This window comes from Bos indicus, chromosome 2 (genome assembly GCF_029378745.1).
Source record: "Bos indicus isolate NIAB-ARS_2022 breed Sahiwal x Tharparkar chromosome 2, NIAB-ARS_B.indTharparkar_mat_pri_1.0, whole genome shotgun sequence".
NCBI lineage: Eukaryota > Metazoa > Chordata > Mammalia > Artiodactyla > Bovidae > Bos > Bos indicus.
The window spans coordinates 49,161,642-49,305,820 of NC_091761.1; positions in this window are offsets into that span (position 1 = coordinate 49,161,642).

Genomic DNA, 144,179 nt, shown 5'->3' on the forward strand with positions numbered 1-144,179 from the left:
ATTATCTGGTGATAATGTGTTTTGATTCCATTGTTGTTATCTTAAAACTTGTTTCTTCTGGGCCCATCCTTCTGGTATGTTTATTTGATGACATGTTTACAAATCTTTGTAAGAGTTATATTAAAATGACACATATTTCATATTGCTGACATAAACCACAATCTTCAAGGCTGATAATAAACTCTGGTCTTGGTCTTGGCTACTGTATTCTTTAAAGCTCTTAGTTGCTTTTGAAATGTTGGCATAGTTGTCCATCATTCTCTATCGTGCTTATAGTTTGTGTGAGGAAGCCATTTGTTAAATTGCCACCTCCTAGATTCAAAGAGCGCTTACCACACTTGTGGAATGCTTTCAGATAGAATGCTACCTTATTCTGTGAAATACTGGAAATCTTGTAAGGAGGAGAAATACCTGAGGGAACAACAAATTATAGGAGAGAAAAGTAACAAAATACTTTTCTCCATTCTCTATTAAACTTTTGATAAGAACTGAGAATAGCACTTAATTCCTCTCTCTTATGTGTGTTTTTGTTACTGCTTTGACTAATAAAGCTCTTTGGGGACAGGAAACAGATACTCCACTGGTGGCCTTGGGATTATAAAGGAATGACCACCCTAGGATGGTGATTCACTGTGGTGGCCCCAGAATAATAAAAAAAAGAACCTCTTCAGATTTTTTACATTTTCTACCATCCTTTCTATCTTTCTGATAAGATAAGGCCAGAGAACTGATAAGATTTTACAGTTCTCTTCCCACCTGGTGTTCAGAAAAAGGAATTGGTATCTTTTTCAAATAAGCTCCAGCATTATTTTATAGGATTCAAGAGAGGTTTGCTAATAGAAGTCTATGGGAATTCATTGGATAATTGAAAAAACAAGAGACATGTGACTGCATTTGTATATCAAGCTTGTAAAGTGGGTCATATGACTTGCATATGGACATTGCCATGCTTCCCATGTATTCATTATGAATACATAGTAGTCTTTTAATGTTTTTTTAAAATTTCATTAATTGGCAGACATTATGTAGGAGTTTGGGAAGTTATTTAATATCAAAAAGAAACTCCCACTCTTAAAAAGAATTACTAAATTGAAGGGGGAAAAAAAGAAACTCTCAGGCTTTGTATGAGCTTACCCGCTTGTTCCTACTGATCAAAACTCTCAACAAACATCAAAAAAGGCTGTGTTTAGATACAGGGACAGTCACTAAGAAAAGGTCTAGAGTGCATTTCACACCAAGGGAAGGGAGAAATCCTTCCTGAAACAATCGGTGGGAACTTGCTAGTCTTCCAGGCCCTTGGAAGAATAGAGATGTCAGCTGCCCAGGTGTACTAGATTTTCAGGACTGCCATAACCAAATACCACAGACTGGGTGGCTCAAATGACAGAAATGTATTTCTCACAGTTGTGGAAGCTAGAAGTCTTAAGATCAAAGCATTTGCCAGGTTGGTTTCTTCTGGGGCCTCTCTCTTCTTGGCTTGCAGAATCATCTCAATGTGTCACTCCTCATTCTGTGCTGGCTTATAATCTCTTTTTATAAGGACACCAGCCATATTGAAATAGGACCCACCCATATGACCTTCCAGGCTCCTCTGTCCATGGGATTCTCCAGGCAAGAATACTGGAGTGGGTTGCCTTTTCCTACTCCAGGGAATGATCCCGACTCAGGGATCAAGTCCACATCTCTTATGTCTCCTGCATCTCACATGTCTGCTGCTTTGGCAGTCAGATTCTTTACCATTAGTGCCACCTAGGAAGCCTATGAATTGGGAAGGGGGCACACATTGCAGTTTGTAACATCAGATGAGTCTAAGAGGGATCTCCAAGAATGGCTGCAGCAAGATACTTGGGTTCCTAGCTTTTCTTCCTCTTTGGATTTGGTGCTATGGTCTCAGCTCTTCACAGCCCTCAAGTCCCTGAACTTCTAGCTCCTATGGTGCTGGGGCGGGGAATTCAGCTCCTGTTGAGTGCTGAAGGAAGAAGGGGATGATAGAGGTATAAGGAAGTCGCTCTTGTGTGGGGCAGATTCAAGCAACCAGAGTTGGACTGGATATCAGTTTCAATATAGAAACATCTTTCTAAGTCATGATCAGTTTCTTTTATACTATCAGTTTTCAACTTCAGAAATGGGTTTAAAATGGCTCTCTTGGCCAGGCTGAGTATTTGCCACCAGATGGACAGGGAGGCCTGACATGCTGCGATTCATGGGGTTGCAAAGAGTCGGACACGACTGAGCGACTGAACTGAACTAAACTGAACTGAATGTGGTATATTTGTTTGCAAACAATAGAAAAAGAGAAATTAATTATAACATTCACACAGAGAGTCTTCCAGTAAACCATTTCTCCCCCTCAGGGCTTCTTAAATATGCTTTGATTGATCAGCTTTTGGTACAGTGAATTTTACAAAACACCTTCAGGCTTCCTCAGGCTGTGCCTAAATGTTTCTTGAGAATGGTCGAATTAAACAAAACGCAGACATGACTCTGTATATTTCTTGTTGTATTTTCTGATGGCTGTGATTGGGATCAACTAGACTGAGTTGAGACATAATTGACACATCAGATTCGCGAATTCAGGCAAGAATCCTTACAAGAAAATGATTACACATTTTTCCTTAATAGAAACAGCTGGTATCAGTGATGCGGATAGCTGAAGTTTTATTTGGATGACAGCAGTTGGTATAACAATTCTCCTGCTGCTTATATTTAAAATATCCCCACAGACACATGGCACTGAAAGGAAAGCAAGCCTTGAGTCTTCCAGTGTGGGATTTAAACCCTAGCTTGGCCTGAGACTCTACAAGAGGTAGGAGCAATGCGAAAGCTGCCCTTCCTGGGTTGCACCTGGCAAGTCTAAATCTTTTTTTCTTCATTGAATCCTCCCGTGATTTATCCATTTCTATGTGGACCATATTTTAAATTACTATGATTCCTGTCTTTCCTTTTTCCTGAAGGAAGAATAAGAAAAAAAAAATGAAATTAAGGCTGTTAGTCTTACTAAAAAAGTATTTATTAAAATATTTAATATTTTCAATTTAGTTTAACCAAAACTTCTCTTCTTAAGTTTCTTGGGGAAATGAATTTTTACAAGGGATGGAGTGAAATGCAAGCCAAAATAAGAGCTTAAGGTATTAGAAAATAAAGCACATTGCCTCCTGGATTCTTCATGGACTTCACCAAGCAGGAGAGACTTAATCATGATAATGCAATAACTACAATCTGCTAGGTATTTAGCATATATTATTTAAGTTAATTCTTACAAATTTCTATGGGACTTATTCTTAGCTTTAATTTCATATTTAGAAAACTGAGGATCAGAAAGGTCAAATAACTTCCCTATCATTACAGAAAGCTAATGCAGTGAAGCAAGAATCTTGAACTCAGTCTGGCTCCAAAGCTGCTGCTTTTAATCATACTCTTAATATAATAATTGTACTACAAAGCCACAGGTTGGGTCTAAAATAGCCCCCTCTCTAGATCAGCTTTAACTAATCTAAGTTTAATCTAATTACTCTCAGCTTTGGTTTCTAAAGAAATAAAAACCAAGGAGCTATTCCCCTCCTTTGCCTGCTTTCCTCCATGCTATTCGGCTTCATACTCTGTATAAGTTGCCAGTTTTTGCTTCATATCTTATTATATTGAAGGAGGAGGGAACTCAGCAAACACTAAGGCTTAGAAACATGTGTTAAGAACCTGATGTGCTTTATCATTCATAGGTACTTTCATTTGATAAGTATAGCCACTTAGTCCCACTTAAAGCAGCTAATTTGAATAGTTCTTAATTATAAATATTCATTCCCTTAAGTAGCTGTTTCTTTCTTGGTTTTTAAAAGTTATCATCTAATCTATCTCAGGCAGGTATTTCACAAGGAAAAAAAGATACGTCCAGATGAATCTTTATTATAAAGCATGACTTTGGTGCATCTTAGAAGCTCCTCCACACCCAGTTTTCCTGAAGGTGTGGTAGAAAATAGCACTAGATTATGAACTGGATTACAAGGCAACAAATTGGGAACTTAGCAACAGGTTTGTAAATCCAAATTTGTATGTATAGTAAAAGGGCTAAAGCCATGAAAATTTTTAACTCAAAGACAGAGGCTGTGATACTCAATTATAATGTTTTCAAATAGCAACATTTCAAATGACTAGAAAGCTGTGGGATGGAGTGCTTGTTCATTGAGTCTTTTGGAAAATTTGAGATTATGTATTGTACTCCTTGCTTCAGTGTGATGATGTTACTGTGAAACTCCCTGACGCTTTTCTTACAATCTGTATCTTGGAATATGCCAAGTTCATTCTTTGAATAGCAGGGACTATATAGAATTTTAAAATATGTAAATAATACCAGTTTCCAACAGAACTGTGCAAATGGAACTTGCATAGTGCACCTGTCCTCAACGTTTATTCCTTTCTTTCAAGTGTATTTCCCACTCTCAGTTGAAAACAAGTGGCTATAGCAAAAGAAGTAAGGTGCTTGTAATATTATGGTACTTGGTGGTGGTATCATTAGTATTTCACATTAGTTTTAAGTGACAATAGCTCATAAAGTTATCCTTCTGTAAGTATATTTGTTTTTAATAAAAACTGCATCCTGGAAGCAGAAGGCATACCCAGAACCTTTAAAATCTTCACAGTAATTATGTACTTTCCACATTCATTCCTCCATGACTTACTTCTGTCCTCACTTGTGAAATAGTTTCTTTTTGATGAGGAACTGGGGGAAAGAAGTAATATCCTTCCATTGTTCTGCAAATATGAATGTTAAGTTGAACTGTCAATTACTAGGTGAACTGTCCAAATTACTAGTGAACTTTAGTGAATTTAGGACTTTTGCTGGAAGCATTTCTGAACTTCCTTAAGTAATTGGAAGAAGTCCTGGACTGTTGTTGGAGAAACTGTAGTGAAATCTGCTTCTACTCACTATATGACTTTAAAATGGAATATAATCTCTCCAAACCTTAATTCCTCATCTGTAAAATGGGAATAATGATGGCTACAAGACAATGTATGCTTATACTTGAGTAGTCTTGTGTTATGGGATGTTGGGTCATGTGCCTCCTTGGGAACAACCCAATAAATACACCAAAGTGCAGTGTTTGGTGTATGAGGTTCAGAAGCCTGATTTTTTGATATAGGGAGAGAGCTTTATCTCTCAAAACAGTAATTCTGTTAACAAATCCGCATGTATTTGTAAATGAGGAATGGTGCCGAATTGGTTCACAATGAGGAAAAAAAAAACAAACTCACAAAAGCAGGAATACTGTCAGTCCATTCTCTCCTTGAAGGGTCAAGCCTTACAAAGAGAATTAAGTTTTAATGATCTTAAGTCCTAAGGATCTTGAGATTGGTAAAAAGGGAATTGGGTGATGTGAAAATTGAATGACATAAGTCTAAGATGACCTGATGGATCTATCTCAAAGTAGTGATAATTTTATGACTGGGACAGGAATGTTGTAGATGCACTGGCCAAAATCCTATGTGGTTATCTCAGTATTAAAAATGGCTTTGTCAGTAGCACAAAGCTACAGATAAGGCTTTTGGTTATCCTCTCTCAAAAACAATGAAGTCTGCCAATATAGTGTGAATCTTTGATTTCTATACTCAGTAGCCACCCAGTCTCTTTATATGTGACTTTTTCTTATTGAGCTATGATCAAGTATTTATTCAAGCTGTAGCCTTATCTCCAAGGCAAACAATCTATTTCTCTCTCTTTTTTTACATCATTCTGCCTATTTTGTTGTTGTTGTTGTTGTTCAGTCATTCAGTCATGTCTGACTCTTTGTGACCCCATGGACTACAGCACACCAGTCTTCCCTGTCCTTCACTATCTCCCAGGGTTTGCTCAAACTCATGTCCATTGAGTTGGTGAGGCCATCCAACCATCTCATTCTCTGTCATCCCTTTATCCTGCCTTCAGTCTTTCCCAGCATCAGCACCTTTTGCAAATGAGTCAGCTCGTCACATAAGGTGGCCAAAGGATTGAAGCTTCACCTTCAGCATCAGTCTTTCCAATGAATATTCAGGGTTCATTTCCTTTAGGCCTAATTTGTTTTATCTCCTTGCAGTCCAAGGGACTCTCAAGAGTTTTCTCCAGCACCACAGTTTGAGAGTATCAATCCTTCAGCAGTCAGCCTTCTTTATGGTCCAGCACTCACATACATACACGATTACTGAAAAGAAACATTGCTTTGACTATACAGAACGGCTCTGCTTTTTAATATGCTGTCTAGGTTTGTCATAGTTTTTCTTCCAAGGAGCAAGTGTCTTTTAATTTCATTACAGCAGCAACCATCCACAGTGATTTTGGAGCCCAAGAAAATGAAGTCTGTCACTGTTTCCATTGTTTTGCCATCTATTTTCCATGAAGTGATGAGATCAGATGCCACAATCTTAGTTATTTGAATGTTGAGTTTTAAGTCAGCTTTTTTCACTCTCCACTTTCACCTTCGTCAAGAGGCTCTTTAGTTCCTCTTAGCTTTCTTCCATAAGGGTGGTGTCATCTACATATCTGAAGTCATTGATATTTCTCCCAACAGTCTTGATTCCAGCTTGCACTTCATCCATTCCAGAATTTTGCATGATGTACTCTGCATATAAGTTAAATAAGAGTGGTAATATATAACCTAGACATATTCCTTTCCCAATTTTGAACCAGTCCATTTTTCCATGTCTGGTTCTAACTGTTGCTTTTTGACCTGCATACAGGTTTCTCAGGAGGCAGGTAAGGTGGTCTGATATTCACAACTCTTTATGAATTTTCCACAGTTTGTTGTGATCTACACAGCCAAAGGCTTTCACATGGTCAATGAAGCAGTCTGTTTTTGCTTGAAAATAATTTCAAAGTCTAGTCCTCAGAAGTAATCCAATTTCTTTTTCCAAATTCCTGATTCTGTTTATGACAATGCCTACCCCACACTGTTATTATGACTGGTAATTTATATATAATCCAACAGAAATTGTTCCTAGTAACTTTCGGACATTCAACAAATGATGTTTGTAATTTGAATATGAATATCTTCTCTGATATACTTTATTATTTTATCTGTATATTTTTGTTGGTTGTTGGCACCATAGCGTACTTATTTCATCCCAATTAAAAAAATTGTTCTCACTTTTTGCTAAGCAAACAAATCATTCTAAAAACTCCACTTTTTGAGCATCTAAACTATATCTTCCAGATGCTCTTACACCTCTGACACATTTTTTGGACTGTGGTACATGATTTTTAATTAAAGAAAATACTTGTTAAGATTTAAAGTATATATAGAACAACACTCATAAAATTTGGACGTATCATAATGTCACTTTATAATTTATATTACACTGAGATATTATTTAACTTATATGCAGAGTACATCATGAGAAACACTGGGCTGGAAGAAGCACAAGCTGGAATCAAGATTGCTGGGAGAAATATCAATAACCTCAGATATGCAGATAACACCACCCTTATGGCAGAAAGTGAAGAAGAACTAAAGAGCCTTTTGATGAAAGTGAAAGAGGAAAGTGAAAAAGCTGGCTTAAAGCTCAACATTCACAAAACTAAGATCATGACATCCAGTCCCATCACTTCATGGTGAATAGATGGGGAAACAGTGGAAACAGTGGCTAACTTTATTTTTGGGGGCTCCAAAATCACTGCAGATGGTGATTGCAGCCATGAAATTAAAAGACACTTGCTCTTTGGAAGGAAAGTTATGACCAACCTAGACAGCATATTCTAAAGCAGAGACTTTACTTTGCCAACAAAGGTCCATCTAGTCAAGGCTATGGTTTTTCATGTATGGATGTGAAAGTTGGACTATAAAGAAAGCTGAGCAGAGAAGAATTGATGCTTTTAAACTGTGGTGTTGGAGAAGACTCTTGAGAGTCCCTTGGACTACAAGGAGATCCAACCAGTCCATCCTAAAGGAGATCAGTCCTGGGTGTTCATTGGAAGGACTGATGTTGAAGCTGAAACTCCAACACTTTGGCCACCTGATGCGAAGAGCTGACTCATTTGAGAAGACCCTGATGCTGTGAAAGATTGAGGGCTGGAGGAGAAGGGGACGACAGTGGATGAGATGATGGTTGGATGACATCACCGACTTAATGGACATGGGTTTGGGTGGACTCCAGGAATTGGTGATGGACAGGGAGGCCTGGCGTGCTGTAGTTCATGGGGTCACAAACAGTCGGACACGACTGAGCGACTGATCTGAACTGAATTGAGATGTAGTTACTCAAGTATGGCAGGTATCAATTACTACCTTTTTACGTGTATCATAGTTTGTTGTCAATGTAAATATTTTGCTTTTCATGTTCTCCTTTAGTTTCTGTAAAGATGAGGACAAAGTTTCACTTATTTTTTTATTCTCTAGGTAGTTGGTAAATTTATATTTAAAAAACAGGAAAAGCCAAAAAAAAGAAAAAGAAAGAAGGAAAGAAAAGAACCAAGTCCTAACATTAAGGGAGATGAGCTTGATTTCAAGATGCTACCTTTTTTCATCTTATTGTCTAAAACTGTCACATAAATTTATTAGCATAAAGGATGCACTACTATTCCAGATTGTATTCAGAAGGGGTATTTCTCCCAGCTATATTTCTAATAAAATATATGTTACAGGATTGGTAAAGCAGTTAGCTGAAATCACTAACATTTCTGTCATTGTTTACCTCTTTTCTCAGTTGGTCCAAGTTAATTCTGTTAGTTTCTGTGACTGAATAAAATTCCTTATTATGTCACTTTGTAATTGACATAACTAAAGATCCTGTGTAGGCTTAAGTGTGGATTTCCTAGACTCTCCCAAATTCTAGTCAGACATATCTTGAAATCTGTGTAGGAAAAAAAAAAAAAAAAACAAGCACAATCTTTTTGTCAAAACATGTATAATTACTTACCTTTCCCTTTATCCTTATATTACCATGACATTTCTCAATTACAAATAAGGTGTCCATAATAAATGGACCTCTCTCAATAGATTTCTCTGTATTCTCTATATTCCATATTCTCTATATGTTAAAGTGACTTTTAATGATAGAAAATCCACTTCAACATAAAGCAGCTATTTGGAGCCCAAACCAGTCTCTCCATAATCCCCACACCTTGGTTTCCTCTTTGAAGTCATGCAAATATAACATATTTTCTTATGTCTTTCTTAAAATGTCTTAAGAATAATATGTGACTTGCTATAGTAAGCATGGCAGAGAACCAAGTGATAACCCTTTTCCTGGGCTCTGCAGTTTCATAAAACATCATCACCTTGTTTGGATCCTTTTCCTACAGTGATATGAAATGACATTTTCTTGTGTTTTCACATTTTTAGGTCAGTGACATTCCATCTCCTAATTAGTGTTCCTTTGCAGTTGTGTGAATATTGACACACTGTCTTGATATTTTACTGATAATTTACTGAAAAAGATCTTTCTAAGATATTTAAGAGAGAATATTCCAGCCTTCCTCTTTATCTTCTTATTTTTCAGTTTCATTAAAATTTATAAACATTTTAACTGTAGCATTGTTAAAAACATGATATATCAAAAGTCATTAAAGAGAGAGGGATTATAGAGGTTTAAAAACATGTCTCCAGAGTCTTTGATACCACTCTCATCAGGAGGTGGAGTCTGATTTCATTTCCTTTGAATGGAAATAAAATGCAGCAGAAGTGATGCTCCATGAATTCTGATACTGGATCCTAAAAGCAGTGCTACCTCAGCCTGACTCTCTGCTGGGACATTTGCCCTTGGGACTCTAACACCATAGTGTGAGGGAAAAAGTACTGATCACATAGAGAGGTATCATGAAGGTGTTCTGAAATAAAGCTCCTAGTTGAGGTCCTAGGCAGCAACCAGCATTAACCAGCAAAACATGAGAAGCCTTTGAGATGGTTCTGGCCCCGGGCACCATCTGACTACAACCATATAAGAACCCCCCAGTGAGAACTGACTAACTTAAACAAATTGACACTCAGAATTCTGGGAAATGATACTAGGAAATTACTGTTGCTTTCATATGATGCAAAGTTTAAGATGGTTTGTTTTACCACCATAGATAACAAGAAAATAGTTTATTGCCACACTGGGGACTCCCATAACCACAGGTAAAATGTGAGGCATTGACTTTGAGTTGTGAGGAGTAACTTTCAGAGGCTGAAGATTGTTAGCAAAGTCAATACGGTCTGGAGGAGTTTGTCAGTGAGAACTTAAACACACATGGGTAAGCAATTATTAAAAGCTGGAGTAAAGGAGACCCTGGTTATGTAGTTGTGAGAAGTTTAGCAGCACCACTGGTCATTGAAATGTGGAAAGTAAATATACCTAATGACTGGATGATCTGCCTAAGGAAATTTCCAGACATAGTGTTGAAGATTCAACCTGGTTTCTTCAGCTGCTTGTAATGAAATGAGAGAAGAACTAAAGAAATAAGAGCTTAAAAAAAAGCTGTTAAATATAAAGAATCCAGGACTTGGGTTCAAAAATAAAACAGTTTCTCATTCCCAACCTCTCCAGATGGTAAACTATTCTCAAATTAGGAAATAGTTTTCAGGCAAAGATCAAATTCAGGGCACTGTCAGGAAAACATTTTGGTCTGAAAAATGACTTTAAAGCTGTTGAAGACTTCAAAAGTATTTAAGGTGGTGCCTCATATACTTTAGAGGAAAAAAAAGCCCATCTGAGAATCTGAAAAGTAAGCCCCACATTTCCTCTCAATTAAAAATTAGGGCTTGTAATAATTTTTAGGCCCTTTTCCTACAGAAAATTGACTGGGAAGTGAAGGTAGAGAAGACTTTACCTTAAGACTCTTTATGTTAACTGGGTATTTTTGTTTAATTAAATGAACCCTGAAAGATTCATTGAAAATCCATAAGAATTTTAAGATAATTGTATTAACAAAACGCTGCCAGCTTGGACTAAAAGAGAAAGCAACATGATGAAATGAAAAGTGGCATTGGTATGCCCAAATGTCTATGGGAAGGAAACAAGCAGAGAAGATAATTCAGCTATAGTTATGAGTCACATTTATGCAAAAGGAAAGATGATTCAAAGGGAAGAACCAAGAATCATGGAGAATTATTGTCAGACACCAAAACTAAATCCTAATCAATGACCTGGGAGTCTGTGCTTGTCTGAATTCCAGAATTATAATGGACCAGTGACTATTGTATATCTTCTATTTTTCTTTTCCTTTCTCTCCTTTTTTACCTCCCTATACAATTAGGTCATTTGCTAAAGAATCCATCTGCAATGCAAAAGACACTGGTTCAATTCCTGGGTCGGGAAGATCCGCTAGAGAAGGGATAAGCTACCCACTCCAGTATTCTTGGGGTTCCCTTGTGGCTCAGCTGGTTAAGAATCCACTTGCAGTGTGGGAAACCTGGGTTCAATCCCTGGTTTAGGAAGATCCCCTGGAGAAGGTGAAAGAGGAGAGTGAAAAAGTTGGCTTAAAGGTCAACATTCAGAAAATGAAGATCATGGCATTTGGTCCCATCACTTCATGGGAAATAGATGGGGAAACAGTGGAAACAGTGTCAGACTTTGTTTTTGGGCTCCAAAATCACTGTAGATGGTGATTGCAGTCATGAAATTAAAAGATGCTTACTCCTTGGAAGAAAAGTTATGACCAATCTAGATAGCATATTGAAAAGCAGAGACATTACTTTGCCAACAAAGGTCCATCTAGTCAAGGCTATGGTTTTTTCAGTGGTCATGTATAGATGTGAGAGTTGGACTGTGAAGAAAGCTGAGTGCCGAAGAATTGATGCTTTTGAACTGTGGTGTTGGAGAAGACTCTTGCAAGTCCCTTGGACTGCAAGGAGATCCAACCAGTCCATTCTGAAGGAGATCAGCCCTGGGATTTCTTTGGAAGGAATGATGCTAAAACTGAAACTCCAGTACTTTGGCCATCTCATGCGAAGAGTTGACTCATTGGAAAAGACTCTGATGCTGGGAGGGATTGGGGGCAAGAGGAGAAGGGGACAACAGAGGATGAGATGTCTGGATGGCATCACTGACTCGATGGACGTGAGTCTGAGTGAACTCTGGGAGTTGGTGATGGACAGGGAGGCCTGGCATGCTGTGATTCAACTGAGCGACTGAACTGAACTGGAGAAGGGAAAGGCTACCCGCTCCAGTATTCTGACCTGGAGAATTCCATGGACTACACAGTCCATAGTGTTGCAAAGAGTCAGACATGACTGAGAGACTTTCACTTTCATACAAGAGCATCTGTGTTATGTCTCTCCCACCACTGTATTTTTAGTGTGTGGGAGGTAGACAATCGATTTCTTTAGTACACACATGCACACACAAATGTACCCAATAGAATAACCACTGGCAAATGTATTTTTCCATGAAGATGTCTTAGACTGCCAGTGAAACCAGAGAAGTAGAAATAGCCAAAAATATTTATTAATATTATTGGTCCTCTACAGAAAAAAGGTTGTTGATCCTTGGTCTAAAAATTGACATACCACTAGTGAAAAGAAAATTGAAATAGTTATATTAATATCAGACATAATATATTTCAGGGAAAAGAATATTACCAGAGATAAGAAAAGCCATTTAATAATGATAATCGGTTAATTTATCAAGAGTACATAAAAATCCTAATGGAGTATGTATATAACAGTTTCAAAAATGAATGACATTTGCTAGAACTGTAAAGCAAAACAGACACATCTGCAATTAGTTGGAAATTTTTACTGTATCTCTCAATATCTGATAGAATATATAGACAGAAATTTAGTGAAGATATTTAAAACTGAACAGCACTATCAATCACCCAGATCTAAGATGTCAGTAACATTTACAGAACATCCCATTTCACAGCATCAGAATAAGCATTTTTTTCAAAGTGCAGACAAAAAATTTTAAAAGTAGATATACCATGTTCTAGATCATAAAAAAAGTGTCAATATCTGTTAAAAAAAAAAAAAAAAAACTTTTTAGTACAAAGTGGACTCTCTGATCACAACGGAATTAAATTATAAAATCAACAAAAGAATATCTGAAAAATCCCCTGAGTATTTAGAAACTAAACAACACACTTCTAAATAACCCACCAAAGTAGACAAAAATCTAGAGGAAATTAAAAACTATTATAAACTTAATGAAAATGAAAACATGGCATATCAAAATTTGTGGAATGTACTTTGAGGAAATTCATATGGCACCAAATGCTATATGAAAAGAATAGTCTTAATTCAAGGACCAAAGCTTGTACCATAAGAGACAAGAAAAAACCAAAAGAACAATTAAACCCTAAGTAAATATAAGACATAAAATTTTAAAAAGAGTCAAAATCAGTAAAATAGAAAACAAGACAAAAACAAAAAATTAAAAACAGTAACATCTGACCTACAGGTGATGGGGCTGAATGCGTCTGAGTAGAGAGGCCAGCTGCAGGACCAGCACAAAGGAAAGATCAAGCCCGGAGCCTTTGGAATGGGAGCACTGATTCCGAGACCCTAGACTACCAGAGAACTAAGCCTAGGGAGTATCAAATAGTGAGAACTCACACAAAGGGAATGATTGGAATACAAGACCCAGCTTCCCCAACCACCACTAGCACCCTGTGCAGGATGCATCATCTAAACAGCAAACAAAACAAAAATACAAACCCAATCATCAGCAGACAGGATCAGCAACTCACTGGGCCTTGCCCATCAGAGGAAAAACAAACAAACAAAAACTCAGCACAAATCTCACCCTATACAAAGCTTACACAAACCACTGGACCAACCTTAGGAAGGAAGAAAACAAAAGGAAGAAAGAATTCAAACTTGAAGCCTGGCAAAGGGAGACCTAAAACACAGTAAGTTAAAGAGAAAAGAAAAGGCAGAGAAATACTACACAAATAAAGGAATGAACTAGAAACACAGAAGTCCAAATAAATGAAGAGGAAATACGCAAACTACCTGAAAAAGAATTCATAATAATGATAGTAAAGATGATCAAAAACCTTGAAGACAAATGGAGAAAATGCAAGAATCAATTAACAAAAACCTAGAAGAATTAAAGAATAAACATACAGAGACAAACAACACAATTACTGAAATTAAAAATACTCTAGAGATGGTGTATTAGGAATAGGAATCAATAGCAGAGTATCTGAAGCAGAAGAACAAATCAATGATCTGGAAGATAAAATGGTTTAAATAACTTCTGAAGAGCAAATAAAGTGACAAGAATGAAAAGAACTTAAGACAGTCTCAGAGACCTCTGGGACAATATTAAATGCAACAACATTTGAATTATAGGGGTCCCTGAAGAAGAAGAGAAAAAGAAAGGGCATGAGAAAATTCTTGAAGAGATTATAGTTGAAAATTTCCCCAAAATGGAAAAGGAAATAGTGAATCAAGTCCAAGAGGCACAAAGAGTCCCATACAGGATAAACCTAAGGAGAAACATGCCAAACACATACTACACGAACTAACAAAGACTAAACACAAAGAAAGAATATTAAAAGCAGCAAGGGAAAAACAAGTAACATACATCTAACATATGCAGATGACACCACCCTTATAGCAGAAAGTGAAGAAGGACTAAAGAGACTTGATGAAAGTGAAAGAGGAGAGTGAAAAAGGTGGCTTAAAGCTCTACATTCAGAAAAATAAGATCATGGCATCTGATCCATTCAGTTCAGTTCAGTTCATTTGCTCAGTCATGTCCAGCTCTTTGTGACCCCATGAATCGCAGCACGCCAGGCCTCCCTGTCCATCACCAACTCCTGGAGTCCACCCAAACCCATGTCCATTGAGTCAGTGATGCCATCCAACCATCTCATCCTCTGTCGTTCCCTTCTCCTCTTGCCCTCAATCCTTCCCAGCATCAGGGTCTTTTCCAATGAGTCAGCTCTTCACATCAGGTGTCCAAAGTACTGGAGTTTCAGCTTCAACATCAGTCCTACCAATGAACACCCAGGACTGATCTTCCTTAGGATGGACTGGTCGGACTTTCTTGCAGTCCAAGGGACTCTCAAGAGTCCCTTGAAGTGATGGGACCAGATGCCATGATCTTAGCTTTCTGAATGTTGAGCTTTAAGCCAACTTTTTCACTCTCCTCTTTCACTTTCATCAAGAGGCCCTTTAATTCTTCTTCACTTTCTGCCATAAGGGTGGGGTCATCTGCATATCTGAGGTTATTGATAATTCTCCTGGCAATCTTGATTCTGGCTTGTGCTTCCTCCAGCCCAGCATTTCTTATGATGTAGTCTCCATATAAGTTCACTTCATGGCAAATAGATGGGGAAACAGTGGCAACAGTAGCTGACTTTATTTTGGGGGGCTCCAAAATCACTGCAGATGGTGATTGCAGCCATAAAATGAAAAGACACTTACTCCTTGGAAGGAAAGTTATGACCAAGCTAGACGGCATATTAAAAAGCAGAGACATTACTTTGTCAACAAAGGTCCATCTAGTCAAGGCTATGGTTTTTCCAGTAGTCATGTATGGATGTGAGAGTTGGACTATAAAAAGGCTGAGCACAGAAGAATTGATGCTTTTGAACTGTGGTGTTGGAGAAGACTCTTGAGATTCCCTCAGACTGCAAGGAGATCCAACCAGTCCATCCTAAATGAGATCAGTCCTGGGTGTTCATTGGAAGGACTGATGTTGAAGCTGAAACTCCAATACTTTTTGCCACCTGATGCAAAGAACTGACTCATTTGAGAATACCCTGATGCTGGGAAAGATTGAGGGCAGGAGAAGAAGGAGACGACAGAGGATGAGATGGTTGAAAGACATCACCGACTCAATGGATATGGGTTTGGCTAGACTCCAGAAGTTGGTGATGGATAGGGAGACCTGGTGTGCTGTGTTTCATGGGGTTACAAAGGGTCGGACATGACTGAGCGACTGAACTGAACTGAACTGAACATACAAGGGAAATCCATATGCTTAACAGCTGATCTTTCAACAGAAACTCTGCAGGCCAGAAAGGAATGGCATAATATAGTTAGTCTTGAAAAGGGAAAATCTACAACCAAGAGTACTGTGCCTGGCAAGGATCTCATTCAAAATTGATGGAGAAATGGAAAAGCTTTTCAGACATGCAAAAGTTAACAGATTTCAGCACCACCAAACTAGCTTTACAACAAATGTTAGACTAATATTGTCCTAAAATATAAGAATAATAAAGATCTACAGAATCAACCCCAAAGAATTAATAAAATGGCAATGGGAAGATATATATCAATAATCACTTTAAATGTAAATAGATTAAATGCTGCAAACAAAAGACACAGATTAGCTGAATGAAAAACAAGACCCATATATATGCTGTCTACAAGAAACCCACTTCAGACCTCAAGACACATATGGACTGAAAGTGAAAGGATGGAAAAATACATTCCGTACAAATGGGATCAAAAGAAAGCTGGAGTAGCAATCCTCATATCTGACAGAATAGACCTTAAAATAAAGAAGATTAAAAGAAATAAGGAAGGACATTACATAATGATCCAGGGATCAATCCAAGAGGAAGAGATAACAATTGTAAATATCTATGCACCCAACATAGGAGCAGCTCAGTACATAAGACAAACACTAACAGTCATGAAAGGAGAAACTGATGGTAACAAAATAATAGTAGGAGACTTTAGCACTCTACCCACACCAATGCACTGATCATCAAAACAGAAAATTAATGAGGAAGCACAAGTCTTAAATGATACGTTAGATGAGATGGATCCCATTGATATCTTCAGGACATTCCATCCCAATGCAGAAGATTACACTTTCTTCTCAAGTGCACGTGGAACATTTTCCAGGATAGACCACATCTTGGGTCACAAATCAAACCTCAGTAAATTTAAGAAATTTGAAATCATATAAGCATTTTCTCTGACCACAACACTATGAGACTAGATATCAATTACAAGGGAAAAAAACTGTAAGAAACTCAAACACATGGAGATTAAATGACATGTTTCTAAGTAACCAATAGGTTACTGAAGAAATCAAAAGTGAAATAAAATCATTTCTAGAAACAAGTGATAATGAAAACACAACAACTCAAAATCTATGGGATGCAGCCAAAACAGTCCTAAGAGGGAAGTGTATAGCAATATAATTCTACCCCAAGAAACAAGAAAAACATTGAATAGACAACCTAATTTCACACCTAAAACAACTGGAAAGAACAACAACAACAACAACAAAATTAGTATAAGGAAAGAAATCATAAAAATTAGAGCAGAAATAACTGAAAAAGAAATGAAAGACAATAGTAAAGATAAATAAATCTATAAGCTGGTTCTTTGAGAAGATGAACAAAATTGACAAACATTTAATGAGACTCATCAATAAAAAGAGAGAGAAGAATCAAATCAACAAAATTAGAAATGGAAAAGGAGAGGTTACAACAAACAATGCAGAAATATAAAGGATTATAAGAGACTATTAAAAACAACTATCTGGCAATAAAATGGATAATCTGGAAAAAATGGACAGATTCTTAGAAAAGTCCAATCTTCCAAGACTGAGCCAGGAAGAAATTGAAATTATAAACAACCCAATTAGAAGCACTGAGATTTAAGGTGTGGTAAAAAATCACTATGTTAGATGGTATGGAGATTCCTTAAAAAAAAAAATAGGAATAAAACCACCATATGACCCAGTAATCCCACTCCTATGCATATACCCTGAAGAAACTGAAATTGAAAAAGACTCATGTATCCCATTGTTCATTGCAGCACTATTTACAATAGCTAGAACATGGAAGCATCCTAGATGTCCATTGACAGATGAATGGATAAAGAAGTTGTGGTACATATACACAATGGAATATTAATCAGCCATAAAAAGGAACACATTTGAGTTAGTTCCAATGAGGTGGATGAACCTAGAACCTATTATACAGAGTGAAGTGAGTCAGAGAGAAAAGATAAATATCATAATTTAACACACATACATGGAATCTAGGAAAATGGTACTGAAGAATTTATTTACGGGGCAGCAATGGAGAAACAGACATAGAGAATAGACTTATGGACATGGGGAGAGGGGAGGAGAGGATGAGATGTATAGAAAGAGTAACATGGGAACTTACATTACCATATGTAAAATAGATAGCCAACGGGAATTTGCTGTATGGCTCAGGAAGCTCAAACAGGGGCTCTGTATCAATCTAGTGGGGTGGGATGGGGAGGGAGATGGAAGGGAGGTTCAAGGGGGAGGGGAATATATGTATACCTATGGGTGATTCATGTTGAGGTTTGACAGAAAACAAAAAAATTCTGTAAAGCAATTATACTTTAATAAAAAAAATTAAGAAAAAAAAACTAGTAACATCACAAACTATTTTTTAGAAGGATCAAAAAATTGATAAAGCCCTAGCCAGATTGATCAGGAAAAAATACAAAAATTTCCACACTCACAGATAGGAAAATGATAGCCTCTACTAGATTCTATAGAAATTTTAAAAATAATAGGAAAATATGAAGAAATTTATGCTTATAAATTTAGTAACTTAGATGAAATGGATGCATATTTTGAAGGACACATATAGCCAAGCTCACTCAAAAAAGAAAAAAAAGAAAATCTGAATAGCTCCATACCTGTTAAAATAAATAAATTTTCAGGTAAAGGTATTTTCACAGTAATATTCCAAACCTAGATTACCTTTCTGGTGACTGATACTAAATATTTAATAAGGAAATGATACCAATTCTATACAATTTCAGAAAATGGAAGAAATTCTTCCCAACTCTTTTATGACTTCAGTATTTCCTTGATAAAAACCAACCAATGAACAAACAACAGAAAAGAAATGATCTAACAAGAAAGGAAAACTATAGACCAGTATCCCTCATTGGCATAAATGAATAAATTCTTAACAGAGTTTTAGCCAGTCAAATCCCACAAGATATAAAAATTATAATATATCATGACCAAAAATGGTTTATTCCAAATATGATTTATCCAACATCCATTCATTAAATAAATACATATCAGAAAACCAGATATAGGAAGGAATCTCCTCAACCTGATAAAGATCACCTGTGAAAAATCTACAACTAACATCATTGCTGCTACTGCTAAGTCACTTCAGTTGTGTCTGACTCTGTGTGACCCCATAGATGGCAGCCCACCAGGCTCCCCCATCTCTGGAATTCTCCAGGCAAGAACACAGGAGTGGGATGCCATTTCCTTCTCTAATGCATGAAAGTGAAAAGTGAAAGTGAATTCGCTCAGTCGTGTCTGACTCTTAGCGACCCCATGGACTGCAGCCTACCAGGCTCCTCCATCCATGGGATTTTCCAGGCAGGAGTACTGGAGTGGGGTGCCATTGCCTTCTCCGGCTAACATCATTATTAGTGTTGAAAACAACATTTCCCCTCTAAGATCAGGAAAATGGCAAACTTGCCCACTCTCACCACTTCTATTCACAACTGTGCTCTGGAGGGTTTATCTGGCATAATAAGGCAAGAAAAAGAAATAAGAGGCATCCAGAATGTAAAGGAGGTAATAAAGCAGTCTTTATACTCAGATGACATAGTAGTCTATGAATTTAATCTAGTGGAATGTACCTAGAAAGCTAGTAAATTAATAAGGTTAGAGGAGTTATAGAATACAAGGCCATTATGGAAAAATCAATTAGTTTTCTTTATACTGCTTACAAGCAATCAGAAATTGAAATAAAAAATACCATTGATAGTATCATCAAAAACAACTTAGAATTACCAGAGGGGATCCTGGTGTGCTTCAGTCCATGGGGTTGCAAAGAGTTGCACATAACTGAGTGACTGAACTGAACTGAACCAGAGGGGAAGGATAGGGAGAGATAGTTGAGAAGCTTGGGATTGACACACTGCTATATTTAAAATAGATAACCAACAAAGACTTACTGTACAGCACTGGGAATTCTGCTCAATATTCTGTAATAACCTAAAAGTGAAGTGAAGTGAAGTAAAATCGCTCAGTCATGTCCAGCTCTTTGCGACCCCATGGACTGTAGCCTACCAGGCTCCTCTGTCCATGGGATTCTTCAGGCAAGAGTACTGGAGTGGGTTGCCATTTCCTTCTCCAGGAAGTAATAACCTAAATGGGAACATAATTTGAAAAAGAATAGATTACATGTATAACTTAATCACTTTGTTGTACACCTGAATCTAATACATTGTTAATCAACTATACTCTTATATAAAATTTTAAAAAATGAATTGTTGTGAAGTTACTAAGTCGTGTCTGACTCTTGTGATCCCATGGACTGTAGCCTGCTCTGCTCCTCTGTCCATGGTATTTCCCAGGGAAGAATACTGGAATGGGTTGTAATTTCCTTCTCCAGGGGATCTTCCTGACCCAAGGATTGAACCCATTACTCCTGCATTGGCAGGCAGATTCTTTACCACCGAACCACCCTGGGAATACAAGAATATGAAATTTTTGTTGTTTAGTCACTAAGTCCAAAATCATTGAAGATGGTGATTGCAGCCATGAAATTAAAAGACACTTACTCCTTGGAAGGAAAGTTATGACCAACCTAGATGGCATATTAAAAAGCAGAGACATTACCTTGCCAACAAAGGTCCGCCTAGGCAAGGCTATGGTTTTTCCAGTAGTCATGTATGGATGTGAGAGTTGGACTGTGAAGGAAGCTGAGCACTGAAGAATTGATGCTTTTGAACTGTGGTGTTGGAGAAGACTCTTGAGAGTCCCTTGGACTGCAAGGAGATCCAACCAGTCCATTCTAAAGGCGATCAGTCCTGGGTATTCTTTGGAAGGAATGATGCTAAAGCTGAAGCTCCAGTACTTTGGCCACCTCATGTGAACTCATTGGAAAAGACTCTGATGCTGGGAGGGATTGGGGGCAAGAGGAGAAGGGGACGACAGAGGATGAGATGGCTGGATGGCATCACCGACTCAATGGAAGTGAGTTTGAGTGAATTCCAGGAGATGGTGATGGACAGGGAGGCCTGGTGTGCTGCAATTCATGGGGTTGCAAAGAGTCGGACACGACTGAGCGACTGAACTGAACTGAACTGAACTGAGTCACTAAGTCATGTCCAACTCTTTTGCAACCCCATGGACTGTAGCCCACCAGAATATGAAATACTTAGGTATAAATCTGGCAAAAGATGTAAAAAACCTTCTGCACTAAGAATTACAAAATGTTTCTGAGAGAATTAAATATGACTAAATTAGTAAAAATATATACTTTGATGTGAAGAACCAACCAACTCATTGGAAAAGACACTGATGCTAAGACTGAGGACCTGAGAAGGGGGCAAGAGAATGAGACTCAATGGACATGAGGGACAATGGACAGTGAAGGACAGGGAAGTCTGGCATGCTGCAGTCTTTGGGGTCGCACAAAGTAGGACACTACTGAGCAACTAAACACCAACAACAAATACTTTGTTAACTGATGAAAAGTTAATATTGTTATCATGACAATTTTACCCAAATTTATTTATAGATTCATTACAATAGCAAACAAAATCAAATATGGCTCTTTTTTTTTTGTAGAAATTATCAAACTGATTCTAAAATTTGTATAGAAGTACAGAAAACCTAAAATAGCCAAAAGGCCTTTGAAAAAGAACAAAATCAGATAACACAGAATATCTGATTTCAGACTTATAAAGCTATGGTGACCAAGAATGGATTATTGGAACTGAATGGGATGTCCAAAATAAACTTACACATACACCATCATTTGATTTTTCTAATTTATTTATTTTAATTGGAGGATAATTACTCAACAATATTGTAATGGCTTTTGCCATACATCAACATGAATTGGACATAGGCATACATATGTCCCCTCCCTCCTGAATCTCTAACACATTAATAGGGGACAAATATATGTCCTCTCCCTCCTAAATCTCCATCCAATGTAAAATTGGAGAATTTTAAGAATTCTTAAATAGAACACAAAAGCATGAACTATTAAAGAATAAAATCAATAAGTTGCTCTTTAGCAAGAGTAAAACTTTTATTCTTCTAAAGCCACTGTTAAGAGCAGGCAGCTGACTAAAATAAAATTTTGCAAATCATGTATCTGACAAAGGACTTGTATGTAGAATCTGCAAACAATTCTTATAAGACAACGAATAGCCCCACTTAAAATGGACAAAATAGTTGAATAGCCATTTCACGGAAAGAAAATATGCATATAGGAGATGAGCACATGAAACAAATGTTCTACACCAATTGAAATTCCGCTCAGTTCAGTTCAGTTGCTCAGTCATGTCCTACTATTTGCGACCCCATGAATCGCAGCACACCTGGTCTCCAACTCCCATCACCAACTCCCAGAGTTCACTCAGACCCACGTCCATTGAGTCAGTGATGCCATCCAGCCATCTCATCCTTTGTTGTCCCCTTCTCCTCCTGCCCCCAATCCCTCCCAGCATCAGGGTCTTTTCCAATGAGTCAACCCTTCACATGAGGTGGCCAAGTACTAGAGTTTCAGCTTCAGCATCTTTCCCTCCAAAGAAATCCCAGGGCTGATCTCCTTCAGAATGGACTGGTTGGATCTCCTTGCAGTCCAGGGGACTTGCAAGAGTCTTCTCCAACACCACAGTTCAAAAGCATCAATTCTTCGGCGCTCAGCCTTCTTCACAGTCCAACTCTCACATCCATACATGACCACAGGAAAAACCATAGCCTTGACTAGATGAACCTTTGTTGGCAAAGTAATGTCTCTGCTTTTGAATATGCTGTCTAGGTTGGTCATAACTTTCCTTCCAAGGAGTAAGCGTCTTTTAAATTCATGGCTGCAGTCACCATCTGCAGTGATTTTGGAGCCCCAAAAAATAAAGTCTGACACTGTTTCCACTGTTTCCCCATCTATTTCCCATGAAGTGATGGGACCAGATGCCATGATCTTCGTTTTCTGAATGTTGAGCTTTAAGCCAACTTTTTCACTCTCCTCTTTCACTTTCATCAAGAGGCTTTTTAGTTCCTCTTCACTTTCTGCCATAAGGGTGGTGTCATCTGCATATCTGAGGTTATTGATATTTCTCCCAGCAATCTTGATTCCAGCTTGTGCTTCTTCCAGCCCAGCGTTTCTCATGATATACTCTGCATATAAGTTAAATAAGCAGGGTGACAATATACAGCCTTGACATACTCCTTTTCCTATTTGGAACCAGTCTGTTGTTCCATGTCCAGTTCTAACTGTTAGGGAGTGCAAATTAAATTCCATTGAGATATTCCTTAATACCAACTGTAATGGCTAAATTTTTTAAAAATACTGATCATATTAAGTGTTGGCACCACTGTGCTGCTAGAAAGCTCATACACATCACTTGGAATATAAAATGATATAACCACTTTAGAGAATATATTGGCAGTTTAAAAAAAAATGTAAGCTTACACCTACTATACAACCTTGTCATTCTATTCCTAGGTATTTACCCAAAATAAACATGAGCTAATATCCACACAAAGACTTTTTTCTCATTTTTTATAGCACCTTTATTTATAATAATCAACACTGGAAATAACCCATATATTCATCAACAAGTGAGTTGCTCAACAAGCTATGGAATACTGTGAAACACTATGTGTACTGCCATTTTTAAAACAGATAGCTAGTGGGAACCTACTGTATAATGCAGGGAGCTCACCTCAGTGCTCTTGGAGACCTAGATGGGTAGGATGGGAGTGGGGTGGGAGGAAGATCCAAGAGAGAGGGGATGCATGTTCACATATAGCTGATTCACTTCATTGTACAGCAGAAATTGACCCCACACTGTAAAGCAACTCTACCCCAATTTAGAAAATAAGAACTGTTATTACATGTAGTATCTTAAAGTAACTGTGTTGAGTGAAAGAAGCCAAACATGAAAGAGTAAATATTCTATGATTCCATTTATATAAAATTCTAGAAATTGTAAACTAACCTATAGTGAGAGAAAGTATATCAGTGGTTACCTGAGGGTGGAGGGAGGGAAGGATAGATTACATCAGTATGAGGAAACTTGTGGGGGTGATGGACATGTTTGTTATCTACATTGTAGTAATTACTTCACAATTAAACACATGTCAAAGCCTATCAAATTGAACATTTTAGATGTATATATTCAGTTCAGTTCAGTTGCTCAGTTGTGTCTGACTCTGCAGTCCCATGGAGGGCAACACACCAGGCTTCCCTGTCCATTACCAACTTTCAGAGCTTGCTCAAATTCATGTCCATCAAGTTGGTGATGTTATCCAACCACCTCACCCACTGTCATCCCCTTTTCGTGCCTTCAGTCTTGCCCAGCATCACGGTCTTTTCCAAAGAGTCAGTTCTTTGCATCAGGTGGCCAAAGTATTGGAACTTCAGCTTCAGCATCAGTCCTTCCAATGAATATTCAGGACTGATTTCCTTTAGAATTGACTGACTGGATCTCCTTGATGCCCAAGAGACTATCAAGAGTCTTCTCCAATACCGCAGTTCAAAAGCATCAATTCTTTGGAACTCAGCTTTTTTTATGGTGCATCTCTCAAACTATAGCTTTGACTATATGGACCTTTGTTGGCAAAGTAATGTACAGATTATTATACCACAATAAATTTGTAAAAAAAACAAATTATGTAAAATATTACATAAACTTAGTTGATAAAGCAGCAGCATGGTTTGAGAGGATTAACTCAGTTTTGAAAGGAATTCCATAGTGGATAAAAGTCTATTGAACAGGATTGTATGCTACAGAGAAATTGTTCATAAAAGTCAGTCAGTCAATGTGGCACACTTCATTGTCTTATTTTAAGAAACTGCCACACGAACTCCAACCTTCAGCAATCACTACACTTATCAGTCTGCAAACATCAACACTGAGGTGAAACTCTTCATCAGCAAAAAAATTTACAACCCACTGGAGGCTCATATGATGGGTAGCATTTTTTTAGTAATAAAGCATTTTTAATTAAGGTATGCACATTTTAATACATAATGCTATTGTACACTTAGCAGACTACAGTGTAGTATAAACATAATTTTTATATGCACTGGGAAGCCAAAACATTTGTGTGATTTGTTTTATTTTGTGATACTTTCTTTAGGTACAATGGAGTATCAGATGAAAAAATGAATGAATTCCCTAATGTAAACAGGGGCTTCCCAGATAGCTCAGTTGGTAAAGAATCTTCCTGCAATACAGGAGACCCCAGTTCCATTCCTGGGTCAGGAAGATCTGCTAGAGAAGGGATAGGCTACCCACTCCAGTATTCTTGGGCTTCCCCTGTGGCTCAGCTGGTAAAGAATCTGCCTGCAATGTGGGAGACCTGGGTTCAATCCCTGGGTTGGGAAGACCCCCTGGAGAAGAGAAAGGCTACCCACGCCAGTATTCTGGCCTGGAGAATTCCATGGACTGTATAGTCCATTGGCTTGCAAAGAGTTGGACATGACTGACTGACTTTCACTCACTTCACTAATGTAAACTATAGACTATTTGGGTAATTATGATTGATGTATCAGTTCATCAACTGTAACAAATGTATGACTCTGGTAGGGGACACTGATAATAGAGGATGATGTGCATGCACAGGGCCAGAATATATAGGAAATTTCTATACCTTCTTGTAAATTTTGCTAAATCTAAAAAATAAAATCTCCAAAAAGAATGATCTACTGTTCACCCAAGAGTAGAGGTAAATTTCACAATCATAATGTCAAATAAAAGAACATGGGTCCAAAAATGTGTATGTGATATTATTCTTACTAATATAAAGTTTTTGATAGGTGACAAAAGGGACCTTGTGAGGTTGTGGAAATAATCTAGTTATGTGACCATGTATTATGTAAAATACCATCAAATTATACATTTAAGTTTTTTGTCCTTTAACTTATATCTCATTTTAAAACTAACTGTAAATCTCTGCAAATGTAAACTCCTCAAAAATATGATGTGTGTGTGTGTGTGCATGGATTTGTATGTGTGTGTGTGTGTGCATGGATTTGTATGTGTGTGTGTATGTGTATATATATATATATATATATATGTATATATATATATATAGAGAGAGAGAGAGAGAGAGAGAGAGAGACCTGGGTTTGATTCCTGGGTTGGGAAAATTCCGTGGGGAAGGAACTGGCAATCCACTCCAGTATTCTTTCCTAGAGAATCCCTACGGACAGAGGAGGCTGGCAGGCTACAGTCCATGGGGTCGCAAGAGTCAGACACGACTTAACAACTGAACCACCACCACATATATATACAAGCATATCTAGGTAGATTCATAATTACTAAATACAAAGGTGGATATATGCAAGTATACTAATGGAATATTTCTGATAAGATATAGGAGCAATTGGTTACTGTAAGAAATGGGAGCTGTATTTGCTTTTGTATCTTTTGGAGTTTGCACCCTTTACATGCATTTCCTATTCAAACAGCAAACAAATGGACTGCAAGAAGAAAATATTAACAAAATACTACATCACTGCTCTGGAGTATGCTTAACTTGAATTAATTCTTTGCTTCTCTAACTAGGAATTAAAATAATTTTTAAGTGACCTAACAACATGTGGAAAATCATATAGATTTTTCTGATGTTAGTTTTTTTTTTTTATTGAAGGATAATTGCTTTACAGAATTTTTCTGTTTTCTGTGAAACCTCAACATAAATCACCCATAGGTATATATATATATTCCCCTCCCTCTTGAACCTCCCTTCCATCTCCTTCCCCATCCCACCCGTCTACATTGATACAGAGCCCCTGTTTGAGCTTCCTGACCCATACAGAAAATTCCCGTTGGCTTCTATTTTACATATGGTAATGTAAGTTTCCAAAGAAAGGCAATGCCAAAGAATGCTCAATCTACTGAACAATTGCACTCATGTCACACGCTAGTAAAGTAATGCTCAAAATTCTCCAAGCCAGACTTCAGCAATACATGAACTGTGAACTTCGAGATGTTCAAGCTGGTTTTAGAAAAGGCAGAGGAACCAGAGATCAAATAGCCAACATTTGCTGGGTCATGGAAAAAGCAAGAGAGTACCAGAAAAACATCTATTTCTGCTTTATTGACTATGCCAAAGCCTTTGACTGTGTGGATAACAATAAACTCTGGAAAATTCTGAAAGAGATGCGAATACCAGACCACCTGACCAGCCTCTGGAGAACTATGTATGCAGGCCAGGAAGCAACAGTTAGAACTGGACATGGAACAACAGACTGGTTCCAAATAGGAAAAGGAGTACTTCAAGGCTGTATATTGTCACCCTGCTTGTTTAACTTATATGCAGAGTACATCATGAGAAATGCTGGGCTGGAAGAAGCACAAGCTGGAATCAAGATTGCTGGGAGAAATATCAATAACCTCATATATGCAGATGTCACCACTCTTATGGCAGAAAGCAAAGAAAAACTAAAGAGCCTCTTGATGAAAGTGAAAGAGGAGAGTGAAAAAGTTGGCTTAAAACTCAACATTCAGAAAACTTAGATCATGGCATCCGGTCCCATCACTTCATGGCAAATAGATGGAGAAAGAGTGACTTTATTTTTCTGGGCTCCAAAATCACTGCAGAAGGTGATTGCAGCCATGAAATTAAAAGACACTTACTCCTTGGAAGGAAAGGTATGAGCAACCTAGACAGCATATTCAAAAGCAGAGACATTACTTTGCCAACAAACATCCATCTAGTCAAGGTTATGGTTTTTCCAGTGGTCATGTATGGATGTGAGAGTTGGACTAGAAAGAAAGCTGAGTGCCAAAGAACTGATGCTTTTGAACTGTGGTGTTGGAGAAGACTCTTGAGAGTCCCTTGGACTGCGAGGAGATCCAACCAGTCCATCCTAAAGGAGATCAGTCCTGAGTGTTCATTGTAAGGACTGATGTTGAAGCTGAAACTCCAATACTTTGGCCACCTGATGCTAAGAGGTGACTCACTTGAAAAGACCCTGATGCTGGGAGGGATTGAGGGCAGGAGAAGGGGATGACAGAGGATGAGATGGTTGGATGGCATCACTGACTCAATGGACATGGGTTTGCGTGGACTCCAGGAGTTGGTGATGGACAGGGAGGCCTGGCGTGCTGCAGTTCATGGGGTCACAAAGAGTTGGACACTACTGAGAGACTGAGCTGAACTGAACTAAATGTAAGTTTCCATGTTACTCTTTCCATACATCTCACCCTCTCCTCCCCATTCCCCATGTCCATAAGTCTATTCTCTATGTCTGTTTCTCCACTGTTGCCCTGTAAATGTTGTAGATTCCATATACATGCATTAGAATTCAGTATTTATCTTTCTCATCCTGACTCACTTCACTCTGTATACTAGGTTCTAGCTTCATCCACCTCATTAGACTGATTCAAATGCGTTCCCTTTTATGGCTGAGTACTTTTCCATTGTGTATATATACCACAACTTCTTTATCCATTCATCTGTTGATGGACATCTAGGTTGCTTCCATGTTCTAGCTATTGTAAATAGTGCTGCAATGAACAATGGGATACATGTGTCTCTTTCAATTTTGGTTTCTTCAGGGTATATGCCTAGGAGTGGGATTGCTGGCTCATATGGTGGATTTGTTCCTAGTTTTTTAAGGAATCTCCATACCATCTTCCATAGGGGCTGTATCAATTTACATTCTCACCAACAGTGCAAGAGTGTTCCCTTTTCTCCACAACCTTTCCAGCATTTATTGTTTGTAGACTTTTTGATGAGGGACTTTCTGATCAGTGTAAGATGATAACTCATTGTAATTTTGATTTGCATTTCTCTAATAATTTTTGGGCTCCAAAATAAGTGCAGATGGTGATTGCAGCTAGGAAATTAAAAGACGCTTACTTCTTGGAAGGAAAGTTATGACCAACCTAGATAGCATATTCAAAAGTAGAGACATTACTTTGCCAACAAATGTCCATCTAGTCAAGGTTATGGTTTTTCCTGTGGTCATATATGGATGTGAGAGTCAGACTGTGAAGAAGGCTGAGCATCGAAGAATTGATGCTTTTGAACTGTGGTGTTGGAGAAGACTCTTGAGAGTCCCTTGGACTGCAAGGAGATCCAACCAGTCCATTCTAAAGGAGATCAGCCCTGGGTGTTCTTTGGAAGGAATGATGCTAAAGCTGAAACTCCAGTGCTTTGGCCACCTCATGCAAAGAATTGACTCATTGGAAAAGACTCTGATGCTGGGAGGGATTGGTGGCAGGAGGAGAAGGGGACGACAGAGGATGAGATGGCTGGATGGCATCACCTACCCAATGGATGTGAGTTCGAGTGAACTCTGGGAGTTGGTGATGGACAGGGAGACCTGGCAGGCTGCAATTCATGGGGTCGCAAAGAGTCGGACACAACTGAGTGACTGAACTGAACTGATTAATGAGTGATGTTGAGCATTTTTTCATGTGTTTGTTAGCCATCAGTATGTCTTTTTTGGAGAAATGTCTGTTTAGGTCTTTTTTCCCACTTTTCGATTGGCTTTTTTTTCCCCCCTGGTATTGAATTGTATGAGCTGCTTGTATATTTTGGAAATGAATCCTTTGTCAGTTGTTTCATTTGCTATTATTTCCTCCCATTCTGTGGGTTGTCTTTTCACCTTGCTTATAATTTCCTTTGCTGTGCTAAAGCTTTTAAGTTTAATCAGGTCCCACTTGTTTACTTTCGTTTGTATTTCCGTTACTCTAGGAGGTGGGTCTTAGAGGATCTTGCTTTGATTTATGTCACTGGCTGTTCTGCCTATGTTTTCCTCTAAGAGTTTTAGTTTCTGGTCTTACATTTAGGTCTTTATTCAATTTTGAGTTTATCTTCGTGTATGGTGTCAGGAAGTGTTCTAATTTCATTCTTTTTACACATCAGATCAGATCAGATCAGATCAGTCATTCAGTCATGTCCGACTCTTTGTGACCCCATGAACTATAGCACGCCAGGCCTCCCTGTCCATCACCAACTCCCAGAGTTCACCCAGACTCACGTCCATCGAGTCAGTGATGCCATCCAGCCATCTCATCCTCTGTCGTCCCCTTCTCCTCCTGCCACCAATCCCTCCCAGCATCAGAGTCTTTTCCAATGAGTCAACTCTTCCCATGAGGTGGCCAAAGTACTGGAGTTTCAGCTTAAGCATCATTCCTTCCAAAGAAATCCCAGGGCTGATCTCCTTGAGAATGGACTGGTTGGATCTCCTTGCAGTCCAAGGGACTCTCAAGAGTCTTCTCCAACACCACAGTTCAAAAGCATCAATTCTTTGATGCTCAGCCTTCTTCACAGTCCAACTCTCACATCCATACATGACCACAGGGAAAACCATAGCCTTGACTAGACGAACCTTTGTTGGCAAAGTAATGTCTCTGCTTTTGAATATGCTATCTAGGTTGGTCATAACTTTCCTTCCAAGGAGTAAGCTTCTTTTAATTTCATGACTGCAGTCACTATCTGTAGCTATTTTGGAGCCCAGAAAAATAAAGTCTGACACTGTTTCCACTGTTTTCCCATTTATTTCCCATGAAGTGGTGGGACTGGATGCCATGATCTTCGTTTTCTGAATGTTGAGCTTTAAGCCAACTTTTTCACTCTCCACTTTCACTTTCATCAAGAGGCTTTTGAGTTCCTCTTCAACTGTCCAGTTTTCTCAGAACCATTTATTGAAGAGGCTGTTTTTGCCCCATTGTGTATTCTTGCCTCTTTTGTCAAAAATAAGGTACCCATAGATGCATAGGTTTAATTCTGGGCTTTCTATCTTGTTCTATTGACCTATATTTCTGTTTTTGTGCCAATATCATATTGTCTTGATGACTGTAGCTTTGTAATATGATCTGAAGTCAGAAAGGTTGATTCCTCCAGCTCCATTCTTCTTTCTCAAGACTGCTTTGGCTTTTCAGGGTCTTTTGTGTTTCCATATGAATTGTGAATTTTTTGGTTCTAGTTCTGTGAAAAATGCCATTGGTAATTTGATAAGGATTGCATTGAATCTGTAGGTTGTGTTTCATAGTATAGTCATTTTCACAGTATTGATTCTTCCTAACCAGAAACATGGAATATCTCTCTATCTGTTAATGTTGTCTTTGATTTTTTTCATCAGTGTCTTATAATTTTCTGTGTACAGTTCTTTTGTCTCCTTAGGTAAGTTTATTCTGAGATATTTAATTCTTTTTGTTGCAAAGGGTGAATAGGATTGATTCTTTAATTTCTCTTTCTGATTTTTCATTGTTAGTATATAGAAATGCAAGTGATTTCTGTGTATTGATTTTGTGTCCTGCAACTTGCTAAATTCACTGATTAGCTCTAGTAATTTTCTGATACTATCTTTAGGGTTTTCTATGGACAGTATCATGTCATCTGCCAACAGTGAGAGCTTTATTTCTTCTTTTCCCATCTGGATTCCTTTTATTTCTTTTGCTTCTCTGATTGCTAAAGCTAGGACTTCCAGAACTATGTTGAATAATAATGGTGAAAGTTGGCACCCTTGTCTTGTTCCTGAACTTAGGGGGAATGCTTTCAGTTTTTCACCATTGAGAATAATATTTGCTGTAGGCTTATCATATATGGCCCTTACTATGGTGAAGTAGGTTCCTTCTATGCCCATTTTTTGAAGGGTTTTAATCATAAATGGGTGCTGAATTTTGTCAAAGGCTTTTTCTGCATCTATTAAGATGATCATATGATTTTTATCTTTCAATTTGTTAATATGGTGTATCACATTGATAGATTTGTGTATATTGAAGAATCTTTGCATTCCTGGAATAAACCCAACTTGATCATGGTGTATGAGCTTTTTGATGTGTTGCTGAATTCTATTTGCTAAAATTTTGTTGAGGATTTTTGCATCTATGTTCATCAGTGATATTGGCCTATAGTTTTCTTTTTTATGTGTTGTCTTTGTCTGGTTTTGGTATCAGGGTGATGGTGGCCTAGTAGCATGAATTTGGAAGTGTTCCTTCCTCTGCAATTTTTTTCAAAGAGTTTTAGAAAGATAAGGCATTAGGTCTTATCCAAATGTTTCCTGGAGTTCTCTTGTGAAGCCATCTGGTCCTGGGCTTTTGTGTTTGGGGAGATTTTTGATCATGGCTTCAATTTCAGTGCTTGTAATTGGGTTGTTCATAATTTCTATTTCTTCCTGGTTCAGTCTTGGAAGATTGAACTTTTCTAAGAATCTGTCCATTTCTTCCAGGTTATCCATTTTATTGCCATAGAGTTGTTCATAATAGTCTCTTAAAATCCTTTGTATTTCTGCATTGTCTATTGTAACCTCTCCTTTTTCATTTTTAATTTTGTTGATTTGATTCTTCTATTTTTTTCTTAATGAGTCTGGCTAAAGGTTTGTCAGTTTTGTTTATCTTCTCAAAGAACCATCTTTTAGTTTTATCAATCTATACTATTGTTTCTTTCATTTCTTTTTCAGTTATTTCTGCTCTGATATTTATGGTTTCTTTCCTTGTACTAATTTTGGGGGTTCTTTGTTGTTCTTTTTCCAGTTATTTTAGGTGTGAAATTAGGTAGTCTATTAAAAGTTTTTCTTGTTTCTTGAGGTAGGATTGCTTGAGGTAGTGTATATTGCTATACACTTCCCTCTTAGGACTGTTTTTGCTGCATTTCATAGGTTTTGAGATGTCACGTTTTCATTGTCATTTGTATCTAGAATTTTTTTCATTTTTGATTTCTTCAGTAACCCATTGGTTATTTAGAAACGTGTTTGTGTTTCTTACAGTTTTATTCTATAATTGATATCTAGTCTCATAGTGTTGTGATCAGAGAAGATGCTTAATATGATTTCAATTCTCTTAAACTTACTGAGATTTGATTTGTGACCCAAGATGTGGTCTATCCTGGAAAATGTTCCATGTGCACTTGAGAAGAAAGTGTATTCTTCTGCATTTGGATGGAATGTCCTGAAAATATCAATGAGATCCATCTCATCTAATGTATCATGTAAGACTTGTGTTTCCTTATTACTTTTCTGTTTTGATGATCTGTCCATTGGGTAGAGTGGACAGAGTGGGTAGAGTGCTAAAGTCTTCTACTATATTTGTTACCAGGAATTTCTCCTTTCATGTCTGTTAGTGTTTGTCTTATGTATTGAGCTGCTTCTATGTTGGGTGCATAGATTGTTTCAATTGTTATCTGTTCATCTTGGATTGATTCCTGGATCATTATGTAGTGTCCTTCCTTATTTCTTTTAATCTTCTTTATTTAAGGTCTATTTTGTCAGATATAGGATTGCTACTCCAGCTTTCTTTTACTTCCCATTTGCATGGAATATGTTTTCCCATCCTCTCACTTTCAGTATATGTCTTGAGGACTAAAGTGTGTTTCTTGTAGACAGCATATGTATGAGTCTTGTTTCTGTATTCATTCAGCCAGTCTGTCTTTTGGTTAGAGCATTTAATTCATTTACATTTAAAGTAATTATTGATGTATTTATTCTATTGTCACTTTTTAAATTGTTTGGAGTTGATTTTGCAGATCCTTTTCCTTCTCTTGTATTTCTTGACTGTATACGCCCCTTTAACATTTGTTGTAAAGCTGGTTTGGTGGTACTGAATTCTCTTAACTTTTGCTTGTCTGAAAAGCTTTTTCATTTCTCCATCAATTTTGAATGATGGATGATCCTTGCTGGGTACAGTAATCTTAGTTGTTGATTTTTCCCTTTCAGTACTTTAAGTATATCCTGCCATTCCTTTCTGGCCTGCAGAGTTTCTGTTGAAAGATCAACTGTTAAGCGTAGGGGATTTCCCTTGTATGTTAGTTGTTGCTTTTCCCTTGCTGCTTTTAATATTCTTTCTTTGTGTTTAGTCTTTGTTAGTTTGATTAGTGTGTGTCTTGGCATGTTTCTCCTTGGGTTTATCCTGTATGGGACTCTTTGTGCCTCTTGGATTTGATTGACTATTTCCTTTTCCATGTTGGGGAAATTTTCAACTATAATCTCTTCAAGAATTTTCTCATGCCCTTTCTTTTTCTCTTCTTCTTCAGGGACCCCTATAATTCAAATGTTGTTGCATTTGATATTGTCCCAGAGGTCTCTGAGACTGTCTTAAGTTCTTTTCATTCTTGTCACTTTATTTGCTCTTCAGAAGTTATTTCCACCATTTTATCTTCCAGATCATTGATTTGTTCTTCTGCTTCAGATATTCTGCTATTGATTCCTATTCCTAATACATTATCTCTAGAGTACTTTTAATTTCAGTAATTGTGTTGTTTGTCTCTCTATGTTTATTCTTTAATTCTTCTAGGTTTTTGTTAATTGATTCTTGCATTTTCTCCATTTTGTCTTCAAGGTTTTTGATCATCTTTACTATCATCATTATGAATTCTTTTTCAGGTAGTGTGCCTATTTCCTCTTCATTTATTTGGACTTCTGTGTTTCTAGTTCATTCCTTTATTTGTGTAGTATTTCTCTGCCTTTTCTTTTCTCTTTAACTTACTGTGTTTTAGGTCTCCCTTTGCCAGGCTTCAAGTTTGAATTCTTTCTTCCTTTTGTTTTCTTCCTTCCTAAGGTTGGTCCAGTGGTTTGTGTAAGCTTTGTATAGGGTGAGATTTGTGCTGAGTTTTTGTTTGTTTGTTTGTTTTTCCTCTGATGGGCAAGGCCCAGTGAGTTGCTGATCCTGTCTGCTGATGATTGGGTTTGTATTTTTGTTTTATTTGTTGTTAAGAAGAGGCATCCTGCCCAGGTTGCTACTGGCATTGTATTCCAATCGTTCCCTTTGTGTCAGTTTTCACTATTTTATACCCCCTAGGGTTAGTTCTCTGCTAGTCTAGGGTCTTGGAATCAGTGCTCCCACTCCAAAGGCTTTATCTCTGGTCAGGAATGAAGATTCCACAAGTGGTTTGTTATGGCATTAAGTGAGATTAAAACAAATATCCCAAAATGAGAAACCAAAGATGAACCCTAGACAAATGGCAGTTACAAAATCAGGCAAATGATAATTAAAATAATGGAATATACATGTATACATATACATCCATGAGCAAAGACAATAGAGTTCAAGAAAAATAAAGTACAATAGATTGACCCGATGAACAAAGGAAATCCAAAATTATATTTACCAGTTGAGAACAGTCTAACTAAAGCACAAAGTGGAAAACAAAACTAAAGCAAGCTGCCAAGTGGGGAATAAAGCAATGAAAACAAAATTAATAAATATCTTGAAAGGAAAAGAAAGAAATATAAGAAAGAAAGAATGGTTATGCAAAGTTAAATAGAGGCAGATGAAGAAGATATATATACATTAAAGATTAACTGCAATTGGAAAAGAATAGTAGGAAAGGCAAACAAAGGAATAAATGTAGAAAACATATAATAGGTTTAAAAAGTGAAAATTTAAAAAAAGAGAGAGAGAAAAAAAAAGAAAAGAAAAAAAACACCCCAGAACTGTAAAAGCCCAACATAGAGGCAGAGGTTTATAACAACAATAAAAAAATGTGACTGAGGGGAAATAAAAGCTCTAAAGCTTAATTAGATTTCATAGTTTCAATAAAATTGACAACTACAACAGAGGAGGGAAGAAAAAGGGGGGGGGGAGAAAAAAATCCAAAAGAATCTACAGAACAAATCAAAACATAAGAATAATAAATGTTTTTCCTGAGTCACTGCTATCAAAGTCCTTTCCCTCGCTGGAAGTCCCAGTCCACTTCACCTCCCTAGGATGCCCTCCAGCACTGTGCTGATCTCTGGACCTGTTGTGGGGGGTGGCTCAGATTCTAATCTGGTCCTACTCCTGTATATTCTTGCCTCCAATGTCCACAGCTATCAGAACTAGTGCACTTTCTTTTGTGGGAGCTCTCAGTGACCTTTTATATATTTTGTAGACACAGAATCTGCCTAGTTGATCAGGTGGATTTAATCTGCAGCTTGTACAGCTGGTGGGAAGGTTTTGGGTCTTCTTCCTTAGTCACACTGCCCCTGGGTTTCAATTATGGTTTTATTTCCACCTCTTCATGTGGGTTGTCCACTGGGGTTTGCTCCTGAGGCTGCCCTGGAAGACTTGGGTTTGCCCTTGTAAGGTCCAAGTGCCGAGGTGGTGCAGCTGCTTGGGTTGCAGGGGTTCCGGCAGCACCAGGTACTCAGGGGAGTTGGCCGCTAGGGCAGCAGAAAATATAGTGCTCTAGAAGGGTATGGCAACCAGTATTGGCCAATATGCTCCAGTATTCTTGCCTGGAAAACCCCCTTCCCTGACAGAGAAGCCTAGCAGGCCACAGTCTACAGGGTCACAAAGAGTCAGACACTAATGAAGTGATCCTGCACACATAGATGCAAGACTTTTTTTGCCTGTGGCAACTCTGCCCCAGTGAGAGTTGAGTATGAAAGTGGTGTAGCTGCTTGCCTTGCAGGGACCGTGGTGATGCCAAGTGTGCAGCGACAGCTGACTGCCTTCGCCACAGGAGTTATGGCCCATCAGAGTCTTTTTTCAAGCCTCTTGTAACTCGTGATCAGAAGGCCTCTTTGGCCAATCTTTCTCTGTAGCTCTGCCCATTTAGCCTCTTAGAGGTCTCCCTTGCCTGGGGTCCTTCTCTGTTGTTTGGTGCATCAGACACATAGAGGAGGCCCCCCTGGCTGGGGTCCTACTCTGTAGATCATCACATCAGGCACTTAAAGGAGCACCCTGGGTTGGGTCCTACTCTATAGTTCAATGCGTCAGGCATTTGATGGGCCACCTTCTCTATTGTTCAGCTGCCAATGATGGCATATAGTGGGAGAGAGGCTATGGTGATGGCTCCACCCAAAACACATCACTCAGCAGTATCGCCTTGCTTCCATGGTTGCCTGGCTTTCCTCCATAGGCATTTCCCACCACAGTCTCCTCCCTCACATCCCCTCGATCTGTCTCTCTGCAGTCAACATCAGCCCTCGCCCTGGGATTGCTCCACAATCCCTAAACTCCAGCTCCCAGGCACTGCACCTTCCAGGGAATCTACATCCCTGTCCAGGGTATGTATGACTGTGGCAAGGACTGTCTGATTCTCGTTCCATTTAGGCTGCAACAGATCAGCTGTTTCACTCTCCATCTTAAATGTTTCTCCTCTGACTCAGACAATTGCCCTGATGTGGGGATTGGACCCCTGCTTCAGTTCCCCCACCCTCAAGGGCAGGTGCAGTCCTACTAAGACTCCTGTTTTCCCCCCTAGTTCCTTTGCCCTACCAAGTTTTGCGTGGGTCTATATATTCTTTTCTGCTGGTCAGGTACTCCTGTCCGCTCTCAGCTGGTGTTCTGCATGCATTTCTGTGTCTGAAGGTGTATTCCCGATATATCTGTGGAGAGAGATGTACGCCACGTCCATCTACTCCTCCGCCATCTTGTTCTCCTCAGAAGTTGGTTTTTAATCCTAAATATTTATGAATTTAAGAACACAACCAATATTCTCTAATAGCCTTATACCAGTGAGGGTCACTTCATTCTCATCCCACCATGTGAAGAGCATAATGGAAATGAGGAAATGGAGTGTTGGTTAAATTGTCCTATTGTTATGAGGTTGAGCGTTCACAATACAAACTGACGAATTTTGCTATTTTCCCTATCAATTCTCTGAGTTTTCTTCGTTCCACAAATTGGGATATCATCTGACCAAAAATTTAACTAGCAGTAAGAATCCCAAGGCCCATGAGGGCCTAAACACCTTTGTTTAGAGGCAGATTTGGAGAGATGAAATCACTGATGGATGTTGGGAAATTGCAGTACACTGACCTTAGATTTATTCTCCAGAGAAGTTTAGTTCAAACTGAAGAAAAGCATGTACATTTTCTTGCATTGGCTACAATCTAGAGAATCTTGTCTGTCTGTATGGCCTTCCCAGGGATGTTGGGAGCCAATGTTGAAACTGTACTTTAAAGAGCACCAAAGTTAAAATTCACAAGCAGGGAACAACTTGTTTTCACAGCAACGAGAGCTGGCATGGCAAACACTTCTCAGTGGTGACTTACATACTTATTCAGTGATTTAGACTGCTTCTCTGGCACGGGTCAAATGGCATATTAACATGGGATATAATCCTTTCTCACTCTGTAGGCAATGGCTCAGTGTGATATTGGCACCATATTAAGCTTCATTAACCCTACAACACGTTGCCTTCTTACTCTTGGCACTCTCCTGCAGGCTGCAGGCAGTAACCCATGAGTAATCTGATTACCTACAACCGACTGTAGCCACATGGAATGGAGGCTGACTACAGAGTGGAACACAATTACAGTCTTTTGAGATTCAATTAGAAAGCTGTTCATAGAGCTTCGTTTGGAATTCTGTAACTGGCTCCAATAACCCCTCATGAACTGCATGTTTCTTTGAGTCCACAGTAAATAATGATATTAAAAAGCTTCACCTGTTCTTCATATGCCTTTTAAGAATTTGTCCTCCTGAAGTGTGTAATAAACCACACTTGCAGTTAGAGACAACAATAACTATTTCCAGACTCTGGGATTTTTTTTTTTTTTTTTTGCCTTCTTTAAAGGAGAGATGTTATTTGTCTCCTCCACAGAATTAGTCTGATTTTAGTCTTTCTTGTAAATGGACATTAAAAACAAATGCTACTTAGCATGGAACTAAACATTATCAGAGGCTAGTTGTCCTTTAAATAAAACCCAAGGTGAAGAAAAATTAAGCTTCACATTTGAAAAGACAAAATTAAGACAAAGATGTTCTAGACTGGATTATGTCATTCTGTGGCATCTTACAAACCTCATTTATGCTATATATACATATTTAAAGGATGACATTCTTTGCTTGCTGGTGGTCTGAATTTCTAATTTCACATTTAAAATGAAATAATTCTAAAATGTATTGTTGGAAGAAACACATTATTTAGAAGATGTTTCCAGTTTATAAAGTGGATTCTGTAATGAAGTGTTTGTTTTCTGTATTATTTCTGCTCAATGCACTTATTGTGATATTTGCTTTTTCTATTCTGACAATTATAAAATGAATGTGAATTTGGCAGGCAAACTTGAACTTCAGTCCTAGCTTTGCTACAATCTATGAAAACTTTACCAGTTATTTGATTTTTTGATCCTCAGTTTTCTCTTTTATGAAAAAGGGAATAAAATACTTTATAACAGTGTATTGCAGTGTTTAACAGTACATGATGAATGAAATGGCACAGGGTATGGGATATCATAAACATTCAACATGTGTGCCTTTCTTACTAAATTTCTAGATCTCTTTATCGCCTTGTTGTGAATTCATATCTTTGTTTTTATCACTATGTATAATATAACAATGATCTAGTTTAATGATATAAGCATCTATTTTATGCCATAAACCTGGAGAAATCATCACAAATATTGAAATGCATTACTTATAGGCGTTTATTTGAGCTGCTGAGATGTAGTGAATGGAATTTGAGTTTGAATTGATATGATATTTTCCTTCTATTCCCATTGTCCTTTCTTCAAAGAAAATGTGAATATACATTCAGTTCATTAAGTTCAACCAAGTTCCAAAAAACTCAAGCTAACACTTCAGATTAATGCCAGTTCTTTGACCTTTGTGCCAGTAAAACAAGTCTGAAAATGTAAGCATTTTCAAATCTGCAAGTGAATGGATGGTTACAAATGCTCAGAGTATATGAAAAAAACCTCTCCACTTGACTCTGCAAGTAAACAGGTAGTAAACTGCTGAAATGCTAAACAGTTAATGATATGGAAAAGATATGACTGAAGAAATCACTTTCCTCCCTTGACTCTGTAGATAAGCATGTGTCTGGGGAATCCCCAATGGTACTGGTTTCAACAGCAGGCCTAGTATGAGTTTGAGAACTCCTGCTGTGGGAGGTTTTATCACTCATTAGCACCCATGAGTCAGATGGCTTAGTTAAGTTCAGTCATCACTTACGATAATTTAATCAGATTTGCTCTTATGCATTTCGTAGTCTAATGTGACACACTTTACTTCATCATAATTCATAATGAGTCACTCCACATCAACTGGTCAAGCTTGGCATTTATTATTCACCAAGGTTTTAGGGACAATTTCCCAAAGTTTGTCAACACGTTTTGCAGGATTTCCATTACTGTAATTAATAAAGGAAAGCCAAATGGAGCCCTGATTCTAAACTGACTTGTCTCAAACCGAACTAATTTTCAAAGAATAATCCTAAACACAGCACTGCCTATCTTACCAGGCATGAACACAATTGGAAGAGTAGAAAGCTAGTGCACTTTAGTTTATTTACTTTTCATTCTTATGTTTCAGTTGACCCTGAGGCATGTCCATATCACCAGTGGGAAATATGAATCAATAGTAGTTTAGATAAAGGAAATGGAAATGGGGTTGGTTCAACTTTTCAAACATCAGATAAAATAAGCTCTCAAAAACAGTACAGAAACTCAATTTTTTAGATTGTTTGGTCAATACTGTTCATGACTCTTATGAAAGTGTTACCATCCTTTTTTTTTTTTGGCTTCTCTTTTCTTTTTTGACTCTAAGCCTAGAGTATAAGAATCAACTGGACAAAGCTTGACAGCAACTTGTTATTTTCATTTGTTCTCATATTACCCTCCACCCCCACTTTTATCTATTTGCTTGTCCATAGCTAAGACTATTATCACTGCCTGAGCTAATAGATTTTATACTTTTTTCTTTCTCTCAAGTATCTTGTCCTTCCAACCCATCTTGATTACTCCTATCAATGCATTTTTCTCTTTTGTGTTGATCTCCTTCAACAATGCCACCAGCAGCCTCTTATATGTTTCTTCTTAGGTCAATCTCAGTCAACTTTTATGTTTTTTTCTCACCCTATAACACACTCTAAAAATATCAACAAATAATACAACTGTTATTGGAGCTGTGTTCACAGAGAGAAACTGTAAAGTTACATGGAATGCACATAGTCAAATGACCCCTGAATGCTAAGTGTCTTTGCTTTCGTCCCCAAGTTTCTTTTTTTGCAAGCACTGACTCATCCTTTCCTTTTTTATTTAATTTTATTTTTTATTATTTTTTAACACCAAAAACATTTTGTATTGGGGTATAGCCAACTGACAATGTTGTGATAGTTTCTTTAAATAGTTAGAAAACTTCTGTTTGCCCATTCATTCTCAGTTTATTTTTTGTTTTGTTTTTCTGTGGTTCAGCAGAACAAAGTACCTACCCAAGCATCTGGGTAGGAAAGGGAATAAGAGAAGGGGTATAAACAATGTATCATTTTATTGTGAGTCCCACATACATTATTTTATTTAAACTTCACAACATTCCAAATGAGGAAACAAAACACCAGAAAGTTCAGTGCTTGAGATCAAAGTTAAAGGGCCAAGTTCAGATAGAGACCAAGTCAGTTTGCTTCTGAATCACTTGAATTTACCACCAAACCAGTATGAGAGATAATTTTAGATGATGGCTAATCTACTTTGATTATTATATATTTATTTCAATAACTATTTTAAGAAATATATAACAAGTCATGATTTTACAGATACTATTGTTTAATTTAACAAAAACAAATGAGTTGATTCAGAGTTATTTTTATTTAAATTATTAAGTGATAGTACAGGTAGCCTACAGATGTGAAAAATAATTGTAAGGATGTTTTTCAGCTGAATAAAGTTCAGGAAATACTATCTGACTATATTACTTTATCCTTTTGCCAACTGTTCTCTAAGAGCCACTATACGATGTGTAGTTTGAATAATCTCTGTGCTTCTGTGATACCTTCTCCATCTAGAATATCCACCTTGTCTTCTCACTAAAATCCTGCTTATATGGCACTCCCATCACACAACCTTTCCCAGCTACCTCTCTTCTGGAGATCTTCATTCATACATTGACATGGCACTGACATGGATTATATACTGGGGCTTCCTTGGTGGGTCAGACAGTAAAGAATCTGCTTGCAATGCAAGAAACCTGGGTTTGACCGGTGGGTCAGGAAGATCTCCTGGAGAAGGGAATGGCTACCCACTCCAGTATTCTTGCCCGGAGAGTTTCATGGACAGAGGAGCCTGGTGCGCTACCTATAGTCCATAAAGCCGCAGACAGTCAATTATATACTTTTTGAGACCATTTGTCAGTATGTTTGCTTTATTCACCTTGTAGTCAGGGGCTTCCTCATTTATATTCCTATAGCTCCCTTTCCCATAGTACTTGGCTTAAACCTAGGTAACCAGTAGAAAAGTGCTGTAAAAAATGAGAAATCAAGGAAACTGGGTTCAGTTCTTACCCTCTGAAATTTATTAGCTGTGGGACTAAGGGAAAAGAAGGTTTAAATCTCTTCAAGGATTATACAACATAGAATATGAATGAATATTAAATCTTACTAGAGAGTCAATATGCATTAGTGCATTTTGTTTCCACCTCCAATAAATATTTTCTGAATGTATAAAAATGTACAGAAAAGACTGATGCAAACAACGTACTGATTAATCTCCACCCCTAATTGTTTAATGTTCTTGCATATAACTTGGGTATTACTCAGACAAACAATATTTAACAATAGTATCCAGTTGCCCAAATTATAAAATTCATATTTGTTGGGACTTAAGGATGCACGTGACTGAATACCAACTCAAACTAGTGTAAGGCAAAGAAATTTTTAAAACTTGAGATAGGGAGAGAGAATGAATATTCATTGCCTCAGGAAACTACAAAATCCCAGGATTAGGATTTGGTTTAGACAGAGATGGATCTGGGATACACAGGTAGTGTCACTAAGGCTCTGTCTCACTCCATCTTTTTTTTCCTCCTTTGTGTTGGCTTCATTCTTAAGCGATTTGTCTCTAAGTGCAGACAGTAAGGCCAAAAGCAGCACTGGGTTAATCTAGCCCTTTCAAGTAGCATCCTTACTTGGGAGCCTCTCTACCAACCTGTGTATCAGTCCTCTAGGACACTTACTGGCCTTTTTTTTTTCAGTTATATACCTTGAAATAATCACTATGTCCAGCATGTTGAGTTACTCTGAGTACCTCACTGGCCCAGGGTTTTATAGAGGAGGAAGAGTCTCTGACGGACAGCCCCAGTAGTTTCAGAGAGAAAAGATATAGCACAGATATAAAATAATAGATACCCTGTCTATAAAAAAAAGAAAAAGTGAGGTTGCATGCACACAAGTATTCTAGGACTAGTGTAGTGGATGTTCTTTGTGTCTCACTCACATTCCTTCAGCATTCTCACTATTGCAGCAACATGCTGACAGCATACTATAGAATGTACCTTTACCTTCACCCAGGGACTTTCTTTTGGCCTGACTGACAGATAGGGCAGGCAGGCAGTGAGGTGCAGTAAGTGCCTCTGGAAATATCACTTGACCAATGATGAGAGAGGAACTGGTGGATATATACCTCAGCTCCCTCTCTCCTCTATTAGGATATCTTCAGATCAGTTCAGTTCAGTTGCTCAGTCATGTCCAACTCTTTGCGACCCCGTGAATCACAGCACGCCAGGCCTCCCTGTTTATCACTAACTCCCGAAGTTCACTCAAACTCATGTCCATCAAGTCAGTGATGCCATCCAGCCATCTCATCCTCTGTCATCCCCTTCTCCTCCTGCCCCCAATCCCTCCCAGCATCAGGGTCTTTTCCAATGTGTCAACTCTTCGCATGAGGTGGCCAAATTACTGGAGTTTCAGCTTCAACATCAGTCCTTCCAGTGAATATCCAGGACTGATCTCCTTAGGATGGACTGGTTGGATCTCCTTGCAGGCCAAGGGACTCTCAAGAGTCTTCTTCAACACCACAGTTCAAAAGCATCAATTCTTCGGCGCTCAGTGTTCTTCACTGTCCAACTCTCACATCCATACATGACCACAGGAAAAACCATAGCCTTGATTAGACGAACCTTTGTTGGCAAAGTAATGTCTCTGCTTTTCAATATGCTATATAAATTGGTCATAACTTTCCTTCCAAGGAGTAAGCATCTTTTAATTTCATGGCTGCAATCACCATCTGCAGTGATTTTGGAGCCCAGAAAAATAGTCAGCCACTATTTCCCCATCTATTTGCCATGAAGTGATGGGACCAGATGCCATGATCTTCGTTTTCTGAATGTTGAGCTTTAAGCCAACTTTTTCACTCTCCTCTTTCACTTTCATCAAGAGGCTTTTTAGTTCCTCTTCACTTTCTGCCCTAAGGGTGGTGTCATCTGCATATCTGAGGTTATTGATATTTCTCCCGGAAATCTTGATTACAGCTTGTGCTTCTTCCAGCCCAGCATTTCTCATGATGTACTCTGCATAGAAGTTAAATAAGCAGGGTGACAATATACAGCCTTGACGTACTCCTTTTCCTATTTGGAACCAGTCTCTTGTTCCATGTCCAGTTCTAACTGTTGCTTCCTGACCTGCCTACAGGTTTCTCAAGAGGCAGGTCAGGTGGTCTGGTATTCCCATCTCTTGAAGAATTTTCCAGTTTATTGTGATCCACACAGTCAAAAGCTTTGGCATAGTCAATAAAGCAAAAATAGATGTTTTTCTGGAACTCTCTTCCTTTTTCCATGATCCAGCGGATGTTGGCAATTTGATCTCTGGTTCCTCTGCCTTTTCTAAAACCAGCTTGAACATATGGAAGGTCGCAGTTAACGTATTGCTGAAGTCTGTATTGGAGAATTTTGAGCATTACTTTACTAGCATGTGAGATGAGTGCAATTGTGTGGTAGTTTGAGCATTCTTTGGCATTGCCTTTCTTTGGGATTGGAATGCAAACTGACTTTTTCCAGTCCCGTGGCCACTGCTGAGTTTTCTAAATTTGCTGGCATATTGAGTGCAGCACTTTCACAGCATCAACTTTCAGTATTATCTATTAGGATATCTTAGAGTCATGCTTTTCACTGTCTCCTAGAATTCCCTGGTAAGACTGGATGGCAGATGCCATAGCAATAACCAACTTTAGAACACATCATTTATTGGTTTCTTTCCCTTCCACTGGCTTGTATGTCTATTTCCCTCTACCCAGGATAAACTCTTACATTAATTCCTTATACTTACCTCCTTATCTTGGGTCTGCTTCTTGGGGAATTCAACCAGCTCTCCCCAACAAAATCTAGTAAGAAATCTCTAGTCCAAAAGTTTTCCAGGTATAATTTGCTCATTGCAATGAATTTCACAAAGATTGAATAGCTACATTAGGATAGTTATTATATTTGCCTGTGATATGTGAAAACCAGAAAAATTCTCTAGATGAGTGACCATCATAATGAAGGCTCAGAATGCATTAGATAGGGTGCAGATGAGAGACAGTGCTGTTAGGATTTTTCTCTCACCTTCTCTTTCAGTTAAAGCATTCTGCCATTGCTGTCATTTTCATAGTATCTGAGACCCACGGAAATATTTTGAGCTAGGTTTGAAAGCATTTAGCTCATGCTGCTGCTGCTGCTGCTGCTGCTTCACTTCAGTCGTGTCCAACTCTGTGCAACCCCATAGACGGCAGCCCACCAGGCTCCCCTGTCCCTGGCAAGAACACTGGAGTGGGTTGCTATTTCCTTCTCCAATGCATGAAAGTGAAAAGTGAAAGTGAAGTCACTCAGTCTTGTCTGACCCTCAGCGACCCCATGGACTGCAGCATTCCAGGCTCCTCCGTCCATGGGATTTTCCAGGCAAGAGTACTGGAGTGGGATGCCATTGCCTTCTCCATTTTGGCTCATATATGAGCTCAATTCTTAAATCTAACACAAGAGAAACAGAGTTAACTTTCATCATTCCAACCTGTCATTGGCAGGCAGTTTACCCAGATTCAATTAATTAATTCTTGCAAATTAGATATGTGGAAACAGAAAGAAGATAAACTCATATCTATGTGTTCAGCAAATACAGTGAAATTCTTGTTATCAACTATGAGGTTGTAAGAAATAGCCAACACAGTTTCAGTTCTCAAGGAGACTTTAATCTAGTGGCAAGAAAAGATTCAATAAACGAAGAGAATGGAGGGATTCTGACAATGTATGTAAAGATTAGTATAAGCAAATACCATTTTGGAGTTTTGGAAATGAAAGGTAAAGATAGTCGGGATTAACATGAAGACCAATGGCCAAAAAATAACATATAATATGTTCTTGAAGACACTAAATTGATTGATAGGGCTTAACTAAGAATAACTTTTTCCAGATGTCCCTTACTCATACAATTTGCATACTGGGGATTTTGAAGTGTTGCTTTTCCATCACTTGAATTTGGATGCTGGGAAGGGATGAAGTGGGAATGATATTGAAAAGAAGAATTTATGCCAAGGGTGTAAGGGAAATGTATGAGGTTTATGTTTATGATGTAACTTCTTCTAGGTCACCTTTGTAAGTTTATCTTCTCTTCTCACAGCCTTCTTAACATTAGGGAATTTCATAATTCCATTCTAGATTCTGTTCTTTTATTGAATCATAGCCTTGATGGCCTTATTCATGCCAGTGTTTTCAAACATCATCTATATGCTGGTGATTCTCCAATTACCAGTTCAGTCCGGAGCTCTCTCATGAGCTGCAGACTGAGTTTATACAACTGCTTAATCAAACTCTCCACTTACATGTTTAACATATAAGACACCTCAAACTTAACATGTCTAAGACTGTCATGTTAAGTCTTAAATGTCTAAGACTCTCTCCTTTCCCATAAAATTTTCTTTACCTATAATCTTTCTCATCTCAGATGATGGTAACATCCTTTCAGTTACTCAGTCTAAAAATCTTGTAGTCATTCTAAAGTCTTATTTTTTTTCTCATAGCCACACATCCAATTCAGTGTGAAATCCTGTTGGCTCTATCTTCAAGATACATACAGACCTTTTCTCACAATATTCATTGCTACTATCCAGGTCCAAAGAGTAATCATTATCACCTGGATACTGCATTTTCCTTCTGCTGGTTTGCAGTCCCTTATCCTTATTTTACCTTGAGACTCTTGGTGAGCCTCATGTCTTGCTTCTGCTCAAAACACTGCAATGACTCTCTCATTTTTCTCAGAGTAAAATCAAAGACTCAGACAGGTCAACAAAGCCCCATGTGATGTAGCTTTCTGTCACCTCTCTGATCTGCCTCCTACTGCTCTTCCCTTGACAGGTCTGCCCCAAAGCATCACCTCCTTAGCCATTTCTGGAGCCTGACCAGCCCTGCCCTGCTTTAGGACACTTAACTGTACTGTTCTACCAATCCAAGCATTTGTTTGACTCGGTGTCTCACCTTCTTCATCTCTTCACTCAAACACTACTTCCTCAGTGAGGCTCTGACCACCTGTTAATTCAACTGTCATCTGCACCACTCCAACCAAACAGCATTCCGATTCCTCTTGTCTACATTTTCCTACATTATTTCTTCATTTTACTTTTTCTTATGTTACCACTTACCTACATCATTCCTATATTTGCTTGCTTTCCTGGTACTTACAACTGCTAGTGTACTATATCATTTAGTTTTTAGTCATGTGTATTGTTCATTATCTTTACTTGATGCAGCAGAGCTGTCTCCCCATCTTGTTCACTGATGCTTCCTGTGTTAGTTCTACTGCTGAGTAACAAACTGCCAACAAGTGTAGTGACTTAAAATGGTGCAAATTTATCAGCTCACAGTTCTCTGTAGGTCAGAAGTCTGGCATGGTTCAACTGGGTTTTCTGCCTAGGGTTTCACAAGGCTGACATCAAGGTGTTGGCCAGCCTGGGTTTTTACCCAGGGGCCCTAGGGAAGAATTCACTTCCAAGCTCAATCACCTCATTGGCAGAATTCAGCTCCTTGTAGTTGAAGAGCTGAGGTCCCCATCCTTTGCTGACTGTTGACCAGAGTGCTTGCTTTCAGATCCTAAAATCCCAAAGGCCTCTTGCAACTCTTTTTGGATGTGGTTCTTCATCTTTCAACCTGTAATGGCATATTGTGTCCTTTGTATGCTTCAAATCACTCTGACTTTTCCTTTTACCCTTACTTCTGCTTTTAAGAGCTCATGTGATTACATCGGGCCTACTTGGGTAATCTAAAACAATCTCCCTATTTTAAGGTCAATTGACTAGTACCCTTAACTGCATCTGCAAAGTCCCTTTTGCCATGTAATATAACATATTCACAGGAGTAGTAATGGGGAATAAAGCTCATGGGGGTCAAATGTCTGCCAACGGCATTTCCTAGGCACCAAGAACTGTACCTTCCTGGCATGTAGTACAGGTGAATGGTTATGTGGCAGTGGACACCTGGGCTAGAGGGTTTATTTGCAGAAAGCTGGTTGCTTGCCTGATGCATTGGAAGAAAAGTTTCCAAATCCTTTCAATTTGAGTGAATTGGAATGTAAAAAGTCAATTGTTTGTTTTGTTCTTTGAAGGAGGAAGAATCTGGAAGTGAGAGAAAGAGGCAGAGAGGAAAATAGATGAAAAGCCAGGGAGGAATCAAGGTGAGATCAGGATATGAGAATGTCCAAGGCCATGTGCCTGGGGTCCTCTGACTTTCACACACACTGAAAGTAGTAATTTTCCACCTTTGTTAATGCGGTCAGTCCCAAGACTCTCACTCTTGTGTGCCAGATGTGGTTTTTCCAGACTCTTAGAGCTGTAATTGTTTAATAAACCAGATACCCTTAGAGGTTAGCATGTATGTGCAGCCACATAGTCTGTCTGAAACAGGAGTCTGGTAGATGCAGCGGGTTGACAGGGTGGCCAGGGACCGGGATGTTTGGGATGGAACTCATGGCTTTTTCTCCTTCTTGGCAATAACATATCATTTTGTCTTTATTACATTAAAACACAAGATATTTGAACTTAAATTTGAAAAATTACTTCATTTCCTACGAGAATGCTTAAACTCCACAGGGAAATCGATTTGTTAAATATGAAAATGTTTGAATATCAGAAAACTTTAAATTAATTGAAAATGATAAATTAGTCATTTTTCAGCCTCGTGTCTGGATTCACTCAACCCCGAATATGCTGCCAGTTTAGAACTCTTCTCCCCTTCTCCACAGTGAATTCTCAGAGTCCACATTCAAAGTACAGGGGTCCAGCTGGCCAATCTTTTCCTGTAGCATTCAACTTGGCTCTTTTAACTGGCTCACTAGGAGAATCCTTCCCCTGACTGAGATGACAGCTTTGGGTGTCCTCCAAAAGTACGATTCTGCATGGTCTTTTCACTTTCTGATGAAATTATGCTAGGAAAAAGATATTATGTTAAAAACTTGTTTAATTTAAGAAAGAATGAGGAATTTTCCCTTCTAATTTTGTCATTTCTTCCACCAGCTTTTCTTCATCCAGTCATCTAACAGACTTGTGTTGAATGATCTCTCATATAACAAACCTGGGCTAGTATATTGGATAGATAGGTTTGGGAATCATTTCAAATAGTTTGAATTTGTTGATTGAATTCTAGTAGAGAGTTGGATGGGCCTAGGAAGGGGGAGAAATTATTTGAGGGAACTGGTCGGGGTACTCTGTAGGCAATCTACAATCTATATACAGATTGCAAGTTAAGAATGATTTTCACTTTCAATTAGTTGAAAAACTTCAGAGAACTAATTAAAAAAAAAACTTGTAACACATGAAACTTACATGAAAGACAAATTTCTGTGTTCATAAATAAAGTTGTATTGGAACACAGAATGTTCATTCATTTTATATTGTCTATGTTCTTAATGTTAGAACTGAATAGTTACAACAGATGTGAGTGTGGCCAGCAAAGATACTATTATTATAATATACAAAAATATTTATCACCTTGCCCTTTATAGAAAAAAGTTTTCTTGCCTCTGAAAAGGGGTTAAGAAAGAGATCTTCATTCATTCTTTCGAAGCTGAAGCAAAATAACTTAGTGCAGAACACCAGGCTGTGGTGGACAACTAGGGGCTAAGGCTTAGGAATTACAGATGAGATTTTAGGTAATAAGAAGTTATGGGAGTAGAATGACACATCTGCAATGGCAGGGCAGGGGATGAGGCATCCCAGGGGCTCAGTCCAGGCAATGCACAGATGTCACTTGCTCAAGTAACAAGCAGTCTAGGTTCCATGGTAAAAATAGTATTAGAAGGCATTGGAAGTCTTGTAGTTACAAATAATAGAAATCCTACTCAAATTTGAGCCACAGTGAAACTTACTGGCTCACATGACAAGTTTCAAGGGCTCCAGCTTATTCTCTAAGCTCTACTGATTTGTGTAACTTTACTTGGCAAGTATGCCATTTTTATGTGGCAGGTGAGATGGTAACCAGCCCCAGAATCACAGCCTTCCCGTTTAGAGCAGTCCCAGCAGAGGCTCTGATTTGCTTGGCATGGTTCATATACTATTTCCTGAGTACTTCCTGAGAATGAAACAATAATAGAGAATTTTGATTAGCAAATCTTTGCTACCACAAGAATGGATTCTGAGCTAGAAAAAGGATTTCTATTACTAGAAGATTAGTCAGGGTTTCCGATAAAGACAACAGATGTCAGCTTCGGTGAGGCAGTTGTGGAGAAACGGCATTGGCAGAGCCTGGTGGGCTGCCGTCTATGGGGTCGTGCAGAGTCGGACACGACTGAAGCGACTTAGCAGCAGCAGCAGCAGTGTAATGAGTGTAGCATGTCTGGGCAGTCCCTCAGTAGCTGGGTGGGCCAAGAAATTGAATATAAAATAGATATTGTCTGCCTGTTGTGGGCTGCTTTTGAGGTCATGCACACACCCTAAAATCAGATAAGAGGCCTTGGACGAGGTCTAAATTTCCAAGGAAGTCTAGTTACAAAGTCAGATTTGTGATTATTGGACCCTTGCATACAATCCCAGGTTAAAATGGTTTGGGGGAATATCTGTTACACCTTGATGAATGTCACTTAGGCCCTTATAGTGTGCAGTCTGTTTCTCTTGATCCAAATGGTAGAAAAACAAATAAGTAACTATAACTAGTGAAGTTTAAATACTAAAATAGACTTATACGGTGAGATCTTAGAATGCATAAGAGTGTTTAAGTTGGGTCTTCTGAAAAAGTTACCTAAAAGGTCAATTAGGAAAAGATCCCTTAACAGGTAATATCATATATGCAAAGATGTGCATATTAAAATGCATACTTTGTCCAGGTGCTAAGCTAGATGCTGTCAATTCTCTATTTGATGCACAACATAACCAATATCACACTGCTTATGGTGAAACCAGAAGATGAGGTTTTGCAATCAAAGGAGAAGTACAGGATGATAAAGACTTGTTACTGGGGCCAATGGGTGGAGAGTGACATTTTCAATGGAGAAAGAGATTAAAACAGTATCTGATTAGCAGGAAAAGTAATGAGTTTGGATTTGGAAAATTTGAGTCCCTGATGCCTGGGTGATAATCAGCTGTCAGTATTTCATTGGTATCTGGAAATGTGGATTAGAGCTCAGATAAATAGTTCAGGAATTTTGTACTTACCCTTCTCCTGTTATCCACAGGAGATTAATAAAAGCACCGTCATTGCTCATTATGAAGTTTGAGAATTTCTGTAGATCTACTCCCTCTGACTATTGGTGTTCTCTATTTTTTATTCATTAGCTGTCTTAGCTGCTCAAGCACCTCTAATTTTGTACTTGAAGTGTCGGGATGATAATCTTCCATCCTGAATCTGAACAATAGCTTTGCATTATCCACTTGGTATATTAGGTGTAATTCTTGGTTTAATTCTTCGACTTAGGACTAGGCTTCTGATTGACCCCTTAATTGGATCTTGGTCTTCTTAAGGTTCTGTTCTTAGAATATGGTCAGTGGCTCCAAGAGCCACAAAGAAGAGAGCTATTCTGCCTTATTACCACTACGTATTTTTGCTGGACTTCTACCTTAAGGGAACAAAAGCTAATATTGTATACTGAGAAGAATAATTGACATCCCATGATGCGTCTAGCGGAGAAGGCAATGGCACTACACTCCAGTACTCCTGCCTGGAAAATCCCATGGGCAGAGGAGCCTGGTAGGCTGCAGTCCATGGGGTCGCTAAGAGTCAGACACGACTGAGCGACTTCACTTTCACTTTTCACTTTCATGCATTGGAGAAGGAAATGGCAACCCACTCCAGTGTTCTTGCCTGGAGAATCCCAGGGACGGCAGGGCCTGGTGGGCTGCCGTCTATGGGGTCACACAGAATCGGATACGACTGAAGCGACTTAGCAGCAGCAGCAGCAGATGCGTCTAGTCTGATACAGGGATGATCTCCTGCATCAGAACCAATAGAAGAAATTATTAAAATGAGCAGATCCCTGGAATGGAAGATCTAAAGAACCAGAATCTCTGGCAGGAGGGGTGGAGTCCAGAATCAGTTTTTTGTTTTTCTTTTTTTGTAAGAACTGTGAGCATTCTTATGCACACATCTGCACATATCTATGAACATAGCTGTGAACCACAGGCTTAAAGCAAGAAGAAAAGATGCTTACAGTGAAAATTTGACTATTTAAAAAATGAAAAGTTGGAAAGGTTAAGAATGATATTTCCTTTACAAACTGTATCTCTGGAAAAAAAATTGTTAAAACACTTAAAAATAATAACAATTTATAAACATGAAAACAGGGTCACTCACAATTTCACACACAAAAAGGCTATCAAAGTTAACATCTTGGTGAATATCTTCTAGTCTTTTCTAGATGTATATTGTCTTCTATTATGTATATATACAGATATTTCAAACTTCATGAATAGCTTTTAGAGAACTTTACTCAAAGTGTTGCACATATTTTTGAATTTTATTTAACTTCTTCAAGAATATTATATAAATATATGTACAATTTCCCATCTTACAGTTCATTTTACTCTAAATGTTATCCAGTGTTGCTCATTGTTTGTGTTTGTGTCTGGGTTACTTCCCTAATCCTACTAGTCCAGTCTCAGAAGTGAGCTCCCTGTCTTCTCCAGCTTTGTGTTTCCAAGATTCAAGCAGGCCTGAGAGCCTACCTGAGTTTCAGCTTGATGACATCATCACAGCAACTTTAATAGCACAATAGTGGAAACAGAACCTAAGCTGAGGAATAAATGGAAAATAATGAATTAAAGGCTGAGAATGTCAATTGCTCTTTCAAAAAATTACTGCTATTGGGAAGTGAAAGGAGATCATGAGTGCCAAAAATGAAACAAAAAATGAAGAAATTGTTCTGGGAGTGAAAGACACCTGAATATGCTGGTTGAGGAGAATGAATGGTTGGAGAGGAGAAGAATGAAACTACAAAAGGGATTTATTAAAAATTAACTTTTCAGATATGGAGGGACTGAAATCTTGAGTACATACGGGAATGTTTGCCTTGGAAAGGATTAGAGACAAGACTTTCTTTGAGTTAGAGGTGGCAAAATACACGATGAGTCTAATGGGGATGAATGGAGGTACTTTGATGCAGTTTGCACATATATGCTTGATGGATAAGATAAGATACTCTGCCAAGGCTGAGGTGGGAGTGCAGAGGGAGCTTCTGGGGGTGGCAGTAGAGCTTAAAATATGGTGATGGGAAATTAAAGGACCAAAGGCAAGGCAGAGGAGGCCCCAAAGATGAGATTCACATTATAACAGCTCCACACAGAATGACTTTGTAATCTTTAGTGACACCAAGCAGGCAAAGTGTGGTTCACAACCCAGAAGTTCAGATCAGTGTAGGGTTTAACTGGGAAGATATATTGAAAAACAGCTTACATTATTCTTTGTTCGCATCCATCTAGATTATTCTAATGACAGTATCTGATCTAGTATCCTCTCCTTCCTTTTGTACAGTGCCCCTAAGTCAGGTTTGTTATTCATTTCTCCATCCGCACTGCCAGATAGTGGGATACTGATTCTAACATAGTTGTGAAATGTGTGCAATTTGCTTACGTTTCCTTGTCTTCACCAATATCCCTACCCAACCTCCACAACATGTAACCTATGGTCTCAGCATGTTCTGTGCTGAAAGCATTTCTCACTTTCTTCTCATGCTTTCTGACATTTCTACTGGAACCAACCTACCTATAAAGGATCACTGAATTGAGGGCTCAGCTACTCTGAAAGAAAGAAGAGGGCATGAGGAAGAGTTTAGAGAATAGAGCTTCCTTAGAAACATAGCATGAGACCAGAAACTACAGAAAGACAAGATCAAGAAGAAATTCTTCAGGGATAACAGGAGCAGTGATGCCTTCCACTGAGTTGTTTATTTTACTCTGCTGTAGTGATGATTCATATGGCCATCAGTAAAAGTTGTTAGATGCACAAATCAAAGACTAAATGGAGGAAGGGGTGTAGATTAAGGTATTTTTACTTACTAACTGGTTGCTTTCCTTGGACAAATTAGCTTCTGTCTCAGTTTCTACCTTTGTGAAATATCATGACCTTTACCTTGCAAGATAATTACAGGCCCCTCATTAGGTGTTATTCTGTATTTCTTGTCCTCAAAGCCTTGGTAGGTGATGGATTAACTATGACAGAAAAACTAAAATAGTACAAATGTATTGGCAGGTGTATTTGTGGTAGTAATTATTTATACCAATTTTCCTTTTGGGGTATATTTTCAGTTTTGTTAGAGGTCTTGAGTGCCTGAGTTGGGAAGACTTCTTACCATTATGAGATATTTTTGTTTATATTTTTGCTACACAGTGTATGAGATAGCTTGTGTCCTGGCCTGGCAGGCCATGGCTAACTGGAAAGGAGGAAGGTAGCACTGCAGGGGCCAGAGAGACCTGGAAGCAGACCTGGCTGGTAGAGTGAAGCGGGCCACAAGGATAAGCCCACCTGGAGGTATAAGAACAAAGTCCAGGTAGAAAGTAGGACAATATTTGAGCAATGCACCAACAGATCATCAATAAGCAGTCCAGGTCACAGAGGTCCAACAGAAAGTGCAAGATTGATGTCACACGCAGATGGAGCATAGTAATGACCAGCAGCAGAAATCTTAGAGAGATTAATATTCAGCAATTAGCATTTAGTCAGATGACTCAGTGGATGTTTTCGAGGATGTCCATCAGCAGAAGACAAGCTTTTGGATCAAAGTGGCTAATAAGGAATAAGAAATACCCCCAAATTCCAAAAGGCTATGAAGTGCTTATTACAGATAATCAGGATAAGGACCTGGTCATAAGAAATCAGATAAAGGAGTTGAGGGGGTAAGATCTTAACACAACTCATAACTGGAGCTGAGGATCAGAGCTGTTTAATAACAAGAACCACAAGATGCTGAACACTGTTTTAGAGTTCTTTAGAGCCCATCCTTATCTCCTACTGATCTCACACACACATATAGACCTTAGGGTTTTATGTTTTACTATTAGGACATGGAAACTATGCAAGCAGAAGACAGACAATCCATTAAAGAAAGAAGATAAGGCTCCAGAACTTATAGCCAGGATAACCCTAAAATGTTGCTTGTACCATTCACATGTGTGAATAAAAAGGCAGACTTGGAAACGATCCATTAACAATGTCACATCTGTAGCCAACGACGCCATGCAATCAAGATATTTGTGCTGTCACCTGTCCCTTTGTATAAACAGCATGCCATGAAAAGTCCTTCACAGCTCAACCGTTCCAGCCCTGTCTCCTATCTCTTCCCTTCTTGCTGTCTGGGAAACACCTACTCATCCTTCAAGATCCAGCTAAAATGTTACCTTCTCTGTGGAGCTCACCTAAAGCCCCTCAAGGCAACATGAATCATTCTTCCTCCCTCCTCTCCAAGCACAGTGCATAGTGTCCTCTATAATCCATTACTTTTATCATCTTCACCTCTTTACATCTCCGTCTCTCCCACTGGAGGTAAACTCCTCCAGGGCAAAAACTGCCTTATTTACTCTAGTTTCCCAGTTTTTCATTTTGATCTTGCCACAATCTCATGTGGTTGCCCAATGAGGATACTATAGCCCAGAATGTGAATGACTTGCCCAAGGATATCCAGCTAGTTTGAAGCAGAACTGAAATTAGAAATCAGGTCACCTGGTTTCTAATCCAGTGCTGTTTCTTCTGCACTTTTCTGCACCCTCCCCCACCTCCATCTAATGATTACAATGATCTTTAAAATTTCACAGCACCTTTAGTAACATTTAAATATTTATTTTTTATTTCATGGTTATAGAGTTCATCCAGGGGCTTCCCTGGTGGCTCAGATGGTAGAGAATCTGCCTGCAGTGCAAGAGACCTGGGTTCGATCGCAGGGTCATGAAGATCCCCCGGAGAAGGGAATGGCAACCCACTCCAGTACTCTTGCTTGGAGAATCCCATGGAGAGAGGAGACTGGCAGGGCTACAGTGCATGGGGTCACAAAGAGTCAGACACGACTGAGTGACTAACACACACACACACACACACACACACACACACACACACGAGTGCCTCTGAGGTAGGTAGAGGGGTCCTCATTGCCTTCCTTAGGTATTCCTGAGTTGAGGCGATTAGTGAATTTTTCAGTCTCAAAATGAGTCATTGAAAGAGGCTCCAACTTGTGCTTGACCACCAGGCTCCCCTATCATATAGTACAGGCTGTTAGCTTTTTGAGACTGTTATCAAGGCAACAGGAAGAAACGAGTTAGACTATGCTGGTCACCTCTTGAGTTGTTATTTATTTCTCCCGCAGTTTTAGAAAAAAGTTAGAATTCTTCCCTAGAGGGACTCTACTAATGTGGGTGATTCATCACTGTCCTTTATTTTGCATATATATCTTAGGAGTTAAAAGTAGGTGAGCTGAAAGCAGGAGATCACCTGAGCCAATGTGAATTCTCTTTCTCAGAGTCTTTGTCTAACTGGCATAACTCTCTACTTGCCTTGCATGCAAAAGCTTTTTACTATAGTATATTTTAAAGAAAGGTACTTTCTGCTTACACTCATTTCCCTAAAGGAACTTTTTATTGGGAATCTGAGATGAAACACTATTCTTAAGGAACATACCCAGTGTGGCTAGGTCACATTTCATTCTTGTTTACAAGGGCAGGGTTCTATATAAGACCATATGGCACCATGCTGACATTTTAAAGGCAACACTGGCTTCATAAGTTACTTTGTAGTACTAAATGAGAGCCCCAGTGACTTGAAAGATTATGTCTTTCTCAATTTCTCATAAGTGTGACTATGCTTAGTCTCCAGTGAAAGGTATTCTTCTTCAGGGAGCATGTTTGTTAGCAACAAAAAATGCTGTCTCAAAACTAGCTTGATCCTAAATATTCACATGGTCAGAAAATGTCTGGATAAAATATTTCCAGCCCATTACCTTGATGTACTAATTTTTTTTTTCCTTTTAAGCCAGATCTAATTAGTTACATGTGTAGAAATAAATGTGGGACTCAGTAATTTCAGATTTTTATGCACCTTTCATAATGAGAACAGGGAATAGAATTTCTCAACAGGGTAAAAGGAATAGGGGTGTGTGAGCTTGAAATTACATAAAGTAGCCCTGGAATTTAAAGACAGATAAGACTCTATGTTTAGTGCAAGGGCTCACTAAAATTAAAATGGACTTATGTATTATTAGGTTCGCTTAGAAAAAATAATAAAAAGTGCCTTCTAAGAAAACATTCTTTTCTTTTCTCTCCATCACAATGTTGCTACAGTAGCTTCAAAAACAAATAAGCAAGACACAAACAGATGTATTTTTCTTTTATGTAAGAAGTCTTTGTTGAACTTCATGAGATTTCGAAAGTTATTCAAATTTGGAAAAGAAACCAAATGACGCTAGTGTTGTCTACCAAACAAGACACACTAGCATATTTTTTATGTTTTTTTCCTCTAGTTCCCACAAATTATTTGCTTGAATTGAATCTGTTTATTATATCTGATATGGTATAGGTAAATGTATTTGAATTGCTTCAAGCATGTTGAAATATTACTCATGAGATTGGTATGGCAGAAAAACTGCAGAAATGTGTAACAGAGAAGACTCCATATTGGACCTAATCCTTTAGTTCTAAATCTTGTGCCTGTACTGAGTCATGCTGGTTTTGCACCTCTGTAAAAGCATGTTGCCTGCAGCCTAAAACGTACATGATAGCTCATTCTCAAAGCTCTGACCTTTGTAGGTACCATTTTCCACTCATGTAGCAATAAAAAGTTGCAGAACAGAAAATAACAGTTGTCTTGTTGGAACAAGACAGTTGTGTTCCAGTTGTGTTTACTGGAACACTGTGAACAGATCTAAGCAGGCAACTATAAGAGCAAAGGATTCTGACACCAAGAAGCTTGCAACAACTAGCTACACACTCTCCCTTTTTAGTATAAAAGATGCCTGAATTCTAAGATGGTTCTTTGGGATACTAGTTCAACATCTTCTTGGTCTGCTGGCTTTTTGAATAAAGTCACTGTTCCTTACCCCAACAACTCTTCTCAATTTATTGGCCTGTCATGCAGCAAATGGTAGAAGTTTGGACTTGGTAACAAATAAACACAATTATTCCCCTCACTCTCATAGCTTCACCCCTGGCAAAGTGACTTTGCAGCTCCTCTCACTAGAAGATGGAATCACTTTCTCTACCTCTTCAACCTGAAATGGCCTTAGCAAAGATGGTGGTATAGTTTTCTTTGACTAACAGAATGTGGCAGAAACGATGATATTCCTGTTCTGTCTATATGCCTCAAGAAGCCATATATGTTTCTGTTCTTTCTCCGAGACTTTTGCATCCACCTTGAGAATCAGCCCAGGCCTGCCTGCTCTAGGATGAGAGACCAAGAAGAACAAAGCTAAGTCATTCCAACTGAGGACTTCTAGACAGGCCAGCACCTCACCAGACTGAAAACTGATCACAGTCACATGAACAAGTTCAGCTCAGATAAGCCAGTTTAGAAGCACCCAGGTAACTGACAGATAGCTGAGCAAACTAAATTCTGTCAGATGTCTGTGAGGTTTGTTTGCTTATTATGCAGTATTGTTGTGGCAAAGGTAAATGATTACAGTGGTAAATATTTATTTATGTTGACACTTTCAGTCATAATAATGAAACCCCTCTACTTATGGAACTTTCATTTAAAAGCATACATAAATAAATGACAAGCTAAAATTTAAGCGGGAAAAAAGTGTCAACTTTTGCATTCCACCAACAGATAGTAAGCTATCTCAGTATAGTAGCTCTTGGGGACGTTCTGACACATGAAATTACAGAAAGCCTTTTACAATCTAACCTGTTTGTGCATGGAAGAGCTTCTGCAGAAGGTGGTTCTTCTTAAGTTAGCCAGGAGTTTCTTTTATCATAGTTGATATTTAAACCAAAATGAATTTATAAATTAACTAATATTTTTCCTGCCAAGACATCTCTTTTGACCAGGTTTTTGACACTCACTTTGTTTCTCTTTTTAAGACATATTTTATCTGCCTGCATCTGAAATGATGATATAACTCTCTAAGAAACTATTCTTTGGAAAGAGGTATCTTACACATGTGATAAACCACAAAGCCCCACCTCACCCCGCTTCCTAGTTCAAAGCCAGACAAGCAAGTAAGTCATTGTTACATGAGAGTTTGGTTCCTAAAGGAGCGTGTAGGCTCACTGAACAGTCTGGAAGATGAGTGATAAAGCTTGCAAACAAGGTTGACCATGGTTTACCTGGAAAAATTGTTACGGAGTTCAAGCTCATACTGCTTGCCACATGCCAGGCCAATAAACTGAGAGACAAGTTGTTGGGGCAAGAAATAGTGATTTTATTCAAAAAGCCAGCAAAGCAAGAAGATGGTGAATTAGCATCCCAAGGAACCATCTTAGAATTCAGGCATCTTTTATACTAAGAGGGGAGACGGCATGGCTGGTTGTTACAAACTTATTGGTACAAGAATCCTTTGTTCTTGCAGCTGCCTGCTTAGTTCTGGTCACAGTGTTCCTGTAACTTCTGACAAGATCACTGTTATTTTCTGTTCTGCAACTTTTTATTCCTACATGAATGGAAAAGTGTTGTATCTTTAAAGGTCAGAGCCTTGAGAATAGGCTATCATGTATATTTTAGGCTATAGGCAACATTCTTTTACAAAGGTGCAAGGCCAGCATGACTAAGTATAGGTTGCTGCTGCTACTAAGTCACTTCAGTCCTGTCCGACTCTGTGTGACCCCAGAGACAGCAGCCCACCAGGCTCCCCCGTCCCTGGGATTCTCCAGGCAAGAACACTAGAGTGGGTTGCCATTTCCTTCTCCAATGCATGAAAGTGAAAAGTGAAAGTGAAGTCGCTCAGTCGTGTCCGACTCTTAGCGACCCCATGGACTGCAGCCCACCAGGCTCCTCCATCCATGGGATTTTTCAAGCAAGAGTACTGGAGTGGGGTGCCATTGCCTTCTCTGTAAGTATAGGCACTAGAGTACAAGAGTTAGGCCTAAAGAAATAGATCCAACATTTAAGGTTTGTTTCCTGTTACAAAAGTAAAAGCCAAGAGAATATGTAAGAGCAACTCAAACCCAGTAGATACTCAAAAGATATGAATTCATGATGAGGAAGTATTTTTCTTTAGTTCATTGCAGAGAGAAACTATACTTAGAAACTATAAACTTGTTGATTTTATCTCTTGTGAGTAAAGTATGTAGAATCCCAGCTCTACCCCTACCAGTCCTATGACTTCTGTGACTCTCACCTGTAGTAATACTACCTGATAATAACATTAACTGTCTCAAAGGGTTAGTAGGGAGATTAAATGACTGAATATTTGTAAAACTCTTAGAACAGCACCTGACATGTGGTAAATGTTTAAGTCAAAAGCTAAAAACTAGAAGCTGAGGACTTGTGGTTTCCAGTCCAGCATGTAACAAACTGGAAGTTGACACTCTGTCTTAACAAGTAAAAGACTGGATACAGTGCAAAATAAATAATTCTTTTTAGATGTTTTAGATTCATGAGAGAACTGAGGTCACAGGGCAAACCACTTCCCACCCCCCACACTCCCCTCCCTGCAACCCCAAATTAGAGAAACAGGTAAATATAGAGAATCACATCCTACCGGAGCAGGGTCCAGTGTCCTGAGAAGAAAGACTTGAACTGTAATTGATGAATTGCTGGAGGCTCAGAGTTGGCAAGTCTTAAAGCTAAAAAGTCCTGGGGGAATCAGTCATCAGAGACTCTCACACTGTTGTGAATGTTACCCCCAGAAGCTTGACCAAGTTCTCGCAGAGAGAAATCCTCTCAGGATTCCTACCGTGGAGCAGAAAGAAACGATTTTGAAATACTCCAGAATACTTTCTCTTTTCTACTTAATGAAGTCTGCCCTTGGGAGAAACTATTAATAATAGTTAACCAGAGACCAATGTACTAGAGTTTTACCAGAGTCTAAGTGACCCAAGGAGAAGGAAATATTCAACTTCAGCCAACTGTAGCCATCCTGACCCACCTGGGAGGGGGCAGAGAAGACTGAGAAGCACAGGTGAACTCCACAGTCCGGAAGTGGAGTGCCGAAAGACCGAAGCCTATTCGTCAGCCTACAGAATGCCTCCCGTCCCTCCTAACTCACCACTACATTACCAAGGACCTTTCTAAAGCAGTTGCTTTTACCTGGCACATTATGTTCAGTTACCAGGAAAAATTTATAAAACAAATCAAAAGACAAAAACAGTATGAAAAGCAGAGCGAGCATCAGAACTAGACTCAGGTATGGCAGAGATTTTGAAGTTGTCAGACTATTAACTTTTTTAATGATGTCAGACTTATGATCACATCAATAATATTAACTGAGAGCCATTAGTAATATCAAGTGTGGTCTCTGTTCCTGTGCGCATTGTGGTTCAGTTGGGAAGATGGAACCCGCTGGCACAGATGACATACCAAATAACTCAACATAAGTACTGGGAAAAGTTAAGTCCTTTCTAGAGTAACCAGAGAGATATGGGGTTGTATCAGAGAAGCAGTGCCTAGAAAAGCTAAGTTCTGATGTGGGTCAATGGGAGGTTTAAGAAAGTGAATGTCAAAGATCGAAAAAAAATGTTGTCAATCTTTTTCATTAGAGAAGTAACTCAAATCCCTAGAATTACCCATGGTAAGTGAAAGAAACAATTTATACTCTGTCTCTTAGCCTCTGAAAGGAGTTTATGCAGCTTTCAAAGGTAAATAATTTAGACCCAGAGGAAAGCTTACACACTGAGAGAATCTGGTCTGATATTTGAGGTGTTTCTGGGAACATCATTTTCTGAGACAGTAGAATACTAAAAAGTCAGCTGTGAGAAAGTGAAAATTAACTTACAGGCAACAGTGGAGTTGTCAACTACTTTGCTTCTCTTAATTTAATTTTTTTTTTTTGTCTTACTGAAAAAGACGAATTTGGTACATGGTAATTAGCTGCTCTGCTTTGCTTCCTCTCTGTAACCTGATGGGCCCTATCTTATGAAACAATTGGTGTTCTTGCACCATAGACATTTCTTGACAAATGTGAAAGTGTGTGTTCACCCAGATGGATGAAAACACCACTTGTAATGACAGGAAGCCATATAAGAGGGCAAGATTGCTGTGGATATGCATTCCTCCAGCTAAGGTGTTTGGGAGGTTTATTCTTCCTTTTTCAAATCTTTTGGGAAGGTGGATACAGCAGTTCAAGAAAAGAGATGCCACAATTCTGACAAGTTAATTAAGCTTTCACTTCTGAGTATTATATGTATAGCAAAGAAGAAAAACCTTAATTTCTTTGTACTGTCTGACAAAAAAGAAACACAAGATAAATGCAGGCAGTTTCTTTCAAAGTTGTCCTTATTACTGATTCCTAGTCTGCAGAACAGAGATTTTTAGAAGTCTAAATCAGAACAAATGAAAAGTCTCAGCACCTTTTATCTTTCTGTAATTTACATATGTATCTACATATATCAGTAGATATAAGGATGTTTTTCACCAAAATGCGAAAGCTGAAGAACCCACCCTTAGATTCCTCCCTATGTGTGCTTCCTCAACTTTCACTTAATTTCACTTCCAATGTGGAAAATGAAACATCCAGTGTGGGAGTCAGAATTTTGACCCCTTCTTGTCTTCACTCTCTGTTGTTGTACCTGTGGTTGTATTACATGGCCAATGGATGCTTGCAAACATAATTAAGTTTACTAAATCAGTTCAGTTCAGTTCAGTCACTCAGTAGTGTCTGACTCTTTGTGATCCCATGAACCTCAGCATGCCAGGCCCACCTGTCCATCACCAACTCCCAGAGTTTACCCAAACTCATGTCCATCAAGTCGGTGATGCCATCCAACCATCTCATCCTCTGTCATCCCCTTCTCTTCCTGCCCTCAATCTTTCCCAGCATCAGGGTCTTTTCAAGTGAGTCAGCTCTTTGCATCAGGCGGCCAAAGTATTGGAGTTTCAGCTTCAACATCAGTCCTTCCAATGAACACTCAGGACTGATCTCCTTTAGGATGGACTGGTTGGATCTCCTTGCAGTCCAAGTGACTCTCAAGAGTCTTCTCCAACACCACAGTTCAAATGCATCAATTCTTTGGTGCTTAGCTTTCTTTATAGTCCAACTCTCACATCCATACATGACTACTGGAAAAACCATAGCCTTCACTAGATGGACCTTTGTTGACAAAGTAATGTCTCTGCTTTTTAATATGCTGTTTGGGTTGCTCATAACTTTCCTTCCAAGAAGTAAGTGTCTTTTAATTTCATGGCTGCAATCACCATCTGCTGTGATTTTGGAGCCCCCCAAAATAAAGTCAGCCACTGTTTCCACTGTTTCCCCATCTATTTCCCATGAAGTGATGGGACTGGATGCCATGATCTTACTTTTCTGAATGTTGAGTTTTAAGCCAACTTTTTCACTCTCCTCTTTCACTTTCATCAAGAGGCTCTTTAGTTCTTCTTCACTTTCTGCCCTAAGGGTGGTGTCATCTGCATATCTGAGGTTATTGATATTTCTCCCAGAAATCTTAATTCCAGCTTGTGCTTCTTCCAGCCCAGTGTTTCTCATAATGTACTCTGCATATAAGTTAAATAAGCAGGGTGACAATATACAGCCTTGACGTACTCCTTTTCCTATTTGGAACCAGCCTGTTGTTCCATGTCCAGTTCTAACTGTTGCTTCCTGACCTGCATACAGGTTTCTCAAGAGGCAGGTCAGGTGGTCTGGTATTCCCATCTCTTTCAGAATTTTCCACAGTTTATTGTGATCCACACAGTCAAAGGCTTTGGCATAGTCAATAAAGCAGTTTACTAAATAGTTGACTTTAAAATGGGAGATTTTACTGTGTTATCCAAGTGGACGTAACATGATCACACAAGCCTTTAAGAGCAGAAGAGGAAAGCACAGAGATTCAAGGCATTAGAGGGATTCAGTGAACCCCATTAGCTTCAAGATGAAGGAAGTCACATGTCAAGGAAATGGCAATGTCATTCCTATAATCACAAGGAACTGGATTCTGTCAACAACCAATGAGCTTGGAAGCCAATCCTGAGCATCACGTGAAAAACAACCTTAGATCGTGCTCTGATTTTGTGCTAATGAGATCTTAAACAGAGAGTCTAGTTGTGCCATGCCATAAATCTGGCCTGTAGGGTCTATGTGCTAATAAATGGCCAGTGTTTTAAGCTGCTGAGATTGTGGTGATTTGTTAAGACAGCAGTAAAGCACTAATACTTTTGATTTTAATGAGTTTATTATGTTGCATTTATACTGACCATGTTATAACTCACTATTCATTTTCAGATACTATATACTGCATTATCCATGAACACATCCTAAGTATATATATTGTATATATCATGCATGTGTGCTCAGTCATGTCTGATTCTTTGAGACTTGACGGACTATAGCTCACCAGGGTCCTCTGTCCATAGAATTTTCCAGGTAAGAATAGTGGAATGGGGTGCCATTTTCTACTTCAAAATATATATGCTTATATAGGCATATAAGTATTCAAATAAGTTTTTTTTTCCTTAAAAAATGTTTCTGTAAGTAGGCCTTCAAGCGAGTTCTGAGATTTCTGAGTTAAGTCAATTCATATGAATCAAGGGGCTAACTGAATTTAGGTCCTCATTAAATGGGATTCTGGCTCAATACCTAGAGTCAAGGATTTAGGATCTACAAAGGGAGTGTTATATTGGGCAGCCTGCCTGGATTGCTGTCTGATACTGTGTCTCATCCTTCCTGGCATAGAGTCTATGTTTTTCTTAGCAATGTTCCACCCCCAACACACACATACACACATACACACACAATCACATATGCACACACCTTGCCCTCACTGTTAGTCATTTGGGTAGGACTGAACTCATTCCTACTTCCAGAGGTGGACCTTAATTGCATTAGGATAATCTGAGCAAGCCTTTCTTACGATCTTGGTAAATGATTTAGGAATAGGTACATAACACAGACAGTAGTCAGTCAGAGGGCAATTACGTTACATTGCCCTCCTTCAGTAATTTGTGTTCTAAGCGGTTTGTGTTCTAAGTTGGTACTATCAAAGTGAACCAAGAGGATTTTGCTAAGAAACGATAACACGTAGATTTTCCCCTTCCTCCACAGACCCAAAGAAGGAAGCACACAACCAAGCCCTTTCTGGCAGCCATCTTGGGACAACGTAGTGAGAATATATCAGAAATTAGAGCCAACATCAAGGATGTGGAGTGAAGGCAACAGAACTACAAAATAGCCTCCTGAGCCCTGTCTGGCTTCTGAATGAGGTCTGTTCTGGCCCTAGGTTCCAGTTAGATCAACCAGTAAATTCCCGTTTGTTTTTTTTTTTTTTTTAATGGAGGTTGTCTTAATAGGGTTTTCTGTTTTTTGCATTGAAAGACAGGAGTAAAAAATGCAAAGCTCCCACTTCACAGTGATGCCCAGGGCTAGCTCAGCCTACACGTAGCCTTTCCCACCTTGCTCCTCCCAGGTGTGAGTCCAGGCTGCAATCTCCCTGAGTGCAGCTTTCGGAGCAGACGATGCTGTGGGACAGTGAGCGCTTCACATTGTTTCTTTTGCTCCTTCTTTTCAGTATCTGAATTCTCCCTTTGATCATGCTTTTTGTTTCTAAGTAACATACCTTTTTTCTTTATGGTTCTCTTGTGATTATTCAGAGAAAGTCGATGAGAGATAAAGATGAATCATTACAGGGAATAAACTATTGGGAAGGTGTCTCATTTGGGCACTGTACTTCTATTTGTAGTGTTTTATGTTCCAGGCCATTCACTTAATCCTATGTCCTTGTCTTTGTCCTGCATATGTTTTTCCATCTGAGGTATTAATATTTCTTCCTCATACACTCTGAGTAAATTTTGCAAAAAAAAAAAATTAATGAAAAATTTCAAGTATACTAGTGCTAGCTGAAAATCAAAACAAATCTTAATCTTGGTCTCCTGTTGCACATCCACCTGACAATTTGCCCTGGAGCAATAGGGTGAGGTGAATTGAGAAATCTGTGTCACTCACACACATATTTGAACAGAACTGCCAAAGCTTGTGTAGGCAAGTTTTCTCAGTAGGTAAAATCTATTTATTCATTTGTTCATTTATTGTCAATATTACTTCATGAGAGTATGTGTATTTACATATATAAACTGTACACACTCCACCCTGAAAATCCTTAACCATGAAATAAATCCATTTTTTTAGATTAAAAAAAAGCATAAGAAATCATTTTATAAGAGGAAATTGTAAAATAAAAATAAGATTTGTAGTAAACCCATATATTTTATAATTGTTTAATTCAAGACCCTTCTGCAAGCTTTAATGGCCTCCTAAAATTCCTTTAATATGGATAGAAAATTTTACTTTGCAATAATTTGTAAAAGGGTTAATGTATAAGTGCAGATTTCTCTGCATTAGGGTTTAATGGCAGTTACACCTTCCTTTCCTATGAAGTTTAACAATGGATAATGGTGGTGGAGACCCACAGAAAGAGATATAAAGTATGAAAATAGAATTTAAGAAGTTGGAGATGAAATTCAGTTTTTATAATAAAATATTTTTCATACTTTAGCCTGTGACAGATAGCTGATTTGTGATTTTTTTTTTTCACAAATGAAATCATTTGTCAGGGTCCATAGATGATAGCCAAATAGGTTTCCTTTATTTTGTGGTAATTTCTTATGCTCTCCTATGTAAATGCCTAATGGGAGATTAGAACTGGTGGGAGGAAAGTAGACTTTTCCTTAGAACCTGTTTACAACTGAGGGGTTGAAAACATTCTTTCTGTCATTAATTTTCAATACTATCATTTTAACATCTTCTATTTCTCCCTCAAGCTAATATGCTCAAATATCCTCTTAGATATTGATATTGGCCAATTAAGTCTGGAAACATTTCTCTTAACCAGGATTCTTTGGAACAGCTTTCCTCAGAATACTTACTGTGTTAATGTAGATTGTGAATTTCAAAGAGGGGTATAATGTATCCGGAGATTTCTGAACTCACGGAATCTTTTTCTGTCTTCCAGAACACCCATTTGTAACTCATATGACAGGTATTTCTCAGGACAGAGAGATTTTCTTTAATATATAGTGGGGGAAAAAAAAAAAAACAACTGATGTTGTCATTAACTCCAGGGTCAGGTTTTTCAGTCTCTGTGTGGACCATTTAACTTTGGTCTTCTCTGAGAACCAGAGTTTTTGTCGAGCTCCTTTTCACCTTTCCACAGGCTCCAAACTGAGATCAGAAGTAATGGCAACATCAGTCCAAACTTACAGCCGGTATTGGACAAGACAATCTGTAGCATAAATCCAACTCAAACTGGGTTGAAAATAGTGCCTTTCACATCCAAAAAAACTTTCACCATTCAAAATAAAGGTTAGCTTTTCTCCCCAATTTCTCTTTCCACACTTATTTTATCTACTCAGAATTGAAAAAGAGTAGAATCTGCAAAAGAATTTAGAATAGAAGTTATACAGGTATATCTGCTTTTGATCCAACCAAATCCCTTCTTTTCAGATTTGAATGAATAATAATAAAATTATTAAAAGTAAATATAAGCTATTTGATTCTAAAACCGAATAGTCATTTAATTTCAAACTTTCCATTTCTTATTTTGCTTTTTACTCATTTCTTTAAAAGTCATTATTTTTATTTTTTTGAAATATTATATTTTTATTGGATTGATATTAGTACTATTGTCATATCAACAAGTTCACAGCTTTTATTACTTGGAAGTGAACATGTGTTATTCAAATTTGAACAAGTGTGTGTGCTCTAGAGTATGCAATTACAATGATCAAGCATTTATAAAATAAAAAAATAAATAAAAGACCAAAGAATTTTAGAAAGATTAATGCAGAATACCCATGCCATGCAAGTTTAGGATTTAAAGGTGTGTGTGTTTGTGTGTGTTATGGATCTGAAGGAATGAAAATAACAACAAAGAAGTGCTGATTCCTTCCTAAAGGGCAGAAAACCCACCATACTGTGTGCCTATGAGACTAAAAATAGAATCAATAAAAGGAAGCTTTAGTGAGATGAATTTTAACTAAGTAAGAATAAGGACTGAACTTAGATCTTCTGATGCCCTTGTCTAGTGCTTAGCAAGAATGTCCTAAGAGTCTCCTAATCTAGTTTTATTTCTTTAAGGTTTATGTTTTAATTATTTCAAATTGATCAGCTATGCTAATTGTGCTAAGTGAAGCCTGCCATTAGCGCCATCATAAGAGTCCTAATATCCACAGGTTCACACTGTGGCCTCATGGAGTTTGCTCCCTCTGCTTTTCCAATTTTATGTGAGCCACTTCAGTTGAGCTCACAATCCTCCTATTTCTAATTGTTCTGTTTCCAAGACATTCTCTGAAACAATGATGCATTGTTCACTGTACTGTTTTTCAAGGTGTGCAGATTTTACCTTGAGTCCTCAATTCACCTTAGAGCCGTTCCATTTCTATTGAAATGGGGCTACATATTATATAAAAAATTACATTCTTTGTCACCAGAAAGCTACCTCAAGGGGAATGGAAAGGACATGGAATTAAATGTAGCCCCTCTGCCATTAGTTCCTCATAATCTATTTTGCTGTCTCTGCTCATATCTCCATGGAGAGATGGTCAAAGCAGCCCAGTGTTCAGCATTATCACCATGACTCTATGATAAGTTTAAGCTGTGATTTTCCAAGATGGGCCTGACTTTGAAACACAAATGTTTCAGCTGTATAGAAGAGCTGTATAGACAGCTGTATAGAAGAGAATAATGGAAATGAGCCACTTGAAGAAGAGATTGTGCTAATTATGGGGCATGAGACAGTAAGGGCAGTACACAAATATTGTGTAGTTACACTTCTGGCTCAACAGATTTTTGGTTCGAGTATGCTGAGCCTCTAATCTGGTAGAAAAATGTTCTTCCTGTTTATATAAAACATTGGGCTTGCCTGTTGGCCAGTGCATGGAGTCTCGTGGGACTTCCCTAAGTCTTTCAACACATGTGAAGGGAAGAATTAAGGATATCCAAGCTAAGTCATCAGGCATCTTAATGGTTCAAGTTCAAACTCTTTCTCTACATATGGACCATAATCAAGTGCAGTGCTCAGTTAAATTACCAATAAAATAAACGTGGGACACTTTACTCTGGACTCTAAAATAAAGCAATGCTCAAATCCTCCAGAACCCCAAGAAACTCTGGAAGTCACAAATGAGGAAGTATAATAGAATAATTGGCACTTGGAATAATAAAAGAACTTAGATGTGACTAAGTCCAAGTTTATCCAAAGTATTGAAAACCATTTTATATCCTAAATTATCAAAAGGAAAAAAAATGTTAGTGGGAAAACTCAAAGGGTGATTGGACAAAAATGACCATAAATGGTCTAACAGCATATTCTGGTAATTATAGACAATGACAAAATTTTTAGAAATGTTTGTTAATATCTCATGGGCTTCAGATTTGACCCTTGCTCCATGTTGTGTAAAAGTGACCTTCTTTTTTTTTTTTCTATCCCATATCTTTTGCAATACTTGGTATAATTTTTCACAAGTTTGATAAGGAATAGGGCTATAACCAAGGAACAACAAACTTGGATTGCAAAGGAAATGGTCTCATATCTTATTAAAGTATTTATGGAAAAATAGTTTATGAGTTACAAAATAACTCCTCCCTTGAAATATTTTAAATTAAGTGTGGTGGGACTGAATCTGCTGGTGTTTACTCATAGCTGATGACACAGAATTCGCCAATGCGCCTGTTTGTTTGGGACCTTAAAAATCTTCTGCGCCATCTAATGGAAACAATGCAAACTGCAGCTTCTTTTGAAGGACAACACTTTGAAGTTCTTCAGCACAGATCAATGCAAAATAGATGAAAGCTATAGAAACTTAATAGATCAAATACCAGCCTCTAAATGTAATGACTTTGGGAAATTGGCCCTCAGTTTTATCGTATACACAATTCAAATATGCCCAGGGTATTACTATTTCAACATGCAAATGAATAAAAATACAATGTGTCCATTCATAGCGCAAACAATGGTGTTTACTCATGTATGATTTGCCAAACCAAGATAAAGAATATTCCAGGTTTTATTTCTTTAATTAAGTGTTCATCTGCAAGTTAGTGCTATATTTATCTTTCACATTTATGCTACAGGTACAATGTCATTTATTTTCAAGGTGTTTACCACTTTCAAAAACAGTGAATTTCATGAATTTCGTATCAGAGCTTATGCTTAGAATTGTAAACTCAAATGCAGACATAGAAAAGGAGGTAATTTAAAGGAAAGGTGGAAAAGGCATGGTTAAGTTCAGTGGGGACTGAACACTTGTGGCAAAGTGGAAATCACACTCTGTGTCTAATGGAGTAAGTGCTACTTGGAACAGCTGATTGTTGTCCACTAAGAATGTCCAACAGGAGTCAGAAATCTGTACTCTTATGTAGATTCCTTATTTCTTGAACACTTGTTCAGCATCCCTGAATATACCTGTGGTCCATATATGACCTAGACCTAAGCCCTACCATTTGCAATTGCTAGTTTATCATAATCCAAGGCAACACAATGAGAACATAATCATAAAGTCCCACAGTTACTGGAATCATTTGGGATACAAATCCTTTGAGAAAGGAGTGCTCTCATATTTTAATTAATATGCATAGGTTTAACTCTATATGGTAATTGGGAATATCAAATCACAAATATTATATAATCTTTCTCTTATTCCTAGCCAAGTAACTCTAAGTCTAAAATGCACTGAATCTGGAGTCAGACTGTCGCCTGTACAGCCCTCGGATAAAGGCAGCTGTCCAATTTTGTCAAACCACAGTTGCTATTACTCCCAGCTCTTGGGTGGGGAGACAAGCACACACAAATGAATGAAAAGTGGACTTCAGCTTTTGAAAGGTGTATTAATGTGATTATCAACACATTTTTAGATTTCTTGAGCAAATAAAGAAAAGGAATTGACTAGGAGTCAATTCTTTTTTAAAAAATGTATTTATTTTAATTGGAGGATAATTACAATATTGTGATAGCTTTTGCCATATATCAATATGAATCAGCCATAGGTATACATGTGTCCCCTCCATCCTGAAACCCCCTCCTACCTCCCTTCCCACATGAAGAAACTAAAGAATGAAGAATAATATAAGGATATTGGCTATGAATGAACCAACCAGACAGTGATGTGCTTTTCCCCCTAAAAATATTTCAGATGTGAGGGTTTTTTCCAGCTCTTTGCCTCCACTTTTCAGACTCTGCAGCTCAACCTCACTATTCTGAAATATTTCTGTAGACATAACTCTGTGGGTCTCTCAGACTCCCAGAACCTGGAGGGACCTCTTTAACCAACCTTTGGGCAGGCAAACATCTGATCTTTACACTTTCAAACAGTACCTTTGACAGCAGATTAGCATCTTATCAGATCAAAATATCTCATAGCTTCTTCATCAGTTAATTGTTTCTGTCACAAAACTGGGTCCTTAGTTTGAGAAATACTCATAGTGCAATGCGTATTAAGTACTTAGCACAGTACTGGGCAGTAGATCTAATGCATTAGTGTTAGTTACTCAGTTATGTCCAACTCTTTGCGACCCCATGGACTGTAGTTGCCAGGCTTCTCCCTCTATGGAATTCTTGAGGCGAGAATACTGGAGTGGGTAGCCATTCCTTTCTCTAGGGGATTTTTCCAACCCAGGGATCAACCCAGGTCTTCTGCATTGCAGGCAGATTCTTTACCAACTGAGCCACCAGGGACATCTTGTAATAAATGTAGGAAAATATTATGTTTATTCAAGGATTCAAGTTGTCAGAAGGGCTATTCCTTTGTACATTATAAGAAGCAGGTAGAGATTCTAGAGTGATAACAAAGCTAGCAAGGGTTGAATATACTTTCTGGATGCTCCCTTTTGCATGGTGTATGCAGTTTTTAGCTGGAGTGGCAATGAAAGGGTGTGCTTCATCAGACAGTGAAGGAAGAAAGAATGATGATGGTGAGACTATTTCAGCTGAAGGGACTAATCTGACCATTACTATTTTCATTATTAAAATATCTCACATTCATTTCTTATCCTTTAAGTTTCAATTTTCTTAAAGGCAAGAACTATATCTTATTTCCTTGGCAATCTTCTATTATGCCTCAACATCAGGTTTAACATAAGTTTTCAAAAAATGAGAGGCAAATGAATAAATAAGATACCATTTATTTCTGTTTCATTATATTGTCTTTGGGACCTTTGATGGTCAATAAATAATTTGCATATCACATTTTATTTGTTATATACTGATATTAATCCACCTATACGGAAGTTAGGATTCACTGATGGCAATGCCTTACGATCTTAGAAGGTGTAGAAATTGATGAGTTAATACTAAAATAATTCTTATGTTTGTGTTGATCTTTGTATGAGACTTAGTATTGCTTACTTGGTAGTGTATTGAGTTAGTAGTCAAGTAGTCTAGATAAAGTTAAATCATTAATCTTTCCCTTTGACACTTAAATGAGACACTTGGACACATTTTGAAGAATATATTTAGAAATGAGTGTATTTAAGTACAAGCTACTTAGGATTTTCTTAAATGGTCCCTATACTGCACATTATACATTCCAACTCTTTAATCTTGCCTGCCTTGTCACTCTTGCTATCTCATAAATACTACCCAGGATATCAGATACTCTGAAATTATGACCCTGTAATGCTGCTTAACTAGAACTATTTCCTCTATGAAATATTTTTGCATTAATCTCAACTTCATCTTGTTTTAGTCTCTTAGAACTAGTACACCTGAACTCAGGTTCTACCTTAAGCTCTTTGCAGTGCAGATATTAAGCTCCCCCAATATATGAATAGAAAATGTTGGTTTTCTCCACACAAGCCTATCCCACTCTGTTCTATATGTCCCCAGTTTTTAAAGACGAAATCTAGCCTTTCCCCAAGCTCCATCAGCCAGGTGAGAACCCAGATCCTATGCCTTGTCTAAGAAACAGTCACACAAAAACAACTTTTCTGCTCTAAAACCCTGTTAATAGAATGAAAAATATATATATTTTAATGAGACTTGAAAAAATATCATATTTTGTGCAGTGTACCCTCAAGAGGTTCAGTATTGGGAGTTCAATATTGGGAGTTCAGTAGAGATTTGTAAATCCATTCATTCTCAGTTTAATTCAGTTCAGTTGCTCAGTCGTGTCTGACTCTTTGTGACCCCATGGAGTGCAGCACGCCAGGCTTCCCTGTCCATTCATTCTAACATATCTTAAATGCCAAAATATTATGGGAAGATTGTTCCCAAGAGTGAGTGATATGATTTGAAGGCCTAAGTGCTGGAGGTTACTGGGAAGAGAACTGGAATAGGCCATTTCTCTCAGTTGAATCATAGACACTAGGGATTGCCTGAAACACTTGAGTGGAGTGAAGCAATTCCTATGGAATGAGCTTTGGCCAGGAAAACACGCTGGTGTTGTTGAGGGAATGCAATATCTATGGCTTCAGCTTTGTTGGAACAGTATCTTAATTAGCCTGATTCTCTCTTCCTTTGGCTTTCACTATTTTTTAGATTTGCAAGGAAATGGTTTATAATAAATGGGCACCTGGGCGCCATTTTTTTCCCTCAGATTCTGGTGGCCCCTTGTTTTGCACAGAGGAAAGTATGAGTTTACTTTTATTCACATAACACTGTGTATTTTCTCAGTTTTAGAAACAATACGTTCCCATTATACAAATTGGGAAATTTCAAAAGTATAAAGAAGAAATTACAGTTCCCAAACTAGATTAAAAAATCATTAAAATTTTTGGTACATTTCTTTTCAGTATGCTATGTATCTTTTAATGTATTTATAATTGTGCCATTCTACCTTCTATCACTTAAAATTACAATATAAATGTGTTCCTTTTCATTTTGAAGTGTTTTAGCATATTTTGGATATATGCATGTCTTTATGATTTTGCTTATGTAGGTAGACTATAATTTACTTAATTATTCCCCTTTGTTATCCATTGTGGTTGTGTGTGTTTGTTATTTTGCCTTATTTTCTCTCCTTTATGCAAGCCAAGTGCAACTTCCAAAGCCAAAGGTAGATTCTCCCGTCCTGTGAGGCCATTACCTTGGAGTCAAAAAGGTACAGGAAGGACTGAGACAACAAACTTTTGTCTGTGATATAGTTCAAAGTTGAGCAGTGAACTGCTTAGCTATTAAATCAAACATCTGTTGTCAAGTCTAATTTCCGACAGATCACATGGAAAATTATCTTTCTTTACATGTTTTGCCAAGAGGAAATTTGGGAATTGGAGAGGTCTATTATCTAAAGGTAACCCGATTTTTTTCCTTTGCAGTCTGTATATTAAATGCTGCGTCATGTCTTCCTATGGAGTTTCATTAGACAGGAACTCTGGTGCTTTTCATTTATCCATATTCATGTTTTTTTTTAATTTAAAATGCTCTTAACAAATGATTCCTTTATGTTTATCATATAAATCCAATCCAATATTTATTGATTAAAGAAACAATAGGCATTTATATATTTTGTGTTCAATATATTGTTCATACTGAATTCTCCATAGATAGCAGTAAGCAAACAATATAAACCCATCAATATTAAATACCAAATCTTAATCACAAATGAGTTGTAATTGGATTCAATTGCAAATGGATTTTTTCCCTCACAGCACAATTAAAATTTACTCACAGATTTTTTTCATTAGAAAATAAAATCAGCTGCTTAGTTCTAAAAATGTACTGTGACAAGAGCAAGGACATTTTCTCTCTGCTGGCTTTGCTTCTTGGAGGGTGTAATAGTTTAGCTGTTTGTACTTGGGTGTCAGTAATCTATTCTGCAGGGGTAAATACCCTGTAAGATAAAATAGAGTGCAAGACATTGTAAAAGAACAGTATTACAAAATACTTTAGTTGCCCAGATGCCCAACGCATCTTCATTTCAAATATATCCAGGGATTGTATATGTTAAAATTAAATCAAGAGCAAATTTCTGTGGTAGTTCATGGCAGCTTCAGCCCACCCTTCCCATGTGGATTTTGTCTTTGCTAGCAACAGAAAAGTATTAAACCAGTTTACTTCCTTCATTTCAACTCTCTGTCACACACACACACACACACACACACACAATTAAAAACCTAACAAATAAGACTTCAGATTCAAACCAAGATCTACCTCTCAAACATTCTGGTAGAAGCCAGAATGGAAAGACACATAAGAGACAAAGAGATGAGAGTCTGGCAAAGGTGAGACTGAAATTTTGCTTTGTTAAGAAAAAAATCTCATTTCACTCCCCTAAAGGTTTATCTGCTGCTCCTGCTGCTGCTAAGTCGCTTCAATTGTGTCCGACCCCGTGAGACCCCATAGGTGGCAGCCCACCAGGCTCGCCCATCTCTGGGATTCTCAAGGCAAGAACACTGGAGTGGGTTGCCATTTCCTTCTCCAGTGCATGAAAGTGAGAAGTGAAAGTGCAGTCGCTCAGTTTGTCTAGACATTTACAAATATTTGCCTGGAAAATCAATGAATTAAAATTTTTTCTGGGAGACATTCTGACAAATTTTTGGTGACCAAGAAATTTGGCTACATTAAGGTACTCAAAATGTGACTGATTTTCATTCAGAACACATAGTTTCATGTATGTCTTTAAGCTAGTGTTTATAAATTCAATGTTTTGCAGTTAAGTCTTTTCATTTTTGTCCTTTGATTTTTGTCTTCTTATGTCCTCCTCAGTAGAATCCGGTTACTGAGAAGAGACTAACTCTCGAGCTCTGTAAAGTGTTATATAAACTTCTGTAGATTATGAGTATGAGGGACACAAAAGGAGAAGTGTGTGTATGCGCATACGTGCACACAGTCATGTGGACTCTCTGATCCTTTTTTCAGCAAGTATGAAAATGACAAAGGAAGGGCTATGTGACTGTTTTGACAGCATTTTATTCCCTTTTAACTGAAAGTCAGCATTCATTCCACCAAAAATTTTCTAAATGAAAAAGACAAAATTCTCATAATGAATATGAAATGAGATAAAGATCAGCTCTGAGAAGTATTAAAGAGGCAAGTTGTTAGGGCTCTAGGCCAATCTTTTGATCTGCTTTAAAAATATTATTCTCAAATAAAGATGTACTTTTCTTAGTTTTTAAAACAGTATTATAGTATTTAGGGAGAATACTCAGTTCTTTAGTGGTATGTTTGAGGCAGACTTCTTGAAGACTTGAGAAGAAACAAGTGGATATCTTATTGAACTCCGAAAAGAAGAAAGAGTCTAAGCTTTAAAAGAGAAAAAAAATAAGTTTTCGTCTTTTCTCAAAGATGGTATTCTCTGTTTTAAAAGAGCATAGATTTTAAACTCCCCTTTTCCCATTCCTTTTTTTCCTCCTAGTCTTTCTTAGGTCCATGTCCAACTGAAACTATCAGTGAAGGAAAGGCTTGAGATTGTCTGAAAAAAGCGAGCAGGCATATAGTTTGTTCTCAAGACTCAGCTTATTGTTGCTGTTCAGTCACTCAGTCATGTCTAAATCTACGTGACACCATGGACTACAGCACACCAGGCTTCCCTGTCCTTCACTGTCTACCAAGTGTACTCAAATTCATGTCCACTGAGTCGGTGATGCCATCCAACCATCTCATCTTCTGTTGCCCGCTTCTCCTTCATGCCCTCAATCTTTCCCAGCCTCAGGGGCTTTGCCAATGAGTCAGCTCTATGCATCAGGTAGCCAAACTCAGCTACAAAATGGGACACATCTAATATCTTTTTAAAATTAATTTTTATTGGAGTATAGTTGCTTTACAATGTTATGTTAGTTTCTATTGTACAGCAAAGTGACTCAGCCATACACAAATATACATCCTTTCCTTTTTTGGATTTCCTTCCCATTCAGGTTACCACAGAGCTTGAAGTGGAGTTCCCTGTGCTATACAGTATGCTGTTATTTATAAATAGTGTCAGCAGTATATCTATGTCAATTCCAGTCTCCCAAAACTCTCATCTCCCTTTCTGCTTTGGTATCCATACATTTGTTCTTTACATCTGTGTCTCTGTTTCTGCTTTGTGAATAAGATCATCTATTTCAATTTTCTTGATTCCACATGTACATATTAATACATAATATTTGTTTTTCTCTTTCTGACTTACTTCACTCTGTATGACACTCTCTAGATCCATCCAAGGCTCTACTAATGACCCAATCTTTTCCCTTTTAATGGCTAAGTAATATTCCACTGTATATATATATATATATATATATATATATATATATATATATATATATACACACCACATCTTCTTTATCCATTCCTCTGTTGATGGGCATTTAGGTTGCTTCCATGTCCTGGTTATTATAAATAGTGCTGCTAAAAACACTGAGGTGCATCCATCTTTTGGAATTGTGGTTTTCTCTGGGTATATGCCCAGGATGGGGTTGCTAGTAATTCTATTTTTAGTTTTTTAAGGAACCTCCATACTGTTCTTCATAGTGGCTGTATCAATTTACATTGTGGCAATTTACACTGCCACCAACAGTGCATGAGTGTTCCCTTTTCTCCACACTCTCTCAAGCACTTATTGTTTGTAGACTTTTTGATGATGGCTATTCTGACTGGTGTGAGGTAATACATCATTGCAATTTTGATTTGCAAAATATCTCTAAATGAGGTTGAGTATCTTTCCATGTAAGTGGTGCTGGGAAAATGGGACACATCTAATAACTTTCTTTGTCTTTTGGTTCATGCAAAAGGATAAATTGAATAATGAAATCATTGCAGGGAAGAAAAACAAATCCATAAAAAAATCCAAGGACAATCAATAAAAAGTTTGATCTAATCCCAACTTAAATTGTGTTGACCTTCCTCTTAGCCATTGTATCTTATGAACATAGGATGACATTAGTTAATGTGTTAGGGTGGCTCCTTGGTGAATAAATCTATTAAAACTCATCCTCTAAACTCATCTAACACATGATATTTGTTGATGCACCAGCAATAAATCCCCAGGGATAAAGGATGAAAACCTCAAGGAGATCTGGAAAAGTCTAGAAACAGAAATAGACCATCTGCCTTATGAAGAAACTGACAAAGACTTATAACAGATGGAGGTACCCCTTCACCATGATGTGGATGAATAAAGACAGAAAATAGGACCCAAAGCTGATTCTGGGAGACAAATAAGGCATAGGAAAAGGGTGGTTCTATAGGATAAAGCATAAATTAATCAGTCTAAACTTAAAGCCTTTCATAGTATGACTCCACTCCAGTATTCCACACCTATCCTTTACCACTCCCCTCAAACACACTTTCCAACCAGAAACACCAACTTAGCATCATCTAGACATGACATTTACATACAAGACCTCCCTGCCTCCTTTTGAGCCATGCATATTTTGCCCTCTTTTAGAGGCTCTTTTCTCTGCAAATCTTCCCTAACACAACTCATAATTACCTTTTTCCTTCGTGAATGTTCAGCATCTGTTGTTTACACCTCCCATTTTACGTTGATAGTCTTCCCTGGTGGCTCAGATGGTAAAGGATCTGCCAGCAATGCAGGAGACTCGGGTTGATCCCTGGGTTGGGAAGATTCCCTGGAGAAAGGAATGGCAACCCACTCCAGTATTCTTGCCTGGAAATCCCAAGAACAGAGGAGCCTGGTGGGCTATAGTCCATGGGGTCCCAAAGAGTTGGACACAAATTGAGCAACTAACAAAACACTTTACATTGATATTGTATTATGCTTGGGGTAAAAATTCAAAATTTTCACCACTGAAATCCAAGGTTTTATCTAACTAAGCCCCATTTCTCCAATCCTGTCTGTGTAAATCTCTGTATGGTCATGAGCCAGCCATATTCAGCTTTGTAGAGGTCTTGAACACATTTTGTTGTTTTCTACCCCTTATTGGCACAAGGCTCCTTTTACTTGAGTATTTGAGAGACAAAAGACTATTAGAATAAAAGGAAGAAGAAACCAGAGATATGTCAGGGCAAAGCTGATACCCAATGTGACTTATGAATACAGAAGATATGGGAGGATCATCTTTGGGATCAAGTAAGCAAAGGGCATGGAACAGAGTTCAGAGTTTCCAGGAGCTAAGGGAGAACAGTTACTAAGGTTCTGCCACTTGATAATTGACTTCCTTGATCTTGATGACCAGACATAGCATTTGTTTGGAGACAAAAGAGGAGAAAGGAAGAGGGAACCGTGTTGATAGCAATGGACTTGGCATATGTTTTGTTTCCTGATAATTAAGGTCAGGCTGGTTAGGTTTTCTTCAGCCTTCATCTTCCAGAGTTATTTTATTCTATAGCTAAAATATGTTCCAAATATGAATAGAAAAAACAATCATATTTAAGCAAAGTTAAGAAAAGCCAGAATTAAAACCTAGGTTTTTAATGTTTTATTCAGAGGCCTAACATCATTCAGTAGATGTTTAACCAGAAACAAGATTAGCATGTCTGAATTTGTTAGACCCTTAATTCCTGTTATTTAAAAATTCTTACATAATCAGTAAACCTTGTTATATAAATGTCTTTTACATTTAACTGAATGTGTGTGTGTTTGTGTGTGTGTGTGTGTGTGTGTACACCTTGGGCATATTAGGTTCTCAAGTAATATTTGTTGATTTTATGTATAACCATATGCCACCAGGTTTCACCAGCCTGTGGATAAGAATAAGATTGGCATTTGTACCACATTGCACTGGCATTTCAGTAACTTAACATGTCTCTATTGCTTCTGTGAGACCGCAGCTCCCTCTAACCCCGTGTGTTTCGGGGGTCCTGGCAGTGCTTCACATGTTGCTATATGACAACAAGGCGGTGGGCACAGCCGCTCTCGAGTCAGCTGTGGGCTGTACTTCTTCGGCACCTGCTGTCTTGTTCTCTAGAGCTCTGTGGCTTGAGCAAACAACCTGGAGAACCTGTGCAAATAACCTGGAGAAAAGAGAAGCCTGAGGTGACTGCTACTCGGGTTCATCATCTCAACTTAACCTCAGTTTTTACCCTTGGTATTCACATATACCAGCCAACTTCAAAGAAACAGAGATGTTGAATAGAGGACAACATTTTCTTGGAATATCCAAGACTGAATTATTTGTGAGAATACCGCAAAAACATATCCACTACCATTGTAGCTCAATTTCAAGCATTTTCAGAAGGTGAAAGCCTTATTTCAAACTCCATTAATAGAGCATATATTCCAGGAAATTGCATGTACACCACAAGGCAGCAGAAACATGGATCCACTATCTCTTTGCTGTTGATGACCATTACTGTTGCAAACATTATATCATATGTTAATAGAATCTTAAAGCAGAAAAAAAATAACTATTATAGGAATTTAAACATAGTCTCTGACTCTGATCAAGTGATCCACAAGAATAAAGACATTTCTAGCACCTCTGTCAATGAAAAGAGAATGAGCTTGGTTATGTGCCACACTCTTGCATCATCTTTATTCCTCAGAATGGACTAAATCAATTGAAAGATAAACTCACTGTAGTCAGGCATATGCTGACATGTTGGCCCCATCACAAAAGCTCATGGACAGATTTCCTCTAGACCCAAACAAACTATGTAAAGAGTCTGTTTTGATTCTTGTTAGCTTTGCACTCTCTCAGCAAGCTGCTAAGAAAATTCAAATATGGCTACTCTTTTGGAAAGAAATGGCATTCCAGGATCTTTCAGGTTTTTTTTTAAAATATAAGACAAAGTTATTTTTACAGAACAGTGCTACTCTATGAGACATTCCTGGGATGGCATACAGTTCTGGCAGTTCAGTTAATTCAGAATTTGGGCTCAACGTGTGGCTTGAAAGACTTAAACTAATGAAAATGATGTACAAATTGACCTTTGATGTCATGTTAATGCTTGGCTCACTCTCTGTATCTGTTGGTCCCCCAAAATGTGACTTGAGTGCCACACTATCCCCAATAATTAAAAAATTACAAATGCACAGTTAATACATATTTGTTGAATGGAAGAATAAACATATGTTGAGTGTGTATATTCTGGGAAATGGAAGGAACTAGTATAAAAATTTCAACCCCTTGTTGTTCATTTGGAAGCGTGTTTACACGTTCTTGCCTCAGCAGAGGGGACTATCTGATAAAACCTTACATGACTACTTTTGAAACACTTAATTTTATTTTGTTCATTCTTACAACCCTGTGAGGTAGGTGTTAGCATATGCCTCAGTAAAATTGGGTTAATAAGACATATTAAATGACATTTTTAAGAGTACATAATCAGTAAGTGGTAGAACAAAGACACAAAGACTTGTTTTCTTTTCCAAAATTCCCTAATGAGGACACTAAGGTTAAGAAAAGTGGAAGGTTATGTATTTCTGGGTCTCGATATGAGAATTTAGTATATATACTGCTCTGATTTAGGCAGAGCATTGGCTGTAAATACTCTCCCCATAATGAGCCCTTAAACAATAAGGTAGCCATTGGGGAAAAGCTTTGTACTGGGCAAAATAACATGAGAATCTAGGTCTGGATTATGTCTGGACCTACTTCATATTACAAGTTGTGCAATAAACCCAGTGTCTTTATTTAGTGTTACTGTCATTCTATGGGGGTCTTTTACCTACCAGTGTTCTCTCAAAGTGATGAATTTCTAATCCAAAGAGTAAGAAAAAGAAACTGTACAATTATAGTGCTACCTGCTCAGAAAGATCTTAGCTTTCAAATTAATAAAGCTTATACATCTTCATGGGCTTCCCAGGAGGTGCTAGTGGTAAAGAACCAGCCTGCCAATGCAGGAGACATTAGAGTGCGGGTTTGATCCCTGCATCAGGAAGATCCCCTGGAGGAAGGAATAGCAACCCACTCAGTTATTCTTGCCTGGAGAATCCCATGGACAGAGGAGTCTGGTAGGCTATAGTCCATAGAGTAGCAAAGAGTTGGACCCAACTGAAGTGACTTAGCATGCATGCACACACCTTTGTGATTTTCCCATAACAATTCTAGTGTAGAATAATAAGGCAATGGGTAAGAGACTCCAGTTGTGGAATATACATACATATTTCTGAGGACTATAAATTCTTGCATCATTGAGTAAAATAGTAGAATAAAAAATACATTGTTAGAAAAGAGTGAGGCTTTCTCAAAACCATAAGACATAGATCATTTCCTTAAGGCTAAGCAACTAGCCAATTATAGATCACATGAATCCCAAGTACTGCACTTTTCTCCAATAGACAGTATTCCCCTCATGATCATCCTGAAATATGTTGTGGTTTGATATTTTGAGTATTTTTTGGAATGAAAGGTTCTGCTTCTCTCAGAGACTTTTTAACCATACAGATAATTCTCATTATCAACTTCTAAATATACTCATTAATGAAGGCAGGAGGTCCAAAGAACAGAATAGATAACCCAAGGCTGTCAATAATTTAGACATAACTTGTCATTGGTATCAGAATCTAAATGAATACTTACAATTTGAGTCATGGAGTTTTTAATATTTTAAGCAAAATCATAAAGCTCTACAGGGAAATCTATAAGAATTGGAAAATTTTCCCTCATTGCATACTACCCCAAAGTGCTTGCAAATAAACTATCCAGAAAAAGAAATCTCCTTTCTCTATTCCTTCTTATATTAGTTCAACAAAGATGTACTGAATGTCTGCTCTGTGCCATCTGTCCCACATACTGAGCCAATCTTATGACTATCACAAGTTTTAAATGCAAGTGGCTTTTAAATATTAGCCAATGATTAAAGAACCTTGATTTGACCCACATCTGTTTCCCCTCTCCACTATCCTGTATAGTCTTGTTTCACAGGCTGGATTTCAGGTTAAACACTTTCAATCAGTGTTCTCTGCTTCAAACTCCCCTTTCCAGAGATTGAGTCTACTTGGTTCACTCTCAATTTAAATATGCTTCTTTTAGGAAGACTTTCTTGATGCCCCAAGGCAGGGTTCGAGGCACCTTTTATGGGTTCACACAATTGTCATTTTACTTGATATAATTCCTATTAGATTATCATGCCACTTGGGGGCAGAGACCAAATTATCTTTCTCCTTACAGCCTCAGCAGTTAACATGGTGCCTAACGATGGTTGTACATCTTTAAGTCACTTCAATTTCTTTGCAGGCTTCCCTGGTGGTTCAGATGGTAAAGAATCTGACTGCAATGAGGGAGACCTGGGTTTGAACCCTGGGTCAGGAAGATTCCCTGGAGAAGGGGGTTGGTGAAAGAGGTAGAGAAAGCAGGGAGGCTGGTGTCAGGAAGATTTTCCAAGGGTTCAAGGGAGGGACTGTAGGTATGAGAGATGATGGAGGAGAGGAAGTGTTGAAGGGAATTAGAAGCTGGCATACTCTAGGGTTATATATCCACGTGTCTTTCTGAGAAGACTATTCATATATTTCATCACATTTTCAAAAGGATCAGACCCAAAAGTGTTAAGTATTGATATGAACCAAGTCACATTAAATGTTCTAATCTCAAAGACCTTCTATTAGAAGTGGCAGCCACTCCACAGAAACACTGCAACACAAATGAATAAACATTTATAACAGAATGAAAGGACCACTTTGTAAAAAATGGTTTCTAAAAAAGAAAAACTGTTTTGGATAATTTGTGATTTGTATAACTGAATTGTATAATTCACTGAGTTGTATCAATCTCTCTTTGACTTTCCTAAATAGTAGGGCAGTGGGAAAAACTAGAAAATAAGATTATTGAGTAGCTGCTAGGTTATAGGCCTAAAGAGTATCTGTATCAATGAGGCCACATTTACACTTATATTCCAAATGATGATGGTTTCCAAACCTCACTTGCATTACTAAGAAGCTCTCTGATTCTTTCTTGTAGTTTTTCCCTGCAAAATTGTCAAACCTCCAGAGCTTCAAACCTGTGTCTACAAGACAGTTCTCTGTGTTTTCTCACTTGCCTTTCTCCACTTGCTCGCAAGTGGGAGCCGAGCCGTCCTCCTGGAGGCTGGGTTGCAACATTGCAGTCTTTCTGATAGCCATGTGGAGGTGGAGAAGCCAGGACTCTGAGTGGCTCAAACCTGTTACCCTTGGTTACATATCAAAGTCCTCTGCTGTGCTGCTGATAGTAGCTAAGGCTGCCTCTTCCTGCCACCTTCCTTTATGGAAAGGTGGTTCACCTTTGGGGTTATCTCCTGCCATCTTGATGACAAAATTTACAAGAGATCGGTCAACAGTTTGCTGACACAGCATGTTTTTACAATGCAAGCAGGCCATTTTGCACTTCTGCCTTTTTTCTTAGTAAGGAGTGTCCCTCAGTGTCTGGATTGCAAAGTCCTATAGCTCTTTAGTGACACTGTTTTATAGGACACACACACACACACTTTTTTCCCAAAGGTTCAATTGACACTCCCAGGTGACAGGATTGTGATGGGTTCTTTTAAGCTACATGAGGGTCTCAGAAACTGCAGGCTTTCCTGGTGGCTCAGTGGTAAAGAAATCTGCCTTCCAATGCAGGAGACAAGGGTCCAATCCCTGGGTTAGGAAGATCCCCTGGAGAAGGAAATAGCAACCCACTCCAGTACTCTTGCCTGGAGAATCCCATGGACAGAGGAGCCTGGTGGGCTACAGTCTGTTCCAAAGAGTAGGACATGACTTAGTGACTAAACAACAACAACAAAAACATGGGGGTCTCAGAAATTGTACTCTTCTATCTCCCTCATCCTGGGGGCTATTTTTAATTCATATGTCCCTACTCCTTTCCCTCTAAGGTATACCCCTTCTCAGGAGCCCATTATTCTTTATCTGCAATCTAACCTCCATCCAAGCAGCCGCTCCACTGGACATGTATTTCTGTACACACACATATCTCCATGAAGTCCTGAGCCATGGTCTTTCTCCTTCTGGGACTCTGGGAAAGTCTGCTGTGTAAATCAGTAATTGAGAATCAATACTCAGGATTAGCTAAGGATCCGAGCTACAGTGCTAATAGATGTTAGGAAGGCGTTGCTCCAGTTCCACTGGCCAACAGTACTGGAGCCTCAGAACACTGATTAAATAATTTTACAAAAAAATTCTAAATATGGTATCATTTGTACTTTTACATTAATCAAAAATAATTAGATGTATTTCGATTTTTGACTTTTCAGCCTGTTTGGCTAATAGTTTTTATACTTTTATTGTTTATCTTCATATTTGGGGAATGTATCTTTCTCACAATTTTTATCTAAATTAGTTGAAAATACAAAGCTTTAAATTATTTTCTAATATTTTTTTCTAATAATTTTCAATCAAGGTCCAGATTATTTTTCTGTTTAAATAAATTTAAATTTTTAAATGAATTTAAATTATTAAATAAATAACAGAAGTTTTCCAGGATTATAAGAAAAACAAAAGCAAAAATCTTTGTCCCCTTTAATATAGTGGTCAAAGGGGAAAAAATAGAGGAGTTTGCAAAACTCAAAGTGGCCTAATATCTAATATTTTAATAAACTAATATTTTATAATTTCTAATATTTAATAAACTAATATTTTCTAATTTCTAATATTTTGCAAAACACAAAGTGGCCTAATATTAATAAAGTCATACTAGAGACCTCTATGTCATAAAAGCTATCTTAAGAGCGTGCAAGTCTTACTCATTTCAATGAATGCCTGATTTGAGTTTTCCAGAGAGGGGATTCACTTGAATATTTAAAATACTATAGAGGTAAGAGCAGCAGCCAACTGGGAACTCAGAGGTTCTGATGTTCAAAGGTCATCACCTAAGAGAGGCTGAACCTCTTTCAGAGCTCCAGTCAAAGTCACCTCACCTCTGGGTTTCAGCATTGCAGAAGAGTAAGGACTCCTATATACTTTGTGCATTCATTACTTTGTAAAATAGGGAATTATGTCTTGGTAGGTTGCTGAAAGAATTTTCTGAGGATAATACCTGTGAGTCAGCCATATCTGATTTTCTGTAGTAGTTTTAAGAGATCCCTGTGGAGGACTATAGAGATGGATGGGACCACTCCACACCTTTGCTTAATCAGTGTCAGGGAAACACCCTGGGAAAAACATTTGTGAGGTTGGTCATCCGCCTCTATTTTTATCTGCCCCAGAATTAAGAGCTGCACTTTCAGCAGGGAAGATGAGTGCTAGGACAAGCATGGCCCTGGCATCTCAATAGCTAATTCTGGTCCTGAGACAGGGCACGTGGACAGGGAGATGTAGAGAGCGAGGAAGCCCCCTCGTGATCCAGGAAACTGTGAAGAGCATATGCTTGTCTTCTTATCTCCTTTCTCTTTCACCCTTAAGCATCTTCTCATGACCTTTGGCTTTTTTTTGTAGTCATCCTTGTTTTTTTGCTGTTGTTGACTTAACTAGATATTAAAAGGAGCAAAAGGATAAAAACCATTGGTATGATGTGTTATTCTTCCAGTGACATTTGCATTTTAAAAGAGGGTAGGCAAAGGGTGAGACAAATGCTTAACCCAAAGCAATACATTAGTAGCAGTGATCTTTCATTCTTCTATAAGGGTATTTTTAGTCAGCAGGACCCCACCTATGAAATACCCCACCTATGAAAATGATGCTTTATACTTGTCTTAAAAAGACAGTAATCATAACACAGAGATCTATATAAAAACAAATGTCCTTTAACAATATCATTAAGCTCCATTTAAAAACATGGTGCATTTCTTTCCTGAAATTGCAGTTTACTGACTGTGTGATGTTGAATGTCACTTAGTATCCCTGAGCTCCAATTTCCTGATCTTCAAATGTGATTCATGTTAACCTTAAGAGTGTTTCTGAGGGCAAATGAAACACTGGTTTACAAAGTTTAACACTGCCAAGCAAGCCTTGGTTGTGAAGAATATGGGCACTTAGCAATGGAAAGGTTGCTATAGGGATGGAGCCATGAAAATTAACATTCTGGGAACAGCAGGACTGCTGTACTCAACAGTGAGTTTATAACTTACAATTCACAAACTGCCACAATGTGGATTAATTATAGAATTCAGTTGTGTGTTCTTATTTTGGGGAGCTGAGTTATGGATTTCTACAGAGTCAATATGACTATGGTAATTTCCCAAGATAGTCTTCACTGGAACATGTTGTGAATGATGCTTAGAAAGTAGCAGGATTAACTTTAGGCTGGTTTCAGTCTCCATGTCTCCAGATCTGTATAGATTTCAGTCACATTGGAGAGCTTGAGACTGACTGTTCATGTATATAGAGAAGATAAGGAAGAGTATGATAAGGTATCGACAGAGCCACTAGTGATGACCCCAGAGGATCATTGGAATGCACAAAGAAAAGGAGCTCCTCTGCTTTCCACATTTAAGTTGGTGCAGACTCTTTGTGCACATATAAAAGATAACCTGTATTCCCCTAGTTTCAGTGGTATCCTTGGCAGTGCTCTGTCCTGCTCATTTTTATTCCCCCGACAGTCTTCAGATGACTTTTGTTCAAACAGTGCTTTGGGATACAATTCATTCTTCATCCAACTTATTCCAAATATTTCTCAGTATAAACTTTCATTTTACATCTTCCAGGCATCATTTTCACCATGCATCACATACATCCATTCCAGTGTGTAATAATTATGGTTCTTACTGCAAGCAACAGAAACAAATTCTGGCTAAAGAATTTATTGGAAGGGTATCAGTGTCAAGGCTATAGAGCCAGGATTGGCAGGAACTAAAGGAGGCAGATACAGGCAGATCTCTGCCACAAACCTGATCCGTTGAAGGATACCACTGATGGGCCCTTGGAGAATGTATTACATTGCAACTACTGTGAGTAATCTCCACCTGATCCCATTCATTTTTGTCACTCCCTAAAAATCTAAAGGTGACACCACCCTTATGGCAGAAAGTGAAGAAGAACTAAAGAGCCTCTTGAAAGTGAAAGAGGAGCATGCAAAAGTTGGCTTAAAACTCAACATTCAAAAACCAAAGATCATGGCATCTGGTCTCATCACTTCATGGCAAAGATGAGAAAATGGAAATAGTGACAGATTTCATTTTGGGGGCCTCCAAAATCACTGCAGATGGTGACTACCGCCATGAAATAAAAAGACACTTACTTTTGGAAGAAAAGCTATGACCAACATAGACAGCATATTAAAAAGCAAAGACATTACTTTCCCAAAAAAGGCCTGTCTAGTCAAAGCTATTTCTCCAGTAGTCGTGTATGGATGTGACAGTTGGACTATAAAGAATGCTGAGAGCCAAAGAATTGAAACTTTTGAACCGTGGTATTGGTGAAGACTCTTGAGAGTCCCTTGGACTGCAAGGAGATCCAGCCAGTCCATCCTAAAGGAAATCAGTCCCAAATATTCATTGGAAGGACTGATGCTGAAGCTGAACTCCAATACTTTGGCTACCTGATGCAAAGAACCAACTCATTTGAAAAGACCCTGATGCTGGGAAAGATTGAAGGTGAGAGGATAAGGGGATGACAGAGGATGAGATGGTTGGATGGCATCAGTAACTCAATGGACATGAGTTTGAATAACCTCCAGGAGGTGGCAATGGACAGGGAGACCTGGTGTGCTGCAGTCCATGGAGTTACAACTGAACTGAACTGAGACAGCATATTAAAAAGCAGAAACATTACTTTGCCAACAAAAGTCTGTTTAGTTAAAGCAATGATTTTTCCAGTAGTCATGGATGGATGTGAGAGTTGGACTATAAAGAAAGCTGAGCACCGAAGAATTGATGCTTTTGAGCTGTGGTGTTGGATAAGACACTTGAGAGTCTCTTGGACTGCAAGGCGATCCAACCAGTCAATCCTAAAGGAAATCAGCACTGAATATTCATTAGAAGGACTGATGCTGAAGCTGAAACTACAAAAATTTGGTCACCTGATGGCAAAGAACTGACTCCTTGGCAAAGACCCTGATTCTGGGAAAGATTCAAGGCAGGAGGAGAAGGGGAATGATAGAGGATCAGATGGTTGGATGGCATCACCGACTCAATGGACTTGAGTTTTGTTAGACTCTGGGGGTTGGTGATGGACAGGGAGGCCTGGCGTGCTGCGCTCCATGAAGTCACAAAGATTCTGACACAACTGAGTGACTGAACTGAAGTGAACTGAATTGAAAGTTCTAAAGTCCTGGCAGGGCTTCTGAGTGGCTGCAGAGGTCATGTGCCACACTTGAGCAGGCAGAAGATGGGATATTGCCCTTACTTTCCATTTATACTGAGATTGGCTACAAATTTGAGAGTCAGCACATGAGAAGTGGTCTTCTTGTAGAGGACTGGCTTTGTCTAAGACATTTTTCATCTCAGCTTCTCAGAGCTTGCTCTTCTCAAACCTCACCATCCTTCCCAACCACACTTCTTACTCTTTTTCTTTTACTCTCTGGATTTTGACTCCTCTCTCAGAGTTTCTCTCCAACAGGCTTGATCACTCAGATGGTCTCTCTCTTTTCCCAGGCACTGAGAGTCCAAGGTTCCTTTGTTTACTATGGTAAAGGCAGATAATCACCACCTTCTCCTATCCTCCAAAGATCACCCTTCATGAGAGGTTCAGAATTATTTTCTTTTCACTGGATGTTTTCATATCTATCATTCATATTCTGCCAGTATTTCTCACTGCAATGCTACCACCAAATATTTTGGGAAAATCTTCGCTTTGAATATTTTACTACCTTGAGAAGCAACTTTAGGCTATGGATAAAAGGAAAATGTTAGTGCAATGTTACATCTCTTCACATGTGCTTCTCACTCTCTGCTCCCCTTTTTCACCTTAGAAATGCCCCGATTCATAACAGACATATGGGACAAAGTACATACATTATTATAGTAGTTCTTAGACTTTGAATAACTAAAAAATTGTCAATAAGTGAGATAGTTTTAAAGAGCAGAGGATTTGGAATGAGATGGGCCTACCTTTAAAATCTAGCATCACAACTTCCAAGCTTTGTGTCCTTTAGCAAGCCTTTAATCTCTCAAAGTCTCAGTTTTCAATTCTGTAGGATTATTTGAAGGACTAATGAAAAGTTAATTAAAGCTCCTAGGACAAAGCTTAACACATAGTAGGAACTCCATAATAGGATTACCACCAGTAGTTCTGAAGGTGAAGTATTTTCCAAAGAACTTTCCCAAGTCCTTACAGGAAAGTTTTTGCAGACATCTGTGTTTCTCCAGAATCCAATTTCCTTGAAAATACATGAGTTTTCCATAGAAATCTGTTATTAAGTTCTATTTCTCATGGAATAGTTGTTTATCAAAATAAAATTAGCTACTCTGGTTCAAATGATGAAAGGATAGCAACAATTCCATATTGAGTTAAAGTGGTGTGGCTGATCATAAAGAGTCACTCGATTAGCCCTTATAGATTTTGTGCTTCAAATATAGTCCTCAGGCAAATTCTAGATTATTTTGCATTGCTATTACATTATTTATACTTTACAAGGTATTTTACCTTGCATTAATTATTTTACATTATCTTTGGTTTGTAATTTATTGTCGAAATCAGGTCACTTACATGAATCCCACAAGAATACTCTTCACTGAGTATAGAACATGCATGTGATAACTTCAAAGGTTCTAGCTCGCAGCTACATAAGACAATCAACCTGTCAGTTTAGGCTTCATTTAAATCCTAGACTGTTTACCCTTAAATTCATTTGGATACTTCTAAGTGAAACTAAATATTTCAAAACCTTATGTCAAGGAATAAGCTATACTGAGGAGATTTCTTCTTTCCAACAAAAAAGGTGACTGAGTGTGGACTTTCTTAGTAATTCTGAGACAGGAAAACTAACGTCCCTTTAAATCAATTGAAATACACCCCAAGGCTCACCTCAGATCTCACCGAGACTTTTGCCAACAAAATTTGACTTTTTCGTTAGTTTCATCTATGTTACTTTATATCCCATGCATTGCCAATCTACTGACATAACTTTCTCTAGAAGACAAAATTCCTTTTACCTGAACACTTTTAGGAGTGATGATACTAAAAATGAACTGGGTACAAGTGGGACTGATAGATGAAGAAAGGCTTTTCATGCCCCAGAGCACAGTAGTTGTTTCATTTGCTTTAGCCATCTATTAATAAATCACTCTAGTATAATTTATTGACTACTTACTCTGGGTTACCAAGTGCTTGCTCCAATAAGGTAGCAGTCTACAGAAGTTTTGGTCATATGCTTCTATCAGTGAAAATCTTATCTATTTATAAATTATACACAGATACTACTGTACTAATCTATGTACCTTGTTTAGTGTTTGTAAGAGCAGATAATAAAAAGGAAGAAATAAAAGTAGATACAAATGGAAGTCTTAATATTGCCTTCACACCCAGTATTGTGCTTGTACCCCATTTTGAAGACATTGGTCTAAACATATCAGATAGCTCTCAAGAGGTGAAGAAAAAAGTAGAGTTTTAGCCAGTAGCCAGCTTTTCTAAGAGAGGTTGTTATCTTCACCTGTGATGAATATAACCACATCTGTGAAAGCTGGAAGTGAAGCCAGTTTTCTGTCTCCAGATTCTCACCTGGTGTTAACATACTGGCTCACGGCACTCTGAGTATGAAAGGTAATTTGGAGAGGAGAGGAGTCTGGGGTAAACGTGGACATGGGAAGGAACAGCAGTCTTAGGGGGAGTTTGACAACTTTAGAACTCAATTCCAAATAAATGACTGTTTTAGTTCAGTTGCATGACGGGTAGGATTTAGACAACAAGAGCACATGAAGTTGGAGTCTAATATAACTGGTAAAGTCTCCAGGGTGATATGAGAAAAGAGGGGTTGGCATGCAAGCAATCAGCTGAGAAAGGGCTGAGGCAGAAAACAGGTCTTAAATGCATGTCTGAAGAGGAAGACAGGATTCCCCTCAATTCCAGGTGCTAAAGTATCAGACAGAGGCGGCAACAAGAAGGGTGAGGTTCCCAAATAGCCCTGGTCATCAGAGAAGAGACAGACTCCAGACTCTCTTCTCACTTTCCCTAAACTCTGCTGCCCCCACTTCACCACCTGAGTGTTTCTTTAAGATGCTATTTTTGCTTCCAACAAGCAGAGAAACTGATCTACAAAGCTCCTGACAGTTCCTTATATCCTTATAACACTTCTAGATTTGGGGTTGGAATTTGGGAGAGTGCATATGACCAGATAAGGTTTTCTGAGAAAGTGAAAGTGAAAATGTTAGCTGCTCAGTACTGTCTGACTCTTTGAGATGCCATGGACTGTAGCCAGCCAGGGTCCTCTGTCCATGGAATTATCCAAGCAAGAATACTAGAGTTGATCGCCATTTCCTTCCTCCAAGGGAATTTTCCAACCCAGGGAACCTGGGTCTCCTGCATTGCAGGCAGATTCTTTACCATCTGAGCCACCGGGGAAGCCCAAGTTTTCAAAAAATTTGGACAACAGACAGGGACTGTCACTGAGCTCTGGGATTGACCAGCATTTTCCTCACAGGGAGAAAAAAAAATTAGAAAGGTAGTGCTTTCATTTTGTCTGTCTTAATGTTTTGATGCCTGTTTCCAGTTTCTGATATACATCTGCACCTCTGTTTTCTGATCCACATGACCACTTCATTTTGATAAACTCAGTGGATACTGGAGACTCTGCTTTACTTCATTAATCTCCCCAAACAGACTTCCTGTATCCATTTCATCAAATCCTAAAATTAAAAGTTATTCAAAGAGATATTAATTCTCCATTGACATTCTGTACTACTAGATCATGATACCAACTGGTAGAGTCACATTTAAATCAAATGATGGAAATAAAACATAAAACTACCCCTTCTTATAGTTCTGTCCATTAGGGCAAGGGTCCCCAACCTCCGGGCCATGGACTGCTACCTCCTGTCAGATCAGTAGTGGCATTAGATTAAAGTCCACAATACATGTAGTGTGCTTGAATCATCCCAGCTGTGGAAAAACTGTCTTCCACAAAATCAGTCCCTGGTGCCAAAAAGGTTGAGGATCACTGTATTAGGGAGACAGAATAACCATAGCTAATGGATTACTCACATTAGACATATTGATAGGAAGCTGGCTTTACTTGGAAAAAGAGAAAAATTAGATTTGAGACATAATTAAACTGTTTAACAAATACATTTTCTGAGTTGCAAGATGACACAATGAGAATGTCAGGAGAGATGTTTGGGAGAGATGTCACAGGAGAGAATGTCAGGAGACCTGAATTCCAGATCTTATTCTTTATTAAGCTACAAAATATTTAGTCTATTTACACCTCAGTTTTCTTATCTATAAAATTAGACATATGAGCTAGAGTATCAGCAATTCCTTCCAGCATTAATACCCCATGATTCTATATTATAATGGTGTGGCTCATATGGTCTTGACATAAAATATCATTCTCAATTTTCCAGGGAAGGGATGAGGGGTGTTGCAGAATGAACTGTGCCCCAGCTGAAAATTAGTATTCACAAAAGCAGAAATACCTGAAGACATGCTCCAATAGCTGCCTACCACCCCAGTCCTGGAATAAGAGCAGCTTTCTTTCCCTTGCAGTAGGGCTGTGGCATCTCCAGTTCTATAGTAAGCATGATAAGAAGATTCATCTGCAAGAGAGTGCTAGGGAACAGCCAGTGTGTGTGTGTTCCAAAGGAAAACAGAAACTCATGCAAATTAACAAGACTGTTGACTTTGAAAATAGTATATTATTAATTCAGAGAATATGTACTTAGCTTATAATAACTTAATAGTTTCAGAAAAAGGAAGGATGGTGCTAAAATATGTCATTATTTCTGAAGGTATATTTTCAGAAACGCTCACAAGAAGGACAAGTTGAAACGAGTCTACCTGTTCATTTTGGCCCTGAGGGTGATTTGGATAAATTCTGAATTCAACAGGTCCTTAACATGTCACCTGAAAAACATTTGCTGTTTGGGTAGATTTGAAATAACTTCCAAAAGGCCACAGTTGGAGCATTTTTAATTTTTTCTTTCTAGTTAAAGTCAGTTGCTAAAATTCTCTTTTACTCCTTTCTCCTGTCCTTTGGTTTTAGAACACACTTTAAATGGTTCTTGGCTCAGTAAAAAAAAAAAAAAAAGCCATTAAATGTTTGGCTTATTCTCAGACATATGAGCCCCAGGATGGAAATAACTCCCTTGTTTAGAAAAGTAGATGCTATTGTTTCTAAATGATCTCTTTCCACTGAGAGAACAAAATGTAAAGAATGACTCTTTCTCCTTCCAACTAGTAAGTTATATGGAAATAAAACCCTGAATTCAGCATTTTTAATATGATTTTAAAAAATGATATACAATATTTTAAGGGCAGCAAAAGTTTAACCTTTAGAACAAATAAAACAACATGAGCAATAAGCGTGTAATTTCAGAAGGGAACACATTGCTCTCTGGCAGCCCTGCTAACAACTGGCTACTGTAGATTGTGCAGTTCTTCCAGTAATATGAGTTCTATATATTCTGGGTCTGTTATAGGTAAAGGCTACAATCTAGGAATTCTAGACATTTTCTGGTAATTTTTCACTAATATTCATGTTTTTAAGGGACTAGGAAAAATTTTATAACATAGATATCTTGATCTCTTACATGTAATCAAGCAGCCTTTGAAATTTATTAACATATTTGGAATGGTCCAAGTGGAAATGGGCAATTTCTTAGGAAAAAAACAAGCTGAAAAGCGCAATTTCTTAAGTCACTCACCTGAAAGGAGGACCTAGATTGTGGCAGAGGAGGGCAACTGTGGAATCCACAAGTGAACGTAATTCTGGAGACTCTAAGCAGACTCTTCAGAGAATATGTAGGTGAAATCCACATTTGGTAAATTCTTTTTTACAGTCTGAGTACCCAGAGCAAGGACATGATTTGTTGACTTTTTATATTACAGTAAAAAAAAAAGAACCACTTCTGGTTTGACCCGTAGCGAAAACAAATCTAAGTTACTATAATGTTCTTTATAGGTTGCTAGTTAATAAGTAATTATTACATAGTAGTTATAATAGGTTAAGAAGCATTTATATTCTCTATATATGTTGAGACATTTCATATATCAGTGAGATAGATAATATCTTTTGCAATGAAGAAAGTGGGCCCAGTGGTGGGATGACTTGCCCAAGTTCACACAGCTGGGAGAGGTGCATTTCCATCTGAGCTCAGGCCGTTTGGCTCCAAGATCTCAGAACTGTCTTATCACAGTCCCTCTGAAGTCATAGAACCTAAAGATGATGTTAAAACCCAGGCTGTCCAGCCCTCAAATTTTCCTGGTAAGAAAACTGAGACTGAGAGATATGAAAGAACTTCCTCATACCACAGTGAGTTACTGCAGAGCCAGAAACAAAACTCGATCTTATTAGTCCCACGTGAAAACTCTCCTCTGTTTTTTTGGTAGAAAAGCAAAGCACTTAATAATGCCTTTAAACATCCATAATTAGATAATTCTGTCTCTTCTTTGGTCTAAACAGTCAGTTGAGGAAGAACTAACTAGAATTGTCACTGCCCACTTAGCGGGAGATGAGGTATATGCCATTAGCCAAATGACCCAGGAGCAGCTGGAAGCTCAGTCAGGAGAGTGCTTGCAATATATTATGAGCAAAGCACTCCTTTCCTCAAAATTAATTTTCCCTGCAGACCACGTTTCCTATAAGTATGTGTGAGTTGCTCAGTTGTGTCTGACTCCTTGTGACCACATGGATTGTATTTTTAGCCCACGAGGCTCCTCTGTTCATGGAATTCTCTAAATAAGAATACTGGGGTGGGTTGCCATTTCCTACTCCAGGGCATCTTCACCTCTGAGTATTTGTTTTGGAGAAAGACTACAACTTCATCTCATCCTTTCTCCCTCTGTCTCTGTGTTTCTTTGGGAAAATGAAAAAGTCCTATATTCTTGAGTGCCTGGAATAGCTTGCTCCTCTTTCCCTCATGGTGAAGTCATTGCCTGTTTTGTTTTTCTTGCCTGGTAACATATGCATCAGGTGGGGGCAAAGGTGTAATGAGGAATTAAAACTGCTGTGCTTCTATGAAGACTTTAAAACTGTAGATTGTTGAAACTATTGGCTAAAATTGAGGTTCTCGTAGAACAGTACTCTTTACACTTCTGGATTCTTCACTGTGATAGGAAGGGAAGTGAATGTTAACAGTCACAGTAGACTTCCAGGAAACATATAGGATTTTTAGGGAAAACTAAAGCTTCATGAGTCGTTTGAAATCCCCAAAACTATTAGAGGCTGTTTATTAGTGGCTATAGAATAGATGGACTAGGATTTGGTATTATGTGTTCCCTACTTCTGTAGATGGAAACTCACTCTTTTTCCTCCCGCTCAAGGGAACATGTGAAGTGATAGTCACTCAGTCATGTCTAACTCTTTGCAACCACATGGACTGTTGCTCGCCAGTCTCCTCAGTACATGGAATTCTTCAGGCAAGAATATTGGAGTGGGTTGCCATTCCTTTCCCCAGAGGATCTTTCTGACCCAGGGATCGAACCCAGGTCTCCTGCATTGCAGGCAGATTCTTTACTGTCTGAGCCACCAAGAAGCCCTTTCATGGGAAAATATTGACATGCAAATGATTGAAATCCATGTTATTATAGACATTACCTTGAATGTGTTTTCCTTTGTTTTTTAAAAAGTAAATATTGACATATTTTAGCACTCTCAAAACTTCCCATGTTAATGCATCTCACAACCACTGGACATCCCATTTGTGCCCTAAACTACAGGTGTCCTGTGCCCTAAACTGTTCATTAGATGAACAAAGGACTCAAGCACATATTTATTTATTCAACCACATATATGGAGCACCTGCTATGTGTTAGGTTACATGTTGGGTAGTATAAGATACTAAGGTAAGCAAGGAAAGATCCTGAAGCTCAAAGCCCACATTTTAATGAGGGAGGCAGAGAAATCTGCAGATAATTGTGGTGTGACAGAGTAAGAATGGTAGCGGTAGGTAGAAGGCTTACGGGATCACTCAGGGTGTTTGTCTTATCTAGAGCCTGGGGAATGTTTGCAAAGCCTTCTTGATTTTTCGGAGGATGCAATGCCTGAGTGCCATAAAGAATGGGTAATAAGTGGCCAGGTGTAGTGCATGCGGAGGCACTCTTTCAGTGCTGGAAACGGTGGAAGCCATTGCCTCCGTCAGAAGACAGCTGCCTGGGTCAAGGTCATGCCCTCTCATGGAGACTCTGGCATCCCCTAATTTGCTAATGGGGGATAATTAAAAGCTCAGCCCCCTTTCTTCAAGGCAGGAAAGTGCTAAAGGTCCATTTTAGCTCCAGAGCTTGCCCTGGGATCCTCTGAGGCTTCTGTTGTTCAGTCCTATCCCTCTCTGCCCCATCCTCCTATCTTAACTTTCCTGCAGAGGCACTCCCCAGTAAACTTCCTCTTCACAATTCAGAATCTGTTTTCAGACAAGATGACTGGAGATAATGAATTTAGAAGCAAGCAGAAGAAAGACATTTCTGGCAAAAAGAACTTATTAAGCAAAAGAAGAGCGTCCTGACCTTGTTAAATTAACATTGTTAAGTAGAGGTTGGGGCTTCCTTGGTGGCTCAGATGGTAAAGAATCTGCCAGGAATGCGGGCTCATTCCCTGGATCAGGAAGATCCCTTGGAGAAGGGAATGCCAACCCACTCCAGTATTCTTGCCTGGAGAATGCCATGGACAGAGGAGCCTGGTGGGTTATAGTTCAGGGGTTACAGACAGTTGGACACGACTGAGCGACTAACACACACACACACACACACACACACACACACAAAGTGAGGCTGAGCCACTGTTCTGTACAAGAGCACAAAAAATGGTCCACGTTCTGCTTCAGGTGGCCACATAGGGAGATCAAGGCAGGATGCAGGCAGAGAGATCAGCAGGGCTGGGCCACGTGCCTTTATTAGGGTCCATGGGTGGAGGGCCTTGGGGCTACCAGGCTAAGGCCAGACTGGTCAATTCAAACCAAAGAGCAGCAGTTTTAGTAAGCTCTGAATATAAGGGAAAGGTCCTGGGGAGCTGGGGAGATTATTTACCACTAGGGAAGTTGTATTAAGAACTTATATTTACTTGTGACTCTGCAGGCTGTCATCTAGGGTGCTTCTATGAGGGGCTAATGTCAGCTCATCAAACAACTGGATGCCAGGCAGCAGTTCCATGGAGGAGCTTAGGAAAACACACACGGAGAGACAAGAAACAGCAGGGTATGCATAAGCACCTCGAAGATCTCCTGTGTTCTGGAGCTTAACCAGAACATGAAGCTGAATGATGAGGTGGATTTTCTGAGAAAATATTTTAAGGAGCCCTGAGGTACCACTTCTAAGTAAAAGCTGGGTGCAGGGTCACTACTTTTTGGAATGCTGCCAGCCCTCATTTTATTTGAATTGATGGAATGTGATGTGACCAAAAGGGTCCCCACCAAAGTAGATTCGTAAGCAAAATGTCTCTACAGTAGTTTTTACAAATTGGACAATACTGTGCTCCAAAAGCTTCTTCTTGGTTCTCACCATTAGAATGCTTTTGAGATTCCGTTTTAAGTAGCTAATATCATCCATATTCAAATCATGTTGGATATTTGGCATATCTGAGGGGAAATGAATACTTAAAATGCTAATTTTGACATAACTGTGGTCACTGGCAGATAAGGTTGCTGAGTTCTCCTGCAATCCTCCTAACTAACTTGTTTTTGCTACCTGTTTTCTGTATCAAATTTGATGTTCTGTGCAAAAGACATGGGGTATTTCTATTAGAAACAAAGTGACACAAATATTTTAGAAAAATACCATGTAAACTTCATATCTTGTCATCTATATCATCAATTACACTGTCATCAAACACACCCACTTTACAAGAGAAAGAATTCATAGGAATAAAAATGGAGCTGGTCCTCCTTAGCACAGAAAGTCCAGAAATACAGTTAGGTCAAGGCTTCACAAACACTTTGTTGCCTGGTTTAATGTCATTCTATCTTTGGCCCTTGCTCTTAAATATCAAGGTTCCTCAGAAACCCGGTAGGAATGAGAACACTGTCCAGTTTCAATTACTTTCAGATTTCCCATTTCCAACCTGCAAATGTCTGTTGAATGATGTCTGTGACCATTGGCTGGATGCTTCTGTCTATGAGTTGACATGAATGAACAGGATAGCATAACAGGGCACTAGACATTTAGCTTCTCTCTATCTGAGTTTCCTTCATTGCAAAAGCAGAAAATAACTTTTGATGTGTGTGATAATATATGTGAAACTGCTTGGAAAGGATATGAGATAGTCTACGGATATTAGTAGTTCTATTCTGTGTTCAGTGAAATTGTCCCTGGTGACCTCATGTTACCTATGGCACAGTGTTCCTCCAGTGGCCCCAGAAGAGAGGACGATGTGGAGTGAGGGGGAAAGATGTTTCTGCTTGTTTCTTAGCAAAGTCCTGAATGCGTTATTGCAGTTTTTTTTTATGGACCTTGATGTTGACTTCAGAGTTCATTTCCCCTACTTTTTCCTGTTACTGAGTCATGATAATTTGTGGAGGCATAGGTCTTGCTGTTTTCATGTAAGAAAAACTCCTTGGACATTAGTGCAGACAAAGACGAGGAAATGGGAGCTCTTTTATATTTTTAGAAAACAAATGTCACTTGAATTCAAGGTAGTATTGTAGCTATAAGAAGAGAAGTCTTCAGATGAAAGCATTCACTCACAAAGACAGTGTCCTATTTCTGTTTAAAGCACCTCAGGTGACTTACCTGTCAAAATGATAAAGTTATTTATTGCCTTCTAAGGGCACATATTTGAGTAAGTCCAAATTGTTCTTTCAACTACTCATATTGCAGCTGTAGTTTTGTAGGTGATACTAAATTGACCCAGAGGCTTTATTTTCACAGCAGAATGCACATTTGAGCTTTTACAAAATGCATTTTTATTCTTGACTGAAGAACATTCTAGAAGGTGTTTAGACTTATTTCCAAAGTGCTATATAACCATTACTCTGCACTTACACTATTTTTACAGGTAGATTTGATATTCTTGTCAGCAGCATCAAATTTATAGCCAAAGGACCCCAAGGGGTTCAGCAATTTTGTTAAAGGCAAGAAAATATAGTTTCAGAGTATTCTATCAGTCCTACATTTAGCCCAATTCCCCATGGTGGATTCTGCCTTTTTCATAAAGAAACATCTGCCTGTTGGCTTCAGAGATGTTTCAGGGCTTCCTTTCTTTGGGCAGGCTCATGACCTAGTTTCAAATAAGCATCTTGATATCACTGGTTGGGAGAGGCCCTTTATTCAATATTTGGCCCTCCTTTTACCCTGAAATCATTTGAAATTTAGCCTTTTTAGATGTTACATGAGAAATTTTGCATAATTAATACATTTAAGAACCATTTAAAGAGGACTTTGAGCATAGTTGTAAGAAAAGCCAATTTGTGAAATGGAAATTATCACCAATCTCAATAGCAATTATAAATACTTAAAACATGTCCTAGGAAAAATAGAGGGGTGGGAAGACTGACAGCCTGTCTTTTAATGAGTCTCATGAAGACACTACTTTAGGTTTTGTTAGTTTGTTGGGGTACATAGCCAAGGATGGAAAAATATGGCCCACTTTTATCAAACACCTACACTGTTGTGGGCACCTCACAAAACGCTTTATATAAATTGACTATATCATTTGTTCCTCACCACAGTCCATGGGGTCACAAAGAGTCAGAAACAACTGAGCAACTGAGCTGAACTGACTTTTGATATTTGGATTGTTTTTAAGGTAGGGACACTAGGACTTAGAGAAATTATGCCACAGTTTTAAGGTTAGGATTTGCACTCGAAGATACTATGATTTGAATTCTAGCTCTGCGCTCCGAACTATGGACAATACTGCCTCTAATCTCAGCAGGGAACAAGGGAAAGGAAGAAAAAGAGGGCTAACGCCTCTCCAGGTTGGGGTAATAAAAAAATGAATGTTCTATCTAATGCAAATTTGATGTATTACTAGCTCCCAACGAAAATACTGAGTACTAGGGAAAGGTTTAGAATTAAACCAGATTCAAAATCAGTTCCATGGTTGACTATCAGGAGGATTTATTTTGTGAGTGTGGCTGGTATGGCCGGATGTGGACTGTGCCTTTAAATTCGGTCCCGGTTCACAAACAGGTCAACTACGTGCCCCATGCTCCACCCGTGTATCACGTGATTCTCTGGGCAGGGCAGTCTGAGAGGCGTCAGGACGGGGTTGTGTGCTTGCCGATCTGGAGGCTTCATTCAGATCTCTGTTCATCAGATGTTTTCATGGGGCCTCACTGGCTCCTGACACTTGAAACAATAATGATTTGGTTCCTGCTCTAGATACCACCTCATGAAGCAATCTTTTTAGACATTTATTCCCTCTTTTTAGATGTTTCTGTCTTGGTACCTAAACCTGCCACAGAATTCAGCTTTGGCCGATGCTGCCCTGAAGGTTTTTAGTTCTCTCGGCTGCTGGAGTGACGTCTGGCCCCATCAGTTCCCTCTCATGGCCATGTTTGGTTTTGCCCCTATTCTGTATAATCACTGGCTGACCTTATCACTACCTCCCCTTTCTATATATATACATATATCTTCCCCCATGAATAGCTCCTTGCTGCCCCCTTCTGGCTCAAATTATAATTAATCCTTCGGTTTGCTGACCAAAGAATTAGTCAAACCCAGGCATCTGGTAAGTCTGTGGCAATTTCATATTCATGCTACTTAGAGGAAAGGAAAGATATTTATCTCTTCTGTCTCCTACAACTCTCTCCAATTATTATTTTTTCTAATATTGTTTCACTGAGAAGAATTTTTCTGAGATTTATCAAATCACTAAAACTTGTATATATTTTTGATTCATAGCAATAACTCTCCTCCCCCTTTTATTTTAAACATAAAATATCTTTTCCTTATCAAGACAGTATGCATGCTCAATATTGAAAACTTTCAGAAAGGCACATAGAGAGCCGACATCACCTGTAATTCAACTATTACAGATAGCAACCATTAACATTATGGTGTAACCTATACATCTTATTTATATGGTTCTGTATGCATGGTTCCATAGCCTGCTCTTCATCTTAGTGAGATGACATTAGCTATTTTGGTCCTTTTAAATACTGATAGCCTCCTTTTGGAGGAGATCATACTCATCTTTGTTGGAGTCTCAAATTATCATAAGATGATAAGCATCTGCAAGGCAGATTTTGGATACATGAACAGCCGCTTCTTCTGTATTCTCCCCACACCATCAAATGCTAGGCTCTTTATGCTGTGATGCTCAATAAATGTGGTTGACTGGCTGTTTTGAGTTCATGATGTGTTTTCCAAAATGGCAATAAAAATGGTAATGAAATGTTAAGTTATTCTCAGCTACTAAATTCCTAGTACCAGGGACATCATAAATTGTCTTTTGGATGATCAAAACTATTTGACCATCCATTTCAACTAAGTCACAATAACCTCTGAATTTCTCTCCAGCCCCTTTTGTCCCATATGTTTCCAAAGTATCTGTGTCCTGACTGAATTACCGTGTAACTAATTAGAACATAAGAGGAAATTACAAACAACAAAAACAACAATGTATGTTAAGGTGATTTCGGCAAGTAAACAAATATAGAATTATTCTATTATAAAGGGTAGTTAGAGGAATATTTCACCCCAAATACCCTTATTGTCAATAATTCATCTGTCTATCTTGTCTCCTCTGGTCATAGTGAAGTCAATTCATATACACACTTTTCTGTGAGCTAGAAAGCAACGAAGAGGTTCAAAGTCAAGGCAGCATTGCTCAAAATCACCAACACTGATGCTATACTATTGCTTGCTAATGTGTCTAATTTATAGAAGCTGGTGAGGTTAGTAATCTCTAGTGGAATAATAATCCTGAGCCTGAAGGAGAATCTGTGGACAGGTCTGTTTCACCTGTACAGGGGTCAGCCTTGAGGTTGAAGGGATCTCTCCACTCCCCTTCTCTTTTAATGGTTAAAAATAAGAAACAAAGTGTTACAAAATTAAGGTTGGATTGAAGAAAGCACTTATTTACATGTACTTGTTCACATTTATGGAGAAGGCAATGGCACCCCACTCCAGTACTCTTCTTGCCTGGAAAATCCCACCAACAGAGGAGCCTGGTAGGCTGCAGTCCATGGGGTCGCTAAGAGTTGGGCGCGACTGAGCGACTTCACTTTCACTTTTCACTTTCGTGCATTGGAGAAGGAAATGGCAACCCACTCCAGTGTTCTTGGCTGGAGAATCCCAGGGACAGGGGAGCCTGGTGGGCTGCCGTCTGTGGGGTCGCTCAGAGTCGGACACGACTGAAGTGGCTTAGCAGTAGCAGTAGCAGTAACAAAGTTGTTCTAAGCCATTATGTGAAGATTTTGGTGTGGACATAAGTTTTCAACTCTTTGGCAGTAAATCAGGGAGGATAATTGCAGGATTGTATGCTAAGAGCATGCTTATTTTTGTCTTCCAAAGTGGCTGTACAATTTTGCATTCTCACCAGCAGTGAATGAGAGTTCCTGTTGCTATATGTCCTTGCCAACATTTGACACCATCAGTGTTTTGGTCCTTCTAATAGATGTGTAGTGGTATTTCACTGTTAATTTGCAATTTGCTAATGACATGATGTTGAATATATTTTCATGCACTTACTTGCAATCTGTATACCTTCTTCAGTGAGGTGTCTGTTAAGATACTTTGCTCACTTTTATTGGGTTGTTTGGTATCTTATTGTTAATTTTTAAGAGTTTTTTATATATTCTGGATAATAGTTCTTTATGAGATGTATCCTTTACAAATCTTTTCTACCAGTTTGTGGCCGTCTTTACATTCTCTTGAAAAACATGCATTTTTAAAATCAACTTTCTTTCTACTTTTTGCTCTATGGATGACCAATGCAGAGAGTTCTTCTTACCATATTTAGAAAGTAATTGCTTAATCAGAAATGGAATAAATTATGTTTGCCTGACTATTCTTGGTTCTAATTCAGGAAGTTTAAAATGCACTATGATCTATGAATGCTCAAGTGCAAGCTCTTCCTTCTCTAAATGTTAAGTGGATGTGACCTTGCAAGAAAGAATATAGCAAAGAGACTTCTTACAGTATGTCTAATGTTTCTGAATGCATTGCTTTCTGGTATATTATTTCCTGTTCAAAAGTATTTCTGCCCAAGGAGATCCAGGACTTTTTTGTTGTTGTTGTCGTTAATCCCTGCGAGAAATAGCCTGACGAAGCCCAAGAAACTGAGATCAAAGATCAAACACTGATATTATATTTCAGGTCTCTAATACTCTCAAACATCCTACAAACATTGGTGAGAAAAGACTTTGTAATATTCTCTTTAGGGCAAAACGTTAAAAAAGGAATTTGTGCTCTCTGTTTTTATTCTGGTATCATATAAAATAGTCTCCAAAAAGAAATAGCTTTATAAATTCCTTTTAAAATGCTATTTGTGCTATTTCCTTTTCTTTTTCTCTCTTCCACCCTTTCTTAGACACTTTCTGAATGTAGCTAAAATTTATCTTAATGTTTGAATTCCTTGTAATTTTTTGTTTGTTTTCTACTGGGTCATGATAGAGAATGATGAGGATGATAAGGTTAGAATTTTATAAAAGCTATGTGTAAAATTTAATTATAGATATTGAGTACATTGGGGTCTTAGGTAATTTCTCCTTTTTACCTTGGTTGTATAGGTATAAATATAATTTCAGAGGTGTTCAGACAAGAATTTTAGATGAAATCAATCAGATACTTAAGCAGAATTAGATTGTCCCAATAAATACACACACACATGCACACTCTTCTTTTTGACTTCTCAGTGCTCTGTCTTCATGCACATTAAATATAGTTCCTCTCTTTCCCTCCCTCCCTCTTTCTCTCTGCCCTTCCCCTCTTCTCCTCATACCCCTTCCCTTTGAAGTGTAAATGTAGACACTAAGAACTTCACCATGAAAGATACTAGAAAAACATGACCTCTCTCAGCAAACATAACACTCAATAAGAGAGCTATCTATATTTCCATCTTTCATATGATAAACCCTTCCCTTATGGCTCAGCTGGTAAAGAGTCTGCCTGCAATGCAGGAGACCTGGGTTCGATCCCTGGGTTGGAAAGATCCCCTGGAGAAGGGAAAGGCTACCCACTTCAGTATTCTAGCCTGGAGAAGTCCATGGACTGTATAGTCCATGGAATTGCAAAGAGTCGGACACGACTGAGCAACTTTCATTTCACATCACTATGGTAATCTCAACAGTCTTTCCACTCTGTAGAGAAGGTCATCATATCAGTTAACTGGATAAAAATGGAAGTAGACTTTGTGCTTCTCCTAAAGAAAGTGTTAGATAGGTTCAGAACCCTTCAGGATTACAATAATTTGAGAAGAGCTGCTCTCACTAACTGCTTTATTTAAGGGCATATTAGAACTAGGACTTCAAGCTTTTCAACCTGTCAATAGCCAATTAGATGTACTACAAAATACCTCTCCTCTGCAACTAGTGTCTTCAGTGTGTTTAAATTGGGTGAAGTCACAGTTATTAGCCTGATAAGCAGTGATGTCATCTACTCTGGCTACATTTCCCCTGATTAAACATGGCTGCACAGGAGAATAATTTTGGACCACTGCATCGGATGTTGCTGTATTTTTGCAGATCTAGCTAACATGGAAGCTTCTTCTCTATTGAATTTGGGGTCTCTGCACTGGAATAAATTCTCTGAAACCATTGATAAAGTAATTAAAAAATGCTCCTGCCATTTCTGTGAACTCAGATTACAGCAGTTACAGTAATTATTGTTAGTGATATGCAATATACCTGGGGCCTATTGAGGAGATTTTTATGGGCCTCTTTTGTGCAATATTTGCACCTAAAAGTTTGTAAAGGAAAAAGGGTGCTAATGATGGCAAGCCTCAGCACTGCTCTCAACTTACTGTTTATGACGTTTGTAAGAATATTTACAAACTCTGGTCTTGTCTCATTTACACAGACTCCTCCCAGGCCATTGACAGTTGCCACCTTGAGGCAGTTTGCATAGTCTAATTAGGGTTCCCTGAAAATTTTCTTGAAGGGCAAACTAGGACTCCTACAGTGGGTAAGACAATTACCAAAGCTCATCATTTGCCATCTGTGCTGGCTGCCAGTAGGCCAGTAGAAAATCATTTTCTTGTAATATCCATAGCCATTTATGTCTGAGGCCCTTAGAGAACTGATTTTCCCATAGGGCCCTTCTAAGGCAGCAGCATCTGGCTCTGGTCTTCTGCTTCCTACTTGAATGTGGCCAAGAAGCAGGATTATCTCTCAGTGAGAACTCTCTATATAAGGATCCTGTTCAGGCTCTCTAGCAGTCATGAGACTGGCTCTAGGAACAGAGTGGAGTTTTCGTCTCAGGGCTGCATCAGTTCAGTTCAGTCGCTCAGTCATGTCCAACTCTTTGCTATCCCATGGACTACAGCACACCAGGCTTCCCTGTCCAGCACCAAATCCCAGAGCTTGCTCAAACTCATGGCTGCATAGTCAGTCATGACTATGCATTTTTACACAATCTCTGCAAGCAGGGGGATATATTCTCCCTCCCATCATCCTGTCTCTCTCCGTTCTTCCCTTCTTCCTTCCTTCTTTTTTTTTTTTATTTCATTCCTTCCTTTGTCTATTATATTTATCTATATGTAGCTCTTTTCTGCACAGGGAGCCTGGGTTGGCTTGTGGTTTGTTTACGAAGTACTGTCTCCCTATCTTCTGTTTGGAGGTGGGCATTTCATCCAGGGCAGATTAAACCTGAGAGTCCTTTAGATATCAACACAGAGAGAGCAGTGGAGTCATAAGAAAGCAAGGTCCACCATAACCACTGTAAAAACAGGCTTCCCATTAATTACATCTTACTTACCCAAGGAGAGGAAGGGTCGTTTCTTCAGCAGAATTACTGCAGAGCAGAGAAGGGGCCAGGACATAAAGAAGAAGGAAAAGTGAAGAGTGTTCATCTCAAGTCAGTGAGCAGTCTCTTTGCTTATAAAGAAGCAAACGGAAGAGACAACTTAGAAACAACCTCACTCAGCTTTGAAATCTATAAACAATTTGAATGATTTTCATCTTATAACATCATTAGCAGTGCTAGAATAGTGCTAGGATAAGTGTGAAATGTTGTCTTTGTTGAATAGTCAAAGTTATCTAGATTCCACCCAGAATAAAAAATTTCCATATGTGAGAGTAAATGGAGCAATTAAGAACACAGACTTGCAATCCAGGTTACCTGGGTTCACATTTTGGCTCTATATTGTGAACTTTGCAACATGCCTATGGCTCAGTTTCCTAGTATATACAATGGGGTTAAAAACAACATCTACCTCACAAGGTTTTGAGGATTAAAAGAGCAAAAATTTATAAAGCAATTAGAGTAGTGTCTGCATATAGCAAGCAAGTTAAAAGTGTTTTCTCAGTGAATAAAATGTCCAGTGTCTCCAATAAGATGGAAATTTTATCACTAATAAGAAAAGGAAATTGGAAGTAGCTTATACAGTATTATGTCAATGCAAGATGACATGGCTGTGGTTTACTTCCCCTGAAAATAGTTTAGATATACATTTGGTGAATGGCCTATAAATTTTATTATTGAGCACTCTGCTCAGTATTTGGTCCCCATTGCTATTTTTCATATAGATTCTATTTTACTAAATCTTTTCATTAGATTTGAACAAAACTATGGTCACGGTGGTTCCTGGGATCATTCACCATAGATTCTTGCTATAGAAAGCACTTAGATAAAGGCATTAAATTATTATTTATTGATAAGAAGCTAACTTGGTGAATTAATTTTTTATTTATACATTAACCTTTAATAGTCATTTAACTTCAGAAATAGTCATAGACATATGGCCTTTCAATATCTTCCAGTTAAGATGTTCTAAAATCAATCTTTTCATTTCCAGAAATAAATCCATTTTGATCACGTCATTTCCCTGATTAGACATATTTAGTGTCTCTCCATCATCCACGCAAGATGTGATATAAGTGCCTTAGTTGGCTTGCATGGCCTTTCATGATCTAGCCCTAAGCTTTTTTGCATAATCTCATATCAGAGCTTCACTTTCCCCTCATTTTAGCTCTGCAAATAAAATTTACCAGGGCTTTATACCTTTCACTTTTGCATCTGACAAAAGCTGTTCTCAGTGCCTATAATATCCTTTCTGACTCCTCACTGTCCACTTTCTTCCTCTCCTTTTAGCCCATGTTGAATTGACTCAGCTCTGTCTAATCAAACTTCTAGGATATATAAACTCTCTTCTCCATGTTGTCATCATAACAAAAATAAACCCACCCTATATAGAGCCTACAGTGTATGAGACTCTATTCTAACTACTATATATATATAAACTCATTTGATCCTCATAAGAAACTTGTAAAGCAAAAGTTCCCCCATCTTACAGACTAGGAAACTGAGTCACTGAATGGTTAAATAAGTTTCCCAAAGTCATACTGTTTGTTAATTATAGAGCCCTGTATCTTATATATTTTTTATATTTCTACTTATCAGATCTTTGTAAGTATTTATATATATGGCCCTTTGTTTCAGTAAGCACCCCCACAACCTAAGAGCCTCTATGTCATAGATTATCAAAGATATTTCTAAGGTGATTGTTCATTCACTTAAAATACTTGAATATATACATTTTTAGCTAGAGACTTTTTCTTTCCCTTTTAATTTTCATTTATTTATTTTTTAATCGAAGTATAATTGCTTTACAGACTTTTGTTTTTTCTGTCAGACCTCAACATGGATCAGCCATAGGTATACATATATCCCCTCCCTTTTGAACCTCCCTCTCATCTCCTGCCCCATCCCCCTCGCCCAGGTTGATACAGAGCTCCTGTTTGAGTTTTCTGAGCCATACAGCAAATTCCTGTTGGCTATCTATTTTACATATGGTAATGTAAGTTTCCATGTTACTCTTTCCCATTTGAAAAATTGAAGTATAGTTGACTTATTAATACAATATTTTATTAAAGTGTGTAAATTAATAAGTGTAATTATTGAATCCAAAGAAAAGCATATCATTTCTCAAATCTCCATTGCTCTTTTTCATGTTCTATATTTAAGATTACTAGAAACCACAGCAATGATATTGCCCACTATTTTCTTTTTAATATATGTGAACCTTTATAGTTAAACTACAGACTGGCCTTCTCTTGTCTCTTTTAACTTGACATTACCAATAGCTTGCTAGTTTGGCCATCTTTTTATTCCGATTACAGTAGTTCCAATCAGTGAGTGTACATGTTATTGTAACACTTCCTCAATCTAACAAACATAACTAGCTCTGTTTTTAAAGTTTTTAGCCAAAGGGGGGAAGAGTTGAAATAAGAATGAAACCACAAATTTTGCCATACTCTAAAATAATATTTTAATAACATAATAAGAAGATGTCCTGGTTTTGAAATGAAAGTTCAATTATTCATCTTCCAGTAGATTGGGGAATTGTAGGGGGATAAACTGGTTCTTTGTTTCAGTCTTAATTCCCACATTTATTTCTATGTTACATATTTCTATATGGGTCTGATTGATTTTCTCTCAGACATTTAATAGTTTACTCCATGATTCTTTGTAGAAATATCACAAGTCCTTACCTTAGTACCTCTTTATTTAACAGTTACTGTTGTTGTTTAGTCACTAAGTTGTGTCCAGTTCTTTTGTGACCCCCTGGGACTGTAGCCCACCAGGCTTCTCTGTCAGTGAGATTTTCCAGGCAAGAATACTGGAGTGGGTTGCCATTTCCTTCTCTATTCTTTAACAATACTTTATAGCAATTTAGCCGGAGAAGGCAATGGCACCCCACTCCAGTACTGTTGCCTGGAAAATCCCATGGATGGAGGAGCCTGGTAGGCTGCAGTCCATGGGGTCGCTAAGAGTCGGACACGACTGAGTGACTTCACTTTCACTTTTCACTTTCATGCATTGGAGAAGGAAATGGCAACCCACTCCAGTGTTCTTGCCTGGAGAATCCCAGGGACGGGGGAGCCTGGTGGGCTGCCGTCTGTGGGGTCGCACAGAGTCGGACACGACTGAAGTGACTTAACATAGCATAGCATAGCAATTTAGCAGGGATCATATAGAAAACATGACAATACCTTTGTTAAGAAAAAGCATTTGTAATCATCTCCATATTGACAAAAAATATCTAGTCCACTTACTTTAAATGTGGGGCAAATTGATTGGTTACTGACAGGATACCACCTAAATTGATCTATTTTTATGTTGAAGTTTGTGCTGTACTTTGTCAACCAGTTGTTTCTGTCCCAAGGAAACCACTTTTGAGGCAGTTGGATAAGCTAGGCAACTGGATAAGTTGCTGCTGCTACTGCTAAGTCACTTCGGTCATGTCCGACTCTGTGTGACCCCATAGATGGCAGCCCACCAGGCTCCCCTGTCTCTGGGATTCTCCAGACAAGAACACTGGAGTGGGTTGCCATTTCCTTCTCCAGTGCATGAAAGTGAAAAGTGAAAGTGAAGTCTCTCAGTCATGTCTGACTCTTAGCGACCCCATGGACTGCAGCCTACCAGGCTCCTCCATCCATGGGATTTTCCAGGCAAGAGTACTGGAGTGGGGTGCCATTTCCTTCTCCAACTGGATAAGTTAGGTGTGGTCAATTTTTTTGCTTCTTTTATATATTGCTTGTCTCTTTGTAACAACAACCATGGAAAAATAACTCAGAATTTTACCACTGGAAGTCTGGATTTTTTAAAATTATAATGGTGAAGTCTTTCTTTCTAACCGAATTTGACAGTGCCTATGTGTGTGTGTTGGCGGGGTGGGTGGTGCAGAATGCAATGTTAGAATGACCTTGTGCCCTCACCAGGCTGCAGTTTGATCTTTGTCTCTTACCCCCATTTTGCTTTTCCAGAGATGTTTCCTATAAGATTTCCTATTGCATTAACACAGTTTTATTTTTTCCCATTCTGAGTTATGTCGAGTCTTACAGATCTAGCTCTGAAGATTTTAAATTTCATACTCCTTGCAAAAAATATTTTCTCTCATAATTATTATTTCCACCCCCCCCAAGAATAACCTTTTTTTAAAAAGTGAAATGTCCCTAATAAATAAATGCTAGTCCATAAAATAAGACTATGAGCTTTAAAAAGCATGCTGCTTTTTCATTTGATTTCTCTCAGCTGAATCAACCTACAAATTTTATTTAAATGGTAAACAGTAGGAAACAGAGTAAGGTAGCCAGTATAGTATGAATACAAAGAAAGCAAATCATATTGTTTGTTTTGTCACATTTTCTGCAATGTGTTGCTTAGCTTGGTAGAATTTTTTTGCAAATTTTTGAGACAACACATAAGTATAATAGTCCATTTCCAGCAGTGACAGAATGAATTCCAATTGATAAACTCAGCTTTTAGCTGTATGTCATAAACCAAGTTCATGAACACAGATAATATCTCTGTTCTCCTACCTTACTTCCTACCAAGAACCAAGCAGTGCTTGGTTAAACTTTCTATTTTAAACTTAAAAACAAAAATTCTTTCTTACCTATGTGTACAACCCCACTTCTCAATTTGGTGGCTTTTGTTGATTTGTCTCTACATACACCCGAGTGAATTTCTTATTTCTCCCTTCTCCGTCCCCAAAGTCAGTTCACTCTCTCTCCCTCTGAGATTCTGGATCAAAGGAGATACTCAGTAAAGATCTTCAATTACTCTTATCCATCCATTCTATTCAAAATATCTTAAAATATATTTATTGTCATTATAATAGCATTCACAAAATTGACAGTGTCTTATTTTTTGTATGGATGTATTTATGTTTAAATAGAGTCTGATATTTTCTTATATATTATATAATATTATATTCCTTTTAGGGTAAGCATGGTATCCCTATAAATTTGAGAAATCAGGTGGTTCCTACAATTCTACACACTTAAATTGTTTCTGGGCCCTGTTTCATCACCTCTTAGTCCACAGATTGGGAAAGTAAGAGAATAATAAAAGTATCTTAAACTCCTTCATCCTCACTACTTTTTTGTTTTTGTTTTATTTTTTTTTTCCCAGAGTGGGGTGAAGATTTAAGCAGATAAGTCATTAATTAACTTGTCCACACAAGAGGGTCTGGTGAAGTATACTCTCTGATGCCAAATATTCTCCCAATGCTCAATGTTTAAGGTTCCCAGAGAGAGAGGCCACAGGGCTCTGTACATGTCAAATTCATTGGATGTGTCTTAGTAGCTTTGCCCAGGGTGGCACTTGCTGCATCCAATCTAACTCTCTTTCCCTAAGGGCACAGTTTGAATCAACATTCCTCACTTGTTGAAGACTCCAAGAAGTAATGTGACCACTTAATCTTTACAGCTCAAAATGTGTGAAGTTTTAATCTGCATACCTCTAAAGTCTAAAAGCTATTTTCTGGTTTATGGAAATTTCAAATCATATGGGCAGGCTTAGCTTAATATGTTGCTGCTCCTGCTAAGTCACTTCAGTCATGTCCGACTCTCTGTGACCCCATAGATGTCAGCCCACCAGGCTCTCCTGCCCCTGGGATTCTCCAGGCAAGAACACTGGAGTGGGTTGCCATTTCCTTCTCCAATGCATGAAAGTGAAAAAATGAAAGTGAAGTCGCTCAGTCGTGTCCGACTCTTAGCGACCCCATGGACTGCAGCCCACCAGGCCCCTCCGTCCATGGGATTTTCCGGGCAAGAGTACTGGAGTGGGGTGCCATTGCCTTCTCCGAGCTTAATATGTTAAGTGTGTTAAATTGATTTTCTTAAGGATCTCAGAGCACATGAAAAAATCTAGAAGAGAAGAGCTATAGAAACTTCCCATGGAACCATTATATCATCATGGTGATTCATCAACAGACATTTGATGGTCAGTCCAATTATGTGGTACCCACAACTCCCTGGTGGCTCAGAGTTTAAAGCGTCTACCTGGAATGCAGGAGACCTGAGTTCGATCCCTGGGTCAGGAAGATCCCCTGGAGAAGGAAATGGCAACCCACTCCAGTACTCTTGCCTGGAGAATCACATGGAGGGAGGAGCCTGGTAGGTGACAGTCCATGGGGTCGTGAAGAGCAGGTGGTAGACATCTTGGTTCTAAGACTTTGGGTTAGACTCCAAAGACTATTCATTGGTTTTGATGACTGATTTAGAAATAGGACAAATGGATTTTGGAAGAAGTATCAGAAAGTCAATGGAGAATAAGACCTCTTAACTTGTTTGAAGGAAACAGTTCATCAGGCTCAAAACCTGTATAACAACAAAAAAAAATCATAAACACTCGGAAAGAAATAATGCAAAGCATTTCAATGACAAAATAACATGAAGAAATTAGAGGATGCATACAGGAGAACCTTATTGGAATGAGTCTTTTGCACCTTGACTCTTTTTCTCAAAATAATTGACATGCCAGATACACATTTTGGGGTAGCAAGTTTTATTTCCCTAAGATATATTGTTAGCCCAGGAAAAGATCAAAAGTCAAAATTTAGAGTATGGTTTCTACTGAATGTGTATCAGTTTTGCACCATTGTAAAGTAAAAAAATCCTAAATTGAACCATTGTAAGTAAGTAGGGGAGTCAAGTATTTTATTTAGTCTTCAAGTTATAGTCACAGTTTTCTGATGCACTACAAAGAGATTTCTCTGGAACCAAAAGTAATCTGGGATAGTGAGGTTCCAAAGGCCTTGTTCAGCAGATGGCATAGATGTAGGATGGAGAACTGGGATAAAGAAGGAGAAACATGATTTCCCTACATTCAATTTCAAGTCTTTACATATAGACATAGCCAGTTATTTCTTAGGCTAAAAAGGGGGTGCTCTGAAAGGGGAATGCACTTTCATAATTCCAGATAACATGATTTTCTCAGGCTGTAATAGCAAGATCTTAGGTACTTGTTTGCTCTCCCTGTTATTTGGGTTGTGCATTCAAACAGTTCTTTGTTCTTTGTTCACTCATTCAACAGGTATTTTTTGGAATATGTTGGCCAACACAGGCTGTTCTGTGCTGGTAAACTTTTTGCTTGGTCTGCTCACCCCAAATATAAATTACTTTAGGGCATCAGTGCAGTTCAGTCACTCAGTCGTGTCCGACTCTTTGCGACCCCATGGACTACAGCACTCCAGGCCTCCCTGTCCATTACCAACTCCTAGAGATTACTCAAACTCATGTGCATTGAGTCGGTGACACTACCCAACCATCTCATCCTCTGTAGTCCCCTTCTCCAGCTTTCAATATTTCCCAGCATCAGAGTCTTTTCTAATCAGTCAGTTCTTCACATCAGGTGGCCAAAATATTGGAGTTTCAGCTTCAGCATCAGTCCTTCCAGTGAATATTCAGGACTGATTTCCTTTAGGATGGACTGGTTAGATCTCCTTGCAATCCAAGGGACTCTCAAGAATCTTCTCCAACACCACAGTTCAAAAGCATCAATTCTTTAGCACTCAGCTTTCTTTATAGTCCAACTCTCACATTCATAAATGACTACTGGAAAAACCATAGCTTCGACTAGATGGACCTTTGTTGGCAAAATAATGTTTCTGCTTTTTAATATGCTGTCTAGGTTGGTCATAACTTTTATTTCAAGGAACAAGCATCTTTTAATTTCATGGCTGCAGTCACTATCTGCATTGATTTTGGAGCCCCCCAAAATAAAGTATGTCACTTTAGGGCATAGATGAGCTAATACTTTCTTTATATTACCCACTCTCCCAAATCAGTTCTTTATATACTGCAAGCAGTTAATGCCTATCTAATTAGTAACTAAAATAACATTCAGAAGATGTATGGATTTCAACTGAATCAATGCAAATATTTGAGTAACTCATTTCCACAATAACTTGTCAAAAACTAACATTCTGAATAAATGAGACCAGATATGTGAAAGTTTTATTTCTAAGAGCAGTACAGAAAGACATTAATAGTTGCCTCATCAGTGTCACGCTTGAAAGAGAAGGCTTATTTTGAAGAGACTTGGACACAAAGGAAAGCCCTGAAGTCTTTCCTGAATTGTTCTTAAAACTATAATCCAGGGAAGAAGTTGAAACTGGTAAATAAAGAACTCAGTCAAGTGTCAGGTTTCGGGAACACAAGTTCACTCACAGGGCAATTGTAAAACTTGGTTTGATAATCTTCTTTGGATGGCTCTTTCAGTGCATAGTCCATGTTAGACTATATGTGGCAAATTTTACCCAAATATAGTCAGTTGTTTCAGTGGAAACCTTGGATGACTGGAGACATTTAATGATATCTCACAGTTAAATTAGAGAAGTAGTTAGTGTGCTGTGTCAGGGTCAAAAGCAGGCAACGGCACCCCACTCCAGTACTCTTGCCTGGAAAATCCCATGGACGGAGGAGCCTGGTGGGCTGCAGTCCATGGGGTCGCTAAGAATCAGACACGACTGAGTGATTTCACTTTCACTTTTCACTTGCATGCATCGGAGAAGGAAATGGCAACCCACTCCAGTGTTCTTGCCTGGAGAATCCCAGGCACGGGGGAGCCTGGTGGGCTGCTGTCTCTGGGGTCACACAGAGTCAGACACGACTGAAGCGACTTAGCAGCAGCAGCAGCAGCGTTAGAAAGATGTGTTGGAAGAGCAGAATCTTCTGACTTTGTTCAGGGCCAGGCCTGATTTTATTCATAGAAGCCTGGAGCTTAGAAACACAGTGGGCTGTAGGTTTTAGGGGCTCTCTCAAAGGTGTGTATTGTTCATTTAAAAACTTGTATTCCTGCCCATAAGGAGATGAAGCTCTTCCTGTGGTTGCAGCATGAGTATAGCAGTGCGATGTGTTTAAACGTTTTGAAAACGGGGGTCCTTGTGTCAACCCTGCCATCTCCTGCAACATTCCTTTATATTTTTGACTGAATTTGACTTTAGTCACAGAAAGCAGCTCTTCCTGGTGATTCTGGTGGAGCAGCCACAGAAGATAAAGTGTTTCCCAGGTGTTTTCACGTGCAGTCCTCTTGCTTCTCAAGTCCCAGTCATCTGTATGCTGCCTCAGGGTGTGACAATTTCTTGACTTCTCCTGGAACGTTCCCAAAGAATTTTCACACTAGATTCTGCTTGATGACTGTTCCTCTTGTCAAGGATTAGCTTTTCCTTCCCCATTAGGTATCTGCTAGGTATTACTATTTGATTTCTTTGTTAACCTCTGTAACTTTCTGACTCATGGCACAGGCCATTTCTTCTATCATGCCTCTTTCTAGAACTTACGTTTTAAAGCGCAATCGCGAAATCAGGTTAAAAAACATTCTAAGGACAACCCAAAGAAGGAAGAAAATGATAAACTTTCAAAAGGACATCCAAAGAGATTTGCAATGAAGGCAGATCATTTATTCGTGATGGTGGTAAGGAAGTATATGGATTGATATCATGCATGAACAATCTCAGAGTTTACAAACAGGTTATATTCCAGAACCATTTGTTTGAAATTTGGAAAACATCTGTCATAGAAACAGTGTGTTGATTAGGGATAATGGTGTCAGGTCAATCCACAGAATTTTAGTTAATTCATGCTATGGGCATGAACTGCAACATGCATTGTTCGACCACCTGGGAATAGGAATAAGGAAACTTGACATTTAGAATGTCAAGAATGTCATTTATAATGTCAAGAAGAAGAATGGCTTTTCCCATTTCCTAAGAATGGCCCTAAGTGAAAATTTGAAACCTGTGAGATTTACCCTGACCTTCCTTCTACAAATCCTCTCTGTTATCCTTCCCTCCACTCAGTAATACCTGGCAGTCCTAGTACACCCTTAACCTGCCCTAAGACACTTGTATTGAGTCACCTCATCCACCATTTCCATGCTGTTTTGAATGATGTACTTCCTTCATTTCCTCTGTTTCCATTTTTCTCAGTATATTTACTTTCAGATAGGTGCTAAGAAAAAATCAACCAGAACCAACTCAATCACACTGAGGCATGGAAAACTAATGATTTCCCTGCAAGTGTTTTTTTTTTTTTTTTTTTTCCAAGACTCTTACTGACCAAAATATATAAATTCAGATGAAATGATGCAGTTACAGCAGTTGAAGGAGTTCTTGATTTGTGGGGCCATGGAAAGCATCATAGAAGCTGGCTAACTTGTAATTCCTACCGTGTAACTCAATCTGTGTATTACACCTTGGCTTTTTATTTGTGTTTGTGGTATAGATTCATGTGCTTCAGCTGCTGGTTCTGGCTCTCATACCTCAAGACACCATAAAATTTGTCATTAAAAGCCTTGTGTTTAGGAGTAATTAACAGTACTGACTGAAACAAAGAGGTCCCAAATCTTGATGGATTTGCATGATAAAAGTTTATTTCTGTTCACACAAAGTCCTGAGGAAGTTGGGCAGCTCTTCTCCAAGAGAATCAGGTGGCTCCGTCAGGTCAGTCCTTCAGTTCTAGACTGAGCTCGCTGTTCCAGAGGTAGACAAGACACATGACATACAGATTCTCTGCCCATTTTGCCTGGCCACTCTCCCTTACCTTGTCCAATCTAACTGCAGGGGAGTCGGAAATGTGGAGGAACATGTGACAAGCGTGGCTGTTAGCACTCTCTGCCACACTCTTATCTGTGGGTCTTTGTCTTTAGAGTAAGCTGCTCATCTTTTTCTTTCCTTCCTGAAACCAAAACATTTGAAGATCCAAAGCTCCTTTCCTCACTTCTTGATACAGTGACACCTATATTGTGTGTGTGTGTGTGTGTGTGTGTGTTAGCCTGGAAAATGCATGGTTCAATTTAATGGCAGTGACCTGAGTAGGAAGGCAGTGAGGAGGTGAGAACTAGTGGGGTAGTGTAGGAGATGAGAAGAACTGAGCAGCGCACACAGAAGTAGGAAGCATAGAAAGGTTGTTTGTATGTTGTGTTTCCTAGATCAGAGACTTTTTCTTTGGTCCTCTTCTGTTTGTTTCAATAGCAGCTAGTAAAATCACTCCTTTTTTTCTCTGCCAGTTAACTTCTTCACACAATTTTTCAGATAGAAACAGTAGGTCTAAAAGTGCAGGGACCAAGATGGTTATGTCCAGTCCTTTAAATTTTAAGATAACTATACTAACAAACTCCAAATTTGTAGACAACTGTTTGTATAGTGCAGTTCTAAGATGAAGTGCACACCACGAGGAATTATGGAAAAGGAAGTCACTCCACTTGACTTTGCTTATGTGCTGGTGTGGACTTCCTGGGACTTGCTATGAATGTCAGTTACTTGCGAAGTGGAAAGGGTCATATCTGATATCTTAATGGGCTTAGCTTCTGAGTTTGGCTTCATACTCAGGAAACACTCAGATTCCTGCTTGAGTGGGCATTCCCCTGAACTGGCTAATATGTTCTCACTGTGAAATTTTCTAGCTCCAATGTTTTATTTTGTTTTACTGTGAAGGCTGTAATTCCTCAAATTGATCTAAACTTCTGACTTTGCTTTTAAAGCTCAAACATTTTAAATTTCATTTATTCTATCTTCCTTTTCACAACAATTTCTATTATTTATTTTTAATTTTCCAACCATATTTTTCATATAAGCAAAATAGCTGCATGCTACCAAGAGCACAGAGCAATTGACCTGGCTTGGAAATGAAGATAAAGTTACATGTACATGGAAAAACATGAGTATGGAGGGTTTCTTTCTGTAGCTGAAAGGCCAGTCTTCCAGCTCTCAGACAAGTCTCAATTTCAGATACATTGTACATGGAAAAAAGTTAACTTTACTACCAACAATACAGAGACCTGCTAAATCTGGAAAGTAAGAATTCTTATGTACTTCAGTATTCTACACTTTAGAGTTTTTAGGATACTTTCATCTACTTTATTTCATTTGTTCTTCATAAAGACCTCATGAGTATTTAGGACAGTAGTTTTATGCCCATGTCATAGTTAAAGTAAATGAAATCAGAGGGCTCAGGCATCCGGCTGGGGTCACACCCTCCTTAAGTGGTTGGGTCAGAACTGGAGCCTAGTTCTTCCGACACATGGTGTAGCTTTCCTTGCACTATCACAACCTTCAGTTTTCCTGTCACCATGAGAAGGCACAACTGCTAGGAACACTATTAATTTATTGGCTTTTCTAGAGACAGTTTGCACATCTCTAGGGAGGGTCTCGGAGAAGGCAATGGCACCCCGCTCCAGTACTCTTGCCTGGCAAATCCCATGGACAGAGGGGCCTGGTAGGCTGCAGTCCATGGGGTTGCTAAGAGTCGGACATGACTGAGCATTTTCACTTTCACTTTCATGCATTGGAGAAGGAAATGGCAACCCACTCCAGGGTTCTTGCCTGGAGAATCCCAGGGACAGCGGAGCTTGATGGGCTGCTGTCCATGGGGTCGCACAGAGTCGGACACGACTGAAGCGACTTAGGAGCAGCAGCAGCAGCAGGGAGGGTCTGCCTCTTGACTCTCATTCCCATTTCCTGGAAGGTGGAAATAAGCCTATTCATGCGCTTTTGGTGAGTTCATGGATCGGGTACACTATAATAGTTAAAAAATATCACTGTCATTCTTGACTCATATCAAAATTCAACCTTTGAGCAAGTCCCTGGGCTCTGTCTCTAAAGCCTATCCTGAATTCGATCACTTCTCATCACCTTTGTTACCACCACATTCTAGTTTGAGGTCTTTCAGGGGTCTGCTGACTGCTCTCCCTCCTCCCTTTCTCACTGAGCCCTCTCCGAAATCTGTTCTCCTCACAGCAGGCTGACCATCCCCTCCCAAGCTCAAAACCTTCCAAGGCTCCTAATCAACCTCAGAGTAAAATGTGCCACAGGGCTCTATAAAATATGCCCTTGTGAACCTTTTTCTCTACACTTCCCACCAGTCCTCTCTTAGCTTACTTCTTTAGTCCCATTTGCCTTCTTCCTATTTCTTTAATGCGACAAGCCTTCACTGTAAGCATTTCATCCTTGCAAATGTTCAGATGTCTGGCTACCCTCCCACCTTGATCTGGTCTCATCAGAAAGATGCCTCTGAAATGAGGCTTTATGAGACTATTCTATCTAAGCTAAGCTGGACCCAAAACACATTAGCACTTTGATCCGTTAACATTGTTTCTTATATTAGAAATATTTTTATTCATTAATTTTCTGTCTTCTGCACTTGTTTGTGAACACCATGAGGGTAGGGGATTTGTCTGAGTTATTGTTATATTTCCAGCACCTAAAGTAATTTGAAATATAACAGGTGTCTAATACACATTTATTCAACAGATAAATTTGTTGAAGAAATGAAAGACTAATGGGGTAAAGCCACTTGGGTTTTAATATGGCTTGGCTATTTCTTACCTTGATTACATTGAATCTATTACTTAACTTTTCTTAGCCTCAGTTTTCACATCTGTAAAGTGGTAATTGCATAGTTTCTGCCTCATTATTGGTTCGCTACAAACATTAGGTGTGATCATTCACATACATTGCATCATAGATACCTGACATAGAATAGGTGCCCAAAACTTTTTGACAACTATTGACTCTGCTACCCATGATAAAATACAATTTTGTTATTCTCAGTGGAGCTTTGCCATTTAGAACATGTGAGCAATGGAACAAGTGACTCAGCTCTTAATTGAAGCTGTACAGAATCTTGGATCTTAATATTTGGAGACTGCACAATTGCCTTTCAATAGAAAATGTGACAAAAACATGTTCAGATTTTATAGGCTATCATTGTTTTCACTATCTGCCAATAACGTGGCTTTCTTTGCAGAGATCTGACTAGGGGCTGTGGAACCCTTCACTTCACCCGATTAAACACCTGGTGTCAGGGGGGCCCTTGTGTTAGATTTGTGGGAAGAGGTTTTGTGAAAATGGAATTACACCCATTTGCTTAAGTGGAGGGCTGAGTCTGGGCGTAGAGCCAGGCATTCTGGGAACAATGGTCCAATTTGCTCTACAAAGCTCCTTGCTTAATGGACTTGTTTAGAAAAGTCCAGCATCACCTCACATTTGTTTGGCCTAGGACTGCCCTCTAGATGTTCAGCCTAAGTGATCCTGGCAACTCACTCTGAGGCTGAAGCTGATGGCTGGCTTTTGACCCTTCCCTGCCTGGTCTTTCCCTCTGACAGAAGAGCTAACACCAACATCTTTTTTGCTGTTAGTTCAAGATGGTGTTGTAGGGCTTCATAGAACCAGTCAACTTCAGCTTCTTTGACATCCAAGATTGGGGCATAGACTTGGATTACTGAAATGTTGAATGGTTTGCCTTGGAAATAAACCACTGAATCACTTTGTCATACACCAGAAATCAACACAACATTGTAAATCAACTATACTTCAATTTTTTATATTAAAAATAAATTAATAATCAAATATAAATAAAATAAATTTGCTACCTAATATCCCACTGTTTGAATAATCCACATTTTTTATTATTTTTGTTTTGATAGACATTTAAGTTGTTTTCTTTTTGGCTACTGTGAATAAGTCTACTGTAAATATTGTTAAAATTTTCTTTTTGTGAATATAAGTTTTTGTTTCTCTTGGTTACTCAAAAGAGGGAAATTTGCTCATAGGATAGATGTAGGTTTAAATTTTTAAGACACCAACAGACTCTTCTCCAAAATGGGTACACCATTTTTAACTCTTAACAGTTATGCAGGAGAGTTCCAGTTGCCCCATATCCTCACCAACATTTGGTGCTCTTATATTTTTAAAATAATTAATTTAAAAATATCAAGCATGACATTTATATGTTTAATGATCATTTATTTGTAATTTTTTCTCCATTGAGTTGTCTGTTCAGATCTCTTAAACATTTTAATGAGGTTCTTTGACTTTTCATTGTTGATTTTTGAATCCTTTAATATATTTTGTTTTTTTATGAAATATGTGTATTATAAATGTTTTTCCCAAACTGTAGCTTATCATTTTTTTCTCTTTTTTATTTTTTAATTATTATTATTATTTTTTTTTACTTTACAATATTGTATTGGTTTTGCCATACATCATCATGCATCTGCCATGGGTGTACACTTGTTCCCCATCCTGATCTTATCATTTTAAAAAGTTGCTTTTTAGTTTTGAGTTTAATTTATTAATTTTTTTATAGATAATACTTTTGGAGGATTGTTTCAAGAAACCTTTCATTGATGAAATTGCAAAGATATTTTATATTATTTCTAAGAGATTTATAGTTCAGGACTCTGATAAATTTGAATTTGTGTGTGGTATGCATGTGTGTGTGTAATAAGATAGAAGGCTGAGATTCATTTATTTTACATACAGATACAGATATTTAGTTCTTCCAGCAAAATTTGATTTAAAAAAAACTTGAATTAACCTGATACTTAGTTTCTCCATTTTAAATAAACACTTTAGATGTTTCTGATGTAGGACATACTAGAATTGTTTAATATATACTGCTGAAGAGGAAAGCTAAACAAGTGTTTATTTTGCATTCTAATGGAGAAAATTACTAGCAGTAGAATAACATTATCCATAATAACTAAAAGAGACTAAATTTTCTCAAGCTTTTGCTGATTTACCTCCATTAAAATGAGTGTATTTTATCTGATTTAATCTTTGTAACAGTGCTATGAAGTAGATATTACTATCTGCTCATATATGAAGATATAGAGGCTCAAGAGCTTCATTCACTTGTCCCAAGACACTCTTTAGTAAATATTGAAGCTAAAATCCAAATTCCAGTTTTCTGACTCTAGAGCCACTCTCTTGATCACTGTGTTCTTTGCCTTCTTTGGTATGCTGACTTTATTTTACCACTCACATCTGAATGTAATGGCTCCTTAATGCTGTGGTCCTCAAACATTTTTCTGTCAGGTCTACTACATACTCATAAATTACTGAGGACCTCAAAGAGCTTTTTATAATGTGAGTAATATCCATTTACATTTGTTGTATTAGAAATTAAAAGTGAAAAACTTTCAAAATGGTGATTAATTTATTTAAACAATAATAATAATGAATCCATCACAGGCTAAGCTACATAATGCACTTTAATAAAAAGTATGTTCCAGGAAAATAATTAATGAGAAAATGGCATTGTCTTACATTTTTGCAGATCTCATTAATATCTGGCTTAATAGACAATATCAGTATTCTCATATCTGTTTCTCATTCAGTTTGTTGAGATATGTTCTTTTCATTGAAGTAGAGTATATGAAGAAAATCTGGCCACACACCTAAATGTGGTTAGACAATAAAATAATTAATAGTCTTTTCATTTTGAGTAATAGCCAGATGATTATGGCTATTCTTTGATACTATATCAAACCCAGATAAATGGTGTTTTTTAAAATACTATTACTTAAATTTGTTGCAGCATGGAATCCAAAACCATAGTTCACATCAGTGAGCCTTTGTACTCAGTGTTGGTGAATATTTCATCCATGCATGATTGTGTAAAAATATGCATTGGTTGTTTGGAAAATGTCCAGTTACTTGCCATGCAGATTCTTATGAGCATGAAAATGTACAGCTTAGATCTCCTACTGCAGGAAATATAAGTGACTAACAGCATCTGCTACTGCCCTTCTGGATGTCTACAACAACATTTGTACAAAAGTCATGCTTCTGATTGCTAGTCTCAGCTAAGGAATGAGCGTAACAAAATTAGTAAAGTTGTTCCATCCCTGCAAATTATAGACATCCTTAAACTGCTGGCTTTGGATCCATCACTTGCTCATGGCTTGGCAGGAACATTCCTGGGATGCACTGTAGTCTGAAGCTCTCCCTACCCCATCCATGTTCTTTCCTCTCACCTTCAAAAGTGTCAGACCTGTAGTCTGAAGGCTTTCCTTTCCTTCTCTGGCTCTCTGTCTATCCTTCAGAGGTATTTTCAGTAACTTTGAATGTCTAATCTCATTTTAGCACCTGCTTTTGAGGAAGCTAGAACTAATAAGCAAGTATCTAAATGTTGACATATTTTATAATAGACTATCTAAATTCACATTGGTAAGTATCACCCCCATCTTATCAGGAAAGTTTAAGCACTGAAGAACTGTCAAATACAAAATGAGAAATAGGAGTTTTTGAAAATTCTAAAATTTACTTGAAATTTTGAATTTTATCTCTTGCAACATATAGTCAGTTGTTTTATGTTAAGTAGCTGCTGCTGCTAAGTTGCTTCAGTCGTGTCCGACTCTGTGCGACCCCATAGACCGCAGCCCACCAGGCTCCCCCGTCTCTGGGATTCTCCAGACAAGAACACTGGAGTGGGTTGCCATTTCCTTCTCCCATGCATGAAAGTGAAAAGTGAAAGGGAAGTCGCTCAGTCGTGTCCGACTCTGTGCGACCCCATGGACTGCAGCCTACCAGGCTCCTCCGTCCAGGGGATTTTCCAGGCAAGAGTACTGGAGTGGGGTGCCACTGCCTTCTCCAGTGTAAAGTAGCAGGCTTACTCTATTCAATTATGTGAAAATTTCGGCCAAATTCCCAATCTGAATAACTATAGTTTACCTGTCAGTAGTTCTTTCTAGGGAAAAAGTAGCTAGTTCAACTTACAACTCAACCATACAAGGGTTTTTCCTTGAGAAAATCACTGGACTGAAGAATTCAGCAGAAGTATGTTTGATCTATCTGTGCCATTTCATCATATATAGATGCGTCTTGAAGGTCAAAATTTAATAAAATTAATATTTTTTTTACTGCTTCCTCAGGGACATTCCTAAGTAGAACTGGCATTGTATTTACTGCAAGTGTTTAGCAGCGAAGAATACGACGACTAGTAATAGTGTTTGTTGCTATTGACTTTATTTATACTCTGACCCCAATCATTTTGCCCATCATTATTTTTGCTCTATCAGTGCAAAAGTCGACACAGTGAGAAAGGGAAATGACTCCTTAGTAATATAAAAATAGTTTTGAGCTCATAGACCCTCTAAAAGGACTATGAAACTCCCAGGTGTTCACAAATTATATTCTGAGAAACATTTCATGGAGATATCAAAACTTTATTGAGTACCCAGTAAGTATAAAACTTCTTTTTAGCTTCTGAGGATGCAAAGGTGACAATGCCAAATACCTGCTCTCAAGGAACTCTGGCTTTTTAAAAGTCATTAAATAAATATATTAGATTTAATAGAGTGTACTTGGGAGGCAGACAAAGGATATTTGGTTCCAGCTGTAAGGGTCAGAGGAGTCTATGCCAGGGTGACAGCAGGAAGGTGATTGCCGAAGCAAGACTTGAAGATTGAGAAATGACTCACCTGAAAAATAAAGGACGTTGATATTACAGGAAGAGGGAAATACTAATGCAGAAATATACAGGCATGGCAGAGTATGGTATGTTTTTGTTAATACAATTATCTGAAAAATAGTAAAAACATTATTTTAGTCTACCTCAAGGATCCCAGAAAGTTTTAGTTACATATTTTGCTAGAATTTTGAATTCTGTGTTATTACTTAACTAAGTAAATCATTGTAGGGCCCCCTCCCTTGTGCCAGGTACAGTGAGAAACACAGCCTTACATTGTGACCCCTTTATTTTCCTCATGGTGGTACATCTTAGTCACTTCATGGAACACTTTTTCTGGTTTTGTCTTTATGTTTTAATAGGATCAAAAAATATGAACCATCTGAATATCTCCCTAGTCATTCAAATATGACCAATGTCATCATTAAGAATTATGTTGTCCTCACATACATGCAGTTCAAATGCCCACATTCTCCAGTAGCTCACATTTGCTTTATTTAATATGTATAAAACCATGAATCTTGAAATCCAAGCTCTTGTGTTTCCAAACATGCTTATGATTCGCTAAACCATAAAGAAAGTGGATGCTTTCGATCAAAAACCCACAGTGCAAATAAATGTATTAGTGTGGTGTGTATTGAATGTTTATTTATGCAAACCCAAGATTGCTAGGGAGAGTTCACCAAACAAATCACTATGATTCAGATGTTTCCTAACAACCACCTGGGGGAGGAGTGCGATCTTCTCATTTAGTCTTAATCACTGGCAATCAGGGACATTTGACAACTGGGAAATATCACAGAAATTATTAGAAGAGCAAACATAAAACATCATAAGGGATAGAAAGAAATACAGTCTTCCCTGTGCCAGGGATTTATGTACAGTTGCTTAAAATATTTAAAAGATCTTGTCACATCCCTTCCCAAACTATCAGGTTTAAATCCAGGTTATCTTTTTAACTAAAGTCCTGCCCAAAGGAACCATAGGCTCTGGCAGGCCAAGTCTTTTTATATGCAAAAAGTAAAAAAAAAGATAAATAAAAAGATGAATTTTAATACTGATATTTAAGTTTGATTTTGTATATCTCCTCAATATTCGGTGCCTAGGTGGAAGTGTCAACTTTGTAGTCTCTCTTTATAAACATGTAAATATTTCTAGACCAAGAAGTTTCCAAGTGCTGTCACCTGAGCTCTTGTGTGAAAGAACATCAGAAATCATAACAAGTAGCGCTTGTTTCATGAGCTTCCATGGTAGAATTTCTGAGGCCTAGGATGTTCTCTTTGCTCTCCTCCTTATTCTAAATATTTTTAAACATGTGGAATTGTATTAAGGTAAACAATAACAATAGGAAATGAATGGGGACAGTAAGTCACATGAATGCAGTCTGGGAGTGTATGAAAAAAGAAGGGTAGGCAAACTGCTGTAACAATGGCTCCAAAAATCTTAGTGGCAGTGTTTAGATGTGATGCCAAAAACACAGGCAAAAAAAGTGAAAATAAATTTAATAGGACCGTATCAAACTAAAAAGTTTCTGCACAACAAAGGAAACAATCAAAAATTTAAAAAACAGTCTAGGGACTGAGAGAAATATTTACAAATTATGTATCTGTTAAGGGATTAATACCGAAAATATAGAAGGAACTCATACAACCTAACGGCAAAAAATTAAATAACCAATTAAAAAAAATGGGCATCGGACCTGAATAGACATTCTTCCAAAAAAAACATATAAGTGACCAATGAAATACAGCACCCTTCGCTTGTTAGGATAAAAGAAAAAAGGAAAAGAAAGTGAAGTCACTCAGTTGTGTCCAACTCTTTGCGACCCCATGGACTGTAGCCTACCAGGCTCCTCTGTCAATGGGATTTTCCAGGCAAGAATGCAGAAGTGGGTTGCCATTTCCTTCTCCAAGAGATCTTCCTGACCCAGGAATTGAGCCCAGGTCTCCCGCATTGTAGGCAGACGTTTTACTGTCTGAGCCACAAGGGAAGTCCTCTTGTTATGATGGTCATTATCAAAAAGTCAAAGATAACAAATGTTGGCAAGGCTGTGAAGAAAAGGGAAACCTTATATGCCATGGGTCAGAATATAAATTGGTGCAGCATTTAATGCAAGTTCATGTGCCAATGCACAGTGAGGCCAAACAAACTGAAATGGAGTTTGGAGCAGAGAAAGTTTTATTACAAGGCCATGCAGAGATGAGATGGCTCATGCCCTGAAAAGCCTTGAGCTCCTCAAAGGGTTTCCGCAAAGCATTTTTAAAGGGTAGGTGATATACAATGGACTATTACTCAGCCATAAAGTGAAACAAAATTGGTTCATTTGTAGAGATGTGGATGGACTGACCTAGAGAGTGTCATACAGAGTGAAGTAAATCAGAAAAAGAAAAAGAAATACTGCATATTAATGCATATATGTGAATTCTGAAAAAAAAATGGTATAGATGGTCTTACTTTCAAAGCAGAAATAGAGACAGAGATGTAGAGAACAAATACATGGATACCAAGGGGAAAGGTGGAGATGCCATAAACTGGGAGATTGGGATTGACATATACACACTATTGATCCTGTATGTAAAATAGGTAACTAATGAGAACCTACTGTATAGCACATGGAATTCTACTCAGTGCTCTGTGGTGTCTTAAATGGGAAGAAAATCCAAGAAAAAGGGGATACATGTACATGTATATGTATTCATTTTTCCATACAGCAGAAACTAACACAAAATTGTAAAGCAACTATATTGCAATAAAAAAAAGGGCAGGTGAGGGGGGTTGCAGGGTACGTGATCAATTTGTGCACAATTCTGATTGGCTCACAGTGAGGCAGCAGTCCTTAGGCTCCAGGAAGCCTGGGGTTTTGTGCTTATGTTCATCAAGTAGTTCTTCCATTGGCTAGGGGTTTTCACATCTGCAAAACAACTCAAGAAAGTTGCATCAAATATTATTATCTGTGTACTTCATAGAGGAGCTGAAGTAGAGCGTATGGGGGAAGGCTTGTTCCAGGAAGCCTGGGAAGGTTACACAGCCACTATGGAAAACAGTCCTCAAAAAATTAAAATTAGAACTACCATATGATCCAGCAATCCTACTTCTGGCTATCTACCTAAAGGAAATCATTTTAATATCTTAAAGAGATATCAGTACTCTTAGGTTCAGTGCTATTCAATAGCCAAGATATGGAAACAATCTACATGTCTGTTGATGAATGAATGGATAAAGAAGTATACATATATAATTCAGTCTTAAAAAAGGAAATTATATGATATGTGACAATATGGGATGAACCTGGAGGACATTGTGCTAAGTGAAATAAGCCAGATACAGAAAGAAAAATACTACATGATCTCACTTACATGTGGAATCTAAACAAGTTGAACTCATGAAAGCAGAGGGTAGAATGGTGGTTGCTAGAGGGTATAGTGAGGGGAAAATGGGTATAAGCTTTCAGTTATAAGATGAATAAGTTCTGGGGATCTAATGTACAGCATAGTGACTATAGTTAACAATACTGTGTATACTTGCAATTTACTAGGAGAATAGATCTTAAATTTTCTCACCACACACATACACAAAGGTAATTATATGAAGTGATCTATATGTTAATTATTTTGATTGTAGAAATCATTTCACAATGTGCACATATATCAAAACATCACGTGGTATATATTAAGTATATACAATTTGTATTTGTTAATCATATCTCAATAAAGCTGGGCAGAAATCTCAGTGACTAAATAAACTTAAAGTTTATTTGTCACACAGGCTGGATCAATGTGATTTGGTGATGGTGGTAGTGAGGAGGTATCCTGTTTTATGGACCCACAGTCCTTCCATCTAGGATGCCTACATATCTTAGGTTTTTGGAATTCACTGCTGGACTCTCTGCCCCTACCTGGCAGGAAAAGAAACAGAGAGTTGCTTGTGAAGTTTGGGCAGCCAGGCCTGAAGATATATATAGCTCCCTTTTGTTCCTATTATTGGCCAGATCCAAGTCTCAGGCCCCCACATAACTGTAGGGGAAGTTGGAAAGTCTGGCCTAGTTGTGCCCTGGAGGAAATAGAAGCAGAGTTTGACATACACATTTTGTTGGCTACATATTGTCTGAGTGATAGTTCATAGTATTAAGGGTAGGTTGCCTATAGAAAAACCCCAAATCTGTGCTGCTAGGCATATATTCATAATTTAGTTCTGAGCAGTGCATTGGTGAGGCACTCCGTATGCAAAACTAAGCAGAGAATATAACAGAGATACATCACAGTCCCTCCCTCAAGAGCTTACCATCTCCTACTAGCTAATACATTGACTTTCTCATCAGCTGTCTTCATTCATCCCTAAGCTGCTGACAGCATAGGAACAGGAAGGAAGGGAAAGCCAGCACTTGTTCCCATTCGCTATCCCAGAGGTAGCTCCAGCAATAGACATGCATATCAGCTTATCTTCTGTAGCTGTCTTAGGGATAATCCCGAAGAATGTGTTTTTTTTATATTTTATAGTGCTACATGTTTTTAAAAGTGCTTACATATACTGGTGAAGAGGACTTGAAATTACCTGTGTGACCTTAGGCAAATGACTGAAGCACTCAAGGTTAATTTTTAATGAATAAAATGAGAATGAGAAAAGAATATACCTTTTAGGGTAATTGTGAAAATGAAATTTATAAACAGCAAAATGCCTAACCCACCATAGTAAAAAAGGTGTTATTAACTAGTGTTTTCATTTTTATTTGACTTTAAAAATAACCCTGTGGAGTAGATTTTATTTTATAAATGAGACTACAGTTCAGAGAAGTGTCTAGGAAAAGGTTGCTCAACTTAGTAATCACAGAGACAGGATTGATTTCTAGATCAGTGCCTCTTCATTGATCCATGATTCCTTTCAAGACCTACAAGTTATGGAATACTTTTGAGGATCATTTACTTTCTTCTATATTAAAAAGAAACTGGACTGACCTCTTTAATAAAATGGAAAAGCAAGTACTACTTCCTCTGTGTAACCAGCCATGACAGTTTTCATAAGCATGAAATTTTAGGTTACAGGCAGCATATTATCCAAACACCTGTACTTTGCTGCCTTTGAATAAAGGTTGCTGTAGTTTGCAGATGGTGTGGAAAGAAAAGAGTGGGTGTAAGATTTGGAATTGCTATGTTCTAATATTTGTTCTGCAGGTGGCCAGCTGAGGTGAGAGAAGTCATCTCGCCTCTCTTCAGTTTTTCATCTTTAAAACAGATTTCTGCAATGTCATGTAGTCACTAACACCCTGCCAATGGAGCATAAAGCAAATTGAGTAAGAAGACAATGAAAACAAAGCAGTTTGAAATTAGAAGTGAATTCTAGTCATGTTTAGATCCAGGCTGCCAAATCTGTCCTCTGATCTTAGGCCACTTTGCTGTTAGTAGAGATTAAACCCTTCAGCATCCTTAGAAAGTAGGGAGAGTCTGAATAGTCTCTGTTGCCATGGTAGAGGATATTCTGAACATATGAAATGTGTCTATGTTGAGGGTCTAATTATGAACAAACCAGGATTCATATTCTACAAGTATTTCTGTGCCCCCATAGAAACAGACATGGCTCTGGTAAGTCTATGAGTTTAATTGAATAAATTTGTTTTTTTAAATAATTGTATTTATTTATCTATATTTCTTTTTGGCTATGCTGGGTCTTCAACGCTGCGTAAGACTGCTCTTTAGTAGCGGTGCACTGCTTCTCACTGTAGTGGCTTTTCTTGTTGCAGAGCACGGGGTCCAGGGCACGTGGGCTCAGTAGTTGAGTTTCCCAGGCTCTGGAGCACAGGCTCAATAGTTGTGGCTCACGGATTTAGTTGATCCAAGGCACGTGGGATCTTCCCGAATCAGGGATTGAACCAGCATCTCTTGCATTGTCATGTGGATTCCTTACAGCTGAGCCACCAGGGAAGCCCTAATTGAATAAACTTTTATACAATTGTACACTTTTATACAATTAACTTGTTATCCTCTAAAATGTCATTGTGACCATCATAGAGACTTTTACTTTGTTTACTAAAAATACCAGGGAATACCATTCTTTTCAAAGAAAAAAGACTGTTACTGATTTTAAGATTAGGATGGAAATTCTGTTATCTTATTGAAATAATATAGTTACATTTCAATCAAAAATGTTACAATTCAATTGGAGTTGATGGTCTTTTTTATTCTGCAAAATCAAGTTGGCAGATAAGTGCGGGTGAATCTAAAGATTTTGAGGGAGAAAAATAGTTGATTAAAAATTCTACTATTATATCTGTTTAAAAAGTACAAAAAAGTCAGATACTTATTTCATCATTAATCTTTCAAGTAATTTATTTTTACCTATGAAGAAACTGAGGCACAGAGAAGTCAGACTAATTTGTCACAGAGGACAGGATAATGACCTGGATATGCCAGATTCCTGATGGGCCCTCTTCTCATAAACTGCATTTTGGTACATTCATCTTGAACTTGCTTTAGTGTGAAGAAAAATTTTTTGTGAAGGATTTTATTATCAGAGTATCAGTAGAGAGAAAGTGAATCTTGGGGAATAAAAATAGATGGATAGTTAAATGATTCAGTCTGAACCTAAATCTCAGTTGCTAATCTGTAAAATATGTAGAACACACAGACTTGCTTCCAGGATTGTCATGAGATTTAAATGAGATAGGAGATCAAAAGTGCTTGGGACTTAGTTGGATTCAACAATATTCAGTTCCTTTCCTTACTAATAATATTAGCTCCTATTTGTGTACATTCTGTGTCATAATCTGTGCTTAAACTGCCATGAATCATCTCATTAATTGCTTGGAACATGAGGAAATTGAAGCTTCTGGAAATTAAATCCAGTCCCAAGGTCAACAAGTCAGAGAGAATTTCCTGTTTTAGATATCCTTGCCCACTAGAGACAATGCTCTTCATCGCAATGCACATTTTTTCCCCTGGCGCTGCTGTAACACATGATCACAGATCTAGTGGCTTCAATAGCAATAATATATTCTCCTATGGTTTTGGAGGACAGAAATCCAAAATCAGTTTCAGTGGGCTAAAGTCAAACTGGAGGCAGAGCTGATTGCTGCAGGAGGCTTTAAGACAGATTGCATTGCTGGCCTCACCCAGTTTCTGGAGGCTGTCTGAATCCTCTGCTCAGGACCCCTTCCTCTGTTCACAAAGCCAGCTGTGTAACTTGCTTCCTTGTCATATTGCCTTCTTCTGTTTCCCTCATTTAGGATACTTCAGATTACATTTAAGGCCCATCTGGATAAATCCAGAATAATCATATCTCAAGATTTTTAATTTAATGATGTTTCCAAAGTCCCTTTTGCGCATAAGGTAACATTTACAAATTCCAAAGACTAGGATCCATGTACTACACTATGTTACCTTATTTTCTTTTCCTTTCCTGTTATACAGTAACCAAGCTTTGGCTTTATCTTCCATTGCCATGCCCTGATTGGGTTAAAATCTATCCCTTGATTGATTTGTTTAACAAACAAAAAACAAACACTTACTTTGGAGGGAGGTGCCAAGATCCACAGGCGGAGAGCACTCAGATAGGACAGGTGGGTTCTGGACTTTCTGTTAGGTTAAAGCTTCCCGTGAAGCAGGCACCCTTGCTCATATTTCAACAGCTGAGCACACCAGGCCTTACTCATCTCAGCTTTGAAAAAGGTTAAATATAGGACTCCTCCCTGACCCATGATATTAACTGGTATAGGTGGATTTGAGTATCTACAAACATGGCCAGAACTGACTCCAAAGTGTCTTTTCCTGAAAATTTTAAATTTTCCTCTCTCATTCTAAGAGCTCTGTTTATATTTCTGGAAAGCAGTCGGTATGTTTTGTTAATGGCAGAGATGGGATCTTAAAATCCTTTCATGATTCACTTCAGACAGATCATTCTGTAAATTTTATATCTATTTTCTATCACCTATTCATCTAACTTTTTATTTGTATTTAAATATAAACTTGAGGAGTTTCATAATATTTTTAATTCTTGATGTCTAGATAAAATAAGGCAAACTACCTACACTGTTCCTTTAAATATTTCTCATAATATAATCTGATTCCTGTATTGTTAATTTTTATCATAAATGATAATCTAAAGGATTTTGAGTTTTTTTTAATTAAAATTAATATATTAAAAAAAAATCTGTAAGCCTGCCATTCCATGAAATAAAACAATAGATTTAGTTTTTCCTCTAAAGGCAATTTTCAACAATCTGACTCAATCCCATTTGTTCATTTTCAAGATACATAATTGCTTTCTGCCGTCTGCAGACAGAGGGGGCTGCATAAATGAACTTGAACTTCATTGTTCTTTCATCTTAGGCTATCACCCCTACACTGAAGGACAGTTAATGGAACAGCCCAGTAAAAGGAGCTCAAGCCAAATGTTGGTATTAAAACCTACTTGAACAAGACATACATTCTTTCCTTTTCCTTCAGCCTCATGCAAATCAGGCACCTGGATTCCTGCTTTCTCTGTGTTTTGAGGACCCAACCCTCTACTTTGAAGATACTGTCTTTCAGGGCCTCTGTTTGCCATCGAATGACAAAATCCTACGTTTCCTCCCAGAACAGTGCAGCATGTGTTCTTACAGGTGGTCAGAGCATATTTCTCACATTTGCAGTCTTTACGTCCTCTCTCTGTTATGTTGCCAGGATTGATTCTTGAACTCTTTTTTCTGATTTCTTAAAGGCTCTTGGCACTGTTCTCATTCATTTGGCTTAGCTGATTTTGCCCCCACCGTATCTCTTAGCATGATCACATTCATTTGTTTAGAATCAAGGGGATTTGGTACTCTTGAAATGATGACTTGTACTTGGCGATCACACTCAGTTTCATTTGTTTATAATTTTATGTCAGTGGATTTAAGAGTTTGTTGGCCTTTTCTGAGCCTTTCTTGTTCTTTTTTTTCCCCCTGAGAGTTGTGTTGTCTCTTTGAGAAGAGAAAACTGCATGTGACTCAGAATGTATTAGATTGGTGCAAACATAATTCTGGTTTTTGCATTGTTGAAATTTGCCATTTGATATTGGAATATATTCTAAAATATTTTGTTAAACACCATTTTAATGCATATTTCTCACTTTGTTTTTTTGTTATGACTTATTACTTGCTGTTTATTTTATATTTATTGTGCACTATAGAAATGATGTTAGACAGAAAATTCAAGTGATTTGATTTTCTTCTGCAAGTTCAAAATGGGTCATAAAGCAGCAGAGACAACTGGCAACATCAACAACACATTTGGCCTAGGAACTGCTAATGAACGTACAGTACAGTGGTGCTTCAAGAAGTTTTGCAAAGGAGATGAGATCTTTGAAGATGAGGAGCATAGTAACCAGCTATTGGAAGGTGACAACAACCAATTGAGAGATATCACTGAAGCTGGTCCTCTTAAAACTACACCACAAGTTGCTGAAAAACTCAGTGTCTACCATTCTATGGTCATTCTGCATTTGAAGCAAATTGGAAAGATGAAAAAGCTTGATAAGTGGTGCCTCGTGAGCTGACAAAATTCTTTTTTAAAGTTGTTTCAAAGTGTTATTTTCTCTTATTCTATACAACAACAATGAACCATTTCTCAAATCAGATTGTGATGTGTGACGAAAAGTGAATTATATATGACAGTCAGCAAAGACTAGCTCAGTGGTTGGACTAAGAAGTAGCTCCAAAGCACTTCTCAAAGCTAAATTTGCACCAAAAAAAAAAAAAAAAGTCATAGTCACTATTTGGTGGTCTGCTGCCAGTCTGATCTATTACTGCTTTCTGAATCCCAGTGAAACCAGTACACCTGAGAAGTATGCTCAGCAAATCAATGAGATGAACCAAAACCTCTAACACCTTGCAGCCAGCAATGTTCAACAGAAAGGACTCAGTTCTTCTTCATGACAACCTCCAACTGCATGTTGCACAACCAATGCTTCAAAAGTTGAACAAATTGGGCTAAGAAGTTTTGCCTCATCTGCCATATTCACCTGACCTCTTCCCAACCAACTACCACTTTTTCAATAGTCTTCACAACTTTTTGCAGGGAAAATGCTTCCACAACTGGCAGGAGGCAGAAAATCCTTTCCAAGAGTTTCTTAAATCCCAAAGCATGGATTTTTACACTACAAGAATAAACAAACATTTCTTGTGGGCAAAAATGTTTTGATTGTAATGGTTCCTCTTTTGATTAATAAAGATGTGTTTGAACCTAGTTATAATGATGTAAAATTCACAGTCCAAAATCACAATTACTTTTGCACCAATCTAATAGATTTGGTCTCTAGTTGACCGATTTTTACAGGTGACTTCAAGAGTCTCTCCATTTTCCTATTTATTCTGGTCTTGTGTACCTCAAGCTACTATAAGAATTGATGTCTGTGTAGCAATTGCTAGAGTTCAGGGCTTTGGAAGGGAAGGCATGATATTAATAGTGATATAAAACTTTGTATAGAGATGATAAAATAACCTATCAAAAATAAAACAAAAAGACAAAAAAAAGCCCACAAAGCCTGAGATAGTTTTGACTGAAAATACCAAGGAGTGAGGATTACTCATTCCTGAGAATAATAACACATTACAGTCCAGCTTCCTGGAGAAAAATTCAAGATAGAGGTGATCTGAGGTAAGATTTCAAAATTCTAAGATATGTTACTTCAAGAAGTTGATTAGCATCTACCCCTTCTTGATAGGGTTCAGAGGGTAGTCTGCCTACAAGGCGGGTGATCCAGGTTCCATCCCTGGGTCAGGAAGATCTCGTGGAGAAGTAAATGGCAACCTACTCCAGTATTCTTGCCTGGAGAATCCTCAAGGACAGCAGAGCCTGGCAGACTGCAGTCCATGGGGTAACCAAAATTAGACACAACTGAGCGACTTCATTTTCACTTTTCAAAGCAACAATAGAACAAAGAACATTTCATTATCCTTTAATGGAAGTTTGAGGGTAGTTAAAATTTCTGGAAGACATTTATTATCTGTTCAGTTTGAATAAGCTGTGCATTATTTGAATTTTTGCCTTCAATGAGGAGAAAGTAGACACAGGAAAGGAAAACTAGAAGGAAGGGAAATGTCTGAGTAACCAATAAGATGTTGGTTTACAATTTTTTATTTCAGTAAAACTCTTCCAGCTGCTTTTTAAATTTATAACTTTTCTGTTTTGTTTGTTTGTTTGTTTGTTTGTTTTTGTAGAAGAAACACATTATCTGAAAGTTTCTGTCAACAATGGCCAGGAATTTAGACTCCTAATATTAGAAGACATGCTTAAGGAAAGTAAACTAGAGGAACCTAAAACATGAAAGAAGGTCAAGAAATTATGTTACGGTAGTTTGGTAAAGACCATGTTGTGGGAGATAATGCTAGAAAAGAGAAAAGGCATGAGGTATTGAATGGGGAGTTAAGAGAATTAAATGGAGGGAGGGTACATGAAATATGGATTATAATAAGCTATATGTTTTCTGCTTAAGAATAGTTAAAAGATCTTAAGTTATCCAAAGAGGGTGAGATTCCTTTAAAATGTTATGTATAATTATTGTAGTAATTATTAACTTGTTTCCTTTTTAAAGATGCTCTATTATAGCCTTACTTTCTTATTTCTTGGCTAATAAACTGTGATCCAGCTGTAGGACATGAAATGGTAAGATGGTACTTACAAATCTGGAGCCAGCATAGAGTAGTGATTAGGAGTAGCACTTTGGAGTCAGAGAGTCCTGCCTCATCCACTTCCCTTGGAAAAATTGCTAACACTCTCTAAGATTGTTTCTTCATCTATAAAATCAGTTTTAGTAATACCTACCTTATAGTGTGTCTTTAAGAGATGTTCTAAGGATTAAATGACAAAATCTGTGAGTTGTCTGACATGCAATAAGTGCTCAAATGTTATGATTGCTACTGGGCTTATTGCTGTTGTTTCTAAATATTTAAGTGAAATCATATTCTGTGAAATATCTGAGTGGTATGTGGTAAAGTGAAACATTGAAATTATTTTTTTTGTCTGTTTGTTTTTGTGATAATTTTTTAATGGTGAAAGGAAAAAGTAATCATTTCTCTGAAATTTTGAGCATATATACATAATTTGCCATGATTTACATACAATATATGTCTTAGCAAGTTAAGTGCTTAAGATACTGAATTTTCTCCATATTTTCACCACATAAACTTTTAAAAAATAGTTTATATTAGAGTATAACTGATTAACAATGTTGTGTTAGTTTCCAGTGTACAGCAAAGTGATTCAGTTGTACATCCACATGTATCTGTTGTTTTTCAATTTTCTCAGTTAGGTTATTACAGAAAATGTTAAATGAAAGTTAAATAATGATTAAATATGGAGTGGATGAACAAAAGGTTCAGAGGAAAAACGTAAATCAAAGGCAAACTTTTCCTGAATGTTGATTGGAGAAAAACACATTTTTTGGCTACAGCAAGCAAAGTTATATGCCTGAGATCTAAGCCCTTCAACAGGTCCATGGAGCCAAAGCTCTGTGAACGTGCCACCTCCAGCCCAGGTCATCTAAACTGTCCCAGATCTATGAGATGCCAGTAGTGAGAGTCGGTGCTCACCAGGTCAGGAAATGTGAATCAGAAAAAGGATGTGATCCTGGCAGAGAACACCTTCATTAGGGTGATCATTTATGGAGCTTATTTTGAACTTGAAGAAACCTGGTACCTATTCATTGATAATACACCTGAAGTTATGGGAGAGAATAGCCCTGGCAGGTAGGTAGGAACACACATTTCCAGTTAGATTTTGCCGATAATGTGCTAGAAAGTTGTTTCTGAGACATATAAACTCTCAGAGCCTTAGTCGCCCTTTCTGAGGGAGAAGATTGAACAAGATGACCTTTGAAGTTTCTTTTACTTTTTTTTTTTTTTGTCAGCTAGTCTATTAGACTATTATTAGTCAGTTTGTTAGTCTCTGTGATTGCACATTTGCAATGCACAATTGTTTCACTGGAGATTTATACCTTTTTAGCAATAAAACAATTTCCCCTCCATTAGCTGATCCTCATTAATGTTAAAAATATGAATAGGAGATTCAACTTAGGGTTTTCCAAGTTAATTGAATATTAGCTAATGAGTCAACAGAGTTCAAATGGTTAACATATAGGGTTAAAACTTTTAATCTCATTCACATTTATATAGGGAATTTTTTTTTAAGAAGGTAAATATTTATGGTGAGCAAGTAAGGCAGAGTGAAAGTATTTGCATGTAGCTGTGTCTGAACATTTGGGAAAAGTTTAAAATTTTAAAACCAGAGGCCACAATGATTAATTACTTTTGTCCCAAGTTGTTTACTAAGAATATGAGATTCTATTTTTTATTTATTTATTTTTTTTAGTAGACAAACATTTTTGCTGTTGTTTTTTAAATTGAGATCTGGGTATGTATTTAAAGTAGAAATTCAAGTACATTCAGTCAACTGACTTGCTCTCTAACAAAATTTAGAATGGGAAGTGGGCATTGACAGGATTTATGGGAGTGTTCCTTGGTGGCTCAGATGGTAAAGAATCTGCCTGCCAATGCAGGAGACACAGGTTTGATCCCTGGGTTAGGAAGATCCCCTGGAGAAGGGAATGGCAGCCCACTCCAGTATTCTTACCTGAAGAATTCCATGGAAAGAGGAACCTAGTGGGTCACAAAGAGTCAGACACAACTGAGCGATTAACACTTTTCTGAGGTTGTCTTAACTGCATACCCTCTTCCTCACACTGAATTGCTAAACAATATCACTGACATTTTATTTCTCAATGCCTTTCAAAAAACTCTGGAGAGTACCTGTGGCGGATTCATTTTGATATTTGGCAAAACTAATACAATTATGTAAAGTTTAAAAAAAAATTAAATTAAAAAAAAAAGAGATATTTTTAGTACTTTACATGTCATTTTTTCTCCTTGGAATAATCACAGGTTTCCAAGAACTTGTGAGAGTTGCATTCCATATCTTCCTCAGTATTAGGTATAAGACTGGTCTTTTAAAATTTCCATATGGGAAAATCATGCCTATATGCATACTGTCTTGGGTTACCCATAAAAGCAGTGGCACAGTGGTAGCCATGCCACCTGCTAGAGCAGTAGAAAATGTCCAGATATAAAGACATTGTATTTTTTTACTTGTCTCATAGATATTTTACTCTGTCTGAATAAATGGAGCACAATGATGGGGATAATCTCTTATTCAAATTTTCTTTGGTCATGTAACATCTACAGTATTAAGAAAATAAAGATCTATGTTCACCTCCCCCTCGTCTCTCTAATTTCTCCAGACTGTGGAATGTCGGGATTCATACTGTGAATGCTCTGAAAATCAATTATTGTCAGATTCTGTTTTCAGGGCTGCCAGACAATATTTTGGCTCAACTTCAGTCCATTTGGAACACAGCTGTTAAGTTGTTGACAAAAACTAAGGAAATATGAACATGTTCCACCCTTTAAAAAGAATTCCATTTGCTGGCAACCAATCCAATGGATTTGATTTTTTTTCATATTGGAGAGCAAGTTAGTGCCACTCTCTGGCATCATTTCAGGCTAGACTGGTCATCCCTGTGTTCCAACACACATGGCACCCTTTGGTTCACCACTTGGGATAGTCAGAACTTACTTTTATCATAAACTTGAGCTTTAAATTATTCTGTTAAAAATTGCCCCACAACTCTTAAGTTGTCCTGGGACTTAGTGTCTCATTGGCCTCTTTATTCCTATAGGAAGATTAAAAAGAAAAAAAAATATTACTATGGCAATTTAGCATTGATTTACTTTAAAGAATAAATGGTTATAATATTCTGCATCCTTTATATTGGAAGTAATGGAAAAAAATCCTGTTTAATTAAATAATAATTAGTATGTGACCATTTGTCAAAAAGGGGAATTATAATTATATATGTATATGTATGAATACATGTTTACATTAAAGTAAGGCCAATGGAAAGATAAACCAAAAAAAAATTGTTTTTTAAATTTACCCATAGAAAGAGGAAGAGAATAGGTTAGAGGGGAAAGAAAGACAAACTAGACTTCCTTGAGCATATCTTGTTTGTAGAATGGTCTTTGGAATTATGTAAGTGTTCATTTAATAACAAAACAAGATAAATATGAAATAGATTTCTACAAATTAAAAAATAATAAATGACTTTAACCATGTAGCTAGTAGCCCTTGCTCCCCAATAGAACCTCTATATAACCTTCTCTCTGATGAAAATGCCCACCAACTGCATTGATGTATATGGTAACCTCTAGCCACCTGTGGCTATTGAGCACTTGAAATATGCCTAGTTTCACTAAGTTTTAGGTTTTATCTATTTAATTTAAATTATACTTTTAATAGCCACATTTTGCTAATGGCTATATTTCTGGACAGTTCAGAAACAGAATATTCCCACAGAGGGGAAGTACAGCAAATTATCTTATAATGCGTTAATTTGGTTGAGTATTCCTAGTGGGATAATACCCTTAGGCCAAAAGAACTTAAAAATAATACTAAACTGTTTTCAGTAATGACTTTTTAATTAATAACATTGGTGTTATTCTGAGTCTGTTGGGTATATATTATGAATTAATCAAATAAATAATTACATTGGTGTCTGAAGAACTCAAATTTTGGGGTTGTTTGGATAGAGATTCAGACTGAAGTTTGGTAAGGTTAAGTTAAAAAATTCTGAAGCAACCATATGAACTCACGACGTATGTTTTCTTAGAAAATATTTCCCAACTCTGTCCACCAAAAAGGCCTGAAACCAATGACCAACCCAACAGCAATAGCATTTCTAGTGCTCAGATTATGGTCTCTAAATGCCTTTTCTCACTAAAAGGAATCAAGACTCTTTGGAGAAACAGGTGTTTCAGAGTTTTGGACAGGGAATTTATAAGATGACTCTGGAATATTTTGCTATTGCAAAAAACTGAGCTGCTTTCAAAGACTGGTTGATTTATGTCAAAAATACTAGGAGCTAATTTGAAAAGCTCCCATGCAACAAAAATGGAAAAATGTGTGCAACAATTTGAATAAAACTGCCATGGGTTGAACAACTTAAAAAAATATGTATATATACATATATATATATATACACACATATACATTTATGTATATGTGTATGTGCATGTGTATCATAAAGTGTGTGAAAGGGTTAGTCACTCAGTCATGTTTGACTCTGAGACCCCATGGATTGTAGGCTACCAGGCTCTCTGCCTGTGGAATTCTCCAGGCAAGAACATTGGAGTGGGTTGCCATTCCTTCTCCAGGGGATCTCCCCTAATCAGGGGTCGAACCTGGGTCTCCTGCATTTCAGACAGATCCTTTATGGTCTAAGCCACCAGGGAAACTCCATATATATCAGGAGTTTGTATTGGTACTTGAAAAACTAGGTTATATTTGAGGACACTAGGGAACAAACTCATCATTTTGAAAACCTAAATAATCACTATTCTGCATTTTCTGTAAGAACTGTAATACTTAAAAGAAACCAAAGAGTTGATGAAAATTTCTGTTTATAACACTATTCTATTAAATGAAGAAGTAATGATAAAATTAGAATATCACTATTTTCCCTGACAAATTAATGGATCTGGGCAGTCATTGCCAATGGATAATATCTTTAGAAAATGATGGAGGTATGCTATGATGGATGTACACTGCTTTTTGTTTGATTTTATTTTATTGGCATAAATGTATTAACATTTTGGAGAGGGTGGCTGGTATGGAAATTTTGGAGAGGGCAAACTTGTATATAAGCCATATATCCCACTTCTAAATCTGGATATGGAGTCAGCTTCCTGAGCACCACTACAAGCCTAAAGCAGTGCTTGTAGACATGAACTATGGAACTCAACTTTCTGGGTCTAAATCCCAACTTTGCAACTTGCCAACTGCCTAAGCTCAGGCAAATTCCTTCCCCTCTCTGTGCTTTTGTTTCCTCATGCTATATAAACCTTTGATACATGTTAAAAAAAAATGTTACTGATATGGGAAGTGATGCTGAAAGTGTTCGTTTTTAATTAACAGCTCTTTTATCAGTACAGTAAGTTATTTTTCAGGGCTTCCTAGGTGATGCAGTGGTAAAGAATCCACCTGCCATTGCTGAGACACAGGAGACCTGGGTTCAATCCCTGGGTCGGGAAGATCTGCATCTGCCAGAGTAGGAAACAGCAACCTGCTCTAGTATTCTTGCCTGGAAAATTTTGTGGACAGAGGAACCTGGCAGACTACAGTCCACGAGGTTGCAAAGAGTCAGCTGTAACTGACCATACACACACACATGCTAGTTTTCAGTATTCAAAGACAGAGGTTTTTAAACTTTAATGTGCATAGAATCAAACTACTGCACACTTGCACTCATCTCACATGCTAGCAAAGTAATGCTCAAAATTCTCCAAGCCAGGATTCAACAGTACTTGAACTGTGAACTTCCAGATGTTCAAGCTGGATTCAGAAAAGGCAGAGAAACCAGAGATCAAATTGCCAACATCCGCTGGATCATCGAGAAAGTAAGAGAGTTCCAGAAAAACATCTACTTCTGCTTTATTGACTACACCAAAGCCTTTGATTGTGTGGATCACAAAAAACTGTGGAAAATTCTTAGAGATGGGAATACCAGACCACCTTACCTGCCTCCTGAGAAAACTATATGCAGGTTAGGAAACAACAGTTAGAACTGGACATGGAACAACAGACTGGTTCCAAATCAGGCTATATTGTCACCCTGCTTATTTAACTTATATACAGAGTACGTCATACGGAATGCTGGACTGGATGAAGCAAAAGTTGGAATAAAGATTGCCGGGAGAAATATCAATAACCTCAGATACACCAATGACACCACCCTTATGGAAGAAAGCAAAGAGGGACTAAAGAGCCTCTTGATGAAAGTGAAAGAGATGAGTGAAAAAGTTGGCTTAAAACAACATTCAGAAAACTAAGGTCATGGCATCTGGTTCCATCACTTCATGGCAAATAAACACTGGAAACAGTGACAGAGTTTATTTTTCTGGGCTCCAAAATCACTGCAGGTGGTGACTACAGCCATGAAATAAAAAGATGCTTGCTCTTTGGAAGAAAAGCTATGACTAACCTAGACAGCATATTAAAAAGCAGAGACATTACTTTACCAACAAAGGTCTGTCTTGTCAAAGCTATGGTTTTTCCAGTAATCATGTATGTGACAGTTGGACTATAAAGAAAGCTGAGTGCTGAAGAATTGATGCTTTTGAACTGTGATGTTGGAGAAGACTCTTGAGAGTCCTTTGGACTGCAAGGAGATCCAACCAGTCCATCCTAAAGAAAATCAGTCCTGAATATTTTTTGGAAGAACTGATGCTGAACCTGAAACTCTAATAGTTTGGCCATCTGATGCGAACTAACTCATTAGAAAAGACTCTGATGCTGGGAAAGACTGAAAGCAGGAGAAGGGGACGACACAGGATGAGATGGTTGGATGGCATCACCGACTCAATGGACATGAGTTTGAGCAAGCTCTAAGAGTTAGTTGGTGAAGGACAGGGAAGCCTATAGTGCTGCAGTCCATGGGGTCTCGAAGAGTTGGACACGACTGGGCGACTTCACTTTCAAATTTCACTTTCTTGCATTGGAGAAGGAAATGGCAACCCACTCCAGTGTTCTTGCCTGGAGAATCCCAGGGACGGGGGAGCCTGGTGGGCTGCCGTCTATGGGGTCGCACAGAGTCGGCCACGACTGAAGCGACTTAGCAACAGCAGCAGCAGCATCTCCCTCCCCACCCCAGAGTTTTAAATTCAGTGGGTCTGGTGGGGAACCTGAAATGTTGCAACTCTAACAGTTTCTCAAGTAATAATGATGATGCTGGTCTGGGGACCTCACTTTGGGAAGTCCTTCATAAATAATTCCCTTATTCTGCTGTTGTCAGTCTCAAAGAAAAAATAAACAGCATTACTTAAAACAATATTTTAAAAGAATAATTTGCTAACCCTGACTTCATGTAACAGAAAATCACATTCTGCCCCAAACTGAGAGTTTGAGGTTGATTCTCTTGGATTTTATGACTGAATGAAAGAACTTTGCTTATGGGGTAAAAATTACATACCAGCTGCAGATTATTTTTCCCATTCTTTTTTTTTTAATAAAAAAATTCAGTGTAGCCAGACAATTTCTCACCTACTCACTCCATCTAAAACAAGACGCCATCTGTTATGTATCCACTTAATCAGTACTGTGACAAATTGAAGCACACTCAGGCCTCTGATACCATATACCACTCACCAGGAGTTTCTGACTAGACCTTTGGAAGGCCCTGATCAGAGGCTGAGAAGACAGCTGGCCATTATACTGCAGCTGGAGACAATCAGAGGAGATGCCCCCAAGGACTCCCACCAAATAAGTAGGGTCAAGCAGCCTGGCCAGGATGATGCTTG